At 41.2% G+C, this 123,955-nt stretch overlaps 1 protein-coding gene and 1 long non-coding RNA gene across 3 annotated transcripts; one reads left to right on the top strand and one right to left on the bottom strand.

Moving 5' to 3' along the window:
* Positions 1 to 6,254: 6,254 nt before the first annotated feature.
* LOC102796410 (A disintegrin and metalloproteinase with thrombospondin motifs 20) lies at positions 6,255 to 87,413 on the bottom strand. Its single transcript, XM_087843260.1, has 39 exons — positions 87,008 to 87,413; positions 86,441 to 86,802; positions 81,057 to 81,225; positions 71,594 to 71,847; positions 69,160 to 69,243; positions 68,476 to 68,600; positions 68,330 to 68,370; positions 67,893 to 67,998; positions 64,693 to 64,839; positions 60,631 to 60,772; positions 59,362 to 59,466; positions 49,693 to 49,838; positions 49,351 to 49,532; positions 47,296 to 47,432; positions 47,022 to 47,139; positions 41,006 to 41,101; positions 39,178 to 39,344; positions 38,761 to 38,890; positions 37,955 to 38,081; positions 37,662 to 37,872; positions 37,403 to 37,567; positions 36,854 to 37,024; positions 35,908 to 36,027; positions 34,320 to 34,427; positions 31,797 to 31,961; positions 30,028 to 30,297; positions 28,824 to 28,985; positions 28,442 to 28,618; positions 17,912 to 18,079; positions 13,918 to 14,091; positions 12,914 to 13,084; positions 12,170 to 12,370; positions 11,869 to 11,998; positions 11,142 to 11,236; positions 10,945 to 11,039; positions 10,709 to 10,842; positions 9,355 to 9,446; positions 9,134 to 9,238; positions 6,255 to 8,865 (listed from the first exon to the last, which is right to left on the bottom strand). The coding sequence occupies exons 1-39, from the start codon at positions 87,096 to 87,098 to the stop codon at positions 8,776 to 8,778; spliced, it is 5,733 nt and encodes a 1,910-aa protein (XP_087699386.1). The 5' UTR covers positions 87,099 to 87,413; the 3' UTR covers positions 6,255 to 8,775.
* LOC102796209 (uncharacterized) lies at positions 19,498 to 22,673 on the top strand. 2 transcript variants are annotated; one of them, XR_015719249.1, is made up of 4 exons: positions 19,498 to 19,768; positions 20,629 to 20,682; positions 21,644 to 22,074; positions 22,546 to 22,563. It is a non-coding gene; the product is annotated as an uncharacterized LOC102796209 (long non-coding RNA). The 2 variants fall into 2 exon arrangements; XR_004844092.2 differs by having other exon boundaries at positions 21,644 to 22,673.
* Positions 87,414 to 123,955: the final 36,542 nt, after the last annotated feature.

Genomic DNA, 123,955 nt, shown 5'->3' on the forward strand with positions numbered 1-123,955 from the left:
GTGTGCAGTGTTTACATAAAAAAATCTGAGGAAACTGGATAAGTAGACGAGAAAATAAGAAATGGCAGGCTTAAAAATCTATATAAAGCAGATAAACAGTATCTGAAAGTGGTGACCATCAAAAACATGGCACAGGACCTGAGAGATGTATCTGGCCTGTCAGTTGCAAAATTATACAACAACTGTAATGAAAATCAACTAAAACAGGTCTTATGGAGAAATGAATCTAAATTTGAAATTTTTGGTTCAAATTGTCATCAGTATACACTGAGGAGTTCGAGAGAGAGTTACAACAGTGAGTGTTTCAGCAAGACAGCAATCTAAAGACCAATGCCAGTGCAATGAAAAGCATGCCTGGGTAGAAAAACACAGGACCTCAACATCATTGAAGCAGTGTGGGATCATCTTGACAGGGAACAAAATAAAAGACAGCCAGCGTCCAAAGAAGAGCTTTGAAGCCTGAAGAACTATTCCTGAAGACTACTAAAGAAATAAGGAAGCTCCGGCTGTATTGAACAATGAAGGTGGCCTTACTAAATACTGACTTTCAAATGCTGTCTTTGACTTATATACCGTAATTCCATGCATGTTTGCATGTAAATCACCTTTCCCCCATTTTTCTTTCTGTCTTTCTGTTTGTTAACAAAAACAGGTGATTATTCTGTAACAAAAAGTTACTTTAACTGAGTAAAGTAGCTTACTCTGCTGCTGATTTGTGAAGAAAGCGCTGGTCCTCTATAGAATACAGAGGAAAGCTGGAATTGGAAAAATGCCCCTCATCTATTCTGATCTACCTGGAAAGTAATTCCCCCATGACCTCCAAAATCTTTTTTCATTACCTTTGCAAACATTTTCATTGAAGACGCATAAATTTCACCCTCCTCCCCTTCATATAGCATTAAACCCATAAGATGCTGAAGTCACAATAATCTGAAAGAGTTTCAGCTGCTTGAACTGTGCGCTCTCTGTGTCATCACATGACACGGTATATGTGGGATGTACTGTATATGCAGTTCTCACTGACTTTTGTGAAATGCAAAAACAAAGGAGACATTCTGTTAAGAGGTCTAATATTCCCTGGTGACATGAGCCACAACAGTGTGTAAAAAGTCTCCGGATTAATTGGAGTGTAAAGCTGTTAAAAATAATTGGCTTCCCCCCCTCCCACCTCTTATCGTGAGTCTAGTTTCAATCACAAAAGACTGCCCACAGCTCACAGCTATAGTCGTGTCTGGCCTTTGCCTCAAGTCATTCTAAGTATGCTGACATGGGGCAACATTTTCCAGGCTTCTTAACTGCCCAAGTTTTACAATGGGAAAGTATTTTCTATAATAAAAACACTACCACTGGCCATAATGTGCGCATTTATTAAATGACTTTCAGCAAGTTTTTATAATTCCTTCACTGTGAGAACTTTGAGCTTCAAATGAGGGGTAAAAAACAAACAACAACAATATGAGCTACAAAATAAAAGCTGTCAAAGAAAGCCTTGCTGTATTGTATGCCACGAAGATCCCTAAGCTGAAGTGGAAATCCTTCAGGGAGTGTGTTCTGTTCACTGCTAGCCCTAATGTGTGAGTCACGCTGGGGTCTCACATTCATGGATCAAACAATGCAAGTCCATTTTTCACCACACCACATGTGCACATAGGCTATTGGCACATACTTGCAGGACCCCAGGGCCCCAACACTAACCAACCACCCCCTCCATACCCCCCTCCCCTCGCTTGGACTATGCCCGTTTCTGACAACATACCACCCAGCATACCAGTGAATAGGTGGTCAATGCTGGACGAAGGATGCAATCCCCCACACATTGCATGCAGCTGTTACAAAGTGGACACTTTAGACATGTAACACAATACCTAAAAATGACCTCATTCAGCTTCAACCTGTTAACGTTAAAGCTGGCACAATTTCTTTAAAAAGAGCTGACAGAGAGCCTGACAGTAGTGTCTATAATGCCCAGAAGGCAACGTGCCAACAGCTTCTACCCCTCAACAACCGATGGCCCAGTTGGCAGTGTAGAGTACTAAAATTGTGCATGGGTTTGTTAGATTTTGACACAGACATGGTGCATCAAAAGATGAAACTGATACTGTTCAAGGCCAACTGTTCCACTACAGGATGTGTGTGAGGAGTGGAAAAGGGGGTTATGTGTGAGGTTTACGGGATTTGAGCTTGCTTAAACAACCTCGTACTCCTCCTGCAAAAGCTTTTACTGGAAACAACTGCTGGGCTTGAAGATTGGATGTTTGTGCTCACGACTCTTTATCCAGTATATGTGCATACTTGCATTTGCCCAGATATTTAAAACCAAATAAATAAATGCTGGAGTACATGAACATTTGAAACCTCGCACAGCAAAGACAAAAAAGACTTTGCATAATCAAAAACAAGACTTCACAAATATGTCACTTATATTTTTTCTTTGTATTATTGTAGGGTCTTTACCTTACAGTGCAAGGCACCTTGAGACAACTCATGTTGTGATGCTGTGATGTAAGTAAAACTGAACTGAAATTGAACGTATACGATACACTGAACTGTGCACTGTATGTCTAGAATACACTGTTCTTGCTTCTTTACTTACAGTTAATCTTTCACATGTTAGTCATAATGAGGTAAGCCAGTGGTTTTTCTAATGTTTTAGCACCATCTACTGGCCAGCAGTAAAGGTGCAGTATAGGCTTTGCACCAACCCAGTCCATCTCAGGTGAAAGTCTTAATACCTCAGTTTAAACCTACAATAAATATGAAAAGCCGCAATAATATTTAACATCAAAGCACTTGATTAAAAGATTTCTCTACCAATTTTCAATCCTTTAATATTTGTCATATATTTATATTCAAACCTCATTTATGTTCTTCATGAAGATCCCCCTTTTACTGATAAGGAAACCCGTGTTCACCTTATTGAAGAAGACCACTGAAATGTTGCAGTAGGACAAGCAAAGCTGTAAATAATAAAATCACTGATGCCGTTAGTAATATGTGTGTTTTCCTACAATGATGAGTCTTAACAGATGAAACCTGAACTCCAAGGCATTTTAACCAAACATTTAGCAAAACATTTTGTATACATAAAGAAACAATAAAAACAACAACAACAATAATAATAGGGAAGGGGTTTCACATTGTTTTTACTGTTTTTGTCCAGCACTTTCTCGTAGGCTACATTAATAAACTGGTGACAAGCAAAAATGTTCCAGTTGTGTAATATAGTTGGGCCTATTTTATGCTCAGTAACTTAAACCCACTTTGCATAAAAAAACCTGAGAGGAAAAAAAGCAATCGACTATCACAGTAATCGATTATTCATAGTCCTCGTAATTATGGACATAATGATTCATGTGTGTAGTTCTATGTTATGGACGGTAGGGGTCCCTGTTCTCTCAGTTTGGGAAATGTTTGTTTCTCAGGCCAGAAAATGATCCCTTCTTAGACTTCAGTGCAGATTCTCATAGCTGAAACTTAATTTAAAGTGGCAAAAATACAGTAGGTCTTCTTGGAGCTTTTTTCTTTGCCTCAGTAGTAAACTTGTAAACTAACTTTTTTAATGTTTCACACACTCATCAACCACTTGGTTGAGTTGGTAAGTTACATCTTCCTAGTACTGAGTTGTAACGTCTTTGGCTTTCATGATAGCACAAAGTTGGTAACACATCCATAATGCACATTTTGAGTTCCACCGCATCCCAGAGGTGCTCTATTGGATTGAGTTCAGGTGACTGTAGAGACTAATTCAGTTCAGTTCAGTTCAATTCAGTTTTATTTATACAACAGTTGCTTCAACACACGTTGCATTGCAAAGTAGACCCTACAATAATACATAGAGAGAAAAATCCAACAATCATATGACCCCCTATGAGCACGTTTTGCTCCCTTTTAACAGGAAGAAACCTCCAGCAGAACCAGGCTCAGGGAGGGGGGGCCATCTGCCACGACTGGTTGGGGAGAGAGAAGGAAGACAGGATAACAGACATGCTGTGAAAGAGAGCCAGAGATTAATAACAAGTATGATTCAGTGCAGAAAAGGTCTTTTAACACATATTGAGTGAGAAAGGTGACTGAAGAAGAAATACTCAATGCATCATGGGATTCCCCAGCAGCCTATTGGAGCATAACTAAGGCCCTAACTATATACTTTTTTAAGTATAAATTTTTAGGCTTAATCTTAAAAGTAAAAATAGTCTCTGTCTCCTGAATCCAAACTGGAAGCTGTTTCAGTGTACAGTGAACTCATGTTCAAGAAACCAGTTTGAAATTATTTCTCCTTTGTAACATAATCCCATCAGAAGATGGGTGCAATGTTGTGGTCATAAAGCGGTGGATATGATCAACAACAGCAGCACTCAAGTACACTGTGACATTTAAACAACCATGCTGCAGCAGAAACCAACACTCATGAGACCAGGCATTGATTTTCTATTAAACGGTTCAATTTTGGTGAACCTGTTTGAAAGTTTCCTGTTCTTAGCTGGCAGGAGTGTCACTCCTAATAATAATAACAAGTATTATAAGGACCATATAAGTTATATTATGATTTATTCAACAATGGGGTTATTGTACCAATAACTATTTCATCTTTAACGTTTACTTAATCAGTATGAGAGTAATGCAAAAGTACTCACTTTTATGAGCAAAATGTACTATGAGGCATACAGTACACATAAAACAAACATTTGACATTAAGTTTTTATTACAGATTTATTCTTATTTTTCATAGTTACTTCTGGCATATGCCCCTTAGAGCAGGTTGCAGCTGTAGATTGTACCAGAATGTCTGTGCCGTTACCTCAAAGCAGACTGTGCGCCGTGGTCAACATCAATCATTAGCACTTTTTATGAGGATTCTCTGCACAGGTTTGTGTTTTTCAACTCCATCATTAGCGATATCTGGTTTATGAAAACATTAAGGCAAGAGGAGTTGTTTCCCAACATCCACAGCCTGGGAAGTCTGAAAGGACCTCATCAAAGCTTGATTTCACTGGAAAACTGCTCTTGAAGGGAGTTGTTGTTGTGCTTCAGGACTATTCCAAATCCTTAGATTAGATTTTAGGAACCAAAGCAGGCTTTTGGCAAGAAATCAAAGCAGCTCTTGAGGCACTGCAGTATCTGTTTTCATTTAATGTACAAAGCTATCTTGGTGCAATGAGCCCTAGAAAAGTGGCTTATATATAAGCACTCCACTTTTTCCTGAAGTACCTGCACCTTTATTACCAAGGGAATTTGGTGACATAATTCCCTGAAAAGGAACTTTTCCACTTCTTTCTGGGGTTTACATGAAACTTACCTCATTCCTGGATTTTGACACAGCTTTGATGATTCACTCTGTAGTTGACAGCTTTAGGTGTTTCTAGATCTCAAGAATACATATATATATTAGTGAGGACTGGTTTTTATAAGGTATTTGCTCTGTTTATATGTCTCTTAAGTGGAACTGAACTCTTGAAAGTCATGTTGTGGAAAAGCAGTCTGCATCACTAAGTGAATCCACATGGAGCCACAATGTGGTGAGCAAAGCACCCAGCCAGAGCTGACCTGCTGCCCTTCTTCAGAATCCAGCTGACTCTGTGGCAGACAGAAACTGCTGTAGTGATAAGAAGGGCCCATGCTTTAAGTGACTTCATACAGCCATGTAATATTTCATTTAATATATTTACGTTGCTGCATACATAATGTATATGGAGTTTGACCTTAGATTTTGAGTTTAAATCTATGTGCACATGATTACATTAGAAAACAGGGCAATGACTTGATCTGTTTGAAGGATTATTTATATAAATTATGTTGCGTATTGTTTTAGTTCACTAAAATAAACATAAAAAGTAGACTTTGCAAAAATGAAAACCAATTGAAATGATTTTGTCAACTTAGTTTGGTTAAAAATTGTTTTGCAACTTGCATGATTAGAAATTCATGGATAAAAAGTCCCAAAGAAATAGATAAACAAAATACAAAACTAGTATTTAGTATTTTAGTTTTAACTAGTAATAGTGTTACAGTATAGATATTTATAGATTGTGATTTGGGATTTTATACTTTTTAAAATCAATATTTTTAAACTGCATTGAGCCTTGATGTGAGAGACCCAGATCTGACCCTCCTAGCAGTTTAACGTCACGTGTTTTAACGTAAAGGGAGTTGGTATCCAACTTTCTAAAAACAGCAAGAAAATAGCAAAGTATCAAAACTGAAAATTGCAAATATAAAGAACCACACCATCACTTTGTTCATCAACGAGTCTGTTGGAAAGCAAGTTTTATTCTTACTTATTCTTTAACATTAGTGTAGTAGCAAGACATACAAGTAATAGTACAATTAGTATAGCACCAAAATCATTTGTTTCTTTTATACAGGCTGCATACATACTGTAGGTACATAGGATTCTTTTAAACATCTTTGGATAAAGCATGGCAAACAAGCACACTGTTTCTCTACTCAGTACCAATGCCCATTCAATATTTTAGCACACAGTTTGCAATTCAAGTATGAATATTACAAATACACATATATCATAAGTTACAAATCTTAATGGTTATTACAAAAAACAAAACGAAAACAGGATTACATTTCTACAAAACTGACAGCACACAGTGCATCAAGTATTCTTTAAATTTCTGATACAGACCTCATAGCACAATTGACCATCATAAAATGAATGACAGCCAAAGGTTTTCTAGCTGCTCACTGACTTTTATTATTTTTAGCCATTCTTTAAATCAAAAGAAGCGGCATTGTCTGAGAGGGGAAAAAAACAGTCTGCATCTACTGCCTAACTTTGGTTAAAGCTTAACATTAGCGAATCCGCGTGTTCAGTTGGTTGATAGTTGTAATTGCGGTCATGGTAAAAGCTGGATATGATGCGTTACAGTAAGTATTGCTCAATGGGAGAGTCCTTCGCACAGTCGCTGGTCTGTTTTATCGGGCAATCTTGCATCTAAAACATTAGCTGTGTTCATAAAAGGACCACAACAGGCTATAAGGAGATCCTAGGGAGTCCGCTAGAAAGAGTTGAATCTCTGCCCTATCGAGTGTTATTCCCAAAGCCAGTATTTTCCTTCTCAAGATTAGAGGTAATTCCAGTTCAAAAGCACCTTTTAAAAGATCCTCATTCAAGATTAGTGGTTATATGCTACAAATAGTAGGCTAATACCTATTTCAGCAGACAACGGACAAAACATATCAGACAATGGCTTCTCTGTTGGTAGTAGTCATTGTACCGTCATACAGAACATATCTACAAGTCAATGCAGAATAAATATGTTCAAACATAAATATATTACAACACATATCTCAACCGAGTATGGATGTCTATGAGAGGTAGGGTTTTGCAGGCACCTACAGTAGGCCCAACGGAGGGTGTGAGGTGAGACGCGCACGCATACACACACCTGATACTGTGGCAAGGTGTAACAGATGAGAACTCGTGTGACAAAGAGAAACACCAATAACAATCTAACTATGAAACACACATGCACGCACACGCACGAAACGGAAAAAAAATGTACTTCAACACCAGGAAATATGGAAATAGTTCAGCTATTTCCTCACAGCACTAGTGTTTACTCTGACAGTCGTGCCTCGGTGTCAGTCGGTGGACTGTCTTTGTGGGTTTCAGTAGTTTTGTTAAAAATACCTGACAACAGATGACAGCAGACAGACTCACAAAGTACACGACAACTAAAACAAAACGTTATCTGTAGTTATTCTAAAGGCTCCTGATGTTCTCCTAACGTTTGACCTCTGACATGAGACAGGTCTGGAAGGACATCAGTACGTAGTTGCATGCTGATACGTTTCAGAGTCTTGAGCCACAAAAACAAAAAAAGCATGAGAATTTCTCATTCCACCGACCGTAAATGTTTGTACGTCTCAAACTATGTCATTACTCATGCAAGTGGCCCCTTTCACATTTTTCAGGTTAAAAAATAATGGTTATTTGATTCATACGTTATTCTCATTATTGTGTTGCAAGTGAAAACGCAAATGGGAAAAGGGGTCACCTCCTGAGTAAATCCCAGGATGAGACATAAGTTTAAACAGGAACCTGAACTACTTTTGTTCCATTTCTTTTCCATATGGGAATCATTCCTGCTCATCTGTTGCTGAGAACAAGATTTGTAATCCTCTCATATATATACCAAAGCAGCTAGTTCCTGTAGCCATTTTTTCTTAATCTGTCACAATGTAGAAAAATAACACAACTATCCCTTATATACTCTTCCATAGCCTGCGTATAGACCTTTTTTTTAACCACAGTAGGATTGCAAGGACAGCATGTCTCCTTTTATACTATCTTGCTGACCACCATATCAGTTGGATCAGAGCCCAAGTGTTTTGTGTCTTTCTAAGTTTGGAAAAAGTTCCTTATCAGTCAGGAGGATTTTTCTTTTCCTCCTGTCTTTGTATTTGTTTTCCCAGTGTTTTCAGTCCTGTATCCCGTGTTACGATACAAAAAAATCAATTTGCGTCATGCAAAATAATTTAGTCTCCAAAGCACATGAGTGCATGACAACGTCTGCACAACTGCTGACTCCTCTTAAGTGTTAGTAGTTTGGGTGAAGTACCTGATGGTGGCCCTGTAGCACTGCACTATATATAGCGTCCTGTCTGTTCTAGCTGCCGTTTGGGAATTGAGGATATTACTGTGGGATAATAATTGTTAAATGGTCCCCCTCTGACACTCACAGATGACTGCAGGATCAAATCTCTCTTATTGCCAGTATCTTATTCCAGACAGATTTAGGTGGTTTGGTCTCTGCACAGCTCTCAGTGGACTTGAAGAAGTAGGCCGTTGTGAGCCTGGGGAATGCACTTCCCACAGAAACCACCACAGCGGCCGTAGATTCTTGTCCCATCCTACAGACAGAGACAAATGAGAGAGGAAAAAGTGGGCAAAGGGCAGAGAATGAAATCTTCATAAATGTCATGAAGGGATTCCTGCTCAGTGAATCACATTGATGACATTTCAGCACTACAGTCTCACACCACAACTGGAGTGATCCAGCATGAGGCTCAGTCCACCCCAGCAAAATGAAAACAGTGATCCATTACTTGAAATCTGCCCCGCATGACCCACACTAAAGGCAAGCATTATAGGAGTTCACTCAGAACGTTTTGTTTTTACCTCCGATCTGTGGACTTTGACTGAAACATAGTTGCCCTGAGATGTCCACTTGGTGGCCTGAGCCACTTTGAAGCCAGTGCCAATTAGATTGATGCTAAACTGGCCCTGAAAACACAAAAGAGACAGATTTATTTCATAGAAGTTCTCTAACAGGTAAGGTAAAAGAATATAAAACACACAACCAAAGAAGCAAAACTGTCTTTCTTTTTTTTTTCACAAACCTGTGGACATTTGGCTGCACTATAACAATCCCCCGCTGTAGCAAAGGGCACTGGTTGACCAAGAGGTGTCTGGGAAAACCGGAGGTCTGTGACTGGTAAACAGATACCAAAGACACTGATTTAGAGTCACAGCGACCACAAGCAGAAAAAAATTGACTGAAAACATCTGTGCAAAGGACGGTAACCACATGGCTGTAGAGTATCAACAACTAAGATTTTACTTTCTGGAAGTTTCAACATTTTTTCTCCAATTGTGAATTTGCTTAAATCTAAAGCAAAATTAGCAAAATCCTACTTTTTAAAACACATTTACCTATAAGAAATCTTTATGTTACATTTTCTAATTGTTTACTGAAATTCAAATACTGTTTGACTGCATGCAAGTAACGTTTACAATATTGCAAAAGGCACACCACATTAGCACCTCTTCATATTCTGCCCCTCATCTTTAACTCATTATTTCTCCTCGGCTCTCTTTAAGCCACCTGAAAACTAAATGAGTGCTGCGCAGACTGGGTGTGGGAACATGTGCTGTAAGGACCCAGATGAGATGAAGGAGACGGGAGGATGATAGCATAGGTACTAATCCAGCTTCTCAAGCATGCAAACTCATGCAGACACATCTTGTGTTTACCTATTTTTATGGCCATAACGCCTTTCCTTAGATATTCCTAAAGCTAATTAAAAGCGGAACATCTAATCCTACCCATTACCTTTATTCTCACCATAACCTAATTCTAAACTTAACCTAGTAGCTAATGTTTAGCGATCAAAAAGCCACTCAAACTTGTACAGTCCTGCAATTTGGTTCCAACAAATCTGCCTGAAGCCACAAGTATAATTGTGTCTCAGCTTTTGGGCCCTGAGAATATAATAAAACACGCACTAACACACACCCACACACATGCAAAGACAAAAGAAAAACAAAAAAACCAGCACAGTAATCTACATTGTTTTATGTAATCAAAAGCATACTTGGACAAAATAGGGCAGGTGGAGCCGAGTGGAATAATGAGCAGAGGAATATGGCCTGAAGATGTGCATGTGTGCACATTGTAATTGTATGATTGCTTGCATGCAAGCGTGAGGACATGTTTTATTTCTGATGCAAAAGGATGGATGAGTGCTGACGGGCACGGTTTCAAGTCCTCTCCAGGGACACGAACACACAGTGCTGAAATCTCATTATTTTGATTTGGGAGGAGAGAGCGTGGGGTAAGGCTTACTTTCCTTTGGACTGGGTTCTGGATGGGGCATTAGCGCTTTGGAGCGAGGCGTGTGAGGGTTAAAAAAACACCCATGTGTGGTCTCGATACAGTGCGCGGCGTAAGGCAATCATGAAGTAATTACTCACTCGTTATCCTCAGGGAGTTTAGGTCCAGACGAACTTTGTGGAAGAGTGTGTATCCCGCTGCTGAGTAGTCGTTCCTACACTCACAGTCCTGTTTTCGGCTGCCGTTATACGGGCATTGAAATGGGTTCAGCAGCCTGTGCGTTTAAAGAAATATGGGAACTGAGTGCAAACAGCACAATAACCATATTTCACACATTGCATAACCATACAGCGAGTCATCTCCACATCATACGCACCTGTGGCCATACACCTCGGAGTAGTTATCGGTCTGACCGCTGCGCAATGTCACATACTCCTTGGGGAAATCAGTCTGCATCTCAGCACAGTAAATCTAAGAGCAAACATGTTGAGGTAAAGGATGAGATCCCACGACTTTGCTGCTGCTGCTTGAATCATGACGTGTGCCGGAGTAATTCTGGCAGAACATACAAACCTGTAGGATCCGGGATTTGACTTTGAGATAGTATTCGCCATCTATCCTCACGCCCTGTCTCATCTGGACCTCTCGGCACGTACTGAACAACTGGCCTGGGAGAGGGAGTGAGGAAGAAGAGCTTTCAGTGCAACAGTGGGAGCTGTCGACAGCTTTTAAAAGCTGGAGTATTTAGCCATCTCATTTTAAAAGTTAGTACAGAAATCTTTTGTCAGCAAATAGCATAAAAATTTTGAAAGCTAAAAAAAACTAAGCACTTCTCCCTAAAGCGGATTGTGACTTGGATCTATTCTTCCCAAGCTTGAGGTGTTGTAATTGTCTTGTTTGTGTTGCAGAGCTTATATTGAGCTGATTTGCTAGTCAAGATTAATACTTGACCAGAGAACTGACTGTCCAGTATATCCTTTCAATTTCATCAGTGCCTGACTTGGCAGAATCTAAGGCAGGAATGATTAACCCTGCGAACTTTGGCTTGCTGTTTTACAGCACTTTCCAAATCCACAATAATGCCTGGCTCAGCTGAAGCCCTTGAGGCATTCTGACAGACTGCACAATTTGCAGAAAACTGCTGACTGTCTGTTTATTGTTCCACTAAGTGATCACTCCAAGAGGCTTTAAGTAGTTTATTGTGTAAAAACAAAGCAAAACACAGAGTTTTTAGAATCAGAGATGGTTGTTTCAACATAAAGCACCGACAGTGACCATTACATTCCATTTTACCACTCACATTCTCTTTCCTGACACGCAGCCTGAGACTCAGGTCTCTCTGACAGACGACAGAGTTTGGATGTTTGGCCTTTTGAGGTCACGCACTCCACTCTGCGCTCCATCACTCCTGCTCCACAGGTCTGCGAGCACTGGTAAAAACACGCACATACACAAACTCATTCCCTCTAAAAGTCAAAAAGGCTCCAGTCCAAATCCACAAATGAGATTCATTAAAATCCACAAGTCATCAAAATGTATTGTTAAAACTGTGATTAGCTGAGGAGGATTTCTTGCTCTCTAACAAGCCTCTTCTGACTCACCTTGCTCCACGGGCCAACTTTCCAGTAGGACATGTGAGGGCATTCCGTGAGGAGGCACGGCCGGGTGCCAGGAGGGCGAGGCTCAGGACAATTTATGCTGGCAAAGGAGGACTGAGTGTACACACCCTGAGCGGGAGAGGTGGGCATCAGGGAGCAGGAGACAATACGCTGCTGGTAGCCAACACCGCAGCTGGCAGAGCACTAAGCCACACGAAAAATACACACAGTGGGTTAAAAGCTTTGGCTTTAGAAGAAGCTTTTGTGCAGTAGAACGGGGCCTCATTGGTACTGCTGATGAGAATTGATGACCTTGCTCATTTTAAAGCCTTCTCCATTTTAATGAGGCTGATTCTACTGAAATGCAGATGTTTTGAAGCAATTAGTTGATTACGACGAAAATTAAATTAGCAGAAGATGTCAAACATTTTCGTGTTTTATTTAATGAACAATTTGCAGCAGCATCTTGTCAGCTGTTTTAGTACATACACAGCAGATCTCCCTATGACTATTAGAATATTTGTATGTGAGAAACAAGAAGACAGCTCTAAATAGACACAGTTTCTCCTTTTTATCTCATTTTTAAGTTAACACCTTTTGGGTTCAGACAGTTGTTTGAAAAAAGAAAAAGATGAAACAAAGTTCCTTCAGTCTTAAGCACTAAATTATTTCTTTCCATTTTAGAAAAATTATGAATTATTTGAACCCAATACTGAAACTTATTCCTTATATTTCTCGTGTTCTTACCATTGACCAGTCTCCTGTTATCCACATGTAGTGACAAGGAGCTTCTTTGCAGGGCTGGAGCAATGGAGGTCGGGCTAATGGATCACAGTAATCACCCTGAGCAGGTGTCATTCCTGGATCCATGCACACCACTTTCCTGCTTCTCACGCCTTCTCCGCATGTTGCATTACACTGATAAAAAAAAAAAATCACACACAGGGATGTGAGATTGATTGTGGTTTCAGCAACTAAATCAACTCTAAGACTCCTGGAAATCCCTTTAGCATAATAAATGCACATCCCTATTAAACCTTTACACAAATGGAGGAAAGCGAGTGTTGTGTAACAACTGGAACAGTAACACAATGCCAAACATGTGCTCTTGACAATGTTAGTGTTAAAGATAAAAGTTAAAACAGATTTCCCTTCAGTAATGGCTTAAAAGTCATAAAATGGATCAGGATTCGAAAATTTGTGTGTTTTTCTTTTCACTTTCTTTATATTTTATAAGAACGGAGAGGATTTCAGGGGCAAACTGTGAGAGAAAGAAGGTTCAAAGTTTTTGCGGCAGTACAGACAGAGATCTAAACACTGCAAAGATTCAAGCAGTGCTATGTCCCTACAGGATGTCCCTTTTTTTAACGCCTCGCTTTGAGGACAAAGCACATCGCATTAAAGAAAGATGAGCCAGGAAGAAAACAGTCTGCTTGCGTGACACAGAGCAGTGCCGTTCAGTAGCACAGAAGGGGCGATGGCCATCAGTACTCTGAAGTTTGGATATCATTGATTTGTATCATATTTAGTTGCGATGGTTAACACTAAAGCCCTCACGACAGATAAAGGGTGTATGCAGGATGCCCATCTAATGGTGCAGAGAGAGAGAGTTAGCGACAAAGTGGAGATTGCAGCCAATAAAAGCTTTAATAAGATGCTTAAACATCTGAACATCTGTTTCACACTTGGAGAGTGAGCAAAGGAAATACGTCGTCACAGATAGGAGGAAAGAGAATAAACAAGTTACTTACTTCTTTCCATTCATCAGCGACCCAAGTGTAGTGTGTGCACTCTGCAGTTTGGCACGGCCGCGCAGTAGGAGGACGCGCGCGAGCGTCACACAGGTCATCGAGGACTCGTCCCGTACCTTTTAGCCTGCAGTAGACATCGCGTTTCTGAACTCCGACCCCACAGGTGACCGAACACTAGTAAAACACACACAAAACACACATCTCATTTCAAAAACATGGCAAGAAGTGGGAAATGACTCTAAAGGAAACTTATTTTTCTCCAGCAGCAATAAGGCTATAAATACAAAGTATGTGTTTTTGTGGCTTTTCTTACTCATTTCTGTTGTAGAGCTGACCTTAAAGGGGCACTAAGCTGATGACACGGTCTTAAAAGCTTAAAAAAGAAGGCGACTGAACTTCTTTAAGTCTGTAAAGATGTTTCGCCTCTCTTCCAAGAGGCTTCTTTGGTTCTTAAAACAAATGGTGGAGAGTTCCAAGCATTTAACCGCTAGTGGGAGCTGACCACTTCGGAGGTGGTGCTGAGGGTCGCTGACCCACTATTGTTCCTGTGTATCATCAGATGAGCCAAAGTCTGATAAAAGGGGTCATTACATCACAGGGGGTTACGGGTGAATCCACTGTGTGACCTTGCCCTATTCTATCACGCGAGAGATCTGAGGCAAGATGTGAGTGGAGGGTAAAGATTTCAAAGAGTCCTCTGATTTGATGAAAGTCCAGTTGGGTCAACCATATGTTCTAAGAGATTTCTTTACATGTGTGTGCTCCTTTTCTTGGTTTTTCAAACTCTTAAGACTACCATGACCTGGATGACTGAGGACCTACACAGACACACTGATTTTACACATTAAATCCAATTTCCTTGATATGAGAAAAATGCTGTACAACACATTTTGTTATTAACCTTGACTTTGTCATTGGAGGTATGTTGCCCTGGAATTTAGACTTAAAATTGTGCATGAGTACGGTTTAGAACAAGTCACTATTTAGGAGTAGCGGGGGTCAGTAGTAAGAACTGACAGCTGAGTTGCATTTTAGGACCATGTGTTTATGATGCTTCATAAATCTCTAAATCACAGACTCACCAATTTAACCCTGGAGAACCCATGGGGTCAGAGCCGACCCCATTGGTTTTCTAGGGAAACCATGGGGTCAAATTTGACCCCATGGGTTCTCCAGGGTTAAACTAAGACTATATAATGTCTGCTCAGCAGCAGCCACTACAAGGGGCAATTACAAGATAATAGTTTATTGAATTTGCCCTTATTTTCTGAGATGCTTATGTATTGCATACTACCATTCTAACAAATATGCTAAGAAAATATGTGTTATAATTCTGTTGGTTTTCCTCTCCTAAGTTTCATAGGCGATATTTTTATAACGTTTGTTTGGTCTGCCGAGTTAAGATATGCTGCTTTGATGCTCCGGTTCAATGCACTTCATGAATCCAGAAATGGGTTTGTTCCTATTCTGTGAGCTGTATATCTGGGATCAAAGATCTATCTCAGACATCTCTTTGATGTTCTTTGAGAAGCATGCCTGCATACTAAGGTAGCGCTCTGTAAGATTTCAGCTGACCACACTGATTTCTCAGCTTGCCTGCCACACATTACACATTCATAAAAATCAGCGTACGATCCAGAAAGTATCAAATCCCTGAAAATTCCAGATCAATTCATGGCGTTCTTTTCTTTGCTGCAACTTCTGTTATCGTTGCAGAGTTTATCCTTGGATGTGAAGGTTCAACTCTTTGAGTTTGGAGAAAGAACAAAAAGCACTGCAGGAAATCTGACCTTCAGATCAAAATATGCCTTTAAAAAGCAAAAACAACAACAAAAAAACTTGCATCAAGCATGAAAATAGAACCTGCTGTTCAAGTGATTCTAGTTGCTGTTAAGTGATACAGCAGAACCCAGCTTTAAAAAGTGTGCACTCTTTAATCACAGTGTTTAGTAAGCAGTTTAAAGGGTCAGCTCATTTCATTTAAAAAGGCATTATTTCCTGTACTTTCAAGCTTCGTATAGTGGAATTAAACAAAACTTGTTCTTTATCATTTTTTAAAGCAAACATAGATTTTAACATATAAACAAAATCATTCACCTTCATTTTAATAAAACAAAGTAATTCAATAATTTGTGAGAAACATGCAACTAAAATCCAAACTCAAAATAAGATAACCAAATAAATAAGACTCTGAATCATCCTTTCAACTTCACTTTACAATAAACATGTGTAACATGGTATTTCGAATAGCAAGTGGAGAGAATTTTGTCCTTGAAAACCAAACCAATTCCCAATGGGAAGCACCCCCTCCTCCCCCCAGCTCCCCTAATATATTGTCTATTACATTCGCAGTCAGAGGTGACCGAGAGTGCTGGGTAGCTTCGGAATAACTCAGGCACTGGGTGCTGAGGTTTCAAAGTTGTCACATGCACGGACTTTAAGATATAAAACATGTCTTTATGCTCTAGTTGAGGATTTCATGGTTGCTGGTGGTATGTGGAGGAAGATGATTGCTTCCAGACACCAGCGAGAGAAAAAGTGAGAGGGGAGGAGGAAAGGCTCAAAGAGTGGGGAGTGGCAGGAGTCTTGTGAAGGGGGAGCAAATGTAAGCCTTGCAGGACCTTTGGGGATTTTACATTTACATTTTATACTTTCCGGCAGGCATGAGAGGCTTTTCATGAACTGCTATGAAAGTATTCAGTGTCCAAGTCACCAATTAGTACAGAAACCTCCTGTAATTCAGATATTTATCCCGTTCCCACCCTGTTTGCATGTGCATGCACCACAAACTTGGCTGCATCAGCTGCCACATTTATCACTTTTCATTTTGACAGATTCACATTCACATGGTCAGTGTGTGGTCTGACAAAAAGCTTTCATAGAAGAACTGTACTCTAAGATAGGATTTTAAAATGTTCCCTGAATATTTGAAACCACAAACACAAATGTTACACTGAGTGTGCTATAGTAGTGCACAAAAGTCTCGTGTCAGTCATCATTTCTTTACATTTTGCTTCCAAGAAGCCAGACTTTCTTGTCATTTTTAAAGTGGTCTTGAGCAAGAGTTCTTCAGGCTCTCTGAATTTCTTTCAAAGTTTTTCTATTGACATTAACCGCTTTTTGCACTTTAGTCCAGTCCTTGTACCTGACCATTTATAGAGTATTTCTTTTTTGTTTATTGAACCATTTAACACTGACCTATGAACAGATCAAGAATAAAAAGGCACCTAACTTAAACTAAGAACCAATTTGAAATTGCATCTTTAGAGCTATTAACTCAAACTTTGACATATCTTGGTATGCTGTCCAATGTGTCTTAAAGAAAACTGAGGAAAGTTGACAAGTGGAGGGCAAAAGATGACATATCAGGCATAAACAAAAACAACGCCATGTGCAAAGCATCCAGTAGTACTGCACTGGCTTCATTTCTCAGTATCACAAGGATCCCAATCACACTGCCAGTGCAGTACAAGCACATTTGGAACGCTATCGGTTATAGATTGGCCTCCCCAGATTCTGGACCTCAACATTATTCAAGCAGTGTGGGATAATCTTGACAGAAAATGGAACCAAATCCAGCCAACATCCAAAAAAGAGCTTTGAATGTCATTAAAGAAGCCTGAGAACTATTCCTGAAGACTTCTTAAACAAATTACAAGAAAGCTGCCTAAGAGAGTTCAGGCTGTGTTGAGGAATAAAGGTGGTCATCACACAATTATTGACTCTGAAGCTTGTTAGAATTTCGCACAGTACTGTACATAAACCGTCTTGGCCTTTAGAGTTTAGTTTACACTTTTGGGAATGACACATAAATCTTCAAAAAGAGCAAACTGAGCGGTGATTGGACAGGTGCTCTGTGTGTACATGTCCTACATCTGCAATCTCTAGAAAGAGTTTGTGTTTGTGCCTCAGCTGCAGTTACTCACAGCATGGCCTCTCTGAGACTTTTGGTTATTATCTAATCCCCAGAAGATAGCAAGAAGAACAAACATACCTCCCTCCATCTGTTAGCTTTCCAACTGGGGCATACTCGAGCCCGACAGGCCTTCTGTGTCCGAGGCCGGGGCAGATGACTGCAGTGCTTCTCTTCTATTTTGGTTTGGTTCTGATATACACAGACTACATCCCGCTGTTTGGTCCCTCTGCCACAGCTTACTGAACACTAGGGAGGAAATTGCAGGGAAGGGGGATGGGTGTTGGATAGAGAACAACACAAAGTTTAGTGAAACACAGTAAAGTCCAACTCATAGCTCGATTAGAGCTCATGCTTATGATTGCACCATATAAACATTTCTGTACAGAAGTTCTTCGAAAAGTAAGTCAACTGAAAATAAAGTTGTTAAGCACAAGTTACCACACTGAAAACCAGAAGAGATTGATTTATTTAAGGCAACCACATTCTGTTAACCAGAAATCTCATTCATAGGCTCTCTTGTATCGTGGATGAATTAACCCATCAAAATGTGAACATGGCCTCAGATCAATATGCATAAACAATCGCATTTAATGCAGAACTTAAGGGCTCAACAGAAGAACACCCCTTTGACTCAACACCTAAAGGCCGACTGAACACACACTCCAAAACAAATTTAAATAAACAACCCAAAATGGCGACGAAAAACCTTTAAAACAGCAATGCTGATGGAATACAGTGAAACAATTGAACCTGTAAACACAGGGAATGCTTTTAGAGCAGCAGAGGCACGGGAAGGAGGGACAAGGGATGCAATGCAAAGCACACCGTAGATGCACACGCAAGACATTCATCTGGCACCAATAAGGAACTTAGATACACTTCAGGAAATCTAGACAATGAGGCAAGAGGAGACAAAAAAAAGGCATGAAGAATAAAAACCAGACACACCAATAAAAAGATCTGTAATGGCCTTTGCCTGAGATGTTACAGAAAGCAATTAGGGTGCCTATTTCTGCTTGCTGAGTGAGTGCCTGTATACAAAGCCACTCTGAATAAATGAGATGCTAGAATCGAATATACCAGATGAGATTTTGCCTGAGCATTATATTCTACTGTCCTCTAATTATGATCTCAGATTATTGCATAACTCAGAGGTGGTGACCTATGGGCTTTGCAGATGTGGAGTTTGTGTTTTTCTTCACATTCTGGGAGGTAGAGGAATGGTTTCCTGTTTAAACAATCTAATAATCATATGCTCCATTCAAAGCCTTTCAACAAAGCCACCTCATCCTGCCTTTTCTTGGTAAGTATGGTGCGGGTAGCGGTTGACACTGCACACACACGCATCATACACATTGTAATTATCAAGGCATTTTAAACACAGGGCCCGCTCAGCTGACAGACGACATCAAAGCCGAGGGCCAGAGCCTGAGTGACTAGTCCCCAAGCACGGCAGATTCACATACCTGCTGCACGCTCACTCAAAAAGCAAAACAGAACTCTCCTTTACCTCAGACAAGAGCAGAGAGAGGCAAACAAGTTGGAGGGGGGGGGGGGGGGGGGGAATGAGGAGTGGGGCTGGCCCCTCCTCATTCTTGTAAAAGAAGCAGGAAGAAAGAGAAAGGCAAAAAAAAGGGGTAGGGAAAAAAAGGAAATCACAGCCATACGAGCTGTGCTCCCCCAGCTGAACTGTATCTGTGTTTTAACAGTGGGAGAAAAGACATTATATGGCATCGCGCTCCTCCCGCAACCCTGCCAGCCTCATCTGTCAGCCATTACTTAATCACGGCCGATAACACAGAGCACAGAGAGCTGGCACAGCGCGTGGGACCAGAAGACAGTTTCACCTCTGAGAGCAAGAGGAGGGCAAGGACTCAGGGACCTCTGATTCAGCGATCTACAGCTGGGTTGCTTCACTCACCAGCACCCACTCAGGTAAGACCATTTTCCCCATCATTCAGCCTGCTGCTTGTCTTTTATGTCCTGCATTTGTACAGTGTCAAACTTAAAATATGTCTGTTTTTTTATTTCCTTGGTGGAAAATTGATCAACACACATACTTATGTTAGTTTTTAGTGCATTTTACTAATGAAAAATAGCTTCATATGAACTTCCACGTATGTACTGTATGTTTTATTAGTTGTGTTGGACTTCTAGTACTATTCAGGTGCGCTAAGGTGTAGCAGTGTTTTGAATACAGGTTCACAGTTCCTTGGGAAAAACGTATAAATCAACAGGTCACACGGGAGGGAAATTAAACCCTCTTGAGATAGATTTGCCCTCCCACGTTGTCCCAGCAATTAATTTCAGATGATTTGGCGGGCTAAGCCCACTGTAATCCAGTGAGGTTGATTTAGGCACGATGTGGATTACTCTAAAATGGAACGACTCAACAGCTTTAGATTTGGCAGTTGGAAATCAGCCAAAGAAAACAACTTTTGTTAAACAAGTTTTCTTTTTTTCCCCATGCAGAACAAAACGTCTCCAGAGGAAGACATAATTAATATTTACAGCCACATGTAACAAAGAGGCAGCTTTTCATTATTTTGCTTAGTGGCTCTAAAGCAGCCTTTTTGAGTTGATCAAGATTCACAGTTCTACCACAAATCGCATAATTGAGTGCTAAACCAAACCCAGCTAATTCATGCCATTTTCTCCTTTTTTGCATGCTACAAAACTACGAAATACAGACCTCTGATTTTGATTAAGTGAACACTATGATCTCATATGGATGCTCCAACTGGATAATCAAACTGATATCAGATACCTTTTTGTGCACCAATGCCTTTGTCTAGGACTGGCAGGCAGAAACCTCGAGATGACCCAACCCACTGCTTTAATCTAAACAGGTAAGCCAACAGAACACATGGAAATTGTTAAAATGCCCCAGGGAACCTTGACTGTAGTTTAAAAATGTGTCACACTGCTAATAAATGGATATGACCTTGCAGTACCTTGCAGACAGGAAAGAAAATTCCACAAAACCAAGTAACCACCTCGCTCAGACAGACTAGTTTGTCATCATGGCCTTAAGCAGCAAACATTTACTGCTGCTTGAACTATAATTATGAGATGAAGAGGTTTTGTTTGGCGATAAAAGCAGAATTCCGGTTTGTTTTATGTTGGAACTGAAAAATATTATGTACCTCCTTCTAAATCCATCTGCATGCTGGTTTATCCCAGAATTTCAGCTTTTTTCTTAGTGTAATATATCATCATAGTAGCTTTTTTTTAATTAAACCAAACTGGATCATAGGGCAATAAAGTATATCTTTCGCGTTTAAAAATGTAGATATAAATCCTAATAGAGGAGCAGGGACAATTATGGTGTTGTATATTGACTACAGTAAGTGGTTCTAACTGAGTACACATCTTAAAATGTGAGGACCATGGTTGCATTCCAATCACATTGCAGCATGCTCGCAATGCAAGGGGATGGTAATACCAAGCATATGGCAAACTGTAGTCGCATACAGTCTTCAAAGGAGCTCAGTGCTGACCTGGAGGAAGAACAGAGTGTGGAATCATACTCTCAAGCACATGTTGTCAAGGCTGAGTGATAAAGTATCACTCAGTTGAGCAAAGTTGACTTGTCCTGATTAACCATGCTAACCCAGCAGAGTCTTAATCTGGTAGGATCCTTTTAATAGGTGGGAACTAACCAAACGCTGACATAGTTGACATAGCGACATGTCTTGAGTAACTATGTTCTTGGCATGCAGCGGAGCACATCAAGTTCAGATAAGGAGAAGAGGAAGACGTGGTGTCACAGAACATTCAGGCTTTTCTGTTCATGGTCTTGTTTTGCAGGGAGGTTTCAGAGACAGAAGCCAAAACAACACATGTTATCAACATGGGAACAGCTGGAAAGAGTGGCGTCATGGGGCAAAAGAATGTCAAGAGTCATAGATCTTTTCTATCCAACAGGCTAAAACACCCAATCAGATTTCTTCATCCTAGTTTCCTTGATTTATACTGAATATCCAACTCCAACCAAGTTTATAAGATGCTTTGAAATAAGAACAATGACAATGCACATACAGTATATGAAGATGAGGATGCAGTTCAATATATTGACCTAACAAGTGAAGTTGATTTTGCCATATTATTCATTCATGGATGCAGTTGACTTTATAATGTGGAAATAATTTCTGTCTATCCAGTTTTTCACAGGCGTTTTGACGCAAGATCCACATTGAACTTCCAAATGGCTAAAACTAAGCACATTCTGACCTAAACGTGTAAGTATGAACTTGCCATAAAGTGTTAAATAAACAGCAGGTTGAGCGGCATGTACAACAGTCTCCAACACAGTTTGCTTTTCAAGTCAACACCGCTCAGATAGAATATAACAAGTGACATAAGGAAAAAAATGGACTATCCAGTCAATTTTTCCAACTCTAAAGATTCCTCCGAGACATTTCTCAATGAGCTTGTTAAACATCCTGCAATGAGCGCTATAATGAACACAGCCAAAAATGAAGAGTAGTCATATAAACATAAGAATAAAGCAAATTCTTGATGGCACAACTTGGAAAAACTCAAACAGCAGATCAGTTACAAGTCATAAAGTAGTGACCTGTGACACGGGGCAGCCAAGTCAAACTTCCTCTTCCTGCTAAATGTTACGCAGCTGCTTTTCTTTTTACAAACAGCAACGTATGGAAAAGCTCAGAGAAGAGAAAGATCTGAACCTTTCCATTTTTTTCTAGGAAAAAGAAATGTACAAGGAACTGATGCAAAGGAATCTTACACTTAATACACATTTTCAAAGTGGTATCCAGTTATGTTTTTAGCCTTTATGTGGAGATTACCTTGTTTACCTTATAAATTGTTTTTCTCTCTTTCACCATCATTTTCTTTTTGTTTTGTAGCTCTCCAACACTGTACCTCATTTTAGCCAAGTCCAAGGATGGTATCAATTCTTAGCAAAGGAAAATTTTTTCCACCAGAGGAAAAATACAATAGGAATCAAGACAGAAAATAAATAACAACAATAACACAGAACAGATAATAGTCAGGTCTCAGAGTTCCTCAGTCAATCCAAATGCATCATGCAGGGGTCATGTGGTGAGGTGGAATTAACATCCTTTATAAAAGAAACAGAACTACCAGGTGGTGATACAGCACTTACAGTAGAGTCTGATCAAAAACATATTTAGGTTTTTATTTTAGCTAAAAGTTGAAACAAAGCGCTATTCGCTCTGTTACTGAAACTGAGCTAGAACACAGTATCAATCATTATCGCACCCACAAGAGGGGAAACAGCTCCATTTCACTTCATCGCTTGATAGCATCGACATGCCCAAACATGAACAGGCCCCATTAAGTCTGTGGTGGTAGCCTCATGTGAGAGGACTTTTCATGTAAGTGGAGTCTATGAAGTAACTCCTGTGGGTTTAAAAACACTTCACAGTGCTTCCCTTAAAGGACTGAGAAAAAGCAGATGTTTTGTACCTGTGTGAAAACACGATCATGTTCTCTGCCATTCAGCCAGCCCGGAGAAGACCAAATTAAATGCTTCCAGAGACCTTCAATCCCTGTCTCCTCTCTGTTCATCTCACTGCATCAGCTCCCAAGCTGGATCACCCACAACAGCTACGCTCACTAAATGGGCACTTTATTTTCTTTCAGTAGCTTTCACACACTCACTGTGCTTCATCAGGAGCAGGAACGGCATTAATAGACTTCTCCTAACTACTCATTAAACTAAACTAGATCATGACGATACTTGTGCAGCAACCTGCAAAGATATCTTCTGATATCATCTCACAGCATCAGTGCCACCTAAATCTTAGCGGTTTGCCAAAATGTGTAAGCCCCAGTGATTGATCCTTTATGTTAAAATCTTTTCTCAGATACCAATTTAGCACACACAGCAATGATTGTTCTGGTGAGAAGCACCAGGAAGCCGCTGCTCTAATAACCTAAACTCAACTAGCACGCGGGCAGCATAAGGAATCACAAGGCTGATGATGTCACAAACAACTGCCCCCAAAGTGACAGGTTTGATGTTTCCCCCCTGTTGCCCTCAAACTGGAGTCAAGTATGTCAATGCTCTACATGTGGATTTCATTTGAAGCAGCATGATTAGCGTGCAGACGCTTTACTGTGATCCCCCCTCCATGGGAAACCCACACTCGACGGGAAGTGGTATGTTTTTGTTAACAACAAACAGGCATAAATCACATAAGTGGTGCAACACAGCCGTATCACTGGTCCTTACACCCAGCTGACATTAAGATTGCTTTTAAGGTAATTACCATTAGCTAATGATATTTACGTTCCTAAAGGTTTATGTTGAACTGTGTGCCTATAATCTGGAACCTGTGCAATAAATGTGGTAATTGTTTTGTGTCTTTTTCTCTTTTTAAAATACTCTCTGATGGCGTGTATTGGGAAAATGAATATGACTTTGACAGTAACTGACCAGTCAGACCTTTCTGGTTACTTACAACAGATTGATGGAAAGACACCTAAGTCAGTCAGTCAGTCAGTGAAGAAGCAAGTAAACAGTTTAATTTATCAAGATATGTTTTTTAATATGTAGAAGGTGCCAAAAAGGAAAACAAAAATGAAATCAAGGGCACAACAAGCAAGATTAGTGTCTGAGATTAAGTTCCAATCTGAAAAGGTGAGTTTTGAAAAGTCAGTTTAAGGGTGTAAACATTTTATAAATTGAGAGGCAGAGAGCGAGAGAGGCAGAGCTCATTTATGAATATTTCCAAGATGGTAGTATGTACTCAGGTTTATTTCCAGGATTGTTGTCTGGTTTAAATATATTGAGAGGGCTTGATTAAAATGGATGGCATTTAAGGGTGTCTCCGCAAGATTATAAGGATTTTAATAATACAGTCTCTTATGAAATGTTTTCACAGAAAAAAAGGTGGGATACGTTTGAATATATTTGATTTATGATGTAACATATAACAACTAACATATACACTACTGCTCCAAACTGATATGTATAAAACTGATGGTTTAAAATTATTTAAAAAAAAAGATTTGGTATATACTACAAAGGTAAGATGCTTTTACATAAGGTAAGATAAATCCAAAGCCATGAGCAATATTGGAAATGTTAATTAAAACAACTGCCTGCCCCCCACCTCCCCACCATGCTGCTTGATCTCTATCTGGCCTCTAAGCATCTCCTATTTCACCTGAACAAAAAAAGGTTTGTTTGTATGAACAATAAGTACGTTTTGAGTCTCTCAAATCATTGTGAATTCCTAAATTATATAACAGTTTATGCATTACAGAAGACGAATAGATAATTGTAATTTTGAATAGAAAAAGACTCGGTGATTATTGTGTTGTGTACTTTGGTGCTTTGTAGGTCAATAGTTAAAATAATCATTTACTTTTAAAGAAAGAAGTAATTCTGGCATATTGTAGGTTATTTGTAGCCTTTGTTGAAATACTAATTTAAATATAGAGTTTGACAATACTTCAAAGATTATAATTGCCTGCATTTTGCAAACAGTGTTTGGGTTTTTTTTTTTCAGAATTTCTACTCCTTTCTCCAAAAACTAAACAAGACTTGCCAGAAAAAATTAATACCAATTATTGTTGCGGTTTAAAAAAGAAAAAAGATAACATTACACTGTCTCCAGCCAAATGCATTACAGAGAGCACTATTAATACAATGGTAAACAGATGTACCACCAAGCGCTAAGGTTTAATTTGGACTCTGCATGTTTTTCTCCAAAGAGATTAGAGAAGAAAATGTTAAAACACATAAAAGGGAAAGGGCCTGGAGTGTTATTACACTGTAATGTGCCAAGGTATGTGAAACACTATAGATACTATAGAAGCAAAGTTTAAGTTTTCCCCCCAAAGATTAAATTATTTAAAGGATTACTGAAAAACAAAACAGTAAAGTCAAATTGAGGGTCAAATACCAAAATACCCCTAATGGCCCACAGATCACATCTTTTCTATGGGGTGCTGTATGTTAACTTTGTACATAAACTGTATGTGTATTGCATGTACACAGTATGTAGAGCATATAAATGTACTGTATATAAAAAGTCAGTGCACATGAAAACAAACTCTTTTTAAAGTCAGTTGCTATTTACCTTACCCCTTGCAAAGCAACGTGTTTTTTTCTGTCTTGCTGTTCCTTGTGCAACATTTTGGCTTTATGACATTCTTCAAGTCCAGTGTTATTTTTTGTTGTTGTTTGTTTGTCAATAAAACATTACAGTGAGAAACAACACAAATTTCACAGTTATGTTTCTTTAATGTTCTTTACAGTTGGAAACAGCTAATTTAACATATTTATATATTTCGCATGTGAATGAAATAAATAGCAACAAGAACAACAACGTACCAAAATATGCAAAATAAAGCAGAGTTGGCCCTTTGGGTTTGTGCAACTTTGCACCACAGAGTTTAATAAAACGACTGGGAGGGAAACTGCCATGGGTGAGGAGTCTCGGTTGTAGTGGAAAGCCGTCACACAAATACGCAGGAAGAGAAGCAAAAAAACCCAAACAAAACACAAAAAGAGGCAGACTGCGATCCTACTCCACTGGGAAGGATACCAACATAAACAGAGACCAAGCTGCAACACTTCACCTGAAATATTTGTCATGATAATTTTTTGTTGGCTTAATCCAAATGTAACTCGGAGGATTTACACATGTCACAGTGTATAACTGGTAATTAAGCATTAGTGGAAGCCTGACTTTGCAAATATAGATTCGATCCCTGCACAGTGTGTAAGTCCAACACATACTCAGACTGTATATGGCAAATGCACTGTGTTTACCTGGATAAGTTACAAAGTGTTCACAGTTTACGTTACTAATACTTGACTGAAGAGCTGTCTTTTACTGAGTTAAACATTTCAAGTCTTTCATCCATATTAAGGTTGAATGTGTGCCTAGTTGCACCTGTAATGACACAAACACGCCTTCACTTCAACATTACTAACGAAAGATGAAATGTTAAAGAAAAAATGGCTTCAAGGTTCGGGTGTTTAGTTGCTCTTTAAAGATTAGAACAATAAGAGCAGCAAACATATTTCTGAAATAATATTTAGTCTTCATACTAATACATAACATACTTTTCACCTGACAGCCGAATTTGGAAATGATGTGGCTCTTTGAACTTGTTGCCTCTCAGTGTAGCAGAGTGAATGCAAAGACCAAAGCATACTTTGCTTACTTTTTTTGTACGTAAAAAAAAAAAGACATTAATAACCCTCCAAATGCAGAATTATTTGGCGGACGTGTGAAAAATGTCAAATAATTCAAGTGAAGCATTACACAAGTCTAAACTGCAACAAAATATTAAAGCTGCAACAATTAATAATACACTGTAAACAAATAAATATGATTCATTTGAACGAAATCCTTCAGAAATAAAACTGGCCAAAGGATGAAAGAGAAACAACAACAATCGACTGTAATTTTACACAAAGGAGGTATCTGCGTGCTTTCTTTGATCAACAATAATAATGAACTTCTCAATGGTTTTGATTTACTGCACACTGACTAAGCTGAACTGATGCTATCAACCAGAAACAGAATAAATAAGTTATTTCTAAGCCTGGAAATATGATAAAAATTCAATCTTCACAATGCCGATAAGTCATCAATATTTAAAATTAAGTTATTAGCACCTTATTATGATGACGTATCCCCTTCTAACTGGAAGATGAAGTATACACAGTGAGAACTGGGACACGTCTTTGAAAGCTGTTGGAAAGTATGGAATTCTCCCGTGTGACGTTCATTACATCATATATTAAACGACCTTTACTATAATGCCTCTTGTTGAATAACTTTGCATTTTAATTTTAGGTTTTAAATATAATTTCAAAATGACTTTTTACGTCTTTTTGTGAAATTCTCTTTTTTCCCTTAAACATTACTGCATATATTTTCAGTTTAAACCAACAGAGATGCATTAAAATGTAAGTCAAAAGAAATGATGGAAAATATTTTCCTCTGTACAAAATGTCATTATTCATTGAGAGACAAGAGAGGTTTGACCAAGAGCACCAGCGAAATATTAAATATAACCAGCTACTTGCAAAATATCATCATACTGTACAAAAATACATATACAAAATGCACTGATAGTCGTTGTTGTTGCTGTTCAATAAAGGTCATAATATTAACTCTTATACACAAATATACACTTGTGTACTTTGGGCACAGGGTGAAGACAGCAATAACAACATAAATCATTTACTTCACGCCTCATGTATAAAATAAATATTTTCTGGAGTTAGAAATATATGGCATTGTTAGACAGCACTGTCCTGATTTATATGTTTTAATTTGGAGCCTTGGCTCATAAATGGGATCCATGTGTTTTGAATGATTCCCTAAGTGGAGCAGCATTGTTTTGGGTATGTTTTTCCTCTTTTCTTTTTTTTAAAGTTGTAATCAGCCCCATGCCACTGCAGGGCCCATCTGGGTGGGCTCGAGCTGGGTAGGCAACAGTGGTGCGAGATAACCCAGCTCTTGCTTCAGAACCTTTGATAGTTTCAGGCTGAAAACACACTGAGAACGCAGATCTGAAGTAAATGCAGCACACACCTCTCTTGAGGAAGAATAAGCACTGAAGGTAAATTAGTTAGTACTATCATACCGGCTTCCATGGGTCACGGTGCCAAGAGGCAGAGCCTGGGCAGGACTGCAAGTTGCACTGCTCCATATCAGGTGGCTTGTCTAGGATGTCACAGTTGTAGTCATTGAGCCTCTGTCCATTGGGCCTTTGACATACCACCAGGCGAGTTCTCCTTCCTCCACCACAAGTTTGGGTACACTGAGAGGAACAGCAAACAAAATGTTGTTTTTCAGATTCCAGATCAGTTTGCTTTGACTTACGGAGACATGACTACCAGATTTTTAGACCAATTCCCTGTTTGTGTGATAAAAAATACACAAACACAAATGGGGATCGCATAAATGGTCGATGGAAAACAAAAGAGATGAGCGAACTGCACTTCTAACTATAAATATGGTCTCACCTCTCCCCAAACACCGTAGTTCCACAGAGGACAGGGCCCAGAATCACAGTTCTTGGACTCAGCAGGTTTAACCCTCTCATCACAGTAGTTGTTGCTGCGTCCATCAGCATCCTGACAAACAACCACCCGCCTTTGGAAGCCTCCTGCACAGGTGCTGGAACACTGGAGAGCACACAAAATATGCAATTATATTCAGACAATGATTATGATTAATTCAAAATGATTGGACTACCAAGCTCTTGAATTGACATCTAACATAAAACAAATGTAAAGTCTCGTTATAGAATCTATTTGCAGCAGTATCATGTTTACATGAGTCTAAAGAAGAAACTCCGAACTTTCAGTCTCCACCGCACCCATTATTTATGAAGTGTAAGAGTACATACATAATGCCACTATCTGAGTAAAAGTGACCCATATATAACACTGCACTTGGTTTCACACTGATAACTGGTTGGAAACAACTTCATGCCAAATGCATGTAAAAAGCTCTTTTTATATAACATTAACAATAACACTACTACCAACAGGGACAACCACACCTACACTGACCTTCCTCCACACATGCAAACACTATGCAGACATAAAACTACCAAACAAGGTTAAAAGGATTAAAAGAAGAAATGAAACATGGCATTCTATCTGAATTTGGGCCAACGCGATTTAAAGCCAAGTATATTAAGAGCCTCAACTGCCTCAAACTATTTGGATTTGTTCATGCTGAACTAATTTCAGCCAAGGAATCAAGGCACTACCTTTTGAATCTGTTAATAGGACCATCGAAAACAACACTTTTGATACCATATTGTTTTTTTGGTATTGCTAAATACCAGTCACTGACACTGACATGAAATATGACATTTGCTATGTATACACTGCAGCCTTCAGTATTTCTTTTAAGCTGTCCATAAAGTCCTTTACCATGTATGGCCTTCTGCCCTGGGAAATGAAAACATCTGTTACCTCACTCCTAGATGTGTTCGCAAGAATGTGTTTACACACACACACAAAAAGGTCTCTCAACAACATGTTATATAGGCATGGCCTGTATATACACTGCTGGTTCTACATTAATATGAAAGCTTACTTTTGCTGTACGTAAAAAAAAAGACATTAATAACCCTCCAAATGCATTAAAAGGAACCTTGACAAAATATATAAATATAACCCTGTTATTTCTTCAACTATCTCATGCTGAACATACTGCGCCCCAAGGTCCAGTCCTCCATTGGTTGTCTGCTGAAGGCACATTCCAGCTGCTGTGCCCTGGGTGATGTCCTGGATCCTGAGGATATTCGTAGGGCTGGTCATTAATGCGTTGGCGGTGGTAAACAGAAGGACAGGGTGCAGCAGTACACTCCTGTTCTGTCACGGGCCTCTCATCCGGGTCACAGAAAGACTGGTCCACTGGCTGGGGGTAGTTGGAGCAAACCACTTGTCTGGTGGCTCTTCCTACACCACAAGTCACTGAACACTGTGGGAAGAGAGCCAAAGAGTTTTAAACAAAGGTGAAATAGAAGAGCTGTAATTTTTAATGAGAAGAAAATGCTTGGAAAAAAGAAAATCTACTGCATGTTCTGCAAAGCTCTGAGAACCATATGATGTTTTCATAAAAATGTGGGCTTTTGGATACCTTAAGTAAGAATCAATGTCGTCTTTCAAACCTCGCTACGTGTTGCACTATGAGAAGCGTCTTGTATGACCAATTGTGGAAGCTCCACTACCACCACCACTACTAGTCTGACCAAGACAGACCAATCACCAATCACACAGGTTCCCAGAACCCCCTTTATAATAGCCCCTAGCCCCAAACCAAGCATTCCTGCTTTCTTCCCTACAAAGATCACAAGAACTCCTCAGCGGTCCTGAGCCAAAATGATCCACCTTATGCTGATGCAACCATCAAGGTTAGACCATTAATGTGGGTATTTCTAGTTTAAGGATTAACTACGAAGTTATATTTGATGTACATATTTACATCAAGAGAATATATTCTTCTAGTAGTGGTTGTTGCATAACTGTAACACATCAAGGAGCTTGAGTTTTATGTTTGTTTAGCTATTGCTAGCTGAGCATTAGTGATTACTGCTACCACTGAATATTGTCAGGTAACCATTGGTGGCGTCTTGCCCTTGCCCAGCTGCTTATGGGTTGACCCATCCCCTCAGGCATCACCTGGGTATCAACCACACAGAGGAATCTCTGGGATGCCTGCACTTCCACGAGCACTGTGGAATATTGCTTAGCAGAGAACCGTGGTTACACTAGTAACCAAACATTTTCTATATACTCCTAATGTCTGGATAGTGAATGACTGCTTACCCTTTTTTAAAATTTTGCTTTTGATCAATTTCAAGATTTTTTTTTTTAAATTTATCTCTCTCATGACATTTTTGTTGGATGTTTTCCATTTTCTGAATTACATTTGAGCAGTGTTGTTTTCACTGATGTTCCCACGAACAGATTTGCAGTATTTCGTGGTGAGTTCTTTTGATGGGAAGCCCCCATGAGACTAAAACATGAATACAACAAGAGTAGAAATCAACATTATGTGACATTAAAATGTAATGCAATTAGGGGGGAAGCAATGGGAAACTCCCTTTTAACAAGAAAAGTCCTCCCACAAAACTATGCACAGGGAAGGCAGGCGTCCGCCTCGACCAGCTGTGGTGCGTAGAGAGGAAAGAGGAAAAACATGATGACTGAGAAATCAACAGACAATAAAGAGTAAGCAGGTTGGTCCCACCATAAACTGTAAATCAAAGAAATCTCACTTGAGTTCAAATAGTATAAGGAATTTGTTTTTCACTCAAGCAAATTCATGCAAAAACTACAGCTCATCACTGACTCCACGCAAATGCTGGTTTAGTGACATCACGAACAGTGCTGTTTACAGCTCATTGTGTTTCAACACGATCTGAAAATTGTTGGAAACATCTGTTTCTATTTGACACAGCTGGATGTTTTACTTACAGGTGACCATTCTCCAGCGTGCCATTGCCCACAGGGGCTGAAGCAGGTGGCAAACTCAGCAGGGCGGGGCAGGTGGGCGCAGTAGGATTCGTCTGCCACTCCTCCGTGGACATCTCGGCAGCTGACATAACGAGCCCGCTTTCCCTTGCCACAGGACACGGAGCACTGCATGACATGCACATACAAGCAGAGCTCTCTCACATGGAATTTGACAAAAAAAAATCCTTCAACCTTGTTTGTTTTTTGTTTCTTGTTTTCAAAGCGATACCACCCACTGCATCACACAATTACGTGAGCATACTCTATACAGTGTGTATATATATATATATATATATATATATATATATATATATATATATATATATATATATATATATATATATATATATATATATATATATATATATATGTGTGTGTGTGTGTGTGTGTGTGTGTGTGTGTGTGTGTGTGTGTGTGTGTATACACATACATACACATATTGTAACTATGTGAAGCACATGATACAAGGTACTCATTATATTTCCAGGGAAAGATGCGTTTTCGTGAACTTGGATTTTCACCAGTTGTGCAAAAGTTATACCTTTCTGGATGAACAACTCACACTTTCCCTCATATCTTTCTTATGTTTTCTTAGTTATATGATGTCAAACACAATATTTGAAAGTACAAACACAAGAGTGTTGAATACAGCATTTCCTCCTATTGCCACTTGAGGCTTCCTAAAAAAGAATCTCATCATAAATCACCTAACTTTACATCAGAAACAAACATATTTGCAGCCTGGTACAAAAAGGTTTTGGTCTCTGCTTTCTCTTCTTAATGACAGTCAATATTTCTCTTTTGTTTTCTTTATTATTTAAATTAACTTGTATTATTACATCATCATTATTGTTACTAATTCCGCTCTTTAAATAACAGTAACTCTGCTGCAATGTGTGCTAGAGAGAAAATTCTATTGGAGATTAGGTATCGGAATTTCAGGAGCAGGACCACGCCTCCAAACACGCTCCTTTCAGCTGTCATCTATATAGGTTCCCCCAGTTCTGCAAGTTGATTATTCTCGTTTATGTACCCACCCTCCCTCCCTCCCTCCCTCCTTGTTCTCCATTCTTTAACTTCTTTGCTTCTATTTAGTACATGGGGATCTGCCAGGCCCGGGAGCCATCGACAGTCCCCTTTGAGGCCTTCCCCAAACCGCAGCTCAATTCATGTCAAAGCATTTACTTTTACCTACTAAAATGCTGTCGAACCTAAAATGAGGACGTGGGCCCAGCTAGTGAAATGGTTTTGTAAAGAAGGAAGGGCAAGATTTACTGTGATATTTGGTAGCACAAAGCATTCAAAAGGTACTGCTGTCTGAACACAGGCAGAAAAATCAGCTCTAGATTTGTGTAATTCACTTTACTGTAACCCCTCGACCATTTTGGGCTAGAGAGAAAATTCAAATGGTTCCCGAGAGATGAGAATTACAATATAAAATACATCCAGGAGTGCTGTATGACATGATGCTTATGATAAAGGGTTCAACTTTACCTCATCTAATTCAAGTCACTCTTTTGGCCATGTTCAAAGTATTGGTGCCTAATTTCATTACAGTAATAACCTGGCTATTTTATGCAGGAAAGGAGCAACTTCATTATTTTTTTGAAACTTATATACTGTGACTTCTTCACCTTACAAATGAATTCATTGTCACTGGTATCCTGACATAACTCCCTCAGCACTCATAATTATGCTCTGTAGGTTTACTCCTGCCATCTCAGCGCGACACCATGGAAACATTTCTGAAGAGATGAATATCTAATGCAATCAAGCAGCTCTAGCTCAAACAGAAACATTAATATCGCTTTCATATCAATGTCACTCTGAGGATGGCAATGCTGCTCCTTGGGGAATGCATGCATGTATATATGTGCATGTGGAGCATGTGTGTCTGAAAGACCATACTGGCGCTGGCCTCTGACATGTGAGCTCACACCGGTTTTTCAGATTGACAGATGGGGTTCAATCTCAGAAACCGAAGACTCGTGTTTAGATGAAATCTGGTTTCCATTTGCTCCGAATAACAATGCAAAGTATTAGAAAGGCAGAGGGACCTCTTTGCCAAGACACTGGAGCCTGCACGTGTCTGCATATTGTATGTCTGTGTGAGTGTGTAGTTACAGCAGGGGGTAAAACAGACAATGCCAAAGAGGACTGTAGTTATGTGCAGTATGTACTTTCTAGGAATGTTGGGATATACAGTGAAGTTGAATATGTCAACCTAATATTCGTAAACACATAACATGACTTGAGTGTGGTTGAGACACACACACATGCACAAACCACACATAAATTGCTCCATCAATATTCTTATTTTTCATTCTTTGTCAGAGGCCTACAGTCCTACTTTCACTCAATCTACACACACAGTGATGAACAGAGCAGTACAAAGACTTGTTTACAAGTCAAAAAAACACGGCGTTTATTCTGCTCACTGGAATATGCTCTAACAGACCCACCAACCTCAAGTTATTTCCTTACCGCGGTCCAAGAGCCATATCTCCACTGAGTCAGGAACTGCGCAGAGTTGTCTGGACGAGGCGTGCTTTGTGCTGGAGAGGCTCGTGGACATGATGGCATCTCACAGTCCTTCAATGACAAACATTGTAACAAACTGCCCTGTGATGAGCTAATAAGCAAATATGCAAGGATCTTAAGTTGTCTTAAAGGAATAGGGTAAAGGAAACAAATTGGGGCAAAATATGGTTATTAATATACCCCAAAAATTTATATATTTCCATTGCACCTTTCTAAGCCCTAGAACCCTAAAATTTAGTACTGTTGAAGACAGCCTTAAATCAAACACCTAGAAACGATCACTTACCTATAAACTTTAAGATCAGTCAAATGCCTTGAGTGTCCATCACTGTCAATGGACCCTTATAAGGCATCAAAAAGTTTTTTTTAAGTCAGTGTTACCTGTATGTTTCCCCTTCATTCTGCAGAAATATGCATGTTCCAAGATCGACACTAAAAGACTCTACCTAAATTCTAGTTTCTTTATACACATCTAAAATCTGAGTAAAGGGAGGGTACCTTTGAGCAGAATTTATGACCTCAGCTTGTTTGGAAGCCAAACAAAACTTGCACTAGTGTGAAGAGAAGATTTGGGAAAGTGGTGTTGGAAACAAACTGTATCTAACAGTAAATATTAAGTAGGTAACAAGTAGGTATATTTAGCTAGAGAGGAGGTGTAGGCACCATTATATTAGTTTTCAAGCTAAATCCAGTAAGATTTAAAGCGGCACTTGTCCATGTCTATATCTTAAAAAATAATCTGCCATATCGAGCCTTACCACAACTTTTAGCTCACTTTTGACCCACAGCTGCAGTGTTTAGATCAGTTCCATCACTCTTGTCAACCCTCTTTCTAGCCACAGCAGGCAGCTGTTTTCACTCAAAAGGCTCTGATAAACCCACTTTACACTTGTGTTACCTGACCAGCACCAAACCACAATCAGCTGGCAAGTAGATGGGGAACATAATAAAGCGTTTAGCAATTTAAAGTGCTAGTCTCCCCATTGGGAGCTGGTGAAGCCAAAACAGGAAGGTTAATGTTGGACTTAACGCTGATATATTAACATTCATTTGTAGCTCTGACAAGAGATCGACTCTGTGTTGCTGGCACTGCTTCATTTCTGGTGGTTGTTCAGATAGAAGAAGTGTTTTAAAGGTGATAAAATACAGATGCTTTTAGTGCTTTTCCCACTTCCTCTAAAGTAATCAGAAATTACTTAATGCTGCTTTAAATTGACTTAAGAACATAAACTCATCAGTAATCTAAATTGTGCATGCCACTTGCCGGATTTACAGTAGTAATGAGCGTTTTGTGTGTGTGTGTGTTCGTGTGTGTGTGTGTGTGTGTGTGTGGGCGGGGGGATGCATTTTGGATTCATATATTTGAAGGTCACATTACAATATATTTTCAGGGGGTAGTCCCATAAAAAAAACTGTTTGTGAAATATTTCGCATTATGGTGAAATTACGGTAAAATCCACTTAAAACCTATTAATTAAGATTCTTTATGGTTAACTCTTGACTCGATGCACAATCTTAGGTTTCTTTTTACCTGACTGTCTCTGGGCATCGCTGCAGCATTGCACTCTCTGTCATCTACTGTGTCGCCGTAATCCCCCGACACACACCTTACAGCTCTCATCTGGTAGCCATGGTCACAGGTCACTGAACACTAAAAGAAAAAAAAACAAGTTACACACATGCGCACCTATGCCAACTCTACTGAAGTTGGAGGTTGAAGGTTGATATCTTAGACAGGGCCTCAGTCAAGGTCCTGCTCAGCAGAGGCCCTGACACGTACACACAGACATCCATTCACATACACACCCGGAGCCTCAACTCGACCCTTTACCCAGTTCTTAATTCACATACAAGGCTCTCCCATCATGTTTAGGTACCACACGAGAGCACAGGAAGTGCCACAAGATAGGTTTATTTGAACTGCAAATTATAATTACCCAGGCAGTAATGAGTCGATATATTCCAGCTCTGTAAATACCATTATCTGACTTAATACAAACATGTCTGGGAGCGCATTATTAGTTACATGTAAACTACACTATGAATGGTGAAAAACGCCCATTCATGCCTGTTTCATTTAGTTTGTTCTTTACTAAAATGTAGTTAAATCTACCCAGAGACAGTGGGAAATTTGTACATTTGAATGTGTATGTGTGTCTCGAATAGTGTGGGTCAGGTTTAGTCTTACAGGATATGAGGGCAAAGTGAAAGTAGCATAAAGGAAATGGGAGCTGGTGTCACAGTAAGCACACTTTGCTGTAACTTGCAGGTATATCAGGTTACACACAAATCTACACTGAGTCTCCTACTGCCACATTCTCTCTCTTTGACCACACACATATCCACAATCACATACACAGAGTAAATCCTAGGCACTCACACATGCAACCCATTTCCTCAGTCAAACACTGAATGGAGTCACCTCACCCCGCTGTGTCAGTGTGTGTGTCTTACTCGTGTGCGTGCACACAACTCACCGCTCCCCAGACGCCAACTTGCCAAGATGCACACTCGGGCAGCTCGCAGCTTCCCACGGCAGGGGGTTTACTTGTCATGTCGCAGAGGTGCTCGCTCAGCTTCTCCTCCCTGGCTCCCATGCTGCAGGACACTTGTCTGTGCCTCATCCCTTTCCCACAAGTCACCAGGCACTGATGGTAGAAGAGTTGTAGGTTGAGGTTTGTTTGTTTTTTATAAAGTTACTAAAAATCTACGAAACAGTCGATGGTGAGTACACATTTTTATGCTAATTGTCCTGTCCTATTTATGTCATAGGTGTGAACACTATAAGAGAAAGCAGTTACACTTCAAGCTGCAGGCTCAGGGTATCCCCTGTATTACATCACATATACACTATATATAGTACGCCAGTCATTTGATTGTTTATTATTTGCATGTGGCTTTGCAGAAGCTTACTTTTACGAGGTGTGTTGAACTCATCTTCTCATTCTGAGGAATAAATCATTTCTATTCTGGGATATCTGTTTCTGTGTGGTCATATCTGCATGTCTAAGAGCATCCAGGCTCACCTCGCTCCACTCACTGATGATCCACTTCGGACACGGGTGGTCGTTGCAGGTTTCAGTTACCACCCTCTGGTATTCATTGCATTCTCTGTCCACGAGCCGGCGGCCCAAATTGTTCATGCAGTAAGACTCCCTGCTACGGCTGCCACGTCCACATGTCTTAGAACACTGCATATGGAAAAGTCATGTAGGTTGGATGCCTTAAATGTCCTTAACCGGGCTAGGCCCTCACAATGTACAATGTAATTTCCACCGACTGTACCTGTGACCAGGCGCTGTACTGCCAGCTCTTCAGCAGACAGTCACCGTGGCAGGGCTCTCTGGTCGTTGGTTTGGGGATGTCTGCACAGGCACTGGTCTCCATTCTCTCGCTCTGTCTTTTCATCCGGTTGTACTTCATACACTGAACATCCAGGTTGCGGTAGCCTGGGCCACATTTAGCTGAACATTCGCTTTTTCCAGCAACGTGCCACCTGCGAGACAGAGAAGGGTTGTCATGAAGTGTCTGACTGTGGGCGTGCGGTGGAAGTGGGACCGTGGGACATTAATACACACCTGACTTCACAGTCTGTGTTGCATGGCTCATTGACGGCTTCGGGATGAGGTAAATGTTCACAGCGTTGGTCTGACACCTCAAGGTGATCGCTCCTACGTACACACACTCTCTTCCGTCTTCGCTCACCTACACACACACACACACAAACAGTTAAATAAAGCAACGTTCAGATCGTTTAACATCTGGTAGTCACTTTAGTTAAAAATATCACATTTCATCGCCTTGCTAGCTTTCTAACATTCAATCCTTCAGCCTTAGGGGTGTGCAGGTCTCACACCCCTCAAACACACGCTGTGCACTCTGATCCACTGGGAAACCGAGTAGCTTGCTACTAAAACGGAAATTTGTGGGGTGTAGTAAAACCAGGCGAAGGTGAAGGTGTCAGGTAATGCGATTACCTGGGATCAGAATGGGGTTGCAAGGAAGCGGCTCTTTAGAAACCAGAGGCTGATTGAGTAAGTTTTTAAAATCTAGAGGTGTGAGTAACATGATGGAGAAAAAATCAAAATATTAATAATATTAATTAATAATAATATTTGCACTAAAGCTCACACTACACATTTTGATCCTGTATACTTCACACTTTTGGAGTGTTTGGCCATTGACTCTTCACAAAGACAAATGCTGCACATTTTGAACAACAGTGAGCTTAAAAAATATTAATTTATGTATTTATGAAGGCATCCCAGCAGCTCAAAAGGTCCCTTTTCCCCCCCCATTTCTGGAGTGATTTTAAATTCACAGAAGCCAATGAAAAATGATCCTGTTCTTCATGTGTGGAGATTTGGAAGCCAAGAGATCTTACCCTGGCAGATGCGGTTGCACTCGAGCCAGGAGCCTGAGGGATCCCAGACAAACTGCTCCCTGTGTTCCTCAATGGGTATGTTAAAGGAGTAACGAACATCTGGGTTGTAGAGGTTTCCCACACACAGGACCTGTGGGAATAACGTTGGAAAAGGCGAGGTCAAAGGTCTGACATGCTTATTATTTTGTCCACACTGAGTTCTCACCTCTTTAACAGAGGGATTAAGATCAGTGTGTCACTAGGTGAGAACGAAAGCAAACTTTTGCAGAAAAGAGACGCAGAGGTGAAAACTGAAGCGGTGTGAGGAGAAACATTAACAGAAGAACACACAGTATGCAAATAATCAAAGCAGAACTGATATAGTAATAACATAAAGGTGATTTAAGCATGAAAAGAAAACAAACTTCCTATTAATACCTGCAGAATGAGCTCCTCCTCAATACGGTCAGTGCAGTTAATGCGCTCAACTTTTGTGTCTGAGCCGCTGTAATCAATGACGGTTCCCTTGAAGTCGATTTCCCTTTTGAACATGGCCACCACAAAGTTTCCATTCAGGAGGAAATTGGAATGGCTATCGGATAATGCTGGAATGACATTCGAATAAGAACGACACATTTCACCACAAGAGACAGAAGAAGGAAAGCTTTGCCCTCGCAATTTGAAGTTTGGGGAATGCGCGAGACGGTATTTGTCACTTTCAGCCTACATTTAAAGTAAACAGTCTGGCAGACAGCTGCCAACCTATTGTTCTGCTGTCCGAGGAGGTACCGTATGTTGAAACAGCGGTGACACCAAATTGCATTTATTTGGAGTCAGACTCCGGGACTCTCTTCGGTGATTGACACTGGAGTGGAAACAAAGGATCTTCACTGACTGCAAATACATGCAAATACCTAAACAACCACCTCTGAATTACAGTCTGTGAGTACATGCCAAAACAATGCATCTAATCAAGCCTAGTAAGAACTTTTGTTGTTTTGCATTTAAATCTGCAAGTTGCGCAATGCCAAATAATCAGAGAGAATTGACAACGATGCACGCAGATAACTCATGGCAACATATCACATATTTCTTATGCCTGACCAGAAGAATTTGTGCACTGTCCAGAATCGTGTACGCGTAAATGAAGAACAATGACGAAAAGACATTAATGTGCAATTTTCATTACACAAGGAAAAAGAAAAGAGCGAAGAAAAAGGGAGAAAGATTGATAGCACCCATGAGAGTAGCCAAATGAGAACGCAATTATGTTTATTTACTGAATTCAAAGTAGCACTCATTCAGAGCATACTCGGAGTACTGGCGACAGAGACGTCTGATGTTTCATCAGCTCTGAAAGGCTGTTCTTGAAACGCTGTATTTACATGATTTTTGTTTTTCAACCTGTTTCGTTGAAGGATTTTGAAATATTGTCACAATATACAAGTAATAAATGGAGAAAAATGTCGCCTGAACTTCAAAGCCACTGACACCCTTTTATGTCACCCTGATCTTCTCTAAACAAATTCCTCCATATTGCACTAGCTAAAGTGGCAAAACTGAAAGGGTGTTGCAAACACTGACCATATTTAATATAGACAGCACTCCCAGAATTGGCGGGGCAAAAGAGAAATTTCTTCTGACAACTGGAATTAAAACATCTTGAACACAACTTGATCCATCTGAAACATGGATGCCTGTACACTTTACAAAGGGGGCAAAAGAGCTTCTCTCTTCTCTTTTGCTTGTCTTTTTTCCTTTCCTGTGTCCTTCTCTTGCTCACATGCAAGCACAGAATAGGTCCATCTGACCCTAAAACCCTTATTTCTACTTCCATGCAGCTCAAGCTCCACATGCATCTAATTAGCACTTATCGCTGCCTCATTTATCTTTCTCAGTGGTTGACACTCCATTTGCTTACCCTCAACCAACGCTCCTCACATTTCCTCGATATACGTGCTCAGTAAAAAAAAGAGAAAAAAGAGTCCTTTTCCTTTCATTTTTGAAAACAGTTTGACAGTAACTTGGCTCGTTTCTCAAGTTCAACCCCTTTTTTCATTAACATCTGCCTTTACTGCTCTGGGTCACCGAGTCAGCGCGGTTTATGGTCACGTTCGGGGTAATGGCATTGACCTATGAGATGAGAACCGAAGAAATGTAATGTATACATCTGACTGGTTTGGACTGCCACCGCATTCAGACTGAATGCGTTTAAATTTGACCTGGTGTTGCTTTAAAAACCACACCTTCTTACTGGTACACTCACCGAGGTAGTTGTCATCTTCTGGTTTTCCAGAGTAGCTGACCTGTTTGATATCAATGTTCATGGCTCCAGCTGGAATCCGAACCACTGTGTTGTAACCTAAAGAAGAAGAAAGAAACAAAACCAGGCAAACAAGAGACTGAGACCGTTTTTAAGAACTTTCAAGAGGGAAAAACGTAGCTACGATAACACCAATGCACTGAACACTCCCCACTGTGATTTCCATAATAGCTTCACTATGCTACACCAAATTCCTCTTAGGGAAGTTCCAACCACTAGGGATTTAAATGTCACACTTGGAAAAATACAAAAAAAAAAGTCTAGTCATCTCAAATAACCTGCAGGAGGCCCTGTTATAGTCTCAGAGGCCTGACCGTTAAATTATATGTAATTATTCCCTGGACTTACCTTTGGCCTGTAATTACTACACCAGGCCTGTTGTCCCATGATAAACTAACAGAGAAGGCGACTGAGCATGAGCAAGAGAAAGAGCCTATGAAGACCAAAATATGATAACCGAGATGCAGGTATGAAGGTTTAACAACAAATTAAGCAAGACACAGAACCAGCGAGACCAAACTGGGACCAGAATTTGATGTGTCACATTTAACTACTTTAATTTAACACAGATAGGAACTTTTGGATTAATATAAATATCCAAACTGCATTCATAATGAGCAGCTGTTTGGTGCAACCATTGTCTTGCACTTTTGGTCTCTCTGATAGACTGCCTTTAGTCTAATGTTCGCAACAGGTGGTGGAAAGGTAAACTAGGAGACGATTTAATATTTACTCATTTCCTTTTTCATATAGGCTCAGCTTGGGAGTCACAAGTGAGAAGTGAAAGAAATAAAATACAAGAGGTGGGTTTGATGCGATCTGACAATTAGCCTGACACCTTAAGCCACTCGGGGGCAGCACTTGTTTTACATATCTTCTTCTCATCAGCCTTGTAGATCTCACACATTCATGCACGCAGACGTGTAGGTCTTTCTCTTTCTGTCTGTTAGTCTTGCCTCCCCTTGATTTGAAATGAGCTGCACCAAACAGAGATGACAGACAGTAAGGTTTTTTTGTCTTGACACTTTTCACTCATGAAGATTTACGTGAAACAAAACAAAAACCTCGCCATAGTTGTCTTTTGAGTTCACTGTTACAGCTTTTCAGTGCTATGTCACATTCACTACCTAGAGCCACTTGGGGAACGATAAGCTCACAGGCCCACAGAAATACATCAGGAACAGCCAACACTAGTCCCTCCCTGAGGCTACGTGGTATCCCCTAGCTTAGCGACTGACCGCACACACAATCAGCCCTCACCACAGAGTGACCCAGAAAAGAATAGTAAATACAACACCCCGAGGTTAAAAAAAACAAACAAAAAAACTTGCACTTGTGGAATGATTTGGTTTACCTTGTACAGACTACTTTCTGACACTAGCGAGAAGGAATACTACATAGTATTTGCTTTGCTAAAGAAAATTAGCTTGTGTTTTTAATCCCTTAAGTATTTTGTGTACAGATTATTTTAATTTTAAGTAAAGAACATTGAGGAAACTTCAGTAAAAGGTGGATGGTGTGTGAGTTCTTGATTCACAATAACTATCAACAGTTAATGTAAGTGAGTCACCAATTCCTGTGTTTTAACACAGTTTTTGAAAGAATAATAATGTATTTGTGCTATTTAAAGTATCATGTATCATTTCAATTCAATTCAATTCAATTTTATTTATATAGCGCCAAATCACAACAAATGTCGCCTCAAGGCGCTTCATAGATACAGAGAAAAGCCCAACAATCATATGACCCCCTATGAGCAAGCACTTTGGCGACAGTGGGAAGGAAAAACTCCCTTTTAACAGGAAGAAACCTCCGGCAGAACCAGGCTCAGGGAGGGGCGGCCATCTGCTGCGACCGGTTGGGGTGAGAGAAGGAAGACAGGATAAAAGACATGCTGTGGAAGAGAGACAGAGATTAATAACAGGTATGATTCAATACAGAGAGGTCTATTAACACATAGTGAGTGAGAAAGGTGACTGGAAAGGAAAAACTCAATGCATCATGGGTATCCCCCGGCAGCCTACATCTATTGCAGCATAACTAAGGGAGGATTCAGGGTCACCTGGTCCAGCCCTAACTATATGCTTTAGCAAAAAGGAAAGTTTTAAGCCTAATCTTAAAAGTAGAGATAGTGTCTGTCTCCCGAATCCAAACTGGAAGCTGGTTCCACAGAAGAGGGGCCTGAAAACTGAAGGCTCTCCCTCCCATTCTACTTTTAAATACTCTAGGAACAACAAGTAGGCCTGCAGAGCGGGAACGAAGTGCTCTAATAGGGTAATATGGTACTACAAGGTCATTAAGATAAGATGGGGCCTGATTATTTAAGACCTTGTATGTGGGGAGCAGGATTTTGAATTCAATTCTGGATTTAACAGGAAGCCAATGAAGGGAAGCCAAAACAGGAGAAATATGCTCTCTCTTTCTAGTCCCTGTAAGTACTCTTGCTGCAGCATTTTGGATTAACTGAAGGCTTTTCAGTGAGTTTTTTGGACATCCTGATAATAATGAATTGCAGTAGTCCAGCCTGGAAGTAATAAATGCATGAACTAGTTTTTCAGCGTCACTCTGAGACAGGATATTTCTAATTTTAGAGATGTTGCGCAAATGGAAGAACGCAGTCTTACATATTTGTTTAATATGTGCGTTGAAGGACATATCCTGGTCAAAAATGACTCCAAGGTTCCTCACAGTGTTACTGGAGGCCAAGGTAATGCCATCCAGAGTAAGAATCTGGTTAGATACCATATTTCTAAGCTTTTCAGCACCGAGTACAATGACCTCAGTTTTATCTGAGTTAAGAAGCAGAAAGTTAGTGGCCATCCAAGTCTTTATGTCTTTAAGACATTCCTGCAGTTTAACTAATTGGTGTGTGTTATCTGGCTTCATGGACAGATAGAGCTGGGTGTCATCTGCATAGCAGTGAAAATGTATGCTATGTCTTCTAATGATGCTGCCTAGGGGAAGCATGTATAATGTAAACAGAATTGGTCCTAGCACTGAACCCTGTGGAACTCCATAATTAACCTCAGTGTGTGAAGAGGACTCTCCATTTACATGCACAAATTGGAGTCTATTAGATAGATATGATACAAACCACTGCAGTTCAATACCTGTAATACCTACAGCATGTTCTAATCGCTCTAACAGGATATTATGGTCAACAGTATCGAATGCTGCACTAAGGTCAAGAAGGACAAGCACAGAGATGAGTCCACTGTCAGAGGCCATAAGAAGATCATTTGTAACCTTCACTAAAGCTGTTTCTGTGCTGTGATGAGCTCTGAAACCTGACTGAAACTCTTCAAATAAACCATTCCTCTGCAGATGATCTGTTAGCTGTTTGACAACTACTCTTTCAAGGATTTTTGATATGAAAGGAAGGTTGGAGATTGGCCTATAATTAGCTAAGACTGCTGGGTCTAGAGATGGCTTTTTGAGTAAAGGTTTAACTGCAGCCACCTTGAAGGCCTGTGGTACATAGCCGATTATTAGAGATAGGTTGATCATATATAAGATCGAAGAATTAATCAATGGCAGGACTTCTTTGAGCAGTTTTGTAGGAATGGGGTCTAAAAGACACGTTGATGGTTTGGAGGAAGTAATTATTGAAGTTAACTCAGAAAGATCGATTGGAGAAAAAGAGTCTAACTTAACATCAATGGTACTAAGAGTAGCTGTAGATAATATTACATCTGTGGGATGATTATTGGTAATTTTTTCTCTAATGATAAAAATTTTATTTGTGAAGAAGTTCATGAAGTCATCACTAGTTAATGTTAAAGGGATGGTTGGCTCAAAAGAGCTCTGACTTTTTGTCAGCCTGGCTACAGTGCTGAAGAGAAACCTGGGGTTGTTCTTATTTTCTTCAATCAGTGATGAGTAGTAAGCTGTTCTGGCTTTGCGGAGGGCTTTCTTATAAAGCAACAAACTATTTCTCCAGGCTAAATGATGATCCTCTGAATTTGTGACACGCCATTTCCTCTCCAGATTACGAGTCATCTGCTTTAGGGTACGTGTTTGAGAATTATACCACGGGGTCAGGTACTTCTGATTAGAGACCTTAGTTTTCACTGGAGCTAGTATCCAGAGTCGTACGTAGTGAGGAGGTGAAATTATTAACAAGATAATCGACCTCTGTTGGGGTAGCGTTCAGATAGCTGCTCTGCTCTGTGTTGGTACAGGGCATTGACGATGATAACAGTGGCTGGATTATATTCTTAAACTTAGTTACAGCGCTTTCAGAAAGACATCTACTTTGATAAAGTCCACTCTCCACTGCTGCGTAATCAATTATTGTAAATGTAAATGTTATCAAGAAATGATCAGACAGGAGAGGGTTTTCAGGAAACACTGTTAAATGTTCAGTTTCTATGCCATATGTTAAAACAAGATCTAGAGTGTGATTAAAGTGGTGGGTGGGTTCTTTTACATTTTGAGAGAAACCAATTGAGTCTAACAACAGATTAAATGCCATGTTGAGGCTGTCATTTTTAGCATCAACATGGATGTTAAAATCACCCACAATAATTATTTTATCTGAGCTCAGAACTAAATCAGATATAAAGTCTGAGAAATCAGACAGAAACTCTGTGTAAGGCCCAGGTGGACGATAGATGATAACAAGTAAGACTGGTTTCTGAGTTTCACAGCTGGGGTGGACAATGTTAAGCATCAGGCTTTCAAATGAATTAAAAGTCTGTCTTGGTCTTTCATTAATTAATAGACTGGTGTGAAAAATTGCTGCCACACCGCCCCCTCGGCTTGTGCTTCGAGATTTCTGGTAGTTAGAATGACTCGGGGGTGTTGATTCATTTAAACTAACATAATCATCCTGCTGCAACCAGGTTTCTGTAAGGCAGAGTAAATCAATTTGTTGATCAATTATTAAGTCATGTACTAACAGAGACTTGGAGGAGAGAGACCTAATATTTAATAATCCACATTTCACTGTTTTACTCTTTGGTTCAGATGTCATTTAAATTATCAGGCCTTGGTGTTAGCTACAAAAACATGTTTAATACAAATTGTATTGGGAACATGAATATATTTGTTTAAAGCAAAAGGAACCAGACTTATGCTTGACAGTTCATCATTTTGTGTCGGCTGGTGAAGAAGGATTAAGGGGGAAACTAAGTAAACACAATGAATGAAACGCGGACAAAAAAAGGAATAAATCAAGAGACATGAAAAGAAAAAGAATAAAAGGTTCAATGGCAAGAAGACAGGCTCAGACTCAAGACAGGAGCAGAGGGATATCCTGCCTGGGCTACACTCCCACTCCTTCTTTTTTCTTTTTGTCGTTCTTATGGTTAAGCCAGATTTCCAGGGCTGAGGTCAGTGCCTGATTTGGTTGAATACAGTCCTCAAACACTTTGCCACCCCTGAGCCAAAGGAGCGCAGAAGAAGGAAGATGGATAGAGATGCTAAAGTTGAGTGCCAAACTAGCACAGTACAAATGACAGAGGCCACACCCATAGCTTTTTATGCTAATGCTGGTCCTGTTTTACTGCCCAGACTTAAAAAGGATTGGATGCAATCAGCAGTTGGCCCACAGTGAGGCACTGCTTTAAGCACCACAGCTGAAAGGGGATGATGTCAGGTTCGTGTTTGCTATCAAAAGACCAGACCGAGTGACATGAACAAAGTTTGTAAAGCTTTAGAGCAAACTGCTTTCATGTATTTTTTTCCCCAAAATTTGTCCAAAGCATACATTGTTCTTCACATCAAGCTTAATATGTTAACCATAACCATACATGACATCAGTGCCTAATATGAACATATTGAATGTCAGTGTTGTAGCCACATATAACTAAAAGTCTTTCTAAGCTCGTCTATGTTTGCTGCATATACAATTTATAACAGCCTGTTTATTTGCAGAATGTGCTGACATACCGAATGTTTTGTGGAACAGTCAGTTATTAATGGACAGGGCGTGCAATCTGAGCTGAGAGGGACTTACCATACTGAGCATCATTGAAGGTTCCTTCCAGAGTTTTGCATGATGAGCTGTCGCCGCCACACACGCCGCACTTGTCGTTCCTGGCCTTTGAGTTCAGCACGTGATCGCAGCCCGCTTGCTGCACAAGTGCAGAAGATAGAAAAGACAGAAATGTGTGCTTTAGAGTGAAGCTCCTGACAGCGCGCAACTAAGCTGAAGCTGACGGCGTCGGAGGGTATGTGAGCAAGTATTGCTTTGAGCGTAATCAGGAAAAACAAGGAGCACGCAGACGTACCCTGCAGAGGCCCTGCACACAGATGTCGTAAGTGTCTGGCCCGCACGGTGTGCCGTCGATGACACGGTCCTTCAGTTGATAGTATGCCGTAGTCCCAGCAACCCGGCAAAAGAGCTTGCACCGATCCTTCATTAATACTTAAAGGATACAAAGAAAATAATCAAATTAAAATTCTGAGCAATAGAGATACATTTTCAGTGAAATCCTGCGAATGCTTATGAAACAAACTTTTTAACTTAAATCTATTTACTTCTTTGTGACCCTCAGCAGACTCTTGCTTTATCTCTAATATTTAGATGGTATCTGACAGTGTACCCGCACCGGGGCTTGGCTTGTTCGCTTCAACAGCATCAGTTAACTAAAAGAATCACTTGCAGCAACTTTGCCAGATGGTAATCTCATGGGGCAGACTATCTAAGCAGGGCCTGACATACATCTGTAAGAGAAAGCTGCCAGGAAGTTCATATGGAAAGACTTTATGTTGCCCTTGGTTAGTGTCAATTAAAAGTTTACTTAAGGACACCTTAAAAAAATACAGCTGTAGATTTTTATCATACATTCATCAATTTCTTCCCCTGCCATGTATTAAAATTCCAGCACATTAGATTCAAATGCAATGGCTGTGGAGGCGTCGCAACTTTGTAGGTCTTGGTCCTTGCTTCTCTCGTACACACACTTGTGGATTTACAGATAAGTTTATTGACGTATTTGTGCAAACTGTGAGTAACTGGATGCAAACAAAGATCACTTTAAAAATGTGGGATGTGGTGTTTGTGGTGGGGCGTGGTCTGCGGTGGCGTGCAGGGAGGGCGGACGCACCTGCACGGCATCCGCAATCACGCCCGCCACGTTAAAACACGGGGACTCAGGTGTGTGTGGTGTGAGGTGTTGTGAATAAAATGTCTGAAAACACTGATCCCTGGACCCGCCGTGCCTTATTCCTGCCACAGTGGTGCCGAAACCCAGGAAGCGGCACGGCGGGTTCTTATCGGAGCCAGGGAGTGGAGGAGCTGGCCCAGAGGGTGGCCGAAATGGCGGCCGCCCAGCGGGAGCAGGCGGCGGAGGTGCGTCGCCAGCAGGCAGAGCTGCAGGACCAGTCCGAGCGCCACCTGCAACGGATCGGGGAGCTGGCGGCGCTGCTCTGGGCCTGGGCGCCACCCCCACAGGTGTGTACCGAGGACAGTGAAGCGGTGGAGGAGCCGCGTGGGGCACCTGAGCAGCCGGAGGTGGCAGACGAGGCGCGCGAGGATCTGCGCCTGCCGGAGGAGGGGGAACAGCCGGGTGAAGGGCTGCTCCTGCCGGGAGCGGTGGACGAGCCGCTCCGACCGGAGGCGGCAGACGAGGCGCGCGAGGGTCTGCACCGGCTGGAGGAAGAGGAGTCGCGGGAGGGGCTGCCGGAGCCGCTCCCGCCAGCGCTCCCGCCAGCGCCCCAGCCAGCGGCGGACGAGGTGGAGAAACCGGGAGGGGAGATGGCGGTCCCCGTGCCAGGGGAACCTGCTCGACCTGTGCCCGAGGTCGAGGATCGAGCTGCCCCGGAGCGTCAGATGCGCCGGGTAGTGAGCCCCTCCCGGGGCCGGCGGGGTCGTGCCGGCTTGCCGGCCTCCGGACCGGTTTCGCCGCTGCTGCTGGAGGCGTGGCCGACCCCCGGACAAGGCTCGCCGCCATTGGAGGTGTGGCCGGCCTCCGCAGCGGACTTTGCTCTGTTCCAAGGTTGGGAACCGGTGGGGAGTAGGTTCGGCCGGATGACTCCCCGGCCTCAATCGGGCGATGAGGGTGTGTGGTGGGGCGTGGTCTGCGGTGGCGTGCAGGGAGGGCGGACGCACCTGCACGGCATCCGCAATCACGCCCGCCACGTTAAAACACGGGGACTCAGGTGTGTGTGGTGTGAGGTGTTGTGAATAAAATGTCTGAAAACACTGATCCCTGGACCCGCCGTGCCTTATTCCTGCCACAGTGTTTAAGGTGAACGTTTACATAAAGTTAAAGCTACATGCGCAGTTGCATTTAAATAGTGTGTATTGCTGATGGTGTGGCTTGGATGCATGGTTTACTCACTGCCACTGTACTTGGGGACCCAGCGGACGGTGGGAGGTAGACCGTTGATGTTAAAGTGCTTGCCGTCAAACTGAGAGCACTGCTCTTCCCGGAAATCCTTCTGTCCTCGTGGGCATGGCTCAGTGTTGCAGGAGCGGAACTTCATTCTGCGACCCACACAGAACTTACCGCCGTTTCTGGGCCTTCAACAACGGGAAAATTAACGATTACAGAGGCGCTACGCAAAGTTTGAATTTAAAGATCACATTAAGTGATCTTTAAACATGTTGTTCACATCCAAATCACAGTTATCGCACACATATTTGCACTCTGACCGTCAATAACGATCTCATTATTTCTTACTCAGGCTTGTTGCAGTCTCTAGTGGTGCTTCTTGTTCCTCCACCACAGGACCTGGAGCAAACACTGTAGGGCCCCCAGGGACCCCACTCGCCATGGACTGGTTGCAGATCCAAATCTTTATTTACACACATCCCATGTCTGCAATACTGAAATGGAACACACACAAGCAAGAAGAGAGCATGTTAAAATGTATAAAAGCAACCCCTGCATTACTGAAGGCAACATAATCTAGTACAGCACACCTGGGCACAGTGTTCTTCTTCGCCATCTCAGTCATCTGCTTATTAGATCTTTAGTCCCACATGAGAAAATTGCATTTCCACAACACAATCGATAGCAAGAGGAAATTTAATGAACACAATGTCAATTTGACACTCACAAAAGTGGTTTAGTGTATCTCTAACCCGACCCCTGTATTCCAAACTTTCTATTTTATAAACCATCTTCGGAATTAAAAAACAAAATACAGGAACACAGAGCTTTCATGCAACAGACCCAATTATCCCACAAATAAGGCATCCGTTGTCAAGCAGTGTGTACCCGCTAAGCAACTTTTGCCAAAAAGAACTAATACCGCTTTCATAAGCAAAGCACAGCACGCACATTTCCCTTTGTGTGTAACCAAATCCTCCTCTCAGTGACTAAGATATCAGAGGGTCCTGTTCACAGAAAGAATGCAGGACAAGACGGCGTCTGTCTGGGTACGTAGCCCGCCGTCCGGGCACACAGGCGAGGGGAGCAGTGGCACCATGATAAGGAAACTCTAGAGTCGTGATAACAAGAGGAAGAAAGTTCATTACTAGCCTGACATCAGAAGCTCCTGCTCAGTTTTTTTTTTATCCTTTAACCAGAAAAGGAAAACGTTCTTTCTGGACACCTCACAGTGTTTATTTTGACTGCACTCCATTTGTCGGGAGCTTCATGTCCATCCTGTTACTTCCACCCCCAGCTCCGATCAGCTGAGAAATGAATCTACTATCTCTAATCCTTTTTCCACTACGAGGCATTTGAGCCCCTGCGTCATGTTCTGAAGACTCATGAGAAAATGGGAACAAAACCGTGCAACATTTACTTCACTGGAATTTTATCATTTTAGCTCATTAGCCAGTGAGATCGGTCAATCAATCAGAGGTAGCTCCTGGGCAATGGCTGACCTGGCTAATTTCTGCTTTAACGCAAATTAACAACATGTATTCATTACCTCAGATGTACAAATGCAAAAGGGCATACACAAAACCACATGGAAGCAAGTACTATTTGGCTGCTTCTGCTATCCTGGCTTTGTTTGCATGTGTGTTTTACACACTTGTGGGTCTTTAATGATGGAGTGTAAAGTCTGTACACAATAGCAGGCAGGTGTTAAGAGCTGCAGGGTATGGACTAAACAAGCCACAAACATTTTCATAATCCGGGCCTAGTTTGAAGAATTCCCGGGCTCACTCCTCCTGAGTCCGAGTCAAGCGTAAATGCAAACTGAAGGTGCCGATAATTCTGTTGGAGCGCAAACAATGAATTAAGAAAAAAATCAAATGGAAAGCGCTGAAAAAATTTGATAAAGCATGCGCATTATTGGAAATAGTTTCCATGCCACAGAAAAAGGCAAACAGGTGCTGGACTTTGGAGCTCACCGAGTTCATGGAACTGTCAATGAAACACATTTAGGCAGTAAGTCCAAAAGCTTTCCTTTGTTACAGCAAATAGTTTCCCCTCCCCTTGCAGCCCCCCACGCTCAGCTTGAGGAGTGTCAGCCCAGACCTAAGCATCCCTTCTATACCTCCTCTCCAGGGCTACCCATCCCCCCTTATCCCCTCACGGTGAATTGCAAAGGCCGAGCGGAGACCACCAGAGTGCAGACAGGCAGCAGGACCCAAGGAGCTGTCAAACACAAGGCTGACTGTCTGTCACAGAGGACCACGGACTGTGTAAGCCTCTGAGGCATTCCACTATCCATGCTGGCACCCTCTGTTTACATCCGTTTTGTTTGGCCTGAAAAGGTGATGTGGTGAAAAAAAGAAAGGCGGAATGGGGGGGGGGGGAGTGGAAACAAAAAAAAAGAAAAAAAAAACACACACATAAGTGCGCAAATGTGAATGTGTATTAAGTGTTAAGAATGACTGCTTAGGGTCTGAAGGCATCTGGGATCCACACTCAGTTCCAATTAGGTTCCTACCAAAGAGCATATACACATTTGGAAAACACTGAACTAAAAAGGCGCATTTGGCAAAGCCCAAGTACCCATTAAGGACACCAGGCGAGCCTCTTTTTGCTAAAAAGGTTGTCAAATTTTGACCTCAGCTGGGAATGTGTTGAAACACTTGGAGGTCCCGTGAGAGAAACCCATCTAGCTGTGACTAGCATGTGTTTCAAATTAGAAATTTCACAAAGGTACAAGCTAACTTACCAGCTCATATGAAAGTATGCATATGTGCATACACCTATATTGCATGCATGTATATATATAGATCATGCAAGCTGAAATATACCCAATACCTTTGCCTCTTGGCTCTCAATCAATAAAGATTATGAGTAGCCCATGGAGTCACAGAGAGCAGTTACCAGCATGCTAACTCAAACAGTGAAAATAGTAAGGACAGCAGCATCTGCTCTGAGCACCTCAGCTGCTTTGGAAGTTAGCGCCCTGTAATTGCCAGGAAACTGTTGCAGAGAGCGCCTCATTTCTGAACCCAAGCCATACATCACAAGAGGAATGAGAAGGTAGAGGACTGATTTAAAAAGCACTCCACTCTTTCATTTTAACACGGCCATTTCCAAAAGTCATCACCTTTCATGCTGGCGGTGCCTTTCTCATGCCTCTGGGTTAGGAGTTCACCTCGGATGGTTGGGGGTTTGTGTATTGTCTCCAGCAGCTGTGAGCCCCCTTTCCTCCCAACAATGCAAAATTAAAACAGACTGCAATCTTAGAAATGCTAGAAACATCTGGAGCAACCCCTCAAATTGCGACGGCATGGACCACCGCTGTTAATTTTCAATATGGCGTCATTTCGTTTTACGTGTTTTATCGCTTGACCTGGAGGTGAGGGAAGCTGTAGAGGCTATCAAGCCATGAAAACATAGGATCATCTGCAGCACTTCCATTTGCTGGCCGTGGGACTGGAAATCAGTCACCTTACAGCTGCTTTTACAGAGTGGATACACACAGACTCATTTTTTAGCCCATGCATGTGTTTTCACTGTCAGTTCCTCGAGTCTCCTCTTTGGCCGTGTCTTAAAAGACCATAAGACAAGACAGAGAAATGAGAAGACACAGAGGAAGGTGTGTGGCAGACAACAGGAGAAACAACAACCTCTAAATTTATCTCCTCTTTGCTTCCTGTCCTCATTTGCCACCTCACTGTGGTCTCCGTCTTTCCGAGGAGTGTAAGAAACATTTCCGTAATAAAAAAGGATTGATGATTGATAATTTTAGTAAATTGATCACCATTTTTGAGAAAAAACCCTTTAAATATAAACCCAATCTGTGATTAGAACTTAACACCAGAACTGAGCAAAGCCACAATGTTACAATGCCACTCAAAGGTGGCACTCAAATACAATACCATTTGCTGTTTGATCCCGACAGACCCTGTGTCCAGGTAACAACCAGTCACACTCGTACAGCTGTTGTGTATATGTGTGTTTTCATGTGCCATTATGGCAAAATGTGGTCACAGAAAAACTGCAGGTGGATCTACCAGCGAGTGGTCAAATGTTCATGACTTTGGACAGGCACTACTAAAACAAAGATCTATGCAAGACACACTTTTGTGCGGTCTTCCATAGTTGGCTGTGATACTGTTCTCAAACCAATGACTAGTAAGTGCTTACCTATATATGTGCTCACCTAGTTTTAGATATACAATTACACAATCTACATACAAATGCAAAAAAGGTTCCTGCAAACTGCTGTAACAAACAAGCTCAACTTCAGACTCTTTTTGCTCAGCAGCATGCATCTGTGTGAGCAAAAATCAATCAGGTAAACTTACCAAACGACAGACAGGCACAGTCAGCAATTATTTGTTTATTGGTTATTTTTAACAAAGTTAAGCTCAAACATCCTCAGGAAGTGGTGGAGACTGCAAATACATTCGTTAGGCACATATGTTAACTCTAAATGAATGCTTATGTTGGGTCGTTGTAAGACGTGTAAAGAGACAACTGCTTGCTAACAAGTTAGCCAAATACATTATTGTGTACGTCAGTGTGGTTCAGAGAGAATACTCTCATAAGTGTCTCCCTGAACCATCCTTGTACAAGCCAGGGAGGGTTGACTGGCAAAATGACTGCACACTGACTAATCAACATGTCTCTTCTTATATAGTTACATCCTGGGACTGTGAGGACTCTCATACTTGGAATGTAACACAGAGCATCCATAGGCTTTGAGTCCTGCTCAAGCAAGAAAAGCTTGTTTAAGTTTGATGCACTGGAGCACATGTGTATCAAACAAAGTATTTGAGCTATCGTGTTTGCAGAAATAACGACACACAAACTCGACCAAAAACATGACCTCCTCTTGAGGTAATAAAGGCTTTCTACGTTAAGTCTGTGCTTGGGCTTGTGCAGGAAGTGGGTTCACTGCTACAGTCGGATGCAGTGTTTTCAGCTTCTTGCTGTTGTCCCATTATCTTGTAACTCTTTCCAAGTTCCACTGAATATATCGCCTTTCACACAGCGACGGGTTTAAATGTCACCACACTATACTGTAATCAAGCAAATACACATGCAATGAAAGCTCCACTCAGTGGTTTCCGGACACAGAATTTCAATCAGTAAACTGCACGAATGCGAAAACAACAATCCTCTTGTTACCCCAAACCCACAGATATGTCTGCGATGATAGCAAATCAAAGTGGCAACATCCTGCAAATACCCAGAGATTAGCTGAGAGTAACACTGATACTGGCCTCGCGATCCCCATGCAGACGTGCACGCTCGCACAAGACTGCACACAAACGCGCTGCCTGTCCCGGCATCGTACAACAAGTCTGTCAAGCTGCCAGCGGAGATCCAGCCAACACTCATCGCCTCCGCCAGCATACTCCATTCTGCCCCGGCTTCACTTTTCAAGACCCCACTATCTCAACTCTAAATGGCTGAAACCAGAGCGGGTCGTCATTCTTTTCCAAACAAGATTCTGGAAATCAAAAGCAACTTCCTGTTTCTTAATTTACACTAATTGTTCATTTAAGCCACGAACAAGAGTATGTGGAAATCTTTCTTTCAAATATTTGACACACTAAAAACTTGGCTAGCAGCCACCACATGAAATAAATTAAAAAAACTAATTCATTGAATACTTCATCATTTCTTGCTGAGATGCTTTAGGTCAAAACCTTCATCCAAAAAAAAAAAAAAATAGAGCCAGCTTAAGCTCTGTTGCCTCTCTTTTGCCCCTCTGCCACCCACTGAGCCACAACGTGGTGAGAAGCAGCACTGTGATCTTCAAAGGGTAGGATACTGATACAAGGCCAAGCAGCCCCGCACTTCGGCTTGACACTTATTGACCATGCAGGCTGGCCCCTAATCTATGCACACACAAAGACACATAGTTGCATGCACACATCTACACATGTGCATCTGCTCACACTTAAAAACAGGTACTTCTCCAATAAACGCACACATTGAAGCACACAATTAAAACACACACGCAAACAGTCGCAGCCAGGCGTGAAAGCGGCATCCTTTTGAAGGGTGAGGGGACTGAAACGGGGAAGGGCAAGAAAAGAGAGGATGGAGGGGGAAGGAGGGAGGAAGAGTGGTGGTGGTATTTATAGACAACAAGTGATGGGATGCCCTCGTTAGCGCACGGCCCACTGAGCCAGATGACAGACGCAGCGGCCACGAGGTCATGTGACCGCATTACTCACTCCGGCACCCAGTGAAAGCAAAAGGAACAGAGAGAGAGACAGAGAGAAAACTACCCATGAACCCTGCACTGCCCAATGCCCTGATTTAACTGAGCAGTATACAAACAAAGTTTTTCTCCACCTCCCTCTTTCATTTACAGGACATGCTACTCTCCCACTATTTGAGGCACTGACCTCAATTACCCAATGTGGTCAAAACTTTGTTTCATAACAGGAAAGAGCAAAACTTCTTCCCAAAAAGCAAAGAAGCGCAAGAGGGAAAATTAGTTTATGAGATGACATGAAATCGCTCAGAACGCCACAGTAAGAAACAAAACACGTATCTGAAAAGAGCTGGGATCCTCAGTCCCCCAAACCCCCCCACCCGACCCCTATCCCAGAGACATAGCTGCAATCCTACGAGTCTGACAGCTAAAAGCCAAGAAGCCATGAGGGTCTGAGGCCCGTGCAGAGCCTAACACTTGAACCTAACCGCGGACCAACGCAAAAGCAGAACCAAGACATGTAAAGAAGGAACAATGCAATTCTGACACAAAAGAATGAAGACGAGTCATCTGGGCATGCAGATTATCAGACTTTAAACATGCTCAAAGACACACAAGCACACCCCACTCAGACACCACATTAAAGAGCACTTGTGTGGGCAGGTGAGCGTTGGTGTAGGGTCCCCTGCTCTTTCAACTAACGCCACTTCAAAGAGCACCCTGCATGAAGATGAATCTGGGCCTCGGCACCACAAACAAAGGTGGTGCCACTGCTGACGCACACACAGGCAGAAATGAAAGAACATTTTTCTTTGATTTGTTATTCCAGAAAAAAAGAAAAGGAGAAAACATTCAGTGAGCAGCAGTTCTCTTGGTGAAAGTGCTTTGTTTGATACCAGAGGTCAGAGGAGAATGGCCAAGCTGCTTCAAGCTGACAGGAAGGCGACAGTAACTCAACCACTCATTACGTCCAAGGTATGCAAAAGAGCATCACTGAACAGAAAACATGTGGAACCCTTGAAACAGATGGGCTACAACTAGAGTTGGATGTCTCAAGACCGGTCTTGGTCTCGAGACTGGTCACAAGACCACTTTTACGTGGTCTTTGTCTTGTCTTGGTCTTGATACCCTCTGGTCTTGGTCTTGTCTTGGTCTTGATACCCTCTGGTCTTGGTCTTGTCTTGGTCTTGATACCCTCTGGTCTTGGTCTTGTCTTGGTCTCGCTGTCTCGGTCTCGCTGTCTCAGATCGACATAGTGGTCGGGAGATTTGGAGTCAACAGTATCCATGACACACAATGCAACATTCGATAATGTGTCATGCGCAAAAGCGTCAGCTCTAAGAGCCGTGCTCAGAGAGTGCTTTGTAGTGAATCAGAAGAGTCGACTTCCATTGAGCGAGAGCCGGCTCCTCACTTAATTTCCTTTCCCTGCTCAGCTCTCACACAGTGGCTCAGCTATGCTCCAATCCCTCCATATTGTGGCCAATCACATGCGAGGATATAGGATAATATCATTATGTGAAAAGAAGAGAGGGTGAGAGACGCGGCAGTCAAGTGGAGCGTGTGTTTGTCCTCTCAGTAAGTGAGTGAGACAGTAGACAGCGGTGAAGAGGGCCGTGCGAGTGCATCGCAAAAACACATAAATATGCCCGACACCCGTAAACGAAGCAGCATCTGGCTGCAGTTTAAAGACTTTTTTGTCTCGTCTCGACTTTGTCTTGGTCTTGACTCGGTCTGTCTTGGTCTTGGTATTGTCTTGGTCTTAGTTTAGACGGTCTTGACTAAAAGTCTAGCTACAACAACAGAAGACCACAGCGGGACCTGTAAGTCTCAGATTAGGAAACTGAACTTTGCACAGTTTCATCAAAATGGAACAATAGATGATTGGAAAAACCTGGGTTATTTGTTGCTGACCATATTCATCCCTTTATGACCACAGTGCACCCAGTATATCACTGAGTTCACTGTACTCAAATAGTCTCCACAGTCACCTGATCTCGGCCCAATAGAGCACCACTGGGATGTAATGGAACAGGAGATTTGCTTTATGTGTGTGATGCTGTCATGTCAACATCAATCAAATAGTTTCCAGTGGTTTCCAGTACTTCATACCTACAAAAGTGGCCTGAAAGAGCATGTGTCTAGATTTATTACCTATGACAATGTAGGCAAGGTGGTATCTTAAACATTTAGCTCAAGGCAATGTATGCCTACATAGTGATTCATAAAGTGGCAAGTGGACAGAGTAATCAAAGAAATGTTGAATTTGAAATAGAAATTAGTTGTGGAAGGTTAGATTAAACTGCAGCTAAATCTGGTTAAAATGTAACTATACAAGATATGCATACAGTATATTTCACTGTGAAGTAGTTTCTTGTAAAATGCTGTTATGCATAACTGTTGAGAATAAAAACCTGACTTGATATAAGATTGTATGCTAGTCTCTTTAAACCTTAAATTAATTCTGATATAGACTAGTCTCCACTAAAGATCAGGCATAAGTGGTAATCTAGCTAAATCAGCTCCAGTGGGATTAAGGGGTTGAATCTTAATAAAGCAAACCTGTGTGCGATTGAACTCTATGTGTTTCTCCCACATTCAGGTCGAGAGCAGTATGGGAGCTACAATCCCAGGACCATTACTGTTTAGTCTGGTTGTTGTAGTTGGATTAAGATGTTAGCCATCCCCTGTTAACCTTTCTTCGCTAGACTGGGCTGATCCAGGACCTAACATGGTGAGGAGGGAGATAGAGCAAGATGAAAGGATACAAGGGATACATGGGTCCAAACTACAAGACTGCTAGAGGGCATAAGGTTAAGGAGAAAAAGAGAGCCCTCCTTCTCTCACTCCCTCTCTTTCCTCCTCTCCAGCATGTTTTGAATGCTAAACACCAGCCCACCATAACAGCCTCCTTCACCTCCTCCTTGCTTTCCTCAGCCCTCTCCTCCCCACCTCCTGCCCAGCAGAATCACTGATGTGAGGTCTTTTGTGAGAGCGCTGGCTGGCCTCAGACTGGCTCTGTTACGGTCTGACCACTGACCCAATCACCCGCCTTTTAAAGAGGTTTTGGGGTCGTGAGTTCACAACAAGGTGACTCAACTGTGAACGGCGGTCGGCATCCTTTTTCAAAGGGCCCATGTATTTACCTTTCCCTATCAGGGCTCTCTCTCCCTCTTTTCTTTACATTTTTGTTTTATTCTTTTTCACCCCTTTCTCCACATATCTTAAGTAACTGACCCGTCTCAGGCCTAATTAGCATAGCATCCCAGAGCGAGGGGAACACTAAGGCTAATGGGGAGGTTGGGTCTCCGTAAAACACTTAGAGTACAGCTTCAAGTTTCTAACAAGGACCATCACCTGAACCCACTCGAGCAGGTTTCTACAATCAATGTGGCGACAGCATAGTAATATATGATAAATTATTCCTTTTTCTTGGCGGAGGAAATGAACTAGCAGGGAAAGGCATCATGATTCAAAACAGAACTCCATTAGAGGTTTGGCTTGTGTCATTAATTTAAATGCGCTGACAGAAATATCACATTGTTAGCCTTTACTGCATCACAATAATTAATCATGTCCATTTACTAGATGAGAGACATGTGTTTTCCTTCCGCTGTGCAAGAAGGTGGAAAAAATTCCATGGAGTTCAGTGCTCAACGACTGTTTTTTGTGCCGCGGCATTATCTACACCTACATTCTCAAATGGGCAATTCTTGAATATCAGCTGGGACACCCTAAGTGTGTTCCTTAAAATTGTTAGCATTTTTGGTGTAGATGATTTCACATAATCTATACATGGAGAGACTGAGACTTACCATTCCATGTCCACAGTCAGTGCCATCAGCGAGTGGCATGTGCTGTGTACGGCACCCTTTGTGGTCCCCCTCCGCACTCGTACACCACAGCCTCTTGCACTGTTTCTGTGGGGGAAAAGAAACAAACGCAAGCAGTAAATCCTTTGGGAATTAACAGGAAAAGAGCTTTTCTGTGATGTGAATATCCTGCAAGGCGTTAAAGCATGTACAAAACCCCTCTTATGCCAAAATATTTTTTTCAACAACACTGAAAAACAGAAGAAATAATTGCTCCAGCCATATTGGTCTTACATAAGAGGGATAAAGCATGTGGTTGTAGTCCCAGTATATTAACGGAATTCTACAAACATTTCAAGCCAAGCAGCTGGTAGTCGACTTTTTCTGATTCCCCGTTCGGTCAGTGTGAAGAAGTTTGACCCCATAATGGCAAGTCTATCATATTTGATACATGAGTTTTTAAGACCTCTACATCAACAGTGTGATTCATTTTCTCCTGAAATGCCTGATATATACTATGAGACAGTAGCAGTATGCTACTATGAGCAATTAAATCACACTAAAATGAAGAACGTGGCAAAAATGATACGAATTAAAACTCAATTATGCAAAGTGATATTTAGTTTCCTTGTTTTCTTTTGTCAGGAGGTTCAATTAACACTACAGTTTTCTCCTGATTACTTCGTGGTTCAGGCTTTAAGGGGTTAACTACTCAATGAATCCCTCAGATATCTTAATATAAGAACGAAGATGTGCAATTTTAACAGTTTTTCTACATGATAAATAAATGCTGCTGTAGTAAATGGAAGATATATGACAGTAAGAAATAATCATAAGAAATAAGTGTGTAAAATTACAGAAGAAATATGTGGTAGCTCCTTAAAACACACCGTAACAAAGTTTTGTTCATTCACAGAAAAGTCCTTGTTTACCTTTTTCCTCTTTTTTTTAACTATGCTACTACAAAACTATAATAGTGAGAAAACAGGAAGTTTTTACGTCTTACTTAGGTTTGAGTAATAAGAATGACCATGTCATAGTTTCAGTAACAAAAGCTAGAAATTCAAATAAATTCAGTTAATAGTCCAAAAATTAAGCCCTGCTTCAAATGTTTTGGCCCAGGTGTCCAGTGGGTCAGATTGGAGCCTTCGGTGGGTCAGTTTTGGATCCTTGGCCTTATTTTTGTCCCCTCAAATGTTTCAGGTAAAGAAATGTTTCACTTTCATTTTTTACCATGGCTTTTTAATCTATTTTGATAGCAAGATAACGTACCAAGTAAGGACAAATTTGGGAACCGGGACCAAACATCAGTTCACACTGTCTGTTGGCATTGTAGAGCTGACCAGGGAGGAGGGTGGGCATGTCATATGTTCTGCCCACAGGCTCATCAAGGAGGCACTCCCCATAGCCGGTGCTAAAAAAATTAAATAACGAAATAAAGAAATTCAAAACAAATCATGTACACATTCAACAGGCAGACTTTCACAGTACAGAATTCTTCATAACAATGTAGTAATTCCAACCCTAAAATGTATCAGCACACTTCATCTCTTTCATAAAAGCAAGGTAAACATCTCTGTGTCACTGTCTGTGATCATCCACAGATGTGTTTTCCTTGTGGGTGGTCTGTAACGTTACCGAGGAGAGAGACTGATACCGCCTCCCCCTTAAAAGCCTAATAGCAAACGCTGTCACTGTTAGGCGCCACAGACTGAATAAAACAGTATTTTGATGGAGACAAAAAAAGGGATCTGCTTACTGATCACATTTGTATTAGATGCATTTTCCTCTGCTGAAGGCAAACAAGAACATTTACAATGCTAAAGCACCATGATTAAGTTAAATAAATCTGCACCAGCCCAAGCGCTGCAGTATAATGACAGATTGTGCCGTATATGAGCCACACCCTGAGCCATGACACAATAAAAGAGACAACAAAAGCACAGCTGGACTTACTGCGTCTATCCACCAGCAGTCTGCGTATAAAATCATCCGCATTTACGGCCGTGAATGGGCACAAATGAAACATGTTAGCAGAGCAAGGCGAGCCACAAAGGATCTTCTCTCTCTTTGTTTACTTTGGGAAAAGGAAACTTTCTGATGAGACAGGTCTAGATGTGTAATTAGACAACATGTCTGCACTGCTCTGACAAATTTCATCCTGGATCGAGCCGCTAAAACACCTGCTCAACAAAGCACCAGCTGATGTGACAGGCCAATAATTACACAGGATTATCCTCCGTTACCATTACTTTGTTTCTTTACCCTTTCATTTCCAGCCATAATGTAAGAAATTGTAGCAAATGCTGGCTTGTGGCAAGAGGAGGGGATGATTACACTAGAAGAAAACAACAGCAGTGGAAGACACTGAATGCAAACCACATAGCAGCCTGTCGAGGAATCATTTGGACAGTCCCATATTACAGTGTCTTTCAGCAGTTGGTCATCTGTCTAATCGGTGCACTGGAACTTAATGGAATTATTATTAAGACCGAGACAGACCGAGGGAGAAGGGGTCATTGTGGTCATATTTTAAATGAAACATCTATGTTCTGGGGAGGGGGGACAAAAAATCAGCTGTGTGGATTCAAGACGGTGAGCCAATTCCCATCTGGAAACAAGAGCTGTCACACCTGGAAGCCTTTGGCAGACTTGGAAGTGTGTTTATTTACAAGGTGACTCGGTTATTGTGTTCTTATCACACGAGACTAAACAATAACAGTTTTCACGTACACCATAAAGGCAAGATGTCAAGAGGTCAGCTCATGACAGATTGGAGGCTTCTACAAAGAGCTAAATGACATGTGCAGTGTTCGATCAAACAGTAGTAAGTCTGTCATGTCAGCGTTTCGCGTCTGACAAAATGAATTATTGTTGTCCTTTTTTTTTTTTTACTGCTGTGCAAAGATGTGCTTTTACTTTGTAGTGCTTAAAACTTGTAAAACTTAAGGTTCTCTTCCAAATAAGTGTTAAAAACTTCAGCAAGGTTTTGAGCTGTCACTTCAGAAAGAATCACGCCAAAAACAACAGAGATCCGTTTAGATGATGCTCACAAAGCAGGAGATGGATTTACAAATTTATGACAGCGTTGTGTCAAGATCTATAGTGAGAAGTAGCATCAAGAAATTCAAAGAGTCACACAGTAAAGAACAAGCCTGGCAGAGATGTGTCTAAAAACCCCAGAACAACTGCCAAAATACTAGTTAACGATTTAGTCAAGTCAGGGATAGTGGTCTCAAGGAAGTTAATCACTAGAACTTTGTGCAGGAATGGACTGTGAGTTCACAGACCAAGAAAAACTTCTCTTCCCTGCAGAAGAAACAACTTCAAGTCAGACCTAAATATACCAGGAACAACCTGGAGAAAGATACTAGAAGTGGGTCCTTGGGTCAAATGAGACTAAACTGCTTGTTTGAGTAAAGAGACAGTGTTTATGTTTGGATTACGACGGTAGAGGCGTGAAACACAGTAGTGGTGGTATTGTGTTGTAGGGACGTTTAAGTGCATCTCAAAGTGGAAGGAATCATAAAGAAAGAATATGTGACTACTCTCATGGAGGCAGGCTGATAATTCTGTCTTCAACTTCCTCATCCACAACCAGATGGCTGTCCCTCCGTGAGCCTGGTCCCACCTGAGGTTTCTTCCTGTTAAAAGGGAGTTTTTCCTTCCCACTGTCACCAAGTGCTTGCTCAAAAGGGGTGATCTGATTGTTGAGGTTTTTGCTGTATAATGTCTTTACTTTAACATAAAAGTGCTCTAAGTCAGCTGTTATTGTGATTTGGTGCTATATAAATAAAATTGAATTGAACTGAATTAGAGTTATATATGAATAAACACAAAGTAGATGTAGTAGCTCCTAGTTTTCGTCAAGAAAATAGATGTTGATGGATTATTTATAATGATTTTACATTATACTTTCTAAGAGTTGTTGCTGCTTTGGCAAAATTTGAGATGTACATAGGAAATCGATAGGGTTTCCCCAAAATGAACAAGAACTAGAGGGTAGGAATAGTCAAAGAGTTGCATTTAAATTTTATATTTTGATGTTGTGGGTTAAATCAAATTGCACAGTGCCAGAGTAGGAATGAATAGTGTCTTTGTGCAGCAGATGGGACACAATGACACTGCACTACAACAGTACAGTTTTCATCAGCTTTCAGGTACGGGACTTGAGTGCACATTATTACAACAATATTCAGACAAGAGGGACCGCATTGGGGAATCCGTTGCTGTTTGAAAAGGGATGTTCGAGAGGTGGCACGGCCTTTCATTTTGTAAACTGTTACAGGTTGAATTTACTCTACGGGAAGAATGGGCAGTCAAAACACTGATATACTTGACCAGGTCGGTCCACTCAGCAGGAGTGGTGCTGCAGAAGTGCTACTTTCAATCAATGCTCCTCATTGTTGGCTGGCGAAAAAACTTCAAAAGCACTTGGACTGCACTCTCAAGAGCCTTTCCCACCACCGCGGCTCCCACACCGAAGCCAGTGCTTCGTTCTCGATACCTGCACTGTGTGTTACATCCAAAGTGACTAACAAATGTTACAGTTTAGCATGAATGCGACTGACGTTCACGTCATGCTCTTCCTGTTTTTTTGTGTAGTAATTAGATACAAACAGAAGAGCAACACAGCTTTATCCAAACAATAAAGAGACAGATGGACATTCTTCTCAACTTTGGCTGTAAGTTCCAACCACTGGATGCTGAGGTCCGGGCTAGCTGGAAACTATGCAAAGAGCATGGCCTTAAAACTCCATATGAGGCCATCGCCTAACTCTCGAGACGCATCTGGTCAACAAGGCTGTCCTTTGTGAAGGCCTCTACAATTAACAGAGGAAAGGAGGCAAAGATTAAAGGGTCATGTTCAGGGAAGATGTAATTATAACTGACATTTCCCATTTTGAATCGAAGTCAGGATGAGCGTCCGTGGGTGCGGGTTTGGAGTAGCTGAATCAGCCACCTCACCATGCACAAGGTTGTGGTGATGAAATGGGATGAGTGACTAGATTACTGTTTGGCCAGCTTCTTTACAAAATAGCTCTGTCTGAGCAGCGAGACAGATGAAGGACTTCAGGAGATCCATCGCTCAGGTCAGCTGAGGAAGACCCCCAAATTCAAACAGGAAATACTCTTTCAACACAAGGCAATAACAACTCCACACAGTTTACATTACACTGACCTGTCTGCAGAGTTCTGTGGGAGACTGGAAGCAGTTACATGTAAAAGCTGGAAAAACCATCACTTTCTCTCCCGTGAGAAGAGCTCATAATGAGTCATGTGGTTTGATTACGAAGCAATTTAGAACCAGATAGGAGAGCTGCAGATACCTACTCAAGAAAGTCAGTGATGTACTTGCGACTGCACTTGGACCACGACCAAGGGTTGGTATCGTAGTTAAGTGTAGGAGCCATGACGTGATACTGGTGCTTTATTCCTGCCTCCCGGCACTTGGGGTTGTCATCATGAGGCATGTTGAACCTGGTGCAGAACCAAAAAAAGGGGGAATTTAGAGATTGTGAGGGTTATCATCCGATTATTAGATATGCCATAGTAAAAAGGATAAATGTCTAAGATTGACTCTCAGTCATTTGTAGCAGAGGGTCACAACCAGCCCGCAGATCCGGTAATATCTTTGAGTTATTCCTCACACTTTGCACTTCTCCTCTACTGGTCTGTTTGTTTTCCACTTCCAAATACATGCACATCCTTATTTGTATTATTTGCTAAATATTTAGAGAGTAAAATCCTTTCAAGAGTTTCAAGAAAACTCCAACTGGCCAGTAGGTGGTGCAACATTGTCTTAAAAAAAATGTCACACTCCATCTATCATTATCTATTGGCTTCAACATCGAGAACAACATGCTAGTGAGATCTACCTCCAGCTTAGAGGTCAAAGCTCACCATCTCACATTCTCAAAGGGCTTAATGCTTAGAAAAAGCTGGGGGTAATAGCACCTCACACATCAGTTGCTCTCACAGACAGAAGAACAAGACCGATGTCTACACAATCTTACCAATAAAGCTGCAATAACATTGTCACAAACATTTGCTGAGATAATAATATTTCCTGTATTTTCTGCAAGTCCAAAAATCAGTTAACCAGCTAATTGTTTGAGTATTTGTCTTTAGCGATCAAGCAGTGAGACGGGAGGCTTTGCAAAAGAATAACCGTACGTAATGAGGCATGGAAGCTGCAAACTAATGAATTCATCCAGGCTGTCTGTAGCTGGCAGTCTCATAGAGCAGGTTTTCTTGATCATGTCCAGAACAGTGCAGCCCAGCATAGATGTCCTGTTTTGTACTGCGGTTTGGCGCATTACCCATAAATACATGCACGCATGAGTACACATGTATTTATACACACAGGATCCCATGCAGCTGTATGATGTCTTGAGATGTTTACGCCAGGATGTGGGGCAGTGCTGTGCTCTGGGCTGGAGCTGAGGGTCAATCCATACCACCACACAAACAAGATCTAGCATGGCTGGCATGAAGCCCACCCTACGGGAGACGGAGGGCCCGAGGGCAAACACCCAGGAAATAATTAAGCCTCTGGCACAGTAATAAGCTCTGCACACAAACCAAGCCGTTGGATAATACTCACAACATCAAAACTGAATCAACTGGTACTATGCAAAAGATTTTTTGTCACTTATGATGTAAAAAAAAAAAGTAAATAGAATTGAGTTTCACAAAAAAAGGAGAGAAAACATAAAACTGGATATGTTGCGTCAAATAAGTCAGATCAGAAGGATACAAATGAGAATACAACCTTAAAATCCTGAGATGAGAGCCTTTTAGTGTAATGAGGTTATAAATCAGGCAGTTTTGTGGCTAGATCAATGGAGGAACCAATTTCAGTGATTTACATGCATCCGAAACCACTCACTTCAAGTTCTTAACAAAATAACTGCATCACTCTGTGCACATCACTGTCCCCGTGCCACTCTGCCACCCTATTTGATGGATCTTCAACACTGAAAAAAGTATTTCTTTGATTAAAATCCTTTGAAAAGCACTTCAAGATAGGCAGAGCTCACTGTCTGTGAACTACACATCTTAGCTGCTCTGAATGTACTTGTTCACGAGAAGAAACCATCTTTAACAATCCCAGAGATTTTATCCCATTGGCTTTTTTGATTTGTGTGCACTTTACACACTTGATATACTTTTTTTGCAAAATGTCAGGAAGATTTATTTTTGATCTGGGACATCTGAAGCCAGACAAATGTTTTAAGTCCTCATACATGTCACCTTTGAGGAGCTATCAAGTGACGCCACGCCACCTAAAACTCCCTGTGCTGCCGATTAGTGATCGCACATTCTCGCAGTTATCTGAGAAAGGCCTCCCAGCCATTAGTCTAAGTCTCTGATTAATCTGCAGTGCTCTTGAGTGGGTCCCATTACCTGACACTGGCTTTCTCAGAGCGCCAAACACTCATGAGAGCTCACGCCTGCAAACACAGTGATCCGCCATGCCAAGAGACAGAGCCAAGTGGGCCTCCAGCTGCTTGAACTTTAGCATAAACAGATCCACATGAGACTCAAAGTAAAAAGGGGAGGGTGTAAGCTTGGTCCATCTGCTGCTGCTCTGGTCCAGTCTCTCCACTGGAAAAATGTGTGACCGTGGCAGAGGAACTAGAAAAAATATCTCCCATTCTTAACTATTACCTCACAGGCTCACACTGACAGTGCGCCTTTTTACTACCCAGATGGAGAGAAGCAGAAGAGACAAAAAAACAAAGACAGAGGCCTTGTCTTTATCCAAAAGTAAGCTCTCTGTTTTAAATCCCCTGGAGCGTTCGTAAGAATGAGAAGGTAATGACTTATTTATCATAATTTTGCCACAAATGGATGTTTGGAATAAACATCGCTTCATACGAGAGATAAAGTCATGTGTTTTGACTCGGTCATTTGAAGACAGATTATGCGTACGAGTCTTTCTTCACTCCACACATGTGGCAGTATTTGCTTGTTGTGAAAACACTCTCTGGCGGAAAGGCATGTTGTGATAACCCCGCTATTACCCGCTCGAAGGCGATGTGACATCTCCAGTTTGTTTTACCTGTCTTTGGCGCTGAGGAGTGGGGGGGGGGCTGGAAGGCTTTCCAAGTACTAAATACAATATTTAGCTTTGTACTTGCTCCTTGTATCATTTCCAAGAAAATCTTTGTTGTTGTTCATCAATGCCAGGTCCAATTATTATTAGGATTTTTGAGGGTTTTTTTCTGGGATCCACATAAAATTGTGTCTTTGAGCTTATAGCTATCGAGGTAAAGCTCGGACACATGGAGGGTTGACGTCCTGAGCTCTATAGTAAGGCATTGTAGGCTGGCATGTTATTAAAAGTCAAGGTTTTTTTTTCTTTATTATGTTTTGCACCTGCGTCTGCTGCACTCTGTGTCTCTTGATAAGAGGGCTTTTGTAGTCGAGCTTGGCTTTGAGTGGTGACATACGTCCTGTGTGTGTGTGTGTGTGTGTGTGAGTTATGGGGGTGGTGGTGGGGCAACAGGTTTAGAACTGCAACTTACACATGGCCCAGCTCATGAGCGATGGTGAAGGAGGCACTAATTCCATTTTCCTCACTAATGGAGCAGCTCCGGTACGGGTCGCACATGGTCCCCAGCTCAGCAAGCCCTACAGGGTCAACACACACCAATACGCACACATAGGAAAACACACGCATAAACATCTACAAGCCAAGTGTGTCTGGGGGAAAAATAGTTGCTTGAGTGTTTGAGAAGATTAAAGGCATCAAAACTTCTGTTTCCTAAGAGAGATTAGCACTGCCACAGTCTCCCTCCTCCCAGGTCTACCACTCTGTTCTGTCACGATAATATTATTAGCTGACAGCTTGCCATAAACTCATTACAGCACAGTTCATGAGCTGTGGAGTCAGTGGAGTGGAAAGTTCACTGTAAAAGAACTTAACGTGCAGATATTTTTGCATGAAAAGCCAAAATATTACCTAATGTGTCACATTTGTCTTTAGCGCGGCAGATGTCTTCCCTGTGAAAAAGAAAAAACACCATCCTGTAAATCCCTTCTGAAAAGGGCAGCGTGCTTGAGCAACTTGCTTTTGAAAAGGAGGTGAGGGGTGGGAAATGCAGATACCTGGTTATGAGGAGCGCAGTGTCGTGGTGAGACGGATGGCTGTCGTCCTGGACGTTGTGGCTCTGCTGCCAGACACAGAAGTTGTGCAGAGTGGTGGCAGCGTTGAAGCTCACAGTGGGACCTTCCTGTTTTGGGTGAAACAGCAGTGGGGTCACGACCAACAAACTGGGCTTACATACAGTAACCTTTTTTAATAATGATGGTAAAGACATATTAGAACATCATGTTCTTTAATGTGTGAGCCTGTCTTAATGTCTTATGTTTGTGTTCATTATGATTATAATGTTTGGACTAAAGATTTAGGTGCTGGATTTGTGGAAAACAAGGACATACATTGGTAATTTTTCAGTGACATCTTGCAACCTGCAACAGCCTTATGTTCTTTCTTGTGGTCCTTTCAATAACAGAGGTAGTGAGGAAAATCTCACCGTGACCAAACTAAACAAAGAAAATCCCTAGGCAAATGCCTACTTATTCAAAAACTGATAACAGAGCATTTCATTTGCAGGTGGCTAGCAGCCTTAATACATTATGATTTGTATTCCACGTAAGCCCGACAAGAAAGACAGTGTCCTTTCAAAGAGGCCCCACAGAGAAAAAAAAGCCAAGCCAAAGACACCTGCAATGACGTCAGCCACGCGCAGATGACCTGCGTACACGTAGCATTCAAGACCCCGTACTCACCTGTTCATTGTGGATGATGACAAGCTTGACAATCTTGATGCTGATGAGGTTTCCTATGCTGGGGTCCCTGTACACTGCTGCTACCTGTAACAAAGACAAAACACACAGACAAAAAAAAATGCAAACTTCCACTAACCTGAGTCAGAGCAGAGCTAGAGTCATGTATTAGTTAAAGTACTTGGAATGGGAACACACAGTCAAGGCTCTTTTAGCTAAGCTCTATTTTGGTTTAATCAAAATAGCAGCAGCTCACCAAAGTCAAAAGAAAGCACAAAGTGCCTCCTCGAGGGTAAGTTTAATCAACAGAGTATTTAAACCAATTACAACCCCCCCACCCAGAAGACCATAGAAAAGGAAAAAGAAAAGAAGGAAACTGGACCTGGCTACAAATGTGAAGCAGCCCCTCTGTGGGGACAGCAAAATATTCCAACTCTTTTCCCCTCTGCTACTCTTGCGTTTCTCGTGCACCTGTGTCACGGTCAGCCAGCGGTCCCCCGAAACAGGGTACGGCCTCATGACAGGAACTTATTAGTTACTATAAACATTTAGCTCATCGTAACATAGAGGGAAGCAAACGTAGCCCAGGCTTGCCCGGGTTGGGTAATAAAACGAGACTGTCTTTGTATGCACGTCATCCAACGGTGACACATGACCCCGCTCATTAGACTCTCACCTCCAGTTTATGCTCTCATGCGATCAGTTTAACAGCCAGAGGCGAGGGGGACGACACCATAAATTACTGCAAAATGCATTCAGGAGCCGATGTTGTTGACAAATATTAAACAGTAAAGTTTTTTTTAGGACTTCTTAGAATTTATATTTTGCTACATGTGCAACATTTTTTTACATGGTTAAAAGCTACCTTCTTAAAATAACAGTAAGACAGTAAGACATCAGGGGTCATATCTATACAGTTTATCGGCATGACCAATAGAAAATAATATGGTACGTTTGGATAAATTGTGGCAAAAGTAGAGCAAATGTAACCATTTGAAAGAGGACAGGGGGGGGGGAAAGCATGCATTTATGTATGGCTGCTCCCTGGTCTGCAGACATAAACATGATTTGCTGTCGAACTTTGGAAGAAAAAAAAAACTGGCCAATGCAACACTCACTAAGGACACTCCACTGACAATCATTACTCCTCTGCAAGTAAATGAGTGTTTCAAACATTTTGCCTGTAATGGTGTAGAAAGACAGCAGATACTAAACTCAGTTCAATTAATAACCCGTCCTGAGTTGAGACGTTTTACTACCCAGTCCATCACAGTGTCACTGGCTTAATTACCAGCCTTCTTTCACAGTCAAAAGTAGGACTCATAAAGTGGTCAAGGTGCTGGACAGGCTAACGGGGTTTGTTTGGCATATGCAGAAGCATGCTGAGGTTACATCGGGGTTAACGACCAAAAATGCCAAACAGTAAAATCTGAGACTAGAAAAACACAGACCTGGACTGCAGTTTCCACTGGGCAATTGCTTTAATAGTGGAAAGAAATATATCACCGAGTACGTGGTGTATACATCAGAACTTAAATTTTTTAAAGTGTTGTCATATGTGGCGTATTCACTGAAAAAGCTTCTGAATACTACTGTGACCAAAATGTCAGATTGCTCTTTATTTCTGTTGCATTAATTTCAGCAGAGTTGATCGTTTTTAAAAAGGTTCAATAGCATGAGTGTCATTGATTTAATGTTAAAATCGGACCCTCGTGATGGAGACGATCATCATAAGAAGTTTCTTATCTGAAGTTGTTTATATTTTGCTGTAAAGTTTTGGTCATTTTCTAGAGATCTGTCACAATTAGAAAAAGACTATGCATGTTTTCAATGTAAATGTCCACAAAACCGCATTACATTCAATACAGCTCTGCTGTAGACTTGGCATCAATTAAATTAGATCCATCTAGTGGAAAGGTTAATGTTTGTAAGTGTATGCCATCAAGCCTAATTTTGATCTAGTTTGAGATGCTTATTTACACATGGGGAAACAGCACGCTGAGCATACAGCCAAAGAACATGGCCACATAGAGTTAAACATTGCTGGAAAAAAATATGCATTTAGCTCGTCTTTAGCATTTGATTCAAGTTTAACTGACTATTCTACAAGTGTACAAGTCTCAAGTTTAAACGATTCAGTGACTTGTGAAATCTGCTGTGAACAACAGCATGGCTAACACTGAGACGTTTGTCGTGTTCTTTCACTAAGTTTTTGTTACTTTTCAGTATTTTCAATGAACCTCTAAATCTTTCAGTTATTGATGTTTGGTTAAAAAAACCCTTCTGCTCACATACAAGGTCTTGAGTAACTAACCCCATCATATGTTAAAGACCTTTTAGTAGCATGTAATCCCAACAGGAAGGCAATGCCAGCAAATAACACTGAGCAAAAACACATTTAAACACTGAAAAAAATAAGAAACATTATTTTACTTACTACTGACATGATTGTTAGAATGTAGTGCTCTAGGTTGCGTCCATGGTGACGCACCATTTTGGCATCTGCTGTCACCATCAGCTCAACGTAACGAGGATAGGACAGGAAACGCTTGCGCCTGCGTGGCGATCTCGGGTGTGGGCTGGTGGAGTTGTTCTCGAGCACGCGTTGGTGCTCCACTGTGGCTCTGAGAGATTCTAGCTCCTCTCTCATGGTCCCTCTCATCTCTGCAGAGGCTGGCTTCTTCAAGTTCTCTGTTTAAGAAAGAAAATAATTTTAATGTGGTAATTAGCCTTTTTTTTAATGGACTACTTAACGTCATAAAGGTGTTTCATAAGAGAGCAAGCTACATCTACAGTTCAGTGCCATGTTCTGGCGCAGCTTAGTTCCAATCACATAACTAGGCTTCTGTTGCAGACACCTGCCATAAACCGTCTCATTCAAGTGTTCAGGAAAGCAGATGAACCCAGAGACACAGAGTCACTGGTGAGCTTTGAGCCTGTGTTTTATCTCAGGCAATCTGGATTCTCCTGTCTCAAACAAAGCCACACAAACCAAGAAATCCCTTAACAGCACTTTACTGAGTCACGGAGACTATGCTCAGTTTACGCCATGCAGAGGCGTAAAAATCCTCAAATTATTCCGCTCTGGATACCCCAGTCATTGTATTACTTTGGTAAATTGTTACAATCGTGGTGAAAGGAACACATTAACACTCAAACAGTTCCATTCATACGCCGCCTCCTACAGCAGCCTCAGACCCAGAATGACAGCCATACACTGTGCACACTCAAATGGCTCACTTCTCTCAGCTGAAGCGCACGTGTTGTGCTGGCTACAAACGGTAGATTCCATCATCATGACAGAGTGAAGTTAAAAGAGGAACACAGAGGCAGAGACACAGACCGATTGCCTATATTATTAGAGGCAAGGCAAGAAAACTTGCTGTACTTAAAAATGAAGTAGCGTTGATTGCAATAAGAACCTTGGAGTTCTGAATAAAAACAGAGTGGAAAAAACAGCAAGAGGTTTCCCAGTCACACCACGGGAATAATCCAAATCACAAAAAAGGGTTGAGTTTGTTTTCTGCAATGTCCCCAGATTCTCCTGATTGAAAATGATGACCAATGGAGGGCCAGATAAACTGCACGTATCAACTATGAACATCAAAATGCTTAAGCAGTCAATCAGCACTGTATAACTTTACACTGCATTTTGTGAGAAGTCCAGGACCGGAGCGTGCAGGTCGATCATTGTGCTCTCCTGATTTCCACTGTTGCTTTGGCGCACATCCGTTATTTAGTGTAAGAAAGCTTGCTTAAAGCAGTTTCACCTGTCGCCCTGCCGAGGAAAGATTGATTTAACGTATGCCAGGCGGGCGGAAGAGAACGATCAAAGAGAAGATTCATGAATGTAGTGCAGGAGGACATGCAGAGGGTTGGTGTGACAGAAGAAGTGGGATAGGGTGAGATGGAAATAAATGATCTGCTGTGGCCACCTCTAAAAGGACCAGCTGAAAGAAGAAAAAGAAGACCAGAGGAAGTAGCAGAGAAAAATATCAGGAGCCACTGATGAAATAGCTAAGAATTGACAATGAAAGATTTCACTGTCAATTTCCTATTTTGTCAAAACTGAAATTGCTGTAATTTTTAATAAATGTTTGTACATATAGGTGTAGTATTTTTCTTTTGCCTCCATTAAACCAAGCCGCAAAAGGGACACAATGTAGCAAAAGTTGCTAAAATAATTACACCGACTATGTAATTACCTTAAGTAAGACCACTAGTGCTTACGATCCAAGCATAGTTTGGAATCCGTCATCCTCCTCAACTTTGGATAACCCGATTACAGTGAAGACTTCCATTGTGTTTTGTAAACTCAATCTTTCCAGACAGTCACACAGAGACAGATTGTGTGTAACTGTTAGATTAGGGAAAAAAAGAGAAAGGAAAACTCATTCAGTGCTCTGTGAGTATTCAAGCGATGCCCCCAGTGGGCACACGAGGCGAAGCGTGACTCCCTGGCACAATGGCCCACAGCTCTTGCCGCCGTGAGGCCCAACCCCATGCCAGAACCAGCATCCAAGCCAGCGCCAAGCCGGTCTGTGCCCGTGCACGCAGCCCGGGCAGCTGGGCCAGCACGGAGCTTTGTATTTTCCAGGGAAAGAAAAGTCTCAAAGGCCAAAACCCACCACACTAAACCCCTTAAACAGACTCATCGCTGCAGACAGTCCGACATCAAAGGGATTATCAAAGCACAGAGCAGTATCTCTCCATCCTCAGAAATTGGTGTTAAGACTCAGAGTAAGCGAGTGTGTGATGGAAAAAAAAAGAGGAGGAGGTGAAAATATTGCCTTCTGCTATAATAGCCTTTGAATCAGTGCAGATTAGCCACACACAACCTTCCCAAATCGCCTTAGGTTGAAATCCCCCTCTCGCTAGGTAGTGAGCTGCTACTTACACCATGAGAAGACAGGGGTGACTGACCCACTGTACGCACAGAGGCATTACATCACCCACTGGGCACTGGCAAAATCAGCCACAGAAGGTCTTTATATCTCTGGGCTCTGCATGTTGGAATTTACTATCAAAAAGAACCTGATAGATATTATTTCTTTTCAAACTTGGAATATAAACTCACTCTTCAGAGGTTTCTCATGATCGGGAGCATTAAAAAGGGGCCCTGCATGGCATGAGTGTAGGCATTTCCAACTTATAATCTAGTCGTTTCCAATGTACACACAGCTAAAATGTACCAACAGAACACACTCACTTCTATGTTCCAACACCTAATTGACTCGGGGATGTGTAAATCTTTATATCACTGTGCCAAAACACAATCAAAACAATGAACATTACCCTGTTTGTGTATTCACTCAATGCCATGAATAATTGCAGACAAAATATCCCATACACACAATGACTGAACTCTTTTAAACATATCTAGACATTTTGATTGGGTTTGAACTGCCACATATGTTAACAGTTAAGCATTTGTTTACATTAATCCATAAACATTAAAGTGTGGAAATATTTTACTGTTGCATAGACTTTTAGTCTGAGTCCATCTATGTATACCAGCCTGTCCAAAAGGATCTCAATGGGATTTTGCTCTTTCATGACAAATTCCAAGAACCAACACATACGTAGTTGAACTAATAACCATTGTTTTACGGTGTTTTGCTGGCCTTCTGAGAGTTGTCATCTTTGGCTACACATTAAACCAGGGGTGGGCAATTCCAGGCCCCGAGGGCCGGTGTCCTGCAGGTTTTAGAGCTCACCTTGGGTCAACACACCTGAATCACATGATTAGTTCGTTACCAGGCCTCTGGAGAACTGCAGGAGCTAATTTAGCCATTTAAATCAGCTGTGTTGGTTCAAGGACACATCTAAAGTACACTTTCCAATCAGTACAGGTAGTGCCTGCTACTTAAAAAAATCAGACAGCGTGGTTATTGGAATACAAGTTAAGAGGGGAAAAACTTTAAAACCACCGCAGACAGGGGCACAATTAAGTGCAATTCTGCGGCTAGACAGTGGAGAAGAAAGGAAGCTAATTGCTTCTGCTGAAGAAGGCTTTTAAAAGTGAAGTGGCGTGGCTGTCGACATCACTGGAAGTATGGTCTTTGTACACTTGCAGTCCACTCGGTTGATATTTTAAGTTCAGAGATAACGACAGCATTATGGTCGGCTGCAGACCTCCTCAAATGACGAAACACTACTTGTGGATCAGAACTGTGACGGGTAGTAGCCTGGAGTGTTATCTTAGCCAAACCAAGATACTCCCGATGTCTAGTTTAAAGAGGTTCATCCAAATATACTAAAGATTAAATCATTATGGATACCATTTGAATTCAATTGAAAATGTTTGGATTGGGATACGCAAGAAGCAACCCTTCCTCTTTGTTGAATACACGTCTTCAAATCTTACAGTAATTTGGTTACATCTGGAAGGCCCAGTCAATAGTTTATAGGAGAGATGTTGGCGTTTTACAAGGAAGTGCCAATAAAGAGCAAATACATCATTTTCTAAAGCTCTTCAAAATGTGTCAAAGATTTGATGAAAAGTCTCTAATAATATTATTTTTTATTTATCCAAATAAAAGTTCCATTGAGATTAAAAAATCCTTTTTCAAAAGTGATCTGGTCAAGACAGAGGCAAAGATTTAGTCATTCTAAACAGAAATAAATCGTTTCTGCTTGTACTGACATACAAAACAAGCGAGTGAACACAACATATACATGATACACGATGTTGTATATACAATAACACAGAACTATTGCCACTTCAAGAGCAAAGACATTAACAATGAGCACTATGTTCTCGATCCTTTGAAACTCCCCGACAGGAACTATTCTGGACAGTTTCCTGTCCTTCTGTAGATTATTCTAATGACAAAAAGGGGCAGCATATTTTAAGGTCTTTTTTTTGCAGGGATAAATACTGCTAACGTTTTGCTTGAGTGAAGGCCATACTAATCATGGTTTTACACATGTATGTTCACAGGTATACAAAACCAGCCCAATCGGAGATTTGCACACACAGGATGCTAATAAAATGCAAAGCAGCAAATTAAACAGGATCTTCAGGTTTTGTTAAATGCATCACTAAAGAGCATCAACCTCAACACTGCAATTTATGCAATCACATGTTTATACGTAATGTTAAAATCCTATCTGATAAGGACATATACAAGGCCTCATTTTTCTTTTCCTTGAAGACGACCATTTGTGACTCAACAATGACTACAGATCTGTTCAAGGAACCATTTAAATATCAAGATGTTGATTTTACTCTAAGACAATCAGTATGGATGACTTAATCACGTCTACCATATTTTAAAAGAAACCCCTACTTTAGATACTGAACTATAAATCATCTTTACATTAAAAATGTAGCCCTGTGTTTTTGAAGGATGTCTGGCCTCTATGATAGTCAACAGCCCGAGAGCCTGGCCAAGTCACTGATGATTTCCGGCCATCTCTTGGGTTTACCCTTAGTGGGAAACTGCTACTCTTCCAGCATCCATGCCACCATGCAGTTAATCACTGTCACTCAAGTTGTTTGAATAAGCTCAAGTCTGTTAAGATTGCCCAGACAGTATTCAGTGGCAGAAAATAGCTCAAGTTGGAATCTGAGCAACACACCCAACACACTGGGTTCAATAGGGCTGTGGCCTCAGGGTAGGCACATGGCAGCTATTAAAGTTACAGACTGTGTGTGTACCCAGCCCTACTCAGCCCTGTCCGGAGTATCTGTTATCCTAAACTCAGCGAGTGCAATGGACCAAATTATTAGCTGTTTGCATTATCTGTCATGGAGTGTTATGAAATTTGAGGCAGTAACTCAACAGAGCATCCTGCCTGAAGGGAAAACTCACTCATTACACACAAATAGCACATGTGGTGGCTCAAACTCACAATCAATGCATGAAAAATCAGGGATTTTTAGACTCATCTGACACATTTTAAGGCTAGCGTTCAGATCACAGTGATTCAAAAGACAAAAATATTCAACTGGCATTCAAAAAGACAAGAGAAATGAGTCTTTTTCAAATGAGGGCCAACAGCAATGCAGTGAGTAAGAAAGCTACTTTATAGAAGCAGGTGTAAAAGAAGAAAAGCAGGCAGTGGGAGCTTGAGAAAAGGCAAGGGCCACTGCCAAGCTCTGAAGCAAGACAGACAGGCACATGCAGTGCAGGCCAGAATTGCTCAAACTCACAAAGAAAGAAGTTAGTTTCCCCCATTCCTCTCCGCTCTTGCTCAGCAATTCTCAGCACTCAGTGGGACACTTCATCCAGTGACAGGCCAAGGAGATGACATGCACTTTCACAAACACACATTCACAAGCAAACCACATTTACACACAAACACAAAAGCCCCAAAACAAACTCTGTTTTTATTCTTTGCCACAATAGGTACTTCCTGGAATGCAGGAGGTTGAGTCAGTGCAAGGGCCATAAGGCCACAGAATAAGCCTAAGCCCTTTGGAGCCATGTGACACCCAGAAGTTCCACACAATCTAAAGAAAGATGGTAAAGATGACAGAGTAATTGCTCTTCGCCCATCACACCCTAGCTGACCACATTTCCTGACCCCTGTCAAGAGCCGTGCTTCAGAGGAAAACAAAGGGTTTAATGCATACATAGTTCCAAGTGAGGCCCGGCAAACAAGCCGCCAAGCCCAGAATCCACGCACCTCTAGGAGGGAAAAGTTCAAGGTCACATCAACTCATCCAGTGAGTGACTCCAAACAAAGAGGGAAGTGAGGTCACAATCAACAAGTGCCTCCATTCACATACATGAAAGCGCAAAGGGAGGGCAGGCACCGATTCAAGTCGGCTAGTTCAAACCCCAGGCGGGGGAGGACATTTTTCCATGTAAATGAACCCATTGACCAAAAACCTGATGCTAGCATTTGAGCTACCATGTATACACAGTGGGCACCGAGAGGGGAATCCTATACGATGATTGTGTTAAGGGTCAGAGGGCACAGATGCCATCTGTGCCAAGTATTGCCGCATCAACGCCAGGCAATTCGGTCTCCAAGCTGGCCTCGGTTACCCATCAAGAAATCAGGCAAGCTGCTTGAGAGCTGACGCTGGAACAGGACTTTGGGTAGTTGGATTTCAGTTTGGTGTCAAGCTGTCTTTTAGTCTTTTCACTGTTTCTAATTCAGACAAAATACGACACCCCACAGTTCTGGACTTGCAGCCAGTGGCTTGGTGAAAGAGATTCTTTGCAATTCCCGCTTCCCTTCGCCTTTTGCTTGTCTTCACATGGATTTTTAAAAAGCAAAGGGAGCAGAGCAACAGAAGAATCTACCCCTACCTGCAGCCGCCCTCATCTCTGCGCTTATCTCTATCAAAGGATGACACGGGGATTCACATGCAAACCGACAGACTGATACCCTGTAGAATGTGTCATTAGGGGTCGGAGCCGTGTTGTGGTTTGAGCCTGTTAAGCTTTATTGCCTCTATGCTTTCAAAATTCAGAGCGAGGCACAACAAGGCACTCTGTGACTTTAAAACATTAATCACCCACTCAACAGCTATCTACTCCAGTAAAGGTATTCTAAACAGAAGGAAAACCACCCAGGTTGGCTGACAGAGAAAGGAAACTGATACAGCTGCAAGCAATGTCCATCAAAGACACTGGCATCAGTGGTTCCGTAGGATGAACTTACATTTAAAAATGTCATATAAACTTCCATCCATTCAACACAGCATTACAATAACAGCCTCTCGCTTTATCAACAGAGCATGAACACACGTCGTGAAGAAAAGCAGCTGAAGACAGCCGTGTCCTGACTGTTAAAATAACAAAATATAATTTTCCATCAAGGTAACACTTCAGTCTTATCAGTCCACTTCTACATCTGGCATCTCACAAGCAGCGACAGCACAAGTATGAATAAGTCAACTATTTGTACGTGTCGGAGATGACAAGCTCAAAGCTCAAAACAGAGCGTCATCTTTGTGAAATGTTTCTATGTGGAAACATCGCTTTCCTCTCCTTTCAGCATTTTTTTCTTTCAGAGATCTTGGAAACTCTTACTTGTCTTAAGACAGTAGATACAGAAGTCTCCGTTGTTCTGGCGCGCTGCGCAGTGCACGAGGGAGGTATTCTGAGCCAGCATTTCTAAAGGAAACTCTTATCTTACCATTCTGCTGATACACATGCTGTTTCCTGAAGGTGTGCTTGATAAAGCGCAGTTTGTTTCATCTTTATCGTTTTCAAAAATATGTTTTGCTTCAGGAAACAGCAAAAAAAGCGGGATGGATAAGGAATAAAATCACCATATGTCTTGCAAAAACAATTTTTTTTAAAAATCAGAGTGGCTGCTTGGAAGGCCATCAGCACTTCTCTGTGTGGCTCAAACGTTCTCTCCACAAAAAACACGAATATGGAAGAGAAAGCGACAAAGAGAAAAACAGAGTCATAAGATCGCGTTGATCTTGACAGAGAGTCCTTTTAGAGCCAGTCAAAAAGAAAGGAGATTGGAATCGGCTCTCTTGCTAACATCACAGGTTTTGGGTGGGTAATCTATGTGCTTCTTGCTTAAAATGTGGTCTTGTGTGATGCCTATGCGCTCCTCTAATCCATTAATAAAGCTTTCCAGTTTTTCAAACACAATGACAAGCTGACAGCCTGAGTGTTTTGACATTTATTTTAGAAGTCAGTTTAGTCTAATGAAGAAAATTAAGTGGACAATTTGTCTTCTGAGACATCAATGTGCAGAAATACTGCAAAGCCAGGAGGAAAATGCCCAAAGACCAGGAGAAAAAACTGCAAGTGTTCTGGAAGCAGGACGACACGCGTCAAGTTAGCGTTTATATGTAACCTGCACTGCGCTGTGTGTCATAAAAAGACAGGACAAGCCTATTAGTCTGTGCTCAGTGAAGCCTTCAAAGAACCAATTTTTCACAACATGTGGAGATTGCCCTTTCTGATAATGGCACAGTCTGGGGACACCTCACAGTCCTAACCCAGGCCCACTGCTTCTTTTAATCCCTTGTTCATTGTTTACTTGCTATCCTTTGATGAGGCCCCGCAGGTGTCTCTAACACTTTAAACACCTACATCCCAGCTACCTCCTGCTGTACACTGAACAAAAGGATTTCATTTCACAGTAAAGGTCATGAGAAGCTATTTCAGGATGCTTCTCATTTCATGTTAACTAGACATTGAACTGGTTTACACACTTAAACTGAATGGTTTAAATGGATGTTCTTAAAACATTACAAGTCAGGGGGTTAATAGATATATATATATACACAAAGCTTTCAGCGAATGCTGGGTCTCTGTTTGGCTCACACAGATTGAGCGAGTGAAAGGAATGAGCATATTGAGGCAGCGTTGGCCTGTCCAAGTTTTTTTAACCCACCGCCACACACAAAGGCCACCACCGGGCGACAATGGCTGCGTTCAAACAACAAACAAATCAAGCAGTCAGCATATAAAAGATTTATCGCGTCACTCAACAAAGGCCCCCCTCGGAGATCCTTGTGAGGACAACTTTAAGGTCTTCCATCGAGGTGAACTTCACTCAGTCACCCTGCTTTTCTCTTGAGGGCCTCTCCACCACCCGCAGGGCCTCAACCATAAAAATTCAAATGAAATTGGGGGAACTTTCCAGCAGCCTCCCAAGTGGAAAACCCCCCCAGTTCTTTTCAGCTGCAAACTAAAAAGTTATCGCACCTACCCTCTGAGCTCCTGCTACAAACCTGGGACTCGATGTTCCAGCAGAGGAGGCATGAAACCACCACGCAGTGCACAAGTAACAGCCACTAATCAAGGCTGAAATCTGCAAGCCAAAGATCGTGACTGAGTATAATTTACATTTTAGGGCAGTGTTTATTGCCACGGTTCAGAAAGAAAATACAGGAGATAAGGAGGTAAGTGTTTGTGGGTGAAAGTCAGACAGACTGTGGTTACAGGTAGAATACTTAGGCAGTCTATTACCTGAGGCAGCGCAGGGCTCTGCATTGTTGTCAGTTTTGGAGATGTTGCTTTTCCTCTCATGTCGATAGACGAGATGAGGTTTGTCGTGTTCTTCATCGTATTCCTCCCCCGCAGCGTTTAAAAGGGGTTCCAAGAAGAATTCGCCATGTTGTGTTGTAAAAGTTCCAATCTATAAGGGGGGAAAAGCCAGGAGATGTCACTGGTACAAAGCATGCACGTGCATGTGTGCATATTCTACTGTACGCGTGTCTGTTTATTTCACAGTTTCATTTACACAGGTTGTGGTCTCTTTGCAGTCACTCTGTCCTAGCCTCTGGCACCAGGGTTCACATTATTTCCATGCTTTTAAATAAGCTCTTTTGACAGGTGTGTATGGAAAGAACATGCTGATTGAAAAGGCAACAGAATATCCGTAACTGCTTTCATGCCAGTTATTGTTGAAGTTTAAGCCCTGAGAATCTCATTCTGTGACAATGAAGGCGAGTTTTGAAACATTTTAAGTCTTTTGCATGATACATTTATCAGGGCGCTGTTGCAATTCAGTAAACCGTTTCACACATTTATGCACAGGTTATTGGGTAAGCTGTAAGTGTCAAAATGCGTTTTTCCCCGAAAACCCTGACACTGGGAAGAGTGACATCATCATACACGGACCAAGCTGCTGACAGAGGAATGCTAATATTGATTTGGCAGCTCGGTCCCTCACAAAGCTTCTTAGCTCACTCAGCCATGAGGCACACTGGTGTTTGCATGGTAATTTCATGCGCACACTTAAACAGGATATTGGAGGCTGGAATGTTATCTTTAAGGCAGCATTACGCCATAAACATCCCCGAGTGATGGACATTTGACAATGGAAAAGATACAACTCGGACGTGAAAAACAAGTACAAACTGGAACTGCACTTTTCCTCCCTACTTTTCAAAAAGTGAGGGATTAGATCCCCTACAGGTTTACACTATAGCTCCTGAAAAGGGTTAAAGGCACTCAGTTCTACAGTTAGGTATTTGGAAAGTGGCACAATTTGTGTAATTTTTGCCTTTGTATGACATTCAATTCAAATCAAGATGTGAAGGCGGTTTCACGGCCAAGTGGGGCCTGTTTCCTCGTTGTTCCACGACAAATTTAGCAGATAAAAATTCTGGAGTTGATTCCAAGTGTTGCACTTTCATTACTTAGATGTTAACTGGAACTATGTGAAGGTCAAAGAGATATCAGTTTAGGTGAATGAGGCCATCATTAGGCTGAAAAAAAACTATTAAAGAGATAACAAAAACTTTAAGAGAGGTTAAATCAACACTCTGCTACATTCTTTAAAAAAAAAATGAATGCACCAGCCAGCTCAGCAACACCAGAAGGACTAGGAGACAAGGCTATGTTATGGTATGGGCAACTATCACTGTCAACAGAACAAGTTTGCTGGTGTTTATTGATAACATGACTTATTGAGATAATCAGCAGGATAAATTGGGAAGTGTACATGTGCTATACTTTCTGCTCAGATTCAGCCAAACACTTCAAAACAGATCAGACAGTGCAAATAGTTAAATGACCCAAAGCATACTGCTAAGATAACTTTGTCAGCTCAACTTTCTGAAGACAAAGCTGAAGGCAAAGAGACACACAAACAAGCAGCAATCTAAGGTGGCTTACAGTAAAGGCCTAACAGAGACTTCAGGCAGTCTAGAACCCATCAAAGTATGAAAAACAGTCCTGATATTTAAAATTGTATTAGTCTACCCAAATCAGTTTGAGCCTCTGAAAATAAGGGAGGGGTGTATAAAAGTGGCTGTAATTCCTGAAAAGTTAATGCAATACTTTTGCTTAATCGCTTAAATAAAAGCTGAGAGTCTGGACTTCAATCACATATTAATTCTTTGATTTAGAATAACTATGCCATTTTCCAAAAACATATGGATGTGGGTTCAGTGCAATAGGGTCAAAACTTGCATAAACAACGCACAGGATAGAAACGCCTTCACTTGTTGAAGCACACACCCCCCCGCCCTGGATCAGTACTGGTTCTTCAGTTCTGAGAAGCCAGTGAAGTTGCTTCTTCAATGCAGAAACGAAATAGAAGTAGTTTCCAAATCCAGCGGGGAACTTTGAGAGAAGACAGCATGAACGCATGCATTTGTATGAATGATTTTGAGATGATGTGACTCTTTTTTTTTAAGTCCTAAAGTCCACCAATCACTCATCATAGACACAAAACATGCTGTGACAACAACTCGCCAGAGAAGCTGATACTGAATAAACAGTGTTCATGAAATGGTCTTTGCAGTCAAAATAAGAGTCAATCCACTCAAGCATACACGACTACATTTTCTTACATTTACACGGTCGAGTAAAAAACAAATTTATGTGGCTAAAACGCATCAGGAATTATCCACTGCAGAGAATGTTTCCCTTTGTGTTTCAAAAAAATGATCACTGAATAACAGTCAGATATTACTTCATTCTTGACCTTGAAACTACAAAAAAAGCACAAGGTTCATTTGGTACATGCTCTGGTTCGTTTTGGTGCAGATCTTGAGCAGATGGAGATTACTCTGTTGTCATCAAACTGTCGATGTAATGTCCTCTTTGTTCGCAGCAGGCTCAAAACATTCGCTTTCGTCTCATCTGGTTGTGAAAATAAAACGCTGTTTAAATATACCTGATCAACATAGAAGTACTGCAGCCTTTTTCAAACCATTGAAGTCATAGTCTAAATATAATGAATGATTTATACAATGCAAAAATTGGTAGATGTTTGCCGGTGTCTTGTAAATCACTGTCTATGGTGAATTAACTTCAATTAGGTAATTACGGGTGATCCGGTCTTTCGTGTAGTGTTAACAGAAAGCTGAACAGATAAATGCTCTCTTTAGTCAGCGGAGAGGAAGAGATTCAGGGTTTCCCAGCATTAGCTCAGCAGCAAATCTGACAAAGGTTTGGGCAGACACAATGGCTGCTGTTCAGTACTGGGTGCTGAACTGGACCTTACAACTGAGAGACCCCTTTTTGAAGCGAGGTCACATTCGTGACATGAGTGGACCGACTGCTGGCACACAGCTCTATTATGAAATCTCTCAAAGACACTATGATTTTCTGTGGCTGCAGACACCTGCAGTCAGTCTCTGTTAAATATCTTACGGCATAAAGGTGCCGTGAACCTGATCTTTGTGTAGAGCTGCTTCATTCTGTGCCGGAAGTAAAACAGATGCATTTGTCAGAACAGCCTGACTTAACCTACACTTCTATTATGTGAGTGGACTGAAAGACCCAGCTTCTCAAGGAACCCAAATTTCCCACGGTGTGAGCAATCTTTAAGTCTCCTCCGCAACCTTCATTGGCAGCTGTCTACTCTTCGGGGCATTTCTCCTCTTTTCTGCCCATCATGACTCACTTTGAAAAGGCCAAAAGCTCCTCAACCCTGCCTCCCCCCAAGCTCTCCTCAATTGCCCCCCGGTGATAGCTTTGAGCAACGTTGGACGAAAGAAACTGCTTTTTCCAGAATGACCCCTTTGTTTTAGGGCCTAATTATTCCTTAATGACCTCATCTCACCAAAATGTGCCCGGGCCATTAAGCCCCAGTGATCAGACACGGAAACATTTATGACCCAATAGCCTCTGGTGGTGTGTCCATTGTCCTGTCATTCTCAATGAGTGATGTTGCAAGGAAGCAAGAAGGTTTGTTGAAAAAAAGGATGCACACATGTTTGTATAAGTGAGTCATATATCAGAGAGGGCAATTAAAGGCTGCCCTGATAAATGGAGAACTCCTTTTGTCTTAAATTGGTGAATAACAAGAAAAACACTTTATTTATTTATTTATTTATTTATTTTTTGATAGCTACACTGCTGTGAGTCAATTCTTGCAAAGTGTTAATACAAAGATTTCTGTTTTTTAACTGAATGTGCAAATAACTATATGACATGCTATTCTCCTGCTGTACATCTAAAATAAGGATAACCATCACTGATAATGGCCTAGAGCAGGAGGAAGACTTTAAGGCTATGGTCAGTCTATCTGTCCACTCTAACAACCCCTGCTCTCCCACCCTGCCCCATCCCCAGGCACAGTCTATGCCAGAATCCGCCTGGCGCGACTAAGGTCAACCCCCTGCCCCTGTACCAGTAACCTTATGTGACCCATGAAGTCATCGCTGTCAACAGTTATCAGATTCCCTGACATAGGAGTCAGCAAACTAAATGACTCTGGCATCAGGCGTCCGATATTACACATAAGTCCTATAAACCCCCTTATTACCCACTTATTCCATTACACCCCTATAAAGTTGAGGGGGGGGGGGGGGGGGGGGGGGGGGGGAATGTGATACATTTTCATCAATGAGCATCTTCTTTCTTCTGTCAATTAATGAACATGCCTCTTTAGGCTATGAAGAGTGACCACAAGAGAAGTGAGTTCCAGGAACTACATGGTGGCATCTTCAAAAGACCTATTTGTCTATGGGTCAAACGTATGATGATTTGAGTATCATATTATAAACATTAAAGAAGCTGGAACAAGGAAATGTTCTGCGTTTTTATTCATAAAATTAAAAACTGGACTGCTTTAAAATTGGGTTGTCAAACATAAGGCCTGGGCCATAAATCGGCCCAAAGAATGTAAATGGATTTTGAACTTTTAACTGTATTTTTATAACTTTTACAGCTTTTCCAGTTGATTAAGTCCCCCCTCCTCCCCACTGCCATTCATACTAAAACAAAGTAATTAACTATTAGTTAATTGACAGAAAAGTTCTTCCTTTTCCACTATCTACTACAAAGTTGTTGGGGGGGGGGCGCTACATCCATGGTAAAAAAAAAACAAAAAAAAAACCACCTAATATTTTTTGTGAATGAACAAAAATATAACATTTTATGAATACAGGACATTCTGGGCAATGAACTACCAGAACTTTTGACACGTTTATCATGTAATTTCATTGGTCCAGTGCACTTAAAATCAGTGTGGGCTGTATATGGCCTGTAAAATGAGTTTGGCATCTCCGTTTCACAAGAACGAGCATGACACCAAATAACTAATAATCCATTTCTGTGTGAAAATCCTCTATGACCACATCAGGGTTTTAGTGTGTTTGCTGACGGACACTTCAACAGAGTGGCTTGTTGTCAAATCAGCCCCAATCCCAACCATATCAACCAGCCCTCACATCCATCCCACCCCACCATCCCCACAGGCACAAAGGTGCAGGGCTTCCCATTGTCACTAGTCCAGTAACACTTGCTCTCGATCCACACTTACACACATGACTTGAGCTGTGGGCTGTGCGTGCGTGGATGGAATTCGTTGAAATGGAAGAAAGCATGTCAGAGTGATTAAAGCTTCCCAAAAAAGAAGCTTGAAGATAGCGGAGTGGAAACCAAGTACTCACCAGACCAGTGCACAGGCTGAAGACGGCAGGGTACTCGCTCTTGGCGTTGACGTGTCCACGGAAAAAGCAGTGGCGCATATCGCCGGGGTCAGTGGACTGGGAGTCCGTGTCGTTGCTCTGCTCCTCTCCCAAGTGTGTCACCGTGTAAGAGGGCGCGATAAAGCTGGAGTCTGCGGTTAGATTGAGATGAAAGCGTTCCCCGAAAGCATCAATCCTGTAGTGAAGCCGTAAACCGGACAGGTCATCGTTTAAACTCCGCCGTCTCCTTCTGTAGTGCAGTTTGTGGGGGAACGACTCTCCGAAGTCATTCACACGTAGCGGCTTGACGATTTCATACGATGACAGCTGCTTGATGAAGCTTTCTGCTCAAAAAAAAAAAAAGTCAGAGAAAGTTGGGACTGAGAGACAAAGCAATGGTAACAAACAGCCTGTGTAACAGACTAAATGCAGATGCAGGGTGACAAGCCTACCGCACGCCGGGAATCATGCTCAATCACCGTTAATAATATTGAAACACATTTCAGCAGTATCACTTCATCGTACTCGCAAGCCAAAAGAAAACACTACCTTGTTTCGGATGCAACTGGTATTGCAGAGTCTCCCGGACAAAAGCTGACAGATGACACATTAGTCCAACCAGCCAGATTGCAAACTGCATGATTCCCTCCGCAAAGAAACCCGGGCTGTCGTCTCCAAGGCAGTACCCTCAATCTCTCTCCGAGCGGCTCCCCCTCTGCCTCTCCTTTCCCCCCGGCTTGTCAGCAGCAGGTCGTGGGATCCGTGGACGCTCTCTGCAGCGCAAGTCTTGCAAAGTGCACTGGCCTCATCGCATTGCTCAACATGCATCCACTACCCTCTATAAAGGCGAACTATTTATGACACATTCATCCCCCCCTCCGACTCGGAAAAAAGTGCTGCCTAATGTTAATTGCAGTCTATACTGAAAGGAGGGATCAGTGCCAAGTAAGCTTTCCCTTAGCCATCCCTAGAACACCCCGTGCACCCTAAGCACTCACCAACTGCGAAGCAACGCCCCTACAATCTCGAGCCAATAGTGAGTGTGCCTCGGCCACCACACAAGGTACAAGCTGGAGTGTTGCTGAGACCGGTCATGTTGCAAAAAATCAGCCAAAACGGTAAAACGAAGTGAAAGTCCGGTGATTTCTGTTTGTTTTCAGCCGTGATTCTTGCTATGATTCTAGCTTTGTCACTCTCACACACACAAAGGCACACTCTGAGGAAAGTAAGCCACACTTTGAAGCTGTGCCATGCAGCACTAAATTTCCTTGATTCTATATTAGGCTGTTATTATAAAGAGTCGTGATGTAACTGAGATGCCAAACAATGAAGTCATATTGGATTTACAGAATAGGCTTCAAACCTAGACTGTTATATTGGCTTGGCCAGCATGCTAGCAGAGAATAATATATAGGTTTTATGGCACACACACATAGGAAGAAGCATATAAAGGCTGGTCTTAATGCATTCACAAACCATTTTTGCATTAAAAACGCTTTAAGGAATAGTTTATATCAATCTGTATTGCGCTGTTCAATGAACTCCAAGCACCCTGCATGCAGCTATGTGGAAAAGAATGAGGTAAGAAAACCCCGGCACACTGCAGAGCAGGTATCAGGGGCAACAGATATTCAACAAAATAAGTCAGATACAGCATGAACAGACGACCAGATGTGGGTTGCAAAGTGGCTGTGTGCAGGCTAAAGCACCCTGAACAGTAGGCCCCATATGAAAAGAGCTGGACCGTTAGCTGATGAGGACTGGCATTGAGATCAGCTGATATGCAAGGACTGGCAGAGCTCGACTTGAACGCCTGCCTGAACTAACTTCATGCTTCATATTGTTTTTTCTCAGCTGCCAAATGTCAGCGAGTACTGAGAAACACTCAGCAGTCAGCTGGTTTTCCTGGGAGTTCAAGAGTTTGTGTTGCTGCTGATCAGAAAAAAATCAACCGTTAAAGAAAAACCTCATCCTGGCTGCTTGTTAAAACTGAAATATCTTATTTTATCTAATGATATGCAAAGAATGTGATATATGTGTGTTTAACAGAGCCTTGACTGAATTAGATCCAACAACAAAAGTAATTAGTTAGTAATAAAAAAAAAAGCTTAGCAAGTTTAAAGTAAAAGAATAAATAGTTATATTTTAATTAACTTGCAAAAAATAACAATTTTTAAAGAGTACTTATTAGGCGAAAAATGTCAATATTAACACATATTGGACAATACGTGAGATATTGTAACTTACACATTGATGTTATTAGCATCTAAAACGATTTAGTCTCAGGTGGAATAAAATAGACTGCTGTGTTGACTGACACTTTCAACATTACTAACCTTTGCTTAAACAGCCAGAGATGGTCAATGACTCATTGTACCTATTAGCATCATTTGTCTATGGGCAGAACAAAATATTCAAATGAGAACAGTCAGAACTTACTGTGGATAATTATGAACAGACAAACAAATTACAGTATGAGTCAGATCATTAAGTTATTATTGTTGCTGACAAGTAAGAGAAATGAAGTGAAAGTAACGTGATATCTGATGTAATGAATTTAATGAAGTTAAATTTTAGTTGACTGAACAGCACGTTATGGAGCTGCAAACTCATCCTGATAAACTAGGAACTAAGTGTGTACAGCTTCTTACATGTTCCATGGTATCAGCAGCACTGTCTACACCAGTAAAATGTGTAATACTACCATTTTAGTATTATGATGCTCAGCTATACTGTATGTACATCTTGCTGAAGAAATATGCCTGTCCATTTGTGATAGTAGGCGTGAATTTAGTTGCTTATTCAGTATATAAAAGGGAGAATAATTGTTTGATAATTATTTGAATTCTAGCTCCCGTAGATTGACTGTGTGACCATGTAGGACATGGCTGTTCAACTCCAGGCCTCAAGCGTCGCTGTGCTGCAGGTTTTAGATATCAATCTGGGTCAACACACCTGAATCAAATGATTAATTCATTACCAGACCTCTGGAGAACTTCAAGATATGTTGAGGAGGTAATTTAGCCTTTAAATCAGCTGTGTTGGATCAAGGACACATCTAAAACCTGCAGGACACCAGCCCTCGAGGCCTGGCCTTGGACACCCCTGATGTAGGACAATCAGTCAATCAATTATACATACTCTTGATCTTAACTTGTTATGTGTATAAAGCACATCTGTCCACAGAATCAATTTCTTTTATTCCAAGCTCTTCACCACCATGGCCAAGACCAAAGACACCAGGGACCAGATTATAGACCTATTAGGGTAACTGTTGCTATTATTATTTGAAAATGAAAGACAAATAAAATGACCAGCTATTGACCAGGAGCTCTGTGTAAGATCTAACCTCATGATCATGAGAAAGGTGGTGGCGGCCTGTTACGATCCGGCTCAAAAGCCGCAACATAAATATGGAGACGACCTAGAGGTTAGCGACCGTAACACAGCCCAAAACTACGGATTATCGTGGGAGCTTTTAATGTTCTGTTGGAACCACAGTCACCAAGGACACCATTTGTCAGCGATCTGTTGAGGGCCGTGTGTCACTCTCAGCCAGATCACTGAAGATAGGGTGTGGATGGATCCAGGGGATTTAGGGGTGGTTGTAGCTCAGGAAGCAGAGCAGGTCATCCACTAATTAGAAGCTTGTCAGTTTGATGCCAAACATCCCTGGGCAAAATATTAACCCAAACATATGTCCCATAACAGTGTGAACGTGTGTGTGAATGTTAGATAGAAAGTACTTAAACTCAGAAAAAGATGCTTGTTTGAACTGGTGTGAATGGGTGACTGAGGCATGTTATATAAAGAACTTTGAGCACTCAGGTAGAGTAGGAAAGCGCCATATAAGAACCAGTCCATTTACCATTTTCCAGCATGACAATGACCAAAAATATACCTACAGTGCTACAAAGGATTAGCTAAAGAAGAAGCACACAAAGGTCATGGAGTGGTTGAGTCACTCTCCAGACCTCAGTGCTATAGAAAATCTGCGTAGGACCAGAAGCTTTAAGTTACCAAGTGACAGCCAGAAACCTAAAGGATTTGGAGAGTTTCTTTAAGAGGAGTGGGCCAAATCCCCCCTGAGATGTTACAAACCTGGTGACCAACTACAAGAAATGTCTTACCATTGCGCTCCCTACAAGAGTTTCTCCACGAAGTCCTAATTTTGCTTGATGATCAAACATTTATTCATTCAATGATATGTAAATCACTTTACTGTATAATATTTAAGTAATCATACTCATCAAAGTTTGTTTTTTGTTTTGAATTTTTGGTTGATATTCTGTCTCTCTCCATTAAAATGAAGCTACCATAAAAATTAGAGACTATTCAGTTACAACTTGTGAGAAAAGCACTGAGGAAATCAAAGCACAAAATAACGAGGATAGAAGGCATTAAGAACCATTCTTCACTGTCATCTACTGGAGGAAGTGAATTTCCTTGGCTGTGAAGCGGCCAGCTTTTCGTTAATCATTTGGGCACGTAAAGTGTTCCACAAAGTTGATGGATGTGTGAAAGAAATCTTGTCCTTTGAAGACTGATGTCACAGCATTGTTAGTAATTAGACGCAGTGGTCTCACCGGAAACACTTTCAGATACCAAAAGCTCTTTCTTTGACACAAAACATCTAGTCTTCAAGTCATGGCTATTACTTTTTGAAGTCTCTCTGACTCTTCTCTTTCCCTCTCTTCCAAGAGCTTTTATTTCATCGACACATATCTGCTAACAGAGTGGTGGTGTGGCCGGCGGTAGGCCAAACAGAGGTTTGCCATAACTTTGCATTGCATAATTTTTTCACATATTGCGATAAATGTTAAGTAGAAAGAACTATACGCCTCAGAAATTGCTCTTAACAGTCAGTCCAGGCTTCTGTTAAATATGTAAGCATCTCAGATGATGAACGTTTTTGAAATAAACTTAGACAAAAGAATGAAACAAGACCAAGAACGCATCTGGAAACAGGGTCAAACTTCTCAATAGAAATGCAGGATTCACACATTCCAGTTCCTAAAAGCTGACAATATTTTAAAAGAATAGTTACTCAGTGGTGAAGTCAGGCTGTCTAATCTGATTATGAATTTCAACCTTCTGGGATGAAGTTATTGTTATTTTCAGTAAAAATCTCCCCACTGTAACTCCTCTGATGCCTCCCTGATGTGTTATTCATTCACTCTTCAAACCTCCTGTGAGGCTTTTCAGTCCTCTTGTCCAGTGTCCCAGCTCTTTCACTGGGTATGTGCAAAAAAGAACAGAGTTTGAGACAAACCGGTTATGGCAAGAAAAGCAGATTTACATAGTGACAGAAGAAACAAATTCTCTTATGAAATATTTGAAATGTTCAGCTTTAAAGCCACATAAAAAAAAGACTCATTTGGTGCTTAAATCTTCTATTTTTCCTAATTATATGTTTCAATTTTAGGGGGAAAGAAAAGACTGAGCTTAATTCTATGACGAGAACGATAAGTCCCAGATGTGCAGCTTTCTTATACTGCAACAACCGCTGTATGGCACACAGGTGCCAGTGCCTCTAGCTATCACTTTAACACCTCTTCATCCGCCCATCCACAAACCAGCTTTTATAATCTATGGTGCATTTTAGAGTTAGCCACATGCCTGCACTAAATAGCTTATTTAGGTTTAGTCTAGCTACTCATGTGCTTGTTATTCCAGACAGATGTTTTGGCTAAACATCTGCAATATCTGTGTAGTTTCCCAGATATTGCAGGGTCTGCTCAAAATCTGCACATGTCAGTTCTCTGTTGTAATCATCTATACATTTGTACATCTATACCATCTTTCTTATGTGAATTATTTATTGTGAAGAGTAATTTTCATAAAAATGCATCAAACGAGGTTGGCTCTCGATACCCTGACTGTTGCTTGCAGTGTGAAAAAGTTCTGGTTAGGAGTTTGCTGGTTATTATTTATTGTTTATTATCGCTTTTTTTAAACGTGAATCATTATTATTATAATATGTTTTTTATGGGTTGTATTGCTTGTTTGGTCTCTGGCCTCAGTCTACCTTTTGGAGGTTTATGCATACAGTTAAGTGATTGATAATGACCAAGAATGACCTTGATTTAGGTTATAAAAAAAATAAGGTAAAAATTGTGTAAGATTCACTGCCATCTAAATATTTCACCCCCTTTGCAAGTGTCTACCCAGTAAAACAAATAGTCATTGAATGATTTGCCTCTTTATATATGTCAACGCTTCTTGTTTCTTCCCTTGGTCATTCATTTTCTGTACCAAGTATTTTGTTCTGACACTGATTTATGTCTTTAATTCTTTTGCCCTCGGAGGCCTAAACCTCGTTTCTCTTTTCTCATCTGATCAATTTCTGTAATTTCAGACCTGCCTTTAGAATAAAATGACTTGGTCTACATAATAATTTAGTGATCAGCTTAACAGTATAGGTTCTTGGAAAAACACTGGATCTATGCTAATGGTCATCAAACCAGGTCTTGATTGATATATTCTGAGGTGGCAAAATTCACCATTTGCTACAGTTGTCAAATACTGTTTTTATAGGGAAATGAATGCAGCAGCACAATCCTGTCTTTTTTCTTCAAAGTAATCTAATTTTTATTCAAAGGCACATGTGGGTCAATATACATTGACAAAATAAATGAGTGACTCATACAGATGAATACACAGCTAAAACAAAAACATAAAATCTTTCGGTAAACTGAATTAATAATGAAAAAATGACACTGGTGTACTCAGCACATTTGGAGCTCTGCAAGAATCCTTACACCGTACAAAGTACTTCTTAGTTAAAGTGTACACTAATCAAAGACAGCAGTGGAAGCTCACCAACATGTCAGGTGATTTATCAACCAGTCTGAACTTTCCTCCCCTCTCTGCTGTACCCCAAACTTAAGCAAAGCCTAAGCTCGAAAGCTCAAGCAGTTCCAGAGCTGCTCTGCCTCTCATGGGTCGCTGGTTTTGAACTCTGCAGTCATAACAGTGATCTATACCTCCTGATACACATCGGGGCCTTGCCTTAACCAGCCTCTTCTCGTGGTGTTGCAAAATCTTCTTTATTTGACACATATTTGCACATGTACGTGGTGTCAAGTGCAAAGATTGTAACATGACAACAGAGAATCATTCCTCCCAGGAGGGTAATGGGTTGTTGACCATAAATTTCTCCATGACCGTCCACAGAATCCTTTATTGTTGTGCAGTGTTACAATGTCTGCTGTTGCACTGCATGCGTATAATGAACTCTTATCACTGTACTATAATTAACATGGCAATACTCAATCAGCTCAAGTCACTGGGAGGTGGATAGGGGAGTTACTGTGTCCCTCAAAGAGTTAGCATAACACACTGACAAAGCAATCCCCGGTCTGCGACCATTCAGGTGGTTCTCATGGTGCATTGATCAAGAAGCTCGTCCACCTGACTGATTGCACTACAGATTAGTGCAATCAGAACCCCCCCCCCCCCCATTTCCTCAACGCAGCTTCATAAGATGCTGAATTCTTAGTTCCGTTTAAACACAGCAGTCTGTCAACCTTTTCCATACTCCCATTGAGTGAGGCATTGTCTGCCTCCGCTCTGCAGACAGCTATAAAACAATGTTAAAGTACACTCTGTCACCCATCTCCTGAGGGCTGATGAATCATCTTATTATGCCAAAAAAAAAAACCCAAAAAGAATTCTTCGTTGCTGAAATAAATCAGACAGCAAAGGCTTTAATTTCACATTATAGCAATGGTTGCAAAGCCAAGTGAGTGAAAACATGGTGAATTCTTGCTGTTTTACAAGTACAAATTTTGTATTTTGATGTCCTCTTTTCATGGTTGGGACACTGTGTTTATAACTCTGCTGAGCTCATTACATGACAAGCAAAGGCCTAACAAGGAAGGCTTGGACTGCACTGTATAAGGAAACAATCAGCCTAATTCCAGTTCCAGTCTCTGACTTCTTAACACTCTTTTTCCATTAATAGAAAGTGTCTGCTTCCGCACTCTAGTTCCACTGACTAGTAAAGAGATTAAGCAAACAGGAGTGAGACAAAGCATGTGTCTTTAAATTAGGAGAAGGTTGCTGTCAAGGTTAAGGTCCGCTGCCATAAAGGCCAAATTTAATTCCTCACATGATTGTATCAATTACGCTAAAATGAGAAGCCAAATCATACAGCTGAGTGAAGCGAGATCATGTTTAATGGCGAAATTGACTTTCAGACGCCAGGGATGTGTCACTATACTGCAAAAAGACATCACACTAATAAATGTAATGGAGAACAGATGATGATCTAAACAGAAGGCATTCGACCGTTTCACACCCGTGGTGTCCGGTGTGGCCACGCTCTCAACATGACACTTGCGACACGGGTCATGTGACTGTCTTTCTGATTAAATTTCACAGAGAAATGTATTCCCTTTTTTGCACTTGTCAACAGGCAGTCGTGCATCCACACCCCTTAAATAAAAATAGTGGGTGTTGATTTCTCTTGACAGCTGGCCACACTAGTGTTGATTTATTTTATTCCTGAAAAATGTCTTTGTCCGCTGTGGCAAATGGAAATAGCATGAATGTGTTGATGTGATGCGGTCAATTAAATCAAACTCAGCTTTTTAACCCTTGTTGTTTGATTAGTGGGAAAGAACTAGCATTTTAGCATCAACCGCTAACATTTACCGCAGCCATCTGCCATCTGATACCATACCATGACCGAATGCCACACTGTTCACCAGTAACCATCGTGTTTTTCTTAAAATATGACTGGGATGCTAAATCCTGACCATTCCAACTGCAGAGGGTAATTTACAAAGTACAATCCCCGTGAGCCACAGACAGGACAACTGCTCTACTATTTGTGACCAGCAACCAAAATAACAGTGAGGTTGGGGTGAAAATAGATAACATGCCAGGCCTGGAGGTTCTCCACTTCCATTATAAACAGCCAAAAGCTGAACCTGCCTTTGGAGAAAAACTGTCATGTTAGACAAGAAAAAAAATGGGAGGATGAGAGAAGACTGACTGGCAAAATAAATACATTAACATACACTACATTAAGAAGATTGCAAGCTTGCATCAGTGCTCTATTGTCTTAATGACAGGAAACTGGATACTTGCCAAGTCCAGTTTGGATTTGGGAGACAGACACCCTTTCAGCAAAGCTTATAGTCAAGGCCAGATCAAGGAAGCCTTAAACATCCCTTATTTATGCTGCTATAAGCTCAGGCTGCTGGGGGATTTCCCATGTAGTGAGCACATCTCCTCCTCTTTCCTGTGTGTATTTTTCTGCGTTTTTTTATGCCACTCTTGCATGACGTGAATTTATGTTTTCTCCTATATTATTTTAACAGCACCAATGTTGCAAATAAATTGTTCAGACAGAGCAAAAACTGCTCAGAACACCAAAAGGCCAAAAAAGATCAAAGAAGACACTAAAGGGTATGATGACAGAATTATTTCCATGGTTAACATCCAAGTCAGGAACAAGCTTGAGAAGGTAGGCGTCATTTTCACAGTCTAGACTCAAGAAACACCTTCATGAAAATACATAGGATTACCACAAAGTGCAAGCATAGCACATCATCTGTCAAAGGGGGTGAAAGACATGTCATGAAATGGGCATGTATGGCTGCCCGTGGACCTGGGCAACTAGTGTTTATTGATGATGTGACTGCTGACAGAATCAGCAGGTTGAGTTGTGAAGTGTATAGCGACTGTGCTCTCTGTTCAGATTCACCAAAATGCTGCAAAACTGATCAGGCAGTCCTGCACAGTGCAAAAGGATAATGACCCAAAACACTGCAAAAATAACCCAAGAGTTTCTCAAGACAAAGAAATGGGATATTCTTCAATGACGACCAAACAGAGCATGCTTTCAGTTATTAGATACAAAACATAATGCAGAAAGACCCAAAAATAAGCAGCAATGTAGCCTGATGTAGTAAAGAGAGAAAGCGGATATTCATAGTTGTGGCATTGATTGTCCATAAGTGGCGTTTTAGGGTTTGTCAATGTTAATGCAAAGAAAGCTTTGTTTTTGTCAGATTTGCCTCTGGTCTGCCTCACAATCCCAGTCGTCTTCATTAATGAACAGTAAATGTAATTAATTGGATTTATCATTTATTTATTCAGTGCAAACAAACAGATCTAATAATGTTGCGGTGGTGCTGGAGCTTATCCTAGATGACATGAAGCAAAATTCAGGTACTCCCTGAGAAGACCTACCTATAATACTTTATCATAGATCAAAGTTTTCATTAAATGTGTAATATAATTAAATATCTTCCAACCAGAAAATTTTAGTATTAGGGGATTTGTTGTTAAGCTTTATAAAATGAGAAAATGGAAAAGAAAAATACTCGCGATTAAAATTTGATTTGTACTTTTGGTAAGTCCAATCATTGATTTCAAATCATTTTCTTTCAGAAATAATACCAGTATTACTGAAGGCCACGAGTTGTACGTGAGACATGGCAAATCATTTGTAAGCTTTGACAGTGTCAGTCTGTCTAAAGCAGGGCTCATCCTTTTACACACCCGCTGAGCTCACTGTTATTCGGCACTCACACAAAGAATCACTTTGCTTTTCGCCTCATTTCATTCCCTCACAGAAGGATTAGGGCCTGAAGCATAAAAGTGTTGCACAGACATAAACACACATGCACACATCTTTTTTTTTAAACCTTCTTTCTCAGAGACCAAAAACTTATTTTAGTTTAGAGTAAGATACTGTTTCATTTAGCTAAATTCTTAAAACAATAGTTGGATGAAAAGAAAGACTAAATAAAAAGCAACAGCCACCAATCCATTGGTTTAGTCCATCATGCAGACTGGAAACATAAGTAAACAGCTCGCCAGGCTGTGTGCAAAAGACCCAAAATCCTACCGGCACCTCATTTATTTTGAAATTTAATCCCAATTTCTATAATCCCAGCTGAATTTCTGTCTCTGACTTAATCTCTAAGCTTAAAATGACATGGCATTTGCAAAGTTCAGAGCCAAACTGTTTATTATAAACATATTTTAACATCTTCTGTATTTCTCCTTATTTAGTTGTGAGGATCCTTTCCTTGAAACACACACATACACTGTCTGCCTGAGTCGAATCTGTCAAACCAGGCTTTCACTGAGCCAATGTGTCCACTGATGAAGACCTGGTTCGTTCACAGTGGAAGATGGCAGCTTTTTGTGAGCCCGGGAACCTTACAGGCACAGATAGCCTGGTCTCTGAGATATTAGGAGGTCTAAAATTAGTGTTATCAAAATGCTTCATGATAAGAAAGCCTGAGAATTCACACTGCACACTGGTAGTCACTTTGCTCACAACCTTCTGCTGCTCTTTGAGTATCTTACACTGTGAGCGAGCAAGAGACAATGCGTTATTACAGACAGACTGTTTAAATCTCGCTGACAGTTCTCCATCAATGAAGACACCATACAGCACAAAGGTCAACCTTGCAGTTATGCACAATATAAGGGTGCTATCAAACTCAATAAAACTAATAGCATTACAACCATGCACTAATATAACCTTGTGACTGCCAAGTGGTCAAGTGTTTTCAAGCATTCAACACTCCACAGAAGTGAGCTTGAAGTTAAAACCCTCTGCTACCAATGGAGCGCACATTCACCAGGTGTATCCAGTGTCTGAGACATTTGGCTATGTACCGACTTTACTATCTTAAATATTAATAACATTAGATTCCCATTTTTTATTCATTTTATTGATATAAAGGAGAGGCCATGATAAGCATTAGGCTACAGGACTATAGCATATTACAGAACTTGCATTTATATTTATGTGTAGTACTTAAATGCCAGTATTGAATCCATATTGAACATTTTTAAACACTGACTAAACTAAAACCAGTAAATCCAGTGAGAAAACCTAATGAACTCAAACCAAAATTAAGCAACAAATAAGAAAGAACCCCAAAATATAATAACTCTGTCAATCACTTCCTCTCTTTTACACTGAGACTACCTATAGCCAAAAAAGAAAAAGAGGAAATGCGTTCAACACCTGGAAACTGTTGCCTTTTTGTACGTCTCGAAACACAAGTAGAGAGCCAGGCTCCTTAGCTCATGGAATCATGTAATCTTAATGTGCATGTGCTTGCTTGTCTGTGTGCATGTTCGTGTGTGCGCTTTGTATGTGCCTCACTTCTCGCTACAACAAGGTTAAAATCTGATGTCAGATATTGTTTGCATATGACCTTCATCATATACACAACTTCAAAGCCCTTGAATCTGCAGATCGAATCTTGATTGCGCACAGCGCAGCGAAGCACTCAATTCTCCATGCGTTCATTTTAACTTGCAATTGTGTCAAGTATTCCCACGATTTGATAACAGATACATTTGGGCAAAAAAACAAAACAAAACCCAGATACAAACATGAAACTTTTGCAAATGCACAAAAAGATGTGGAACAATTGTTTCATAATGAGAAACTTTATTTTTCCTTTATTGAGCAAACTTAAGAGATCCAACATAATCCAAAACAGATAGCGGTGATTGAGGACATGAACACAAAACAATTTTATGATTACACATCAGTTACCTCCAACAGAACACAATATTCTGTCAGATGTGTGAGCGGTGAGCTTTAGGTTGGTCGTGACATCAGAGACACAAAAGAAAAACGCTCTGCGCCCCCTTCTTTCCTTTCGCCACCCTTATCCATACTTCAAGTGGAAGAGAAAAGGTGAAAGGGGGGCAAAAGGGACTGGTCCAAATACAAAACAGTGTAAATCCTATGGCATGAGTCCATGAAGCAGTCCTCTGGAGGAGGAGGATGGTGTTTGGGGGATTAGCCCCAGTACAGGTGGTCTTCATTTAGCCTTCTACCCCCATCAGGGGGCCTGTGAGCTGCTGTAAGAGCTCAGCACATGATCATCACAGCTTCCATCCAGTTCTGATCTCCTCTCTACCCACTTCGACTATGTGCTTTATGGTAGTATCTACCTGAGCATTGCAGCTCATAAAACATGGCCGAATCTGTATTAAGCATGATAGGAACTATGATGGACTGTGTTTTTTGTCATGTAGTCTGTGGTTTTGCAGCTGTGGGGTTAGACTATTACTGCAGAAAAGCAAAAATGGAAATATGAGTGGTACTTTTCATGTGTAGTGATATGTTTTAGTAGAAACATACTGCGTTTTTTTTTTTTTTTTTTTTAATGAAACTATAGACAGTTTCACATAGATTAATAACAAATGAAGTGAAGGAGAAGACGAACATGACAGCAATCAGAATAACAGCAATGTTAACAATGAACTGAAAAAGAGGCCAAACCCAGGTCAGACTTCATTATGAGTTGCCCACTATACCAGGTCTTGAAACCAGTCTTCCAGGTATTATCCCTGTGCTTGTTAGAGTCTGGAGTTGTGTAAACAGGTCTAAATGGCAGGGAAGTTGCTGAAGATCTGAGAGTACCTCTGATCAAAGGAACCTTTACATGCAGCCTGTGTCAGTGTTGTGCATTTCCCAGAGTGAGATGACAGACATAGATGTGTCTGGTGTGGTTCTTTCAGAACCTTCCTGTATTTCAACAGCCTCTGTTTGCTCAACAAAAACCATGCAAAGACCACTCACCTGCACCTATAGCTCATACAATACCTCACGTGACCTCGAGGCAACTACTGTATATGTCCTGAAAGACGCACAAATGCTGATATTTCTACAAAACACTGTACTCAGTTCTATACAATCTGTGAATTTTGAAAATACCCCATGTCAGCTAACTGCACACATGATGTGTTGATGGACAAATTCTCTGTTAGAAATTTTTGTGAGTTAAGATGCCTTTTTCCTAGACGCCTCTTAAGCAAACAAAGAAATGGGAATAAAAAAAGAGGAAGGGTGAAAGAGACAGAGCTGATGGGGTTGGGAAGCTCAAGACAGCTTCCATGGTCAGCAAGAGCCTTCTTTTAAAATCCCCTTAACAAAAAGATGTCTTTCCAGGAAGTCCAAACTCTGGACTGATTTTGCAGATTATTGTTCGAGGTGACACTGCATGAGAGCTCTTTTGGATGGGCTGCTTGCACGCAGTCCAATCCCGAGGTAAAGGGACCACCCATTAGCTGTGTCTGAAGAAATGCCCATTCAATTTCTGCTTCTATTCACAGACCTGCCTGTCTCTCTGGGCTTGCTCCTACACAGGGATTGTGTGACTGTGGAGTTGGGGGAGTGACAGAGTTTCTAAAAGCAGTGGTCTAGGGAATGAAGTCTGGTTGCTGTGAGCTGCCGAATAGGCCAGAACAAGTCGGAGTCGAGGGGTTTCCTGCTGCGGGAGAGCACAGCTTTGATTCACCATTCAGCGCCGCAGTCGTGCCCCGAAACAACCGACAGCCGACACCCCAGGGGCCGGGCTCGGTGAGAGGAAAGGTTAGCGCATGTTGCGCATGGTGATGACAGTGACATTGACAATGATGCGAGGACAATGTGGCAGCAAGCAGCTGTGTGGGAGGTGACAGAGGGGTGAGGAGAGAGGTTGAATTTTGTTCTACTAACAAACTTGTTGGAGTGTTTGAGTGAAAAGAACAGACTTTCTTTAAGAAGTGTGTGGAGCATAGAAGCTGTGTTTTTAAATTCTCTGTCTGTGTGTGCACACTGATGTGACTTTTTTGTATCTGTATAAGTATATACCTACCACTTGGTAATTAAAACGTTCATTCATTTCATTTGAAAAGGGTGTTTACGTCTGGTTTCGTCATTGTCCTAATAAGTGCTGTTGAGGTTAAAGGGCAGATCTGACACAGGCCTCATGGCTCCAGCAGATACAATCAAGCCCACCTGAGTTCAGCTTCACACGTCTGCTTCATATTACCGTCGACCGCATCTGACAATGTGGCTCACATTATGGGATGCTCCACGGCGCTGCGGTGAGATCGGAAATTGATTCGGATAATGCGCATTAAAGGGAATGACCTAATTATTTGGCAATTCGTGAGCCACGCCAGCCTCTCAGAGATCACCTTTCGAATAGACCCCACTGATTGTTAGTACATTTTGCTGGGTGTCCCCTAAGAAAAATGAAATTTCCTTTGGGAGATTAACAAGCTTTTGTAAGGTTTCCTTCCCCTTCAACACTTGGCGTGAAGCCTAAATTACCTTGTAGGTTTGTGTTACAGCTCAAGCAGCTGAGCGCACAGCAGGCCAATCCGAACCCACTTTCACAATCAATAAGACATCAAGAACTGGTCTCAGGGAAAGAGAGAGGCTGAATGCTTGTTTATTCTGTCTTCCACCTACAGCACCAAGTGTCCCGTTATAGGAAATCCTTAAATCCTGAGATCAGATCATAAAAGTATCATTGGATATTAAGCTTTCCATTGCTATCGACCTTTTCTTACTTTGACTAAAGATATTTAACTGATCCAGTTCTTTTCATATTCTGCCACACAGTAACTACATGTTTCCTGCATTGCCATTGTACTTTAAAGTGATGCTTAAATGCCCTGTTGTTTAAACAAAAAAAGTTCTCCCACAGGACATGGACACAGTGTTGACAGGGAGGGTGGCTGAGATTTTATCAGCACTGGCAAACAAGTAGAAACAAGCCTCTACACACTGAGCTGACTTTTGCCATTAGAATAAAAAGATACAATACCTATAGTAGATGCACAAAAATGCGCAACTGCATGAGCAGTTTGCACAAACACAGTGAATGCAGACAGCCTGTTCTTGCACCGCAGTAACACACTACATGTAAACCGCATCGAAAAAGATGATCCGCAGCACCTCCACTTTGAGGATGACTTCAGTGAACCGGAGTACCGAAGGCCTGCGTCCAATTAAGTTGGAGGTTTTTTTGTTGTTTTTTTTAATGATACGTACAAACTCGGCAGAAAAGTCTTCCCTCAATATTGCCAATCCCATCAGAGAAGAGGCTAAAAAACACAGAACACCACTCTTCTCCTTGAGCTTGATGGGGCCCAGAGAAGGAGCCCCCAGAATGCTGATAACTCCCCCCACTATTCACCAGTACTCTCGGTTCATATTTTTGTGGAGGTCCATTGACTTTCTCCTTTTCAGTCTCCCTTTAATCCCTGGGTCTGTATCCTCAGTGGCTTTCTACAGAGGGGCTATTATTCGGGGCCTTATTACTACGCCCCTCGCGGCTTATCTCCTTCCTGGTGACAGTCTTTTCAAGCCTCTCCCTAATGACCTGGGGAAGCTCACATGCTCAACTTCCCAGGGCTGCGGGGCCTCGCTGATGTCAGAGGGGGTGGCCCCCATGCAGGGGCTCCTGGTGCTGCTAAAGAAGAAAAGAGAGAGAGAGAGAGAGAGAAAGATAGGCAGGAAACAGTCCTGCCAAAGCCTCCATCACACATCTTTGCACCTACCCTCTACCTTATGTCACGTCACGCAGGTGGCCAAGGCAAACCTTATGTACAGGAGGATTCTCTGAAGTGACCCTCAGCTTCCCAGTCGTGGTGTCAGAGTCCATTCAGACTGTGGAGATGTGGTATCTGTGTTTATGATCCTTATCTTCAGTGTCAGAATCGCTTCATCATGATATGAGAAAAAGTGCTGTGAGGTTAAAGGATCAAGTTTAAAGGATCCAATCCTCCTGTTAATATTCAAAAGTGGTCTGCTGGCACAGACTATGTTACGTTCTGTATTCTCGAGCCTTGATTAAAAGTCCCCTAAAGCCAACCATTCATCTTTGTCACAACAAGAGAGGGGGGTTGAACTGCATGTATATGAGCGAACGTTTTCCATTCTCCCAACATTTTCTTTTCCCAAGTAAACCAAGACTGGAACTCCAGCTGGGACCTCATGCTAAATTGGCTCGAACTCCATTCAGCATGTTCAAAACATTGCAGTAATATCACGCACGGAGGCTATTGAAGCACAGAAAGCTCCAGCCGTTTGTGGATCAGCTCGTTCATTCACATGTGATTTCAATTCACGCAAGTGCCACAGGACTCAGTGAGGAGGAATGATCCCTCTTTTAGGTGATTGTGAGCGAACATGGTATCCTACTGGTGTACCTTTTAATTATTATCCCCCCCTGCCTTTTTCCTTGTTAAACCTCATGGTGTCTTTGGAAAGGTTCGAAAAGGACACGGCTGGCGATTAGGCCTTCCGCTGAGATTGGCCTTCCCATTAAACAATAAGCTGATTACAATTCGGTCATCGGGGCAGACACACTGATGTATGGTATAGAAAGAGATGATGGGAAATGCGGCACAGGTGTCTTCCTGCTTCCTCACATGGCAGGCAGGCCTGTCACCCCGAGGCAAAGAGGAAACAACAGTCTTTAGTGTTTGGTTTGCATCTCCGAATCATAAACTGTTTAAGAGTTTGGGAAACATGTTGAACTGGTCCAATTAAGAAAGTAATGACTTTAGTGAAGCCATTTACAGTGCAAAGGGCTGGAGACATGCAGGGAGCCCTGGAGGAATTAACCGAGTCATCTGCTAAGCTTTGCCTGTGCTGCCCTTCTTTTTTTTTTTCTTCTTTTTCTAATTCCCATCTGGCCCATCTGAAAGGCTGTAAATAAACGTACCTTAGTACTTCTGCTATTCACTGAGTGTGCTAGCCGACATCTAAATACTAGTATGTAAACCTGGGTCCCATTTTGTTGTTGCTGTGTTTCTGTATGTCGACAGAAGCTAGTATATTATTCAGAATTTTGCCACACAGATAAAACATTACAAGCATGTAATGTACTTTTTACTTTAACCAAAATACACATTACCCACATGAAACGTTTTCATCCACTCAACTGGAAGACTGTGGAAACCATTTGAAGCAGCCCATTGCTGCCCTTTAACCCTTTGCTTTGGGTTTTCTTTTGGCCACACCTAACTTACTTTTAATTACGCTAAAGCACTTACCCTCCCCCGTCTCCATCAGCAAGGTAACTGAGGAAACAGGAGAATGTCCAGACACTGAGGAAAAGAAAGAAAGCAAATTCTGTCTGAGTGAAAGTAGAGACCAGAATCCTACAACACACCCAGAATTTCAGTAAAGCATCTCTGTACTGGTGCCTGACTGGGATTAAGCTAAAATCCATCAACGTGAAGAGCCATTACAGACTTTAAGAACAAAGTCCTCCATTTGTAAATTATGGTGAATGGATTGGTTCATATACAAGGTTTTTCTACTCTACTTGAGCACTCAAAGCATTTTATACATTCACACAAGCACTTTTCTCTATGTCTAACTGCTTTCTATCTAATATTTACCCATCAGGAGCAACTCAATGTTTAGGATTTTCTCTAAGGATATGGTGGCATTAAGACTGGAACAGACAAATTGAACCCACCCTCCAACTAGTAGATGACCTGCACTATTTCCACAGCCACTCCATCAGTGTTGCTTAAATCCTGGACATAAACAGGATATATGAAATGGAAGCACCAAGTCAGTCACTATTTAAATTTCATTTTAGGTTTTATAAAAAAAAATGTTCAGTGCTGTTATTTTCTTTAACAAAAACTAATGACGTGGGCATCTAATGTGGCTATTAGCTGCCTTCAAATTTAGATTCACGTTAGCAGCATCAAACATTTTGAAATGTGGTTTAATTACGTGAAAAGCCAAAAACAGCACAAAAACACGATCTGTTTTCAGTAAACAGACACAACATCTTTAGACTAGTCCTAAATGAAAGTTACATACAGCATAGTGTTGTCTTAATCCTGACAAGTCATCAGCATATCCTGAGATCACACAGAGTGTTCCTGTCCTCCTGGCAACTCAGTTAAGCCAAAAAAGACCCAAGTACTCTGCTCCTGCATGGTAACAACTGGCATCAAAGGGAAAAAGGGGGTAAAAGGGGCTGTGATGATAATGGAAAGTGTTTTGACATCCAGGTTTAAGTAATTATTGGATTTAGATAAGAGGGGAATTCCATCTGATGTGAGGTAAAACAAACAAAACAGGAGATTGCAAATTATTCCACCAACAGCAGAAGTCCCATTGTAGCCTCAGGGTAGTGTTAAGCACTCACATTACATCATGGATGTAAACACAGGTGAAACAATGGAAAAATGCATGTAGCTACAGTGCTATAAAGCCCAGCGGCCTTCCTGCAGGGTCAGAATTGGGGCAGAAGGGTTTTACCTCAGCACAGAAGTATAATGCTGCAGCGGATTGTCAGCGAATGAATATGTGGCTATGAAATGTTCCTGAAACCAAACCGACTGTGACTCAACTTGTTCCACATCCTCCACTCCTGTGTGTTCTCTAATTAGAAATGTAACAGCAAAATATAACATGTAATCATGGCCTGGGAGGCCCTGGTCTTTTTTTTTTTTTTTTTTCCAGATGCAAGTGGAGACAAATGTAAATTCTCTTAAAGCAGTTTCTGAGTCTTAACATGTGGATGCACATTTTCAAAGTGCAACTAAGCAAAAAAACAAACAAACAAAAATAAAATATATAAATATAATTCAATAAAATTACTCACAGTATTTGACTGCTTATGTCCAGGACTATTACGTATTATGTAAATGTGAAGCTAGATAGGAGATTTTCTATCTATCTAAACTGTTTCCATCTTTTCCCAGCTGATATTTGTTTGCTTTATCTTTTTGGCCTCTAGCAATGGATCAGTCTGGACCTCTAGTCTGCTGCAGAAGGAAACAAAGATTTGTCCAAGGTCTCTGACCCAGAGTTTACAGCCTGAGAAAATATCAGAAAGTCTTTAGAAATCACAACGAATGACTCCTGTTACCCACGGACATTACCAAGCAGCCCCCGAACTGATTCCGAGCATACATACTAACCCTCTCCTTCCATCACAGTTAAAATAAATGACCCATTAAAGCCCCAGTGAGTATCTTTTTGCATCAGTTAACTTTGGCATGTGTCCGAAACACCTCACTTTGTCTTCTTTATCCCCAAGGACCTCTGTTGTGGTTTATCCTTTACAGACAGAATAGCTTTGCAACTGCTATTAAGCATTTCCAGGCTTTCATGATGCACATTAATCACTTTTGCTAAATGTGTGGTGTGTGGTACTGTGTGCTGCTGTAGCTCCACATTCTGGATGAGATGTACTTTTACAAACAGCATTAAAACGTCTTTCTCACTGACTGAAGTTTTCCCTTTAACAGTTCTTGGCAAAGAAAAGAACGTTTTTATTGCCTCTCCAAAACAGACAATATATAGAAGTATATAGAAGCATATAGAAGTAACAAACTGTTTACTTAAAAAAACAAGTAAGATGCAAATGCTGATTTTGTTAACCATCTTTGCCCTTTTTTACAGACAAACTCACAGGCCTATAGCAGTATTATAATGTGACAGTTTTTTATGGGAGTTTTTGAAACCTCTACGTCATAGGTGTCAAACTCTGGCCCATGGGCCAAATTTGGCCCGCAGCCTAATTACATTTGGCCCGTGAAGCCATACCTAATTACTATTAGAGCTGGCCTACTGGTATTATACAGCTAATATATATATTGTTTAGTATTAAGCTTTGCTTGTTCCATATTCAGTTTTTCAGCAAAACGTGTTTGAGTCCATAAGAAGAGATTCATTCTTAAATCTGGAGGAAGATATTTTTCAATAAATATTAATGTTAGCCCGCGACCTTGTTCCAGTTTTGAATTTTGGCCCACTGTGTATTTGAGTTTGACACCCCTGCTCTACGTCATCAGTGGGAATTTTTCCCCTTGAAAAACCAAAAAAGTTGAAAATGCACTTTTAAGAAATAAGTTGCAAAAAAAAAATAAAATTCTGAGGTAGTAAGTATTATACAAATTTAAACTCATATGCAAATTAATTATATATTAAATTAATTATATATATTAAATACATTTTTAAAATTGTTTTTTGCTACACAGCTGTTGTCAGTGAAATGAGTCTTGAAAAAGTATCAGTAGTGATGATTGCAGCAGCTGGCTATAAGGAAAAATCAGTTCCAAACTGGATAATTCACATGAGAGAGAACAACTTGGAAAGTTGCTGAAAGATTTCTTGCTGTTTAGTTGATGTCAAATATGTAGATGGTACAAAACTTTTATTTACAGTGCCAAATGTTTGGTTTTTTTACATTAAATTTATATAGTGTGCTATATGGTACAATCGCATAGTGACCTATATTACTTAATAGTTTCCTGATGTGTGCTCAGTCACCCAGGTAAGGAAATCCCAGAAAGTTGATCTTGTCATAAACACAGAAAAGTATCATCAGATTGTGATGCAAAACCATTTGGAAAGCCACTGATTGGCAACAGCTTCATGTTTCAGCATGACAATGATCCTGTACACACTGTCAATGCAGTAAAAGTCCATCGCCTTGAAGCCACTGATGTTGTGATTTGGCGCTGTATAAATAAAATTGAATTGAAGTGAATTGAATAAAAGCCTACCTGGATAGAAAAAGACACTATGGAACACTGTCAGTCATCGACTGGCCTCCCCAGAGCTTCAAAACGATTGAACCAGTATGAGATCATCTTGACAGAGCGGCCAAACTCTAAAGAAAAGCTTTGGATGTCCTTTAAGAAACCTGGAGAGATATTCTTCAAGACTACTGAAGGAAATTTGACTAAGAGAGTTCAGACTGTGTTAGAGAATACAGATATTCATACCAAATATTGACATTTTCCTCAAATTATTTCACATATGTGCTGTATTTTCACGTGTTTGCACATGTTTTAATATGTTTCAGTCAGCCAACATTTCTTACGATCTCAATGAGTTAGTACTAAAAAGCTGATGAAATTTGATCAAATAGTTGATAAAAAAGGATATTTGGAAAAGTTGTATGTCGATCTGCTTATCACTATTACAAGCATTATCACGTCAAGCAAAACAAAACTGCAGAAGTATTAGCAGCAGTGCATATTGTGGCAATAATAAGTGATGACAATTTGTTACCCTGGTGGTGCAGGACATTTAATTAAAATATAGTTATCCAGAGTGTGACCTGTCTCTACTTCCCTGTTTTGCTCCTGCTCTGGTTGTATAACAGATGTGGAGAAAAGTAGGTGGCCAGTGTTTTAAAGAGAGCAAACAGTGTTATCCAGCATGCTGATAACATCTGTATTCCATCAATGACAGAGCGGGTGTGGCTGGTGGTTTCAAGGGTTTGAGATGTATGTAAGTGTTTGTACATATATGTATGCACGATGGGTGTGGGGTACTCACTGGTGGGCTTAAGGTGGACCTGCTGGACAAATACTGAGGGTGATCTGTCAAGAATGGAAAGGAAACAAGTTGGCACAACCTTAATTCACCTACACAGTGAACTTTTGTCCGTGGGATCACGTGACTCCTTTTAATTTGCGAGCACATGTTGAAACAACGTATGCAAACAACCACAACATCCTGCACTATAATACGACTTTAAAGATTATTCAGTCACACATTTGAACTCACAAATCATGTTGTTTTAATGCAGTAATACGAGGGTCTATTGGTAAAAAAAAATAAATAAAAGTTGCTCCAACATTATAGCTAGCTATTTGAGTATGTGCCCCAGAATTCCAGATCATATCACAGAATAAAACGGATTGTGAGCTTCAATTTGTGCATTCTTTAAGTAATTTGGAAATCAGTCAACTATGGGCAGGACTCGCTCCTTACCCAGCAACTATTGTAATGATAAGCTGAAGCCTGTAATCTGTGGGTCTGAGTTTCCACAGAGCGCTGCAGTCGGTATGGATGCACCCTTACACTTGTCTTCAGTGACCACTTCTTCCTTGGCTTTTGATCTACTCTTCAATTATACCATGTAGCAATCATCTCCCCATGGCAAAGATGGTGGGTGAAGTTAAAAGGATTCACACTGATAATTTGCAAACACACTTGGCTATGTTAGGCAACCACAATTTGCAAATGTGTATTTTAAGAGATTTTACAACTTTTTTTTTTTTTTTTTTGTAATTTGTAGATGTTCTTTTCCTGGTTAACACCCACCCTCTACAGTAGTAACTGTGCCTGTAAAATCTAAAAAAAAGATGATGTTGCTATGACTTGTGGGACATTGTGCATGATAACACTGACAGTGGGTTACATGTTAAATATTGCACTCCAAAACATGCAAGTTTTTTACACTTACTGGGTAGTAATGTTCAAGTATTAAAGAAAGCTAAAAATAATCATTCAGAACACAGAAGAAGAATTTCTTAAATTATATATATTTTTAAACTTGTTTAAAGCTGTAACCAACATATTAAAGAAAACTGGTTTGAAATGACTAGAAAGAGAAAGCACATTTCTCCCATATTGGCTTTTTTTTCATTGGCTTCCTGTTAATCTTATGGTAAAGAGCTCATAGTACCATATGACCAGAATAGAGCACTTCAGTCTCAGGCTTACTTGTGATTCCTAGGATATTAGCGTCGTCTTCTCTGGAACCAGCTCCCAGTTTGGATTCTGGAGACAGACACCCTCTCTACTTTTAAGATTCGGCTAAAAACGTTCCTTTTTCATAAAGCATATAATTATGGCTGGATCAGACGACCTTGAATCCTCCCGTAGTTATGCTGCAATAGATCTAGGCTGCTTTTGAGTTCCCATGACGAGTGTTTATTCACCTATTTTCACTGTGTCTTTATACATGTGTTTATACAACAATTTGTATTTAATAATTCGTTATTATTAATTTATGACTCTCCTCCACACTGTGCCTCTTATCTTGTTTATCCCCCTGCCAGAGGTTTCTTCCTATCAAAAGGGAGTTTTTCCTTCCCACTGTCACAAAGTGCTTGTTCATAGAGGGTCATCTGATTGTTGGGGTTTTCTGTGAATTATTCGAGGGGCTTTACCTTACAATATAAGGCACCTTGAGGTGACTCTTCTTGTGATTTGGTGCGACATAAATAAGATTTAATTGAATTGGTTTGATTTTTGAAAGATCTAGTCTTTAAACTGAGTCACAGCTAAATAAAATTTTGAAAAGCACAAACCTGACTTAGCTTCAGCACACCAGACTTTAATGGACAGCCACATTCATCAAAAGTAATAACAGATACTTAAGTTCTTAAATTAATTTAGAATAAGAGTTATACTACTGGTGCTTCAGGGGGGAAAGACTTACACAGCCCACGTGATCATGACAGGAGACTGCTTAATCCATAGACTGAGTCTGTGGTGGGTGTGCGCAGTCCAGCATATCATCCGCAGTTACCATTATTCTGAGCTGTTCTTATTTACAGTCCACTAAACATTGCCACCAGCTGTTTTCACTGTGGATAAAAGATAAATCCATGGGATTAGCATGACTCAGCATTTTAGGCGTAGGTATAAGAGCTTGTGAGGCGTTAACCCCAAGTGTAGTCAATGCGCAAGACAAAAAGCCTTTGGTTTTTTCAGATCGAGAGGGATCAGTCGCATGAGAAACATGCACATCTCTCACTATAATGAATAGAAGCTCAGTGTTTGAGCTTGTAAAGGTGATTATGAGATTTACGACTTCACCACAAGGAAAACACAGTTGTGGGCTGCTGAAGAGTTGTGACCCGGATGCTAATAGTTTTTTGTTGTATTTTTTTAATATGATTATTTTTATACCACCTATGGCTGATATTTATGGCCTATTTAGTAAATCATCGAGTCAATGTTCAGCACTGTAGCTGTATTATATATTATGTTATATATCATTATCATGCAACAAAAGAGCACACGGGCAAACCAAACAGGAAAAAGTTACAGTGTGTGTCAGTGTATCCACCCTTTTATTGCTCTTCTTTGCTCTCCCCACAGCGCAGATCTTAACCTCATCCATCAGCAAGTTCCAACAGGTTTTTAAATAAGGAACAAATAAGGTGCAGCATTGTTTTATAGTTTAAAGAATAAACCACCTGTGGCAGTGTTCTGTCATTTTTTGAGCCGAGACTATTGTCAAGGCCTCAGAGCTGAGGTCTAGACCTGCTTTGAAATTTCAGAGAAGTTTATTGTGGGAGATCAGAGCAAACCGCCCTAGTTTGCCTCGGGTTATTTATTCAGCTATTGAATGGCATTTTCAAGCACATCGCTACGTGACAATACAAGGGAACAGTGTAGAAAAGAGGTCAGAAAACCTTGAACAAAGTAGGAGTTTGTAAACCTTTAAAAATTGCCTTTTTGTGCATGGAGACTAGAGTAGATTAGCATCTCAAGGCACCTGGGATTGAAAGCCTCCTCAAATCTCAAAGAAAGTTCTTCTCAAGTGTTTTTTCAGACTTTCTCATGCAAACTTGGATGGCACAAGTAAGAATGAAAGCAGACCAATTCAGTGAGTTGACCCTTGACTCCTTTGCAGCAGTCAATCAACCTGCCATTGTCAAGGAGGAAACCCGTCATTTTTCTGTCAGAATCCAAAGACAATTAACCAATTTCCACCTCTGGTCATCTGCGCATTATGGTTGTTACTCAAAACATTTGCAAGTCAAACACATATGATGCTGTTTGCTTTGTAGCTGCAAAGCTACAGAGATTAGCACTGGCGAGCGTTGGATTACAGGGTCCCTGCTGGGATGTCAAAGGGCTTCGCGGACTCCTTTCACCTCCACCCTCACTGGAGCAAAGCATCAGTGGCTGGGGTTACCTACCATCAATGATTTGCTTCAAGAGGATCAGAATGCCTTTTCAGTATTCAGAGTTACTACTGACCTGCAGCAGCGCTTCCCCCTCACCTTCCATTCCCATGAATTACGCCCCACTTATATCTTGGCAAACCAATACAAAAAGATCCCTCACAGAAATCGGGATTCAAACAATGGAGGTTATAGGCTCAACGAGAGCCACTCCAGAACTCAGACCACAGGGAAGTGAAGGCGTTGTGTACATACAAAACTATGTGGAAGCTATTATTATAAAACAGTTCAATTTTAAGACTTTGAGAGCAAATGTTAGCTGTGACACAGTGGGTCAGCTTGATCAGACACTCTGACAGCTACAAATGTCACTTAGGACTAATAAGTGTTAGTCTGATGTTTCCTGTAAAGGAAAAATGGTCAGAAAATTTAGATATTGATGTCGCTTCAATTCAATGTTGTACAAAAAAATAAATAAAGCAACACTTTAAAAACACATCAGATGTCAGTGGGGAAAAATAATATTACATGCATCATCTGATGGAAATTATATTATTAACCCAAAGAGGGCTGAATTCAAAGATATCTCAAAAATCAAAGTGAAAAATGATGCAGCAGAAATGAATTCCTTACCCAGGAACTGTCTGCATAGTCTCATCACAAGCGGCCAGGCATTGTGGAGGAATCCAGAACCCACTGGACAAGTGTAGGGTCTGACAATAGCTTCAAGGATGGGTCTTAACTGCTGTTGCCTAGCCTGTAGAAGTCTGTGTGTCCCTCCCCAGACCGTCACTGACGCGCCACCAAACCAGTCATGCAGAAGGATGTTATAGGCAGCATAACCTTCTCCATAGCTTCTCCAGACCGTTTCATATCTCTCATGTGCTCAGAGTGAAACTGATCATTTTTGAAAAGCACAGAGCACCAGTAGTAGACCTACTAAATCTATTATTCTATTGTAAATGCCAATCGGGCTCCATAGTCCAGGGCAGAGTGCACAAGGCCCGCTAGAGGACATCGGGTGCTGAGGCTACCCTCACAAAGTCTGTTTTCTGATTTTTTGGTCAGAGCCATTCACACCAGTAGGCTGCTGGGGCTCATTTTGTAGCTCTGGTAGTCCTCATTCTGATCCTCCTTACACAAAAGAGAAGATACCGCTCCTCCTGATGGGTTAAGAATCTCAACAGCCCTCTCCAGCTCTCCTAGACTAAATGCCTGGCTCCTGGAATCTTCTCCGTGCTCTTTGCTGGGAGACACAGCAAACCTTCTAGCAATGATACAAATTCATGTGCCATACTGGTGGCGCTGGACTACCTGTGCAACTTCTTCTGGCTCCAAGTATCTCCCCATCCTACCAGTAGTGACACTGACCATAGCAAAATACAAAACTAATGAAAAAACAGCCGAAAAAGATGAGGAGGGAAAAAATGTCAGTAGACCTATAAAACCATTCCTGTTTTAGGGGTTGCCTCACTAGGAAGAACTGTCTTGCGAAACCAGTCTTAATAAAGGACAGTGATCTGCTACAATGCTATGTTAATAGAAACATGCTCCAGATACACCACCTCATGTGGTCACAGCTTTTTTTTACACTTACTACCCAGTAAGTGTAAAAACACTTACATGTTTTTGGAGTGCAACATATAGCATGTAACTCACTGTCCTCGTACACAATTCACAGCAATTTTCTAGCTTATTGCTACATTTTTACATCTTCAAGGCCAAAGTAGCTGCTGAGAGTACTGAATGAGTTACTCTGAGTGAGACTAGTGCGCTGATACAGTGGGCAAAGCAAAAGTGTAAAAGTTTAAACCTACAGTGTGTTAACTGCCACACAGTCTGTTATCTAGCAAAATGCTGTGGTGGTTAACACTATCGCTAATGTTGACTAAACAACATCACAGCCAACAATAAAAAAGTATTTACATCCGGAGATTTGTTTTTAGATTTGTTTCCTTCGTCTTTATCGAGATAAAATAAAATTTGTGAACAAATTTCTATAAAAAATTGTAGTATTTTTGATTTACACTCTTCAATGTAAAAAACAAAATAAAACAGGTATGCTTATATTAATAAATACACCTAATGGTCTGTTTCTATGTGTCATGCTGGATTAAATTCAGACATGGCATTGCATGACTCCTGGCATTTTTCCAGGTACCCCAGAATACACCGTGCTAACAAGTAGCTTTGGAGTGGTGGGGATGCCAGGGGAGGCTGCTCTTTTTGTTCTCATGCTGGTGTGCTTGGTTGGACAGAACATTTTGGGATCGCAGCCAGAGATTTTTTTGAGGAAATATGAGAGGGCAACCTCCTGCAATCACCCAGTGTCGATGACCACTCGAGTGCAACGCAGTGGTGAGCTGCCACTCAAGATGCCGCCAGATCATTCCTTAGAAGTAAACTCCTGATGAGCTGTGGATGTGTGAGTGTATGCTTGTGTGCGCGTGTGTAGGCCAAGAGGAAATTGGACAGGCAAACAGCTGCTCTTTCCCTGCAAATTCTTCAGCCCACAAGGCAGAAATGAAAGGATACTTTGAAACGCAAAAATTACTTTAATTTCTGGTTGACTTCAAGCCGTATTGCCTTAAATTATGTGAACTATTATACGCTGCAGAGGGAAAAAGACAGGGTTTCTTTGTGTGTGTGCATGTGTGTGTGTGCTAGAGAGAGAGAGAGATTTCAACATTGCCCCATATTCTAGGTTTATGCCTATTTAAGGACGTGCTAATATTTACCATGCTAGTCATTAATTAGCAGTTGCAGGCTGCCCTCTATGTGTCTAATGGGCCATTACAGTATTGTTGTGTGCACACATCTATCCAAGATTAAACTTGCAACACAGAGGTGGGTCTCATCAACATTAAAGCTAGAAACATTTAAAATTCATAGCCACAAAACACCTTCTGACACAAAAGGCTATTAAAATGTTGTTCAGTCGCTGGGGCTTTTCTCAGTGCGCACTAAATCGGATCAATGGTGTTCCAGTTTGAGAGAAGACCTCCTGCAGTGAATTCTCAATGTCTATCAGTGGCACACTGCTAAACTCCTTGTATGCACAGGCAGTATACATTCAGAGATACATTGAGGCTCTTCCATTTGACCCCGATGCTGTGCCTATACCCCCCGTTGCTCTTCTCTGGACTTCCCCATGCATTTGGCTCATTTGAATTCCACTATGGGAGACCTCCAAGAAGTTGGGGGAACTGTTAAACTCCCCGACAAGACTGCTAATTAATTTCCACAGACTGTACACACTGCATCTTTGGTGCTGATTTATGAGCATAAATCCGTCTCTCTCTCTTTTATTTTAACTAAGAAGTGGGATGTATCAGTCTGAAGCCCACAATTTCTTAAAGCACTGCATGCAGACATGCATCAGGGAGGGTTTTGTGTTGCTGTCTCTTTTTAGGTATAAACAGTTCAGCAAATGAAAAAGTGTTCAACCTGAAATGTTACATGCACAGGGCAGAGAGAATAACAAAGGTGTTGGATTCAGATTTTTGTCCTTCTTCTGTTCGATCATCTATTTTTGCTGCACTTGTTGTTTGACAACTTTATTTATAATTTTCCAATATGACAAAAGTACAGAAAAATATAACTCGAATTGCGATTACAAACACTGCCATTGTGAAACTGGTTACGCCACGCAGTGGCAAACCAGTTGGATGCAGAAAAATGTGTAGTCTATGGGCACATACAAAAAAAAGTACTATCACGTGAACAAGGCAAAAAAACCAAACAAACAAAAGAACAGAAAAAAAAACAAAAAACAAAACCCACCAAAAAAAACAAAACAAACAAAAATAGAATAAAATAAATACATAAATAAAAGGGGGGCTGCATTGTGCACAGTTCTTTTTGGCTTGCTACAGATAGTAGGTGGCTTTAAAGAAAGAAAGAGAAAGAAACCCAAACCCAGATAAAAGCAGTATTACATCATACTTCAGTAAATGACAACTTCTCCACATATTCAACAAAGGATGACCAGGTTTTGTAGTATTTACTTTGAGACCCTCTCAAACTGTATCTCAAATGCTCTATCTGCAAACACCTCATCACCTCTCTCACCCACTGAACAAACACTGGCGGACCTGAATCCTTCCATTTAAGAAGAATTAGCCTGCGTGCCAGGAGAGATGAGAAAGCCACTGCATTCATTTGATAAGAAGTTATCCCGTGTTGGTTTGGGAGTACACCAAAGACTGCTGTCATCGGATTAGGATCAATTGTTTTCCCACACACATATGAAAGAGATTTAAAAACTAATTCCCAGAACCGGTTCAAATAAGAGCAGGTCCAGAACATATGGCTCATAGTGGCGGGTGATTGCTTGCACCTTGGATATCTATCATCGGAGGTACTGTATATTTTGGCTAGTTTAGCTTTGGTTAGGTACGCCCGGTGAAGAATTTTAAACTGTATTATACAATGCCGTATACAGATTGAGGATTCATGGATCCTGCTAACACTAAGGTCCCATAGGTCGTCTGGAATCTGGAGGTTTAAGTCCAGCTCCCAGGCATTTCTGGCTTTGGACACAGAGTCTACCTTTATATGCTGCAATGTGCTATACATTTGAGAGATGTGGCCTCTAGCCATAGATCAAAATTGCAGACAGTCCTCAAGTGGACAGTCATTAGGTAGACTTGGATAAGAAGTGAAGTGTTTAACTGCAAAGCTACGCGCTTGTAAGTATCTAAAGAAGTGGTTCTTCGGGATTCCAAAATCTTTAGATGATGTTTCAAAGGATAGAAATGACCCTTTAACAAACAGATCAGAGAAGCAGATAATTCCTCTGCTGTACCAAACCTTGAACCCTGCATCGCTCTGAGCTGGTAAAAAAAGATGATTTGACGCAATAGGGGAGCAGACAAGTGAGCTGCACTTGTTGTTTAATCTTTGCCTTTACTGCTACTAGTGTCTTTGTTTGCTAAACCTGCCATTTGGAGCAAGCATTTGGAATAAGCCGAGACATTTGCTCAAGAGACCAGTAATATTCCCCCTTCACATTTATGCATGGAAACATTTCTCAGTTGGATTCAATATACATCCTGACTGTGAACAGCAAACCATGGTGGAAGCTTCTAATTATTCAGCTATCTGATTTCAAGATGTGATCTCTTAAGAAGGTGTCAAAGAATGCCTTCATTGCTGTACTGTCAATTTCTCACATGTCATCATAGCATCATAGCATCTCCATTTACTTCCAAAGTTGCCCTCTGGTTCAGTGTACATTCAATCATTGCCACAATCGTGTTGCAGCTTTCCTTTGAGATGCAAAAACTCCTCTTCTGCCACCAGCATCAGCTAAACTATACCGCCAAAAGGATTTGTTCACTCTTCCAAATTACTCAGTTCAGGTGTTTCAATCACTTCCATAGCCACAGGTGTATATAGTCAAGTCAATTTCGTCACTATTAAACCTTCCACAGTTGCATGTTAGTGGTATTACAGTAAAGTGGAACTTATTGGTAACAGCAGCAACTCAGCCGTGAAGTGGCAGGCCACATAAAATCACAGAGCAGGATCAGCAGATGCTCAGGTACATAGTGTGCAGAGGTCACCAAATTTCTGCACAGTCAGTCGTTACAGACCTCCAAACTTCATGTGGCCTTCAGATTAACTCAAGAACAGTGCATTGAGAACTTCATGGAATGAGTTTCCATGGCCAATCAGCTGTTTCCAAGCTTTACGTCACCAAGGACAATGCAAAGCATCAGATGCTGTCGTGTAAAGCACCCTGAGACACTGGACTCTAGAGGAGCAGAGACATGTTCTCTGGAGTGAAAAGTCCCACTTTTCCATCTGGCAATCCGATGAACCAGTCTGAGTTCATAGGTTGCCAGGAGAATGGCACTTATTTGTCCAAGTGTGAATTTTGGTGAAGGGGACATTATGATGTGGGGGTGTTTTTCAGGAAATGGGTCGGTACCTTAGTTCCAGTTAAAAGAACTCTTAATGCTTCAGCATACAGAGATATTTTGAACTATTTCATGCTCCCAACTTTGTGGGGAAAGTTTGGGGACGGCCCCTTCCTGTTCCAACGTGTTCCATCATGTGTTCCAGACATGCATTAAAATTTAACTATACAACTAATTTTAATTTTTTTTAAATTTGCAGATTTTATTCACGTTACTTGCAAAATTTTAAAAACACATTCCCTCTTAATAAAACACACATTTTCACTGTGATACAGTTGTGATGCATAATGGTGACCACATGTTTTAAAATGGTATATTTGTATATTGGATGATTTGCAACAGGCACCAAATGGTTTTAATGGTTTAAAAATACTCATTATTATTTGAAAATTGTGCCTTTTATGTCCCCTGTTATTATGTTTTATTGTTATTCCGTATCTGCTTTAGTTTTGAACTATATCACAGTCTCCTTTGAAAATAATATTCTAATGGTATTTTTTTATTATTATTATATAAAGGCTACATCTGCGATTCTGAGGGTGAAATTTCTCAAATTTTTTCCAAAACATTTCAACAATTTTAACCACAGTTATTAAGTTGAACAGTTAATAAGAGTTTTCCTGACTCCTAAAAGCTATGAAACAATAATGTCTGCTATAAAAAATATCCCACATGTAATTGAGGAAATTAATGACTGGTTGTGCCACAATTTTCTCCAGCTAAACAAAAACAAAACTGAAGTAATAGTCTTTGGCGCCAAAGAAAAACGATTACAGGTCACCAGAGAACTTCAATCTATACACTTAAAAACCACAAACCAGGCGAGAAATTTGGGTGTAGTGATGGATGCAGACCTAAACTTAGAAAAACACATTAAGACAATAACAAAATCAGCTTACTATCACCTCAAGAATATTTCAAGGATAAAAGATCTGATGTCTCAACAGGACCTGGAAAAACTAGTCCATGCATTCATCTTTAATAGGCTTGACTACTGTAACAGCATCTTTACAGGTCTACCTAAAAAATCAGTCAGACAACTACAGCTCATTCAGAACTCTGCTGCTCGAGACCTCACTAAGACCAAAAAAGTGGACCACATCAGTCCAGCTCTGAGGTCTTTACACTGGCTGCCTGTCCGTCAGAGGATAGACTTTAAAGTCCTGATGCTGGTCTATAAAGCTCTGAATGGTTTAGGACCAAAATACATCAGTGACCTCCTGACCCAGTATGAACCTTCCAGATCCCTCAGGTCATCTGGATCCAGCTTTTTATCAGTTCCCAGAGTCAGAACCAGACACGGAGAATCTGCATTCAGCTTTTATGCTCCATATATCTGGAACAAACTCCCAGAAAGCCTCAGATCAGCTGAAACACTCAGTTTATTTAAATCCAGGTTGAAGACTCACCTATTCTCAGCTGCATTTGAATAAAACACCAAATCCACACTTTTAAGATTAAATTTCAAAACTTACATTTTAACTACTGATCTTATCTACTGTTCTGATTTTATCTATTGCTTTTTTTTAATCAATTTTAAATCATGCTTTTTATTTGTTTTTAATGTCTCTGTAGTCAAAGGAGCTTGCAAAGAAAAGCGTCTGGACTTTTTTTTAAGTTACTTGAAGACGTTTCACCTCTCATCCGAGAGGCTTCTTCAGTTCTAAGGTCAAATGGTGGAGAGTCCCAGATATAAACCTGGTGGGAGTGTCCCCCCACAGAGGGACAAAAGGACCCCCTGATGATCCTCTAATCGCCTGAGCCAAGGTGTGGAACTGGGTGTGGGTCCCAATCAGCCAGAGTTTCGGGTGAGTTCATTGTGAAACCTGGCCCCACCTTATCATGTGAATTCCTGAGGTCAGATGGCCCAGGATGTGAGTGGGCGTTAAGGCGTCTGGGAAGGGATCTCAAAACTGGATTATAGATGGCAGAGAGTTGGTGTCGTAAACCACCGCCTCTGTTCAAAGATGGTCGCTCACAGTGGACATAGATGGCTTCTTTCCCTCCTCTTTCAAACCATCTGTCCTCTCTGTCCAAAATGTGAACACTGGCATCCTCGAAAGAGTGTCCTTTATCCTTAAGATGCAGATGGACAGCTGAATCTTGTCCTGTGGAGGTGGCTCTTCTGTGTTGTGCCATGCGCTTGTGAAGTGGCTGTTTGGTCTCTCTGATGTAGAGGTCTGGGCATTCCTCGCTGCACTGTACAGCATACACCACATTGTTAAGTCTGTGTTTTGGCGTTTTGTCTTTCGGGTGAACCAGTTTTTGTCTGAGTGTGTTGCTGGGTCTGAAGTACACTGGGATGTCATGCTTGGAGAAAACCCTCCTGAGTTTCTCTGATACACCGGCTACATAGGGGATGACAATGTTGTTGCGTCTGTCCTTCTTATCCTCCCTCGCTGGTGTCTGATCTTCTTTTCTGTGCCTCTTTGCTGACTTTAAGAATGCCCATTTAGGATAACCGCACGTTTTGAGTGCTTCCTTTACATGTGTGTGTTCCTTCTTTTTCCCTTCAAGCTTAGAGGGAACATGTTCTGCCCGGTGGTGTAGGGTCCTAATTACTCCAAGTTTGTGTTCCAGAGGGTGATGGGAGTCAAACAGGAGGTACTGGTCCGTGTGTGTGGGCTTCCGGTAAACTTCGATGTTGAGGTTGCCATTCTCTTCAATGTGCACAGCGCAGTCCAGGAAAGGCAAACAGTCGTCCTTTGTGTCTTCCCTGGTGAACTTGATGTTTTTATCCACAGCGTTGATGTGCGCAGTGAAGGATTCCACTTCTTGTGTCTTGATTTTGACCCAGGTGTCGTCTACATATCTGTACCAGTGGCTGGGTACTCTTCCTTTGAAAGAGCCAAGAGCCTTCCTTTCCACTTCCTCCATGTAAAGGTTGGCTACAATAGGTGACACGGGGGAGCCCATGGCACAGCCATGTTTTTGTCTGTAATAGCCTTCGTTGTATTTGAAATATGTAGTGGTGAGGCAGAGGTCTAACAGTGTGCAAATCTGATCGGGTGTGAAGTTGGTCCTGTCCTCCAAGGAGTTGTCTTCTTGTAGTCTCTGTAAAGCACTTTGAATCACCTTGTTGTTGAATTATGCTATATAAATAAACCATCATGGTAATTTGAGAAATAGACGTAATTCTGCCTGTTATGCAATCATAATGGACCATATAGCATCCGTGGCTAGCACAACTTCTCATTTCATGTGTCCTTGTTTGCCATTAAAGTTTCCTAGATATCACATGACTTCCTCAGATCACTTCCTGCACCTGCAGCATTTCCACCCGCTGATTTAAGCCACTTTGGCAGGTCTCCCACCTCTGCCCTTGTTCCCAAACTACAGGGCACCTCGATTTCTGCTCTCCCTCACATCTCCACCTCTCCTTCGCCTCTATCAGATCCTCTTCTCCACCTCTTTTCCTCTGCACTCTAATTATCGAGAGCCTTCTCCCCTGTGCTGGCTGTTAGTTTTCCTTTTTTGTTGTTGTTGTTGTTGTTTTTTGAACTTTTATGCTTCTCCTCATCTTTAGCGTCAGACTCTCCCTTTCCAGCTCTCTTTATTTTCTTCTCCCTTCATCCCTCCACTCGCCACAGGAGAGCAGAGGCTCTGGCTTCACTCCCTGCCTCTGCGTGTGAAGTGTGCATACAGTGTTTGGATCATGTCAGTTGGGTTAGAGGAGGCACGAGATGATTAGGCACTTCAAAGAATCTCCTGCGCACAGGTGTGAGAGCTATCCTTCACCAGGAGCACACACACACACACACAGGGAATTTACCTGAGCTCTCGGCAGCTCGGGTCCTCGTCAAACAAGCGTCTTCTTTGATGGTCTCTTGGGCACCGCTGGCTTGTGTTCGCACCCCAGGTTAGCACACATACACAGAAAGAAGACAGGTAAAGATACACTCCATCTCCTACTAACAACATACATTTGCTCTAATGAAGTCCCACGTCATTATGCAGAGGTACTCAAATGTCCTCACCTGTCATTTAATAATAAACAACTTCTGACGAGCTCCAGTTGGTCTCATGTATTATGTATTTGCAAAAGATGGCATCAAACCTCAAGCATAAAGAGAATAAACACTTTCGGGCACCACAATTGCAGTGATGGCTCTCATTATGCTTTTCCCTCACAAAATAACTTAATTGCGTTTTGGTTATTTATGTGGTGAAGTCTCCTTTTCATGTAATGCAGACCATCTGTATGCATTGTCATAGAAGTTGTTTTTAAGTTTATGAGTCACTAACTTTTATTAAGAGTATCACTCGTGGTGTCATCAGCCAAGCCTATAAAAATATAATCATAACAGGCCTGTGGGTTACAGTTGCCTCTCTCTGCTTAGATCATCTCTTGTATGCTCCTTTCACAGAGACAAAGTGAAATGACTCGCAACTGTGTAAAATCATGCAAATGTTGCTTGTCATCATCGGGACTCATCAAAATCACATGCAGCATTAAAGAATTGTATTAGCGTGTGTTGTGAGTTCAGTCTGTTGGTGCAGTGATGGCCATGTGCTCGGGGTCACTGGTTTCACAAGCTCCATGCTAAAAGTAATAGCCTTACATACAAACATTATTTATGTCTTACTTCAAATAGGTTTTGGATGACTTTGGGTAGATTGAGTTGACATTTTAAAGTTTCATTTGTAATGTAATTTTCAATCTTATTTTTTTATGTGTTTGCCTGGAAACAAAAGTTGAACACAATATATATATATATATTTTATGTAAGAACAAACATTCAAAGAAGGAGTGAGAATTGTGTCCCATTCATGACTCAAAGTTTAATATCAAATAAGATCAAAACTCAAGCAAACCTGAATTTAACTTATGCTTTGATGCAGTTTGGTGTGTGCACAGTGCAGCAGGTCTCTGTGGGTGGTTTGTTTGATGGTTCAAGCTGATGTTAATAGCTCAATAAATATCAAATGGATTTTAATTTCACTTGTTTGTATTTGCATTCAAAACATGTTATTGTAAGACTTTTCTGATGCAAAAAGTTTTAATCTTGTGTGTGGGTTTTTTGTCTGAAATTTATGTCTCACACACACGCATCTTGCACTTCATCACAAATCCACCCAGTAATCCATCCCATCCAGTAATACAGCTAGGCCTTCCATTTGCACATGGAACTGATTACAGTTCATCAATTACAGTGCAAATAGCAACTAACACACCATAAACAGATCCAGCTTTTTTGTAACACAGAAACAAAAAAAGGTACTCCAAGCAGTTCAGACCAAATGCCTCCAGCTGTTTGCCAAATTTGTTTGACATGAGATGGCTCGATTGAGGTCACCTCCTTGATGTAGTTTTAAAGTTTCCAAGAAAAAAAAGCAGTTAAAGAAGTTTTTTTTTCCTGCAACACATTTGGGGAGTTTATTTGGGGAGGGGGGCTCTATGCTGGACTGTGACTGTGATTTAAACACCAGTGGAAAAAAAATTGTGCCTTATGGGTGATGGATAGGCTAATCGATACCTAACATCCTGCAAAAATGGCACACTTTGGTTTATATTGTGTGTTGATGTAGCAACATAGGAGTTCATAAATGTCCAGTTGAGTGTTTAAATCATGTATTCAGCATACACAAATAAGTACAAAAAAGATGTTTGTTTTTTCCTAATACTTACTTATATAGTTATTTGATCACATTTCCAAACGAATGCATGTGTGAAACCTAGAGTTCAATAAGAGAAGATGAAGATTGAGAAGGTGTTAAGGGAACTATTTTCTTCTGATTTTCTGCATTTAAATTATATGCATACAAGTATTCTAATATTTGACATACGCAGCAATTATTATGAATTCAATCACAGTTCTAAGGTTATTCATTCCATCCATCCTCTTCCGCCTATCCCAGATATCATTTGGGTGAGAGACAGTTTACACCCTGGACAGCTCGCCAACCTGACTCAGGACTAACACAGCAAAACAGGCAACCATTCACACCAACGGGCGCCACTAACTACATGTCTTTGGAAGGCAGAGCACCCACGCAGACACCATGCAAACTGATCACATGAAAGGCCCAGCCGAGTGGTGGACTCAAACCCAGGGTGTTCTTGCCGGACACCGTCAGTGTGTACCCCCGAATGGAAGATTTGTTT

The sequence above is a fragment of the Neolamprologus brichardi genome, chromosome 7, assembly GCF_056152115.1.
Source record: "Neolamprologus brichardi isolate AB-2024 chromosome 7, ASM5615211v1, whole genome shotgun sequence".
NCBI lineage: Eukaryota > Metazoa > Chordata > Actinopteri > Cichliformes > Cichlidae > Neolamprologus > Neolamprologus brichardi.

Excerpts from the sequence above, each read along its gene's own strand:
- LOC102796410 (XM_087843260.1), bottom strand. The coding sequence starts at position 87,098 with ATGCAGTTTGCAATCTGGCTGGTTGGACTAATGTGTCATCTGTCAGCT. Across the intron at positions 41,102-47,021 it reads CTTCAATGATGCTCAGTATG|GTTACAACACAGTGGTTCGG; the intron begins GTAAGTCCCTCT and ends CTTCTTCTTTAG. Across the intron at positions 14,092-17,911 it reads AAGCTAACAGATGGAGGGAG|TGTTCGGTCACCTGTGGGGT; the intron begins GTATGTTTGTTC and ends GTGTTTTACTAG.